At 45.2% G+C, this 138,665-nt stretch overlaps 1 protein-coding gene across 1 annotated transcript; it reads right to left on the bottom strand.

Moving 5' to 3' along the window:
- Positions 1–33,203: 33,203 nt before the first annotated feature.
- Positions 33,204–105,279, bottom strand: LOC130293851 (carbonic anhydrase 6-like). Its single transcript, XM_056543019.1, has 9 exons — positions 105,164–105,279; positions 103,573–103,755; positions 53,335–53,483; positions 53,151–53,246; positions 50,644–50,710; positions 48,936–49,093; positions 44,436–44,559; positions 43,719–43,814; positions 33,204–34,617 (listed from the first exon to the last, which is right to left on the bottom strand). The coding sequence occupies exons 1-9, from the start codon at positions 105,252–105,254 to the stop codon at positions 34,004–34,006; spliced, it is 1,578 nt and encodes a 525-aa protein (XP_056398994.1). The 5' UTR covers positions 105,255–105,279; the 3' UTR covers positions 33,204–34,003.
- Between the last annotated feature and the right edge of the window lie 33,386 nt (positions 105,280–138,665).

Raw genomic sequence — 138,665 nt, 5'->3', positions numbered from 1 at the left:
TGGATGTCGTATATCTGGATTTTTCCAAAGCATTTCATACGGTTCCACATAAAAGGTTGGTGCATAAAATGAGAAGGATTGGACTGGGGGAAAGTGTGTGCAAGTGGGTAAGTAACTGGCTCAGTGATAGGAAACAGAGAGTGGTTATTAATGGTACTTATTCTGATTGGGTGACTGTTACTAGTGGGGTACCACAGGGGTCAGTCTTGGGTCTTGTTCTATTTAATGTATTTATTAATGACATTGTAGAGGGGTTGAATAATAACATAGTAACATAGTTCATAAGGTTGAAAAAAGACCAGAGTCCATCACGTTCAACCTATATCCCTAATGAGTCCCTACTGAGTTAATCTAGAGGAAGGCAAAAAACCCTCATACTAGAGGTAAAAAATTCCTTCCCGACTCCAAATATGGCAGTCAGAATAAATCCCTGGATCAACGTTCTGTCCCTATAATTCTAATTTACATAACCAGCAATGTTCTTACTCTCAAAAAATTCCACAGTCTCACTGCTCTTACAGTAAAGGACCCGTGTCTGTGCTGGTGTAGAAACCTTCTTTCCTCTAAACGAAGAGGATGCCCCCTTGTTATAGATACAGTCCTGGGTATAAATAGATCATGGGAAAGATCTTTGTACTGTCCCCTGATATATTTACACATAGTTATTAGGCCTCCCTGATATTAAACTCTGTAAAGCGGTAAACACTATAGAGGACAGTGCACTGTTACAAATGGATCTGGATAGGTTGGAAGTTTGGGCTGGGAGGTGGCAGATGAGGTTCAACACTGATAAATGTAAGGTAATGCACATGGGGAAGAAAAATCCGGGCTGGGATTATGTATTAAATGGGAGAACACTTGCGACGACTGACATGGAAAAGGACTTGGGAGTCTTAGTTAACAGTAAATTTAGCTGTAGTGACTGTGTCAGGCAGCTGCTGCCAAGGCTAATAAAATCATGGGGTGCATCAATAGGGGCATAGATGCCCACTACAAGGAAATAATTTTACCGCTGTACAAATCACTATTCAGACCACACATAGAATACTGTGTACAGTACTGGGCACCAGTGTACAAGAAAGATATAGTGGAGCTGGAGAGGGTTCAAAGACGGGCAACCAGGGTAATACGGGGAATGGGAGGACTACAGTGCCCAGAAAGATAATCAGAATTAGAGTTATTTAGTTTAGAAAAAAGAAGACTTAGGGGCGACCTAATAACTATGTATCAATATATCAGGGGACAGTACAGAGATCTCTCCCATGATCTATTTATACCCAGGACTGTATCTATAACAAGGGGGCATCCTCTATGTCTTGAGGAAAAAAGGTTTCTACACCAGCACAGACGGGGGTTCTTTACTGTAAGAGCAGTGAGACTGTGGAATTCTCTGCCAGAGGAGGTGGTCATGGTGAACTCTGTAAAAGAGTTCAAAAAGGGTCTGGATGCATTTTTGGAGAATAATAACATCGCTGGTTATGTATACTAGATTTATAGGGACAGAACGTTGATCCAGGGATTTATTCTGATGCCATATTTGGAGTCAGGAAGGAATTTTTACCTCTAGTATGAGGTTTTTTTTGCCTTCCTCTGGATCAACTCAGTAGGGACTTATTAGGGGTATAGGTTGAACTTGATGGACTCTGGTCTTTTTTCAACCTTATGAACTATGGGGGAGATTTATCAAAACCTGTGAAGAGGAAAGTTGCCCAGTTGCCCATAGCAACCAATCAGATTTCTTATTTCATTTTAACAAGGCCTCTGCAAAATGAAAGAAGTTATCTGATTGGTTGATATGGGCAACTTTTCCTCTGCACAGGTATTGATAAGTCTCCCCCTGTGTTACTATGTTTGCTGAAGCAGCTACCAGAGGCCTTAGAGTCAAGTGTTCAGCATCTGGAATACCACAAAGCTACAACTCTCCAGTAAGTCTACAAGTCTATGTCTGCTGTCACTGAAGTTAGTCAAGTCCTGCACATAGTACAAGTCAAGTCTAATTACAAGTTAAGTTTATTCCTCCATTATTAAGTATTGGTCCAGCAAGCTGCGAGGTCCTCTGGGTACTGGCCACCTCTCTGGGAATTCTGGCCATAGCTGTGAAGATAATTACACCTGTCTTCTATTCAGTAAAGCCTCTGTTTACCATCAACTGGTTGTGGACTCTTTATTCACTACTAGCCCATGGGATAGCGGAGAATCCGGGCGTGTGGTGCTCCGGAACCCGAAAACCACACTGGCGTTATGAACACATAGGGGTTAATACCATCCGACCCCTGGGGTTAAAAACATCTGATCCCACCACTCTCACTGCAACACCCGTGGTCCCGCCATTCACTGCAGGGGTGCACTACATTGGTACGAATTGGGGCCGTTCTTTGCTATAATCAGCTCTGCCAATGCGAGGATGGATAGGGGGGTTGAGTGGATGGGGAGGGGATCAGTGTTGAGAACTTGTTGGGGGGGGGGGGTCGTTCTGTTACCTAGGGATCCTACTATGTTTTCCTACTGAATATTTGTTATGCTTCCCTTTTGCATTAAAGGGGTTCTCCGGTGCTTAGACATCTTATCCCCTATCCAAAGGATAGGGGATAAGATGCCTAATCGCTGGAGTCCCGCAGCTGGGGACGCCCGTGATCATGCACGCGGCACCACGCCCCCTCCCGTCGGCTTGCATTGAGGGGCGGAGCGTGACGTCACACGCCGCCGGCCCTGCGGTCGAGCATAATCAGACCCGGAGCGAACACGCTCCGGGGACTGATTACTAACGGGGTGCCGCGTGCATGATCACGGGCGTCCCCAGCTGCAGGACTCCCGCGATCAGGCATCTTATCCCCTATCCTTTGGATAGGGGATAAGATGTCTAAGCACCGGAGAACCCTTTTAAGGCCTTTTATGCCCTGTTTGCGTATGTGTAATATTCACAAAATGTTAATAAAAACATGTTTTTAAAAAAATGTAGATTTCAAGAGATTTAGGGATTTCTTTTTGCTTACAATAGGGCGAGCCTAGGTTTTTTTCTAAATAAGACTGTGTACAAAATACTGTACTATAGTACATTGGTCTATCTGCTTTATATTTTATTTATTTTATTTTATTTCTTTATATAGCGCCTACAGATTCTGCAGAACTTACAATTATGGGGTACAAAGACAAGTATCAGACATAATATTACACAATAACTATTCAAACAATAGGTGTGGGGATATATTGAGGATATGTTGGGGATATGTTGAGGCCAATTAGAGACTGTTATAGGCCTGTCTGAAGTATGCCCTTACAGTAAGGACATGGTAGTTGTAGTCGTGCAGCGGAGGCAGGAGACAAGCACATCTCCCTCCCGTGTCACATGACATGTTGGAAGTTGTAGTCATGCGGCACGAGCAGGAGATGTGCAGGCGGGTGACAAGCTCATCACCTTCCCCCGCTGCACGACTACAACTGCCAGCATGTCCTTACTGTAAGTGTAATGAGAAGTTTTTGTTTTTTTCTTATTTATTTTCTGACAATTTCTGACAAATGAAAGTAAAGCAGCAGAAGAAGCTGAGGTTTGGCTGCTGTACATCATTTACATCAGGCTCTAAATGATAGTTGGCAATATAATCCAGCGCACAGTGCAGGACACACAGCACATACAGCTGGAAGAATAATCCATTATAAGTGATCAGGGGCCCCTTATAGACCTAGGAATGAAGGGCCCCGTCCAATATGGAAATTTAGTTACCATAAATTCATATTACATTTACACATATACACATTCATGATTTCAACTAGAGGCATAACACAGCCAGTAATGTCATGTTATGTCACACATGTGATGTCATAATGAAGCATCGTGGTAAAAGGGCCCGCGCTGCCTGAAAACTGTGTGGGTTGCTCATTTTGAGTGTGAGGAGTCTTCATAGCGGCGCTATGAAGAGAAAAATTATGGAGTCTTGTGGGAGTCAGAGAGGAGGCGAAAAGATGGCGAGAATGGAGTCTGGGAGGCGTACCATCGGAGCGGTGAAGAAGAGAATACAGCTGAGGGCGAGAAGACAACAACAGCTGAACTCTCCACAGTTCACCTTCGACAAAGACGGGGACTGCATTATGACGGACGTCAGTCCTGATCCTGAGCAGTTCACGTATGAGCCAGATGGGTCCTGTGTGATGAGGGATGTCTCTTGAGCCTGAGGAAGCTGTATCTCCATTTTTTTTTTTTTTTTTTTAACATCTATTGGGAACTCAATTACCATCACTAGAGTTTCCCAATAACATCTATAACATCTGAGGCTCCTGACATCTAAACCATCTGAGGCTCCTGACATCTGAGGTTCCTGACATCTGAGGTTCCTGACATGTCTACAATCTGAGGTTCCTGACATCTGAGGTTCCTGACATCTGAGGTTCCTGACATCTAAACCATCTGAGGTTCCTGACATCTGAGACTCCTGACATCTATATCATCTGAGGTTCCTGACAACTGAGGATCCTGACATCTGAGGTTCCTGACATCTATACTATCTGAGGTTCCTGACATCTGAGGTTCCTGACATCTGAGGTTCCTGACATCTATACCATCTAAGGTTCCTGACATATGAGGATCTCATGAAGACTCATCGGGTGTCCTGGCTCCATATAACACAAGATTCCAGTTTGGGATAAACGTTACCTCATCCAGGTGGATCGTGCTGGCTCAGCTCACGAGGTATGTACTCTCACTTTGTGCCTTCTCTCACTTTCCTATCCTCTTTCCTATACCCTTGTCCTCCCGCTATTCTTTTGTCCTCATCTCTCCTGTCCTGCTCGGTTCCTCTTTCTCCCTCTCGGTATATCCGGACTGACCACAGAGCCCTGCTATATTACCCTTCCTGACTCTTCTTCCAATTGCCTCCTGAAAGCTTACGCTGCCAGTAGTATGTCGGCATACGTTTGGATAATATTTTAGTTGTTTTTGTTGCCGCTATAGATTATCCACTAATGGCTCTCATACCTATTTACCATATGTTTCAGGAAGGATCACCTTCGTTTGTATGGAGAGCCTGCTCTGCCTATGTTTCTTCTACTTACTGTATACTGGTGTTCAGATGTTACCTCATCCAAACTTTACCTCATCCAGAATTGTGCAGGAGAGGACGCCCATCTGACACCTTCCATACTCTTCATAGCAATGTGCAACCAAGCAAACTATCTTCTCAGAAAGTTTCAGCATATTTATACCAAATATTTATTTTATAATAAATATTGTTTTCTATATTTTAATGTATTTTTTATTTATCCACTATAAGTATATACTTTGGTGTACAGCAGGTTTGGGTTGGGGGCAGGGCTGGATTAACATAGGGGCGGATGGAGCTGCCGCTCCAGGCCCCTACATGAAAATAGGTCCAGCAGCCTGCACAGGCGGCCCGCATAGGCCACCCGGCGCCCATGATAAATATGTTAACAGAAAAAGAGGGCCGGCCCTGCACTGTCCCAAGCCGGCCCTGCTTCTTACTTATGGCCCTGGGTCACCCAGGGCCGTAAGTAAGAAGCAGGGCCAGCCTGCAGAGCACTATATCCTTTTTTTAAATAGTTAGCCTCCGGCCCTTTAAGGTGAGTGCAGGGGCCGTGGCTGCAATGCATCTCTGGGAAGAGAGCCGAGGGATGCTCCTCCCCCTCCCCCCACACTCCTCTGTGTACAGGCTGCAGCCCTATTGGAGCAGGCAGGTGCTTTGCCTCTTGCTCCATTGCTAACTACATCACCCGCCTGTACCAAAGATGAACAGGAAGACTTCCCCTGCCCACTGCTGCGGCCCTCCATACAACAGGTAATTTTCCGGGAGGAAAAGGTTGAGGGGCAAATTGCTGTTTGGGGGGTCAGTGGGAGTTAAATGGGCAATTTCTTAATGTTTCCTGAACAGGGGGCCTCCAGCAGTTTTAAAACTACAACTCCCAGCATGCCTTTGGCTGTCCAGACATGCTGGGAGTTTTAGTTTTGCAACACTTTATCTATCTAATCTCATATCTATCTATCTATTTATCTCATATCTATCTATCTATCTCATATCTATCTATCTATCTATCTTATATCTATCTCATATCTATCTATCTCATATCTATCTATCTATCTTATATCTATCTCATATCTATCTATCTTATATCTATCTATCTCATATCTATCTGTCTTATATCTATCTATCTATCTCATATCTATCTCATATCTATCTATCTATCTATCTATCTTATATCTATCTATCTCATATCTATCTATCTATCTTCTATCTATCTATATCATATCTATCTATCTATCTTATATCTATCTATCTGTCTTATATCTATCTATCTATATATCTATCTATCTATCTATCTCATATCTCTCTTATTTCTATCTTATATCTCAGTGTTTCCTGACCATGGTGCCTCCAGCTGTTGCAAAACTATAACTCCCAGCATGCGTGTGGCTGTCCAGGCATGCTGAAAGTTATAGTTTAGCAACAGCTGGAGGCACCCGGGTTAGGAAACACTGATCTATCTATGTATCTAATATCTATATTATATCTCAGTGTTTCCAAAATACCAGTGTACCCAGTGATCCAGTGTACCCAATATACCAGTGTACCCAGTATACCAGTGTACCCAGTATACCCAATATACCAGTGTACCCAATATACCAGTGTACCCTGTATACCAGTGTACCCAATATACCAGTGTACCCAATATACCAGTGATACAGTGTACCCAATATACCAGTGTACCCTATATACCAGTGTACCCAGTGATGCAGTGTACCCAATATACCAGTGTACCCAATATACCAGTGTACCCAGTGATACAGTGTACCCAATATACCAGTGTACCCTATATACCAGTGTACCCAGTGATACAGTGTACCCAATATACCAGTGTACCCAATATACCAGTGTACCCAGTGATACAGTGTACCCAATATACCTGTGTACCCAATATACCAGTGTACCCAGTGATCCAGTGTACCCAGTATACCAGTGTACCCAATATACAAGTGTACCCAATATACCAGTGTACCCAATATACCAGTGTACCCTATATACCAGTGTACCCAGTGATACAGTGTACCCAATATACCAGTGTACCCACTATACCAGTGTACCCAGTGATCCAGTGTACCCAGTATACCCAATAAACAAGTGTACCCAATATACCAGTGTACCCAATATACCAGTGTACCCAGTGATACAGTGTACTCTCCCCAGGGCACCGGCTGCTCCTCTGCCCCACATATTGGATAGTCCTGATGGGCAGGGGCATATACTGTCACTCGGGTCCGGGTATATACTGTCACTGGGGTCCGGGTATATACTGTCACTGGGATCTGGGTATATACTGTCACTGGGGTCCGGGTATATACTGTCACTGGGGTCTGGGTATATTCCTCTTTTCTTCCTCATTAAACTAAAGGGCTCTTGTTTGTCTTGTCCTGTGTTTTCAAATATATATATTTTTTTTATAGATAATGTGGAAGTTAGTAGGCAGAGGGGGGGGTGGGCCTTGAGTTGTGTAAGGGGCCCCAACATTTCTGATGGCAGCCCTGGTCTTGTATATAATCACTTATATGGTATACAGACCCTTTGTACAGCTGGTAACTTTCGCTATATGGGCACTGTGTGGGGGAATACTAGTCTGTGTATAGTGGTTTTATTCAGTACAGTATGGCGGTATTATCAAGTTATTGTGTGGTGGTATATATTTCCTCCTTGTATACTGGTATTATTGTGTGGTGGTATATATTTCCTCCTTGTATAGTGGTATTATTGTGTGGTGGTATATATTTCCTCCTTGTATACTGGTATTATTGTGTGATGGTATATATTTCCTCCTTGTATACTGGTATTATTGTGTGGTGGTATATATTTCCTCCTTGTATACTGGTATTATTGTGTGATGGTATATATTTCCTCCTTGTATACTGGTATTATTGTGTGATGTATATATTTCCTCCTTGTATACTGGTATTATTGTGTGATGTATATATTTCCTCCTTGTATACTGGTATTATTGTGTGGTGGTATATATTTCCTCCTTGTATACTGGTATTATTGTGTGGTGGTATATATTTCCTCCTTGTATACTGGTATTATTGTGTGATGGTATATATTTCCTCCTTGTATACTGGTATTATTGTGTGATGTATATATTTCCTCCTTGTATACTGGTATTATTGTGTGATGGTATATATTTCCTCCTTGTATACTGGTATTATTGTGTGATGCTATATATTTCCTCCTTGTATACTGGTATTATTGTGTGGTGGTATATATTTCCTCCTTGTATACTGGTATTATTGTGTGATGGTATATATTTCCTCCTTGTATACTGGTATTATTGTGTGATGTATATATTTCCTCCTTGTATACTGGTATTATTGTGTGATGTATATATTTCCTCCTTGTATACTGGTATTATTGTGTGATGTATATATTTCCTCCTTGTATACTGATATTCTTGTGTGGTGGTATATATTTCCTCCTTGTATACTGGTATTATTGTGTGGTGGTATATATTTCCTCCTTGTATACTGGTATTATTGTGTGATGCTATATATTTCCTCCTTGTATACTGGTATTATTGTGTGGTGGTATATATTTCCTCCTTGTATACTGGTATTCTTGTGTGGTGGTATATATTTCCTCCTTGTATACTGGTATTATTGTGTGATGGTATATATTTCCTCCTTGTATACTGGTATTATTGTGTGGTGGTATATATTTCCTCCTTGTATACTGGTATTATTGTGTGGTGGTATATATTTCCTCCTTGTATACTGGTATTATTGTGTGATGCTATATATTTCCTCCTTGTATACTGGTATTATTGTGTGGTGGTATATATTTCCTCCTTGTATACTGGTATTATTGTGTGATGCTATATATTTCCTCCTTGTATACTGGTATTATTGTGTGGTGGTATATATTTCCTCCTTGTATACTGGTATTATTGTGTGATGGTATATATTTCCTCCTTGTATACTGGTATTATTGTGTGATGGTATATATTTCCTCCTTGTATACTGGTATTATTGTGTGATGGTATATATTTCCTCCTTGTATACTGGTATTCTTGTGTGGTGGTATATATTTCCTCCTTGTATACTGGTATTATTATGTGGTGGTATATATTTCCTCCTTGTATACTGGTATTATTGTGTGATGGTATATATTTCCTCCTTGTATACTGGTATTATTGTGTGATGCTATATATTTCCTCCTTGTATACTGGTATTATTGTGTGATGGTATATATTTCCTCCTTGTATACTGGTATTATTGTGTGATGGTATATATTTCCTCCTTGTATACTGGTATTATTATGTGATGGTATATATTTCCTCCTTGTATACTGGTATTATTGTGTGATGGTATATATTTCCTCCTTGTATACTGGTATTATTGTGTGATGGTATATATTTCCTCCTTGTATACTGGTATTATTATGTGATGGTATATATTTCCTCCTTGTATACTGGTATTATTGTGTGGTGGTATATATTTCCTCCTTGTATACTGGTATTATTATGTGATGGTATATATTTCCTCCTTGTATACTGGTATTATTGTGTGGTGGTATATATTTCCTCCTTGTATACTGGTATTATTGTGTGATGGTATATATTTCCTCCTTGTATACTGGTATTATTGTGTGGTGGTATATATTTCCTCCTTGTATACTGGTATTATTGTGTGATGCTATATATTTCCTCCTTGTATACTGGTATTATTGTGTGGTGGTATATATTTCCTCCTTGTATACTGGTATTATTGTGTGATGGTATATATTTCCTCCTTGTATACTGGTATTCTTGTGTGATGTATATATTTCCTCCTTGTATACTGGTATTATTGTGTGATGGTATATATTTCCTCCTTGTATACTGGTATTATTGTGTGATGGTATATATTTCCTCCTTGTATACTGGTATTATTGTGTGATGGTATATATTTCCTCCTTGTATACTGGTATTATTGTGTGACGGTATATATTTCCTCCTTGTATACTGGTATTATTGTGTGATGGTATATATTTCCTCCTTGTATACTGGTATTATTGTGTGATGGTATATATTTCCTCCTTGTATACTGGTATTATTGTGTGATGCTATATATTTCCTCCTTGTATACTGGTATTATTGTGTGATGGTATATATTTCCTCCTTGTATACTGGTATTATTGTGTGATGGTATATATTTCCTCCTTGTATACTGGTATTATTGTGTGATGCTATATATTTCCTCCTTGTATACTGGTATTATTGTGTGATGGTATATATTTCCTCCTTGTATACTGGTATTATTGTGTGGTGGTATATATTTCCTCCTTGTATACTGGTATTATTGTGTGATGGTATATATTTCCTCCTTGTATACTGGTATTCTTGTGTGGTGGTATATATTTCCTCCTTGTATACTGGTATTATTGTGTGATGGTATATATTTCCTCCTTGTATACTGGTATTATTGTGTGATGGTATATATTTCCTCCTTGTATACTGGTATTATTGTGTGATGGTATATATTTCCTCCTTGTATACTGGTATTATTGTGTGATGGTATATATTTCCTCCTTGTATTCTGGTATTATTGTGTGATGGTATATATTTCCTCCTTGTATACTGGTATTATTGTGTGGTGGTATATATTTCCTCCTTGTATACTGGTATTATTGTGTGATGGTATATATTTCCTCCTTGTATACTGGTATTATTGTGTGATGGTATATATTTCCTCCTTGTATACTGGTATTATTGTGTGATGGTATATATTTCCTCCTTGTATTCTGGTATTCTTGGTCATGGAAAATTATCTTACCTATGTTAACTTGTTATATATTTTCTTTTATTTTGTGTGTAGGTTGAGGCATTAGGAGGGATTTGGGTGGGATAGAGGCGTGGCAGAGATGTGGCCATGGGCGGAGCCTCACAGGGGGCCCTTACTTTATTTGGTCCGAGGGCCCTGAGTGTTGTCAGTCCGCCCCTGTCTGCGTGGTCACATGGGCTGGGTAACCTCCTGACCAGCGGGACTCACGTCACGGTATCGTAGGACGCTCCTCCCCCCTGTCAGACAGAGGATGGTATGTGCTGCTTTCCTGCCTGGCCCACGCCCGTCAAAAAATGTGAAAGTGGCTGAGGTCCCGCCGGCGGTCATTGTTCTCTGCCTCTGAAGTCCCCCAAAAAGGTACCACCACCAGTCATGAACTGACTTGCCATTCAGGTACATAGAAAAGATATGTGACAATTTATCACCTAGCTTTTCCATGCTCCCGAATGGCATGCCTGCTTATAAAAGCTCAGTTATTATAGGCGTTCATGCCATTCAGGAGCATGGAAAACTAGGTGAGAAATTGTCACTTAGCTTTTCTGTGTTCCTGAATGGCATGCCTGCTTATCATAGCTCAGCTATTATAGATAGATTTACCTATAACCTTTAGTCATATCTGTCTATTCTATGGTAAGCAGATATGCCATTCAGGAGCCCAGAAAAGCTAGGTGACAATTTCTAACCTAGCTTTTTCATTCTCCTGAATGGTGTTAAAATGATTAATATACAATATAACTTATGCAAGGGTATACAAGATGGCTGACAAGAGTCAAAACCTAAAATGGATGCCATGACCTTTAGGAACAGTTAAGCTATAGCTAGATACTATAGATAGAATTGCTGAGGTATGCATAACACACTATACTATTCTAGGAAGGGTACTAATGTCCAATTAGTATGTAAGTTAAGCGTGACATAATGTATACACACATTAGTTAAAGATATACTCAATCCAACCCACTAGGAGGAGATATATAGAGATAAGTATATTTATGGATATAAGGCATAGTATAACCACGCCCACATATGTAAAGAACACACCCATAAGTATGGTATTTAAGAAGACTGCGTCAATAGGGTGCAGGATCATTAAGGCATCATTATGGAAGCATCATTAAGGCATCATCATTAAGGAAGCCTCATCCATGGAGGACGAGGAGGACATCATGAAGCAAGACCATTGATGTAAGCCAAGCCAAGCTAAGAGGAAGGAGGCGGAGCCAGACCAGTCTGATGAAGGAGGAAGCCATCTTAGATGAACTTTCCATGATGGATCCAGCCCACACAACCCTCACTTGGTGAGATTGTTCTGAGAACATGTCTACACTTCCTAATGTTATTATTGTAATACTTAAGCAAGAACTGTTATTTACATAAGATTTACTAGTTTATTCTGTTTGCCATATTTGTCTATGAGCCTAAAATAAATGTATGATTGTTTACTTAATTTGACGTAAAGTGTGTAATTTATTCCTCTCCAATGGTGACTGTGTCAAATGAAATTTAACCAGTATAAGAATGTAACAAATGGCATATCTGCTTATAATAGCTCAGCTATTTTAGACAGATTTGACTAAAAGCTATAGGTAAATCCTATAATAACTGAGCTATTATAAGCAGATATGCCATTCAGAAGCATGAAAAATCGAGGCAAGAAATTGTCATCCAGCTTTTCTGTGCTCCTTAGTGCCATTTCTGCTTATATTAGTTAAGCTAATATAGACAGATTTGCCTATAATTTTAGTAAGTTATCCTTATAGGCTAAAAGCAGCAATGGTATTCAGGAGCACGGAAAAGCTAGGTGATAAGTTCTCACCTAGCTTTTTTATGCTCCTGATTGGTATATCTGCTTATAATAGCTCAGCTATTATAGACAGATTGGCTTAGAAGTTATAGACAGGTGTGCTTGACCCCTTCCTGCGAAAAAAAAATTAATAAAATGTTATTAACCCTTTCCCTAATAAAAGTTGAATCACCTCCCTTTTCTAATTTTTCAAATAAAAAAATGTTATATAAAAAAAAAAAGTGGTATCGCCGCTTATAATGTTGAGTAATCTGCATGGTCAATGGCCCAATTTGGGTGTCGTTGTAATCGTATGGACCTACAGAATAAAGCTAATGGGAGAGACTTATCAAAACCTGTGTAGAGTAGTGGTGCAGCTGCCCATAGCAACCAATTAGAGATGAGCGAACTTACAGTAAATTCGATTCGTCACAAACTTCTCGGCTTGGCTGTTGATGACTTATCCTGCATAAATTAGTTCAGCTTTTAGGTGCTCCCGTGGGCTGGAAAAGGTGGATACAGTCCTAGGAAAGAGTCTCCTAGGACTGTATCCACCTTTTCCAGCCCACGGGAGCACCTGAAAGCTGAACTAATTTATGCAGGATAAGTCATCAACTGCCGAGCCGTGAAGTTTGTGACGAATCGAATTTACTGTAAGTTCGCTCATCTCTACAACCAATCAGATTGATTCTTACATTTTTTTTTAAAGGCCATAGGGGCTTCCTAAATGTGACATGCCCCCAAAAAAACAAAACATTTCAGCAAAATTTGCTTTCAAAAAGCCAAATGTGACTCCTTCTCTTCTGAGCATTGTAGTGCGTCCGCACAGCACTTGACATCCACACATGGGGTATTTCCATACTCAGTAAAGATGGGGGTTACAGATTTTTTTGGGGACATTTTCTCCTAGTACCCCTTGAAAAATGTAATATCTGGGGAAAAAACAGCATTTTAGTGAAAAAAGAAAATATCATTTACACATCCAACTTTAACAAAAAGTTGTCAAACACCTGTGTGGTGTTAAGGCTCACTGGACCCCTTATTAAATTCCTTGAGGGGTGTAGCATGCCATGTAGGGTTTTATTTTTTTTTTTTTTTTTTTTTTTTGCTGTTCTGGCACCATAGGGGCTTCCTAAATGTGTAATGCCCCCAAAAACCATTTCTGAAAAACTCACTCTCCAAAATCCCATTGTCGCTCCTTCCCTTCTGAGCCCTCTAGTGCACTCACAGAGCACTTTACGTTCATATATGAGGCATTTCCTTACTCGAGAGAAATTGGGTTACAAATTTTAGGGGGATTTCTCTCCTTTTACCCCTTGTGAAAATTCAATAACTGGGTCTAGAAGAACATGTGAGTGTAAAAAAGGAAGTTTTTGAATTTTCTTCTTCACTTTGCTGCTATTCCTGTGAAACATCTAAAGGGTTAATTCACTTACTGAATGTCATTTTGAATACTTTGAGGGGTGCAGTTCTTATAATGGGTTCATTTATGGGGTATTTATAATATGAAGACCCTTCAAATCCACTTCAAAACTGAACTGGTCCCTAAAATGAATGGGCAGCAGAGTTAAACTGAGCGCTGAGCCCGTGTGATTAGCGTTAGCACCGATCTGCTCTGCACTGACAGTGGTGCCCAAGGTATACGGGTTCGCAGGGGAGGTCAATAGAAAGGCGTACTCAAAAATTGTGACTTCTTCATAGTAAAAACTGGGCAAAGCCATTTATACCTGCCCACATATACAAAGTTGTGATGATATTGTTATAAGAATTACCAGCAGGTATTAAAAATAATAAACACTATTTTCCAAGCATACGAATTCCCTCAGCCACGTTTAGTTTTTTGTCCCATTCGCAGGCTTTTGGACTTGCATTCAAGGCTGAAAAGCTAAGGTAAGGCCCTTTTTTTACTGCAGAAATTTTCCATACAGGTCTGCATGTCAGGTTGGGGCAGAAATCTCAGATTTGCCTAGTGAAAATCCTGACAGTGTGAACACCATCTAAGGCAATAGACACTTTTGTATCTAATTATTTGCACTTGTTCCAATGCATAGAACAACCGAACAATGGAAAATCTAATCAACCGGGGGACCATGTCATACATATTTATTTTACATATGCTTATATTTAAATGGGTACTCATTAAAACGAATTTCTCTCTACTATATCTGTAGTATACAGCAGCTGATAAGTACTAGAAGGGTTAAGATTTTTAAATAGAAGTGATTTACAAATCTGTTTAACTTTCTTGCACCAGTTGATTTGAAAAAAAAAAATTTCCACCGGAGTTCCCCTTTACGACCATTTAATATCTTGTTGTCAGGAAAAGTTAGGCCTATATAGGGAGCTAATTATAATAAACCACCCTATATGCTAGAAGATTTTGGGGAATTCTGGAAAAATGGGGGGTGAATTAGAAAGGGCAAAGGGGGCTAATAACCCCCTAATGCCATATGTCATTACCTAATAACAAAAGTGCAACTAAGCAACATAAGAGTGCTATTTTACATACAGTAAAAGTCTCGTAAATAAAAAAAATAAAAAGGGGAGTGGGTGTAGTGTGTAGTTGTACATATAGTATTGTCATTCCTATACCTGCAGTAACATGTGGTGAGTCATGGAGAATGGCGGGACCATGGGGTGTAGCGGTGTAGGTAAATGGGGCTGATGGTTTTGACCCCAGGGGCAAGGTGATATTAACCCCTAATGTTTGTGAGGCCAGAGTGGTTTTTGGGCATCCATTTGTGAGAGCATTCATTTCTCATTATGCCTAGTAAAGCTGTAAAAGTACTGATATAAATGGTTAATGCAGAAGTTGGTCAGGGAACCCTTAACCCCTTAACGTCGCAGGACGTATATTTACGTCCTGCGCCGGCTCCCGCGATATGAAGCGGGATCGCGCCGCGATCCCGCATCATATCGCGTGGGTCCCGGCGCTAATCAACGGCCGGGACCCGCGGCTAATACCACACATCGCCGATCGCGGCAATGTGCGGTATTAACCCTTTAGAAGCGGCGGTCAAAGCTGACCGCCGCTTCTAAAGTGAAACTGAAAGTATCCCGGCTGCTCAGTCGGGCTGTTCGGGACCGCCGCGGTGAAATCGCGGCGTCCCGAACAGCTGATCGGACACCGGGAGGGCTCTTACCTGCCTCCTCGGTGTCCGATCGACGAATGACTGCTCCGTGCCTGAGATCCAGGCAGGAGCAGTCAAGCGCCGATAATGCTGATCACAGGCGTGTTAATACACGCCTGTGATCAGGATGAGAGATCAGTGTGTGCAGTGTTATAGGTCCCTATGGGACCTATAACACTGCAAAAAAAAAAGTAAAAAAAAAGTGTTAATAAAGGTCATTTAACCCCTTCCCTAATAAAAGTTTGAATCACCCCCCTTTTCCCATAAAAAAAATAAAACAGTGTAAAAAAAAATAAAAATAAACATATGTGGTATCGTCGCGTGCGTAAATGTCCAAACTATAAAAATATATCATTCATTAAACCATACGGTCAATGGCGTACGCGCAAAAAAATTCCAAAGTCCAAAAAAGCGTATTCTGGTAACTTTTTATAACATTAAAAAATGAATAAAAAGTGATCAAAATGTCAGATCAAAACAAAAATCATATCAATAAAAACTTCAGATCACGGCGCAAAAAATGAGTCCTCATACCACCTCGTACGTGGAAAAATAAAAAAGTTATAGGGGTCAGAAGATGACATTTTTAAACGTATAAATTTTCCTGCATGTAGTTATGATTTTTTCCAGAAGTGTGACAAAATCAAACCTATATAAGTAGGGGATCATTTTAACCGTATGGACCTACAGAATAATGATAAGGTGTAATTTTTACCGAAATATGCACTGCGTAGAAACGGAAGCCCCCAAAAGTTACAAAATGGGTTTTTTTTTTCAATTTTGTCGCACAATGATTTTTTTTTCCGTTTCGCCGTGCATTTTTGGGTAAAATGACTAATGTCACTGCAAAGTAGAATTGGCGACGCAAAAAATAAGCCATAATATGGATTTTTAGGTGGAAAATTGAAAGGGTTATGATTTTTAAAAGGTAAGGAGGAAAAAACGAAAGTGCAAAAACGGAAAAACCCTGAGTCCTTAAGGGGTTAAAGGGGTATTCCCCTGCAAACATCTTATCCCCTATCCTTTGGATAGGGGAAAAGATGTTTACAGCAGAGTACCCCTTTAAGTAATTTTATGCCATCACACATCAAAAAAACAAGAACATTCAGTTAACCAGTCATGCCAGGTTACCCATGATCATGTTTTGATCCCCTTTCCAGGAGAAAAGAAAATGGCTCTTTTAATTCTACACTTTAACCCTTTATCATTTTGGCTCTAATCACTCAGGAAATTATCGTTATTTCCACCTTTCTTTTTAAAATCCATAACTTTTTCTTCATTTGTCCCCCTTCAGACCCATACGAGGGCCATATTGTGTGACCGTTTGTACTTTAACCCCTTAAGGACACATGACGTTCTCATACGTCTCCATTTCCGAGTCCTTAAGGACACATGACGTATGAGAACGTCATGTGTTTTACCGGCCCCCCGCAACCATCTGGAGCGGAGCCGGTGCCCGATGCCTGCTGAAATCGTTCAGCAGGCATCGGGGCATATCGCCCAGGGGGGTCATGATGACCTCCCATGTTGGCGATGGCCGCAGATCGCTGGACAATTCAGTCCAGCGATCTGCGGCGGATTCCGGGTCAATCGGGTCTCCAGTGACCCGGTGACCCGGAATTATTGGCTGATCGGGGCCGTCAGAGACGGCCCCGATCAGCCAGAGCCAGCAGGGGTGAGGTGGCACTGGTGCCACCTCACGATCGCCCTGATTCGTTGGCCGGATTACCGGCCGACCAATCAGGGCGCCTGCTGCCGGTGTCACTCCCGCAACCCGCTCCGCCCCTCTTCCGGAGGACGTGAGCGGGTGCGGGACGTGCACCCCGGGTGCTGGGGACCCCGATCCCCGGCTGCCCCTGTTGGGATCGGGGCCCCAGGAGCAGCGGCGGCGGAGACGACGAGGGACTGACCTGTGCGGCGAGGATCGTTGGAGGTGAGTGACAGCCTCCTGCTGTTGCTTAGCAACAGCTCCCAGCATGCAAAAAGGGCATGCTGGGAGCTGTAGTTATGCAACAGCAGGAGGCAGACCACCACAACTCCCAGCATTCCCTTATGGGCATGCTGGGACTTGTAGTTTTGCAACAGCTGGAGGCACATTCTTTCTATGGAAAAGTGTACCTTCAGCTGTTGTGTAACTACAACTCCGAGCTTGCACAATCAGCTAAAGTGCATGCTGGGAGTTGTAGTGGTGCATCTGGTGGTTGCATAACTACAACTCCCAGCATGCCCGTTGGCTGTCGGTGACTGCTGAGAGTTGTAGTTTTGCAACAGCTGAAGGCACACTGAGTTAAGTAGCAAACCAGTGTGTCTCCAGCTGTTGCATAACTACAATCCCCAGCATCCCCAGCCAAAGTAGTATGCCTCCAGCTGTTGCATAACTACAAGACCCAGCATGCCCTTCCGCTGTCCGTACATGCTGGGGGTTGTAGCTTTTGCAACAGCTGAAGGCACACTGGTTGCAAAACACTGAGTTTGTTACCAAACTCGATGTTTCACAACCAGTGTGCCTCCAGCTGTTGCAAGACTACAACTCCCAGCATGCACTGATAGACCGTACATGCTGGGAGTTGTAGTTTTGCAACAGCTGGATGTTCCCCCCCCCCCCAATGTGAATGTACAGGGTACACTCACATGGGCAGAGGATTACAGTAAGTATCAGGCTGCAAGTTTGAGGTGCGGCAAAATTTCTGCCGCAGCTCAAACTGCCAGCGAGAAACTACTGTGAACCCCCCGCCCGTGCGACTGTACCCTAAAAACACTACACTACACTAACACACAATAAAATAAAAAGTAAAAAACACTACATATACACATACCCCTACACAGCCCCCCTCCCCTCCCCAATAAAAATGAAAAACGTCTGGTACGCCACTGTTTCCAAAACGGAGCCTCCAGCTGTTGCAAAACAACTACTTCCAGTATTGCCAGATAGCCGTTGACTGTCTAGGCATGCTGGGAGTTTTACAACAGCTGGAGGCACCCTGTTTGGGAATCACTGGCGTAGAATACCCCTATGTCCACCCCTATGCAAGTCCCTAATTTAGGCCTCAAATGCGCATGGCGCTCTCACTTTGGAGCCCTGCCGTATTTCAAGGCAACAGTTTAGGGTCACATATGGGGTATCGCCGTACTCGGGAGAAATTGCCTAACAAATTTTGGGGGGTATTTTCTGCTATTACCCTTTTTAAAAATGTAAAATTTTTGGCAAAACAAGCATTTTAGGTAAAAAAAATATATATTTTTTTACATATGCAAAAGTCGTGAAACTACCCCTTGTTACGTTCCCCGAGGGGTCTAGTTTCCAAAATGGTATGCCATGTGTTTTTTTTTTCTGTCCTGGCACCATAGGGGCTTCCTAAATGCGGCATGCCCCCAGAGCAAAATTCACTTTCAAAAAGCCAAATGTGACTCCTTCTCTTCTGAGACCTGTAGTGCGCCAGCAGAGCACTTTTCACCCCCATATGGGGTGTTTTCTGAATCGGGAGAAATTGGGCTTCAAATTTTGGGGGGTATTTTCTGCTATTACCCTTTTTAAAAATGTAAACATTTTGGGAAAACAAGCATTTTAGGTAAAAATTTTTTTTTTTTTTACATATGCAAAAGTCGTGAAACACCTGTAGGGCATTAAGGTTCACATTACCCCTTGTTACGTTCCCCGAGGGGTCTAGTTTCCAAAATGGTATGCCATGTGTTTTTTTTTTTGCTGTTCTGGCACCATAGGGGCTTCCTAAATGCGGCATGCCCCCAGAGCAAAATTTCCTTCAAAAAAGCCAAATGTGACTCCTTCTCTTCTGAGACCTGTAGTGCGCCAGCAGAGCACTTTTCACCCCTATGCGAGGTGTTTTCTGTATCGGGAGAAATTGGGCTTCAAATTTTGGGGGGTATTTTCTGCTATTACCCTTTTTAAAAATGTAAAATTTTTGGGAAACCAAGCATTTTAGGTAAAAAATATATATATTTTTTTTACATATGCAAAAGTCGTGAATCACCTATAGGGTATTAAGGTTCACTTTACCCCTTGTTACGTTCCCTGAGGGGTCTAGTTTCCAAAATGGTATGCCATGTGTTTTTTTTTTTTTGCTGTTCTGGCACCATAGGGGCTTCCTAAATGCGGCATGCCCCCCAAAAACCATTTGTCGCTCCTTCCCTTCTGAGCCCTCTACTGCGCCCGCCGAACAATTAACATAGACATATGAGGTATGTCCTTACTCGAGAGAAATTGGGTTTCAAATACAAGTAAAAATGTTCTCCTTTTTACCCCTTGCAAAAATTCTAAAATTGGGTCTACAAGAACATGCGAGTGTAAAAAATGAAGATTTTGAATTTTCTCCTTCACTTTGCTGCTATTCCTGTGAAACACCTAAAGGGTTAAAACACTTATTGAATGTCATTTTGAATATTTTGGGGGGTGTAGTTTTTATAATGGGGTCTTTTATGGGGTATTTCTAATATGAAGACCCTTCAAATCCACTTCAAACCTGAACTGGTCCCTGAAAAATAGCGAGTTTGAAAATTTTGTGAAAAATCGGAAAATTGCTGCTGAACTTTGAAGCCCTCTGGTGTCTTCCAAAAGTAAAAACTCATAAATTTTATGATGCAAACATAAAGTAGACATATTGTATATGTGAACCCCAAAAAAATATATTTTGAATATCCATTTTCCTTACAAGCAGAGAGCTTCAAAGTTAGAAAAATGCAAAATTTTCATTTTTTTTATCAAATTTTGGGATTTTTCACCAAGAAAGGATGCAAGTTACCACAAAATTTTACCACTAAGTTAAAGTAGAATATGTCACGAAAAAACAATCTCGGAATCAGAATGATAACTAAAAGCATTCCAGAGTTATGAATGTTTAAAGTGACAGTGGTCAGAATTGCAAAAAATGCTCTGGTCCTTAAGGTGAAAAAGGGCTCGGTCCTTAAGGGGTTAATGACACCTTAACATCTGTGAAACCTAAAAATTATTGCAGTTTTCTTATAAATTTCCAACCGCAAACAATTTAGCAACTTTTTGCAGAGCACTTTATGGTAAAAAGGGAACCCTCCTCCCCCTTTTAGCTCACGGAACCCCCGCAACGTGATCTGTAAGCTTCACTGAGCTACAGGCAAGTTTCACTTTTACTTTATACACCGTGATTGGCATTGATCACAGCATCAAAGGGGTTAAATGCCAGGCAGAGGCAGGATGATGCTAGCCGACACTCTGCTCTGACGTGAACACAGCTCCTGGGAATGCTTCAAAGCCACTTAAGGCGTTGGGACGTACATGTACACCCTGCAGCCTTAACCCCTTAAGGACTACTGGTTTTTCTGTTTTTGCACTTTAGTTTTTTCCTCCTTACCTTTTAAAAATCATAACCCTTTCAATTTTCCACCTAAAAATCCATATGATAGTTTTTTTTTTGCGCCACCAATTCTACTTTGTAGTGACATCAGTCATTTTACCCCAAAATCTATGGCGAAACAGAAAAAACACAATTTTGTCACTTGGGGGCTTCCGTTTCTACGCAGTACATTTTTCGGTAAAAATGACACCTTCTCTTTATTCTGTAGGTCCATATGATTAAATTGATACTCTACTTATATAGGTTTGATTTTGTCTTACTTCTGTAAAAAATCATAACTACATGCAGGAAAATGTATACGTTTAAAATTGTCATATTCTGACCCCTATAACTTTTTTTTTTCCGCGTATGGGGCGGTATGAGGGCTCATTTTTTGCGCCGTGAACTGAAGTTTTTAGCGGTATCATATTTGTATTGATCTGACTTTTTGATCGCTATTTATTCATTTTTTTATGATGTAAAAAGTGACCAAAAATATGTTATTTGGGACTTTGGAATTTTTTTGCACGTACGCCATTGACCGTGCGGTTTAATTAATGATATATTTTTTATAGTTCGGACATTTACGCACACAGTGATACCACATATGTTTATATTTATTTTTATTTACATTTTTTTTAATGGGGGGTGATTTAAACTTTTATTAGGGAAAGGGTTAAATCACATTTATTAACTTTTTTTTTTACACTTTTTTTTTTTTGCAGTGTTAAGCTCCCACAGGGAGCTATAACACTGCACACACTGATCTTTTACACAGATCACTGCAAAGCCATAGCTTTGCATTGATCAGCGTTATCGGCGGTCGATTGCTCAAGCCTGCATCTCAGGCTTGGAGCAATCAATCGCCGAAGGGTCACGCCGGAGGAAGGTAAGAGGACCTCCGCTCATGTCTCAGCTGATCGGGACACCGCATTTTCACTGCGGTGGTCCCGATCAGCCCCACTGAGCAGCCGGGCAGCTTTCACTTTCGTTTTAGACACGGCGTTCAACTTTGAATGCCGCGTCTAAAGGGGTAATAGCGATCGCTGTCGCGCGCTATTAGCCCCGGGTTCCTGCTTCAAATACATGCCGGGACCGACCTGATATGATGCGTGTCACCGCGTGACCGCGCGTTTTATCGCGGGAGCCGGCCAAGGATGTAAATATACATCCTTGGTTGTTAAGGGGTTAAAGGGGTTATCCAGGAAAAAACTTTATATATATATATATATATATATATATATATATATATATATATATATAATCAACTGGCTCCAGAAAGTTATACAGATTTGTAAATTACTTCTATCAAAAAATCTTAATCCTTTCAGTACTTATGAGCTGCTGAAGTTGAGTTGTTCTTTTCTGTGTAAGTTCTCTCTGATGACACCTGTCTCGGGAACTGTCCAGAGTAGAAGCAAATTCCCATAGCAAACCTATTCTGCTCTGTGCAGTTCCCGAGACAGACAGAGATGTCAGCAGAGAGCACTGTTGTCAGACAGAAAAGAACAACTCCACTTCAGCAGCTGATAATTATTAGAAGGATTAAGATTTTTTAATAGAAGCAATTTACAAATCTGTTTAACTTTCTGGAGCCAGTTGATATATAAACATATTTTTTTCCTGGAATACCCCTTTAAGTACCTGGGGACGAGGATGTACCTGTATATGGGTTAAAGAGGAATTCCATTATTTATTTATTTTTTATTATTATGCTTTGGAATTTTTTTGCACGTACGCCATTGACCGTGCGGTTTAATTAATGATATATTTTTTATAGTTCGGACATTTACGCACACAGTGATACCACATATGTTTATATTTATTTTTATTTACATTTTTTTTAATGGGGGGTGATTTAAACTTTTATTAGGGAAAGGGTTAAATCACATTTATTAACTTTTTTTTTTACACTTTTTTTTTTTTGCAGTGTTAAGCTCCCACAGGGAGCTATAACACTGCACACACTGATCTTTTACACAGATCACTGCAAAGCCATAGCTTTGCATTGATCAGCGTTATCGGCGGTCGATTGCTCAAGCCTGCATCTCAGGCTTGGAGCAATCAATCGCCGAAGGGTCACGCCGGAGGAAGGTAAGAGGACCTCCGCTCATGTCCCAGCTGATCGGGACACCGCATTTTCACTGCGGTGGTCCCGATCAGCCCCACTGAGCAGCCGGGCAGCTTTCACTTTCGTTTTAGACACGGCGTTCAACTTTGAATGCCGCGTCTAAAGGGGTAATAGCGATCGCTGTCGCGCGCTATTAGCCCCGGGTTCCTGCTTCAAATACATGCCGGGACCGACCTGATATGATGCGTGTCACCGCGTGACCGCGCGTTTTATCGCGGGAGCCGGCCAAGGATGTAAATATACATCCTTGGTTGTTAAGGGGTTAAAGGGGTTATCCAGGAAAAAACTTTTTATATATATATATATATATATATATATATATATATAATCAACTGGCTCCAGAAAGTTATACAGATTTGTAAATTACTTCTATCAAAAAATCTTAATCCTTTCAGTACTTATGAGCTGCTGAAGTTGAGTTGTTCTTTTCTGTGTAAGTTCTCTCTGATGACACCTGTCTCGGGAACTGTCCAGAGTAGAAGCAAATTCCCATAGCAAACCTATTCTGCTCTGTGCAGTTCCCGAGACAGACAGAGATGTCAGCAGAGAGCACTGTTGTCAGACAGAAAAGAACAACTCCACTTCAGCAGCTGATAATTATTAGAAGGATTAAGATTTTTTAATAGAAGCAATTTACAAATCTGTTTAACTTTCTGGAGCCAGTTGATATATAAACATATTTTTTTCCTGGAATACCCCTTTAAGTACCTGGGGACGAGGATGTACCTGTATATGGGTTAAAGAGGAATTCCATTATTTATTTATTTTTTATTATTATGCTACAGTGGCTGTAAAGTTAGTGTTGTTCATAATATAGTGTGTGTATCAGTGTTTAATGGCTAGTCTCACAATTCTTATGAGATCTTTGCCCTGATGTTTATTTTTAGCAGCATACAAAATGAGTGTTGTCTCAGCTTTTCCCAGGTTGCAGTGTGGCCTGAGACATTACATCACTAGTCAGGTGTTAAAATGGAGCATAACAGTGCTTTGATGGGTTGAGCGCCTGCTGGGTGGGAGGGGGATTATTCTCCACAGGGCTGTAGGGAATTGTATTTTTAAGCAGGAAGGGAGCCTAGCTGTGCTGCAATGGGTGGGGTGGCTGATGTGTGGGAGGGAGAAAATTCCCTTCCCACCTAGAAACAAGGTATCCTGGAGATTGTAATCTGAAGGAAGGAACACTAACAGGAAATAGGCAGTTCACACAAACATGCCAGCAGTGTTATGGGGGACTCAGGACACAGCACATTTACCATCAACACAAAGCTTACTAAGCATGCTGGGGCACAAATAAAGAAAAGTAAAAGACTGGGGTATAGTTAAAGGAAGCAGGGCCACTATAAAGGGGAACTCCAGTGGAAAACAGTATTTTTTTTTTAATCAACTGGTGCCAGAAAGTTAAACAGATTTGTAAATTACTTCTATTAAAAAATCTTAACCCTTCCAGTACTTACAGCTGCTGTATGCTCCACAGTAAGTTCTTTTCTTTTTGAAATTCTTTACAGTCTGACCACAGTGCTATCTGCTGACACCTCTGTCCATGTCAGGAACTGTCCAGAGCAGGAGAGGTTGGCCCAGGAAAAGCTATTTCAACCTTGGACCATGTGAGAGCAGTGAGATTGTGGAATTCTCTCTAGTGATGTCGCAAACATAAAATTTTCGATCGTCCGCAAAAGTTCGCGAACCGGGCAAACCGCCATTGACTTCAATGGGCAGGTGAATTTTAAAACCCACAGGGACTCTTTCTGGCCACAATAGTGATTTAAAAGTTGTTTCAAGGGGACTAACACCTGGACTGTGGCGTGCCGGAGTGGGATCCATGGCAAAACTGCCATGGAAAATTACATAGTTGATGCAGAGTCTGGTTTTAATCCATAAAGGGCATAAATCACCTATTATTCCTAAATGGTTTGGAATAACATGCTTTAGCCCCCCTTTAGGCATTACATAGTTAGATTCCCCCTTTAGACAGCACATAGATTCCCCCTTGTTAGGCAGCACATAGTTAGAGCTCCCCTTTAGGCAGCACATAAGATTCCCCCATATTAGGCAGCACATAGTTAGAGACCCCTCTTGAGGCAGCACATAGTGGGATTTGAACACAAGGCCCCAGCGCTGCAAGGCAGTAGTGCTAACCTCTGAGCCACCATGCTACCCTTAGTATACATCTAATATCCACGGTTGCAAAAATGGACAGAGATGTCAGCAGAGAGTACCTGAAAAATTAGGCATGAACACATGCCTGAAAAATTTGGTATTGTTGCAGCCGCTTCTGTAGCAGCGGCCATAAAAATTGCAGCACCATAACAATTGCAGCTGCAGAGGCCAGAAAATTAGGCATGTACACATGGATGAAAAATTGGGTATTGTCACAGCCGCAGCTGTAGCAGCAGCCATAAAAATTGCAGCACCATAACAAGTGCAGCAGCAGAGGCCAGAAAAATTAGGCATGTACACCTGGCTAGAAAATTTGGAATTGTCGCAGCCGCTGCTGTAGCAGTGGCCTGAAAAATTTCTGTTTGTTTTGCCAGGCAGAAAGTGCCCTAAAACATTGCGGCTTGAACCCTAGTTGGTGGCGGATAAGTCATGCAAGTCATCCGGCATTCAGAGTTCAAATACAGCAGCGTGTGGACCATTTTTAGGCCAAGGCATGTCATCTGATCAGGCCTTGTTCAGTCAAATGTATCGCCCAGTGTCAGTCCCTTCAGGATCCATCCCTCATTCATCTTAAGAAAGGAGAGGTAATCCAGACTTTTTTGACCAAGGCGACTCCTCTTCTCAGTGACTCAGCCGAGGATGTAACGGAAGAGGATGGAGAAGGAGGAATAGAGGAGGTGGCAGCAGGCCTGCCTGCAAGTCGTGGCGGTGTCACCAACTCCTCTGCAGAGCCACGCATTCCATGCTTGGCAGCTGTCACCCGGTTTACCGTATGAGCAGTGTAGGTGATATACCTGCCCTGACCATGCTTTGCAGACCAGGTATCAGTGGTCAGATGGACCCTTGCCCCTACACTGTGTGCCAGACATGCCATCATTTCCATTTGCACAATGGAGTAAAGATTGGGGATTGCCTTTTGTGCAAAAAAAAATTCGTCCGTGTACCTTCCACTGCGGTGTCCCAATGGCTACAAATTCTTTAAAGGCCTCAGACTCAACCAGCTTGTATGGTAAAAGCTGGCGGGCTAGAAGTTCCGACAAGCCAGCTGTCAGACGCCGGGCTAGGGGGTGTCTTCTTGCACTCAAACATCTCCTTGACAGACACCTGACTGTGGGCAGATGAGCAGGAACTGCTCAAGGCGAGAGACGGAGAGGCGGATGGTTGAGAGGGGGCAAGGAGGGCAGCAGTGGTTGACCTGGCTGAAGATGCTGGACCAGGAGGAGGATTTCGGCTTTGACTTTGTGTGCTGCTTGTACTGACGTGTTGATCCCATAGGCGTTTGTGATGTGACATCATGTGCCTTCGCAAAGCAGTTGTGCCTAGGTGGGTGTTGGACTTCCCACGACTCAGTTTCTTCTGGCACAGGTTGCAAATGGCCTTGCTATTGTCAGAGGCCGAAACCAAAAAAATGCCACACTGCTGAGCTCTGCGATGACGGCATTCTGGTGGTGGCAACAGCATGCGTTGATTGGCGTCCCATCTGGCTGACCCCGGGTGCCGATGCATGCTGTCTGACTGTGCCACTAGCTCCTTGCGATGACCTCCCCCTGCTTCCAACTCGTCTCCTCCTCCTCTCTGTCTCCCCATCTGAACTTTCCCCCTCTTCTTCTCTTCTAGCGGGCACCCACGGGGCATCCATGGACACATCGTCATCATCAACACCTTCACTGCTATCTGACACCTCAAGAAAGGAAGCAGCAGCGGGTACAACATCATCACACCGTACGTCCATGTGTGTAATGCTGCCTGACTGAGACATATCCCTGTTAACTACATCCTCTGGCAATAATGGTTGTGCATCACTCATGTCTTCAAACTGATGTGTAAATAACTCCTCTGATGGATCAAGTAAAGCTGCTGTGGTGCTAGTGTTGGTGGTGGCGGCAGGCAGGCAAGTGTTAGCATGAAAGGTGCCCGAAGCTAAGCTAGAGGAGGAGAAGGACGGTGCGTCAAGGTCAAGGTGCGGAAGCTGTAGTAGATTGGGATAGCCAGTCAACTAAGTCCTCAGAACTATGGGGGTTCAGGGAACGTGGCCTCTGAACACTGGCCATTCTAGGGCCAAAGGGAATCCCAGCATCACGACGGCCCCTGCGGGGTGGCCATCCTCTGCCTGTCTTTTTTTTGGTTAAATTTACACAAGTGTCACACCTAATGTGATCTGCACTAGGGTGACACAATTTGTCCTGCAGGCAAGAAAAATGGCAACTGTGACGTGAACTAACAGTGACGGCTGATTTTATTTAACAGCCAAAAAAGGTATTTTTTTTAAATTTGCGCAACTGTCACACCTAATGTGATTTGCACTAGGGTGACACAATTTGCCCTGCAGGCAGGAAAAATGGCAACTGTGACGTGAACTAACAGTGACGGCTTATTTTATTTAACAGCCAAAAAAGGTATTTTTTTTTAATTTGTGCAACTGTCACACCTAATGTGATTTGCACTAGGGTGACACAATTTGCCCTGCAGGCAGTAAAAAGGGCAACTGTGACGTGAATTAACAGTGATGGCTGATTTTATTTAACAGCCAAAAAAGTTTTTTATTTTTTTATTTGCGCAACTGTCACACCTAATGTGATTTGCACTAGGGTGACACAATTTGCCCTGCAGGCAGGAAAAATGGCAACTGTGACGTGAACTAACAGCGACGGCTGATTTTATTTAACAGCCAAAAAAGGTATTTTTTTTTAATTTGCAAATTGTCACACCTAATGTGATTTGCACTAGTGTGGGAGTTCCCCTTTTATGCAGTAGTCCCCAACCAGGGTGCCTCCAGCTGTTGCAAAACACACGGACTGATATATTTCAGCCCTTTGAATACTGTAGTAGTTAGTTGCTTTAAAGAAAAAAAGCTTGCCAGCGGAGTTCCCCTTTTAAGCAGTGGTCCCCAACCAGGGTACCTACAGCTGTTGCAAAACACACAGACTGATATCTTTCAGCCCTTTGAACACTGTAGTAGATAGTTGCTTGAAGGAACTTAAGTTTGATTCTGGAGTACCCCTTTTAACCAGTGGCTCCCTCTCAACCAGGATTGATATCTTTCAACCCTAAAAAGGGCTTTTTTGGGTGATGTCCTTAAAGCAGATGTTACACTAGTGCTTTAGGAGTAAACTGGACCCTGAATAGACCACCTAGCAGCAACCTAGCTATCGCTTTCCCTATACAGCAGGAGCAGCTTCTCTAACCCTCCACTTCCTAAGCCTGCAGCATGCTGAATGAGGCTAAAATGGCGTCCGTGCAAGAGGTAGGAGGGTCTGGAAGGGAGGGACTGATGCTGATTGGCTGTAATGTGTCTGCTGACTCTGACTCACAGGGTCAAAGTTTACTGCAATGTTAAAGTATAGGGGGCGGATCGAACTTCACCTATGTTCGCCCGGCGATGCGCACGCGAACATGCGAAATTCGCCGGGAACTGTTCGCCAGCGAACAATTGGCTACATCTCTATTTCTCTCCCGGAGGAGGTGGTCATGGTGAACTCACTAAGAGAGTTCAAAAGGGGTCTGGATGCATTTTTGGAGAATAATAACATTAAAGGTCATGGATAATAAATTTACAGGTACAGGATGTTGATCCAGGGATTTATTCTGATGCCATATTTGGAGTCAGAAAGGAATTTTTACCTCTAGTAGGAGGATATTTTGCCTTCCTCTGGATCAACTCAGAGACTCAATAGGGATACAGGTTGAACTTGAAGGACTATGGCCTTTTTTTTTTTTAACCACCACACTTCCACATAGTAAAGAAGGCTGGGTTCACACAATGTTTATGTTGTCTGTCACATGTATCCATCAGCCTCACACTCTCCGCAGCGGGTGCCATTTATTTCAGTAGCCGTACTGGAGGCACTAGGTTCTCCGCTGGTATACGTAATTTACCAGGACTCCACAGTTCGGTCTGCAGCGCTATTGAGCCTTGTTAAATTGGCGCACCCTGCCAGTACTTAGACTGCACCGCCAACAATTACCAGTTTGGAGTTGGTGCTAGTATAAGCACTATACCGGCAACTTAAAAAACTGTATTTTTGTTCTGATACCGGGCAGTGGCAGATTAAGCAGGTGGATTTGGCTGCCCCCTTTCCAGGATGTAGGCAGTGTGATTACATAAGCACACTGCCTAAATCCATATTTGGATTCCAGGCCCGACTAGCTGAGGCTGGAGCTGCACCTAGTGAGGATTAGTGCTGAGCGGCATAGGCCATATTCGATTTTGTGATATTTCGCGAATAAATGGACGAATATTCGTCATATATTCGCAAAATTCGCAAATTCCTAATTTTCACGTTTTATTTTCGCATATGCGAAACTTCGCATATACGAAAACTAGCATATGCGAAAATTTGCACTCGAGCCTCACACAGTAGTATTAGATCCTTCTTTACACCACTCAAGCTGGAAGCAGAGAGGGATGATCACTGTGATGTATACTGTGAAAAAAAAACTAAAAGGAATATTCGTAATTGCGAATATGTAGTGCTATATTTGCGAATATTCGCGAATTCATGAATATGCGATATTTGCGAATAAAATTCACATTGGGAACATTCGCCAGCAACGCTAGTCCCTACTGAGTTGATCCAGAGGAAGGTAAAAAACCCTCACACTAGAGGTAAAAATTCCTTCCCGACTTCAAATATGGCATCAGAATAAATCCCTGGATCAACGTTCTGTCCCTATAAATCTAGTATACATAACCAGCGATGTTATTATTCTCCAAAAATGCATCCAGACCCCTTTTGAACTCTTTTACAGAGTTCACCATGACCACCTCCTCAGGCAGATAATTCCATAGTCTCACTGCTCTTACAGTAAAGAACCCCCATCTGTGCTGGTGTAGAAACCTTCTTTCCTCTAGACGTAGAGGATGCCCCCTTGTTATAGATACAGTCCTGGGTATAAATAGATCATGGGAGAGATCTCTGTACTGTCCCCTGATATATTTATACATAGTTATTAGGTCGCCCCAAAGCCGTCTTTCTTCTAAACTAAATAACCCTAATTCTAATAATCCTTTTGGGTACTGTAGTCCTCCCATTCCCCGTATTACTCTGGTTGCCCGTCTTTGAACCCTCTCCAGCTCCACTATATCTTTCTTGTACACTGGTGCCCAGTACTGTACACAGTATTCCATGTGTGGTCTGACTAGAGATCTGTACAGTGGTAGAATTATTTCCTTGTCGTGGCCATCTATGCCCCTATTGATGCACCCCATGATTGTATTAGCCTTAGCAGCAGCTGCCCGACACTGGTCACTACAGCTAAATGTACTGTTAACTAAGACTCCCAAGTCCTTTTCCATGTCAGTCGTCCCAAGTGTTCTCCCATTTAATACATAATCCCAGCCCGGATTTTTCTTCCCCATGTGCATTACCTTACATTTATCAGTGTTGAACCTCATCTGCCACCTCCCAGCCCAAACCTACAACCTATCCAGATCCAATTGTAACAGTGCACTGTCCTCTATAGTGTTTACTGCTTTACAGAGTTTAGTATCATCTGACATCTGCAAAGATTTCTACTTTACTATTCAACCTCTCTACAAGGTCATTAATGAATTTATTAAATAGAACAAGACCCAAGACTGACCCCTGTGGTACCCCACTAGTAACAGTCACCCAATCAGAATAAGTACCATTACTAACCACCCTCTGTTTCCTATCACTGAGCCAGTTACTTACCCACTTACACACATTCACCCCCAGCCCCATCCTTCTCATTTTATGCACCAACCATTTATGTGGAACTGTATCAAATGCTTTGGAAACATCCAGATATACGACATCCTGCGATTGCCCCATGTCCAGTCTGGAGCTCACCTCCTCATAAAAGCTGATCAGGTTAGTTTGACAGGAGCGATCCCTCATAAAGCCATGCTGATATGGAGTCATACATTTATTTTTATCAGGATACTCCAAAATAGCATCTCTTAGAAAACCCTCAAACAATTTACATAAAACGGAGGTTAAACTAACTGGTCTATAATTCCCGGGGTTACCTTTTGACCCCTTTTTAAATATTTGCACCACATTTTCTATGCGCCAGTCCTGGGGAACCTTTCCTGTCACTATAGAGTCCTTGAATATTAAAAAATTCCTTTAGAACTCGGGGGTGAATGCCATCTGGACCTGGTGATTTGTCTATTTAGATTTTTTGTAGGCGGCACTGTACTTCTTCCTGGGTTAGACAAGTGACCTGTATTGGGGAGTTTACCTTATCTTGCTGTATTTCACCTGGCATTTAATTTTCCTCGGTGAATACAGTGGAGAAGAAGTTGTTTAATATATTAGCTTTTTCCTGATCCCCATTTATCATTTCTTCCTCATAATTTTTTAAAGGGCCAACACTTTCATTTTTAACCTTTTTGCTATTTATATAGTTAAACATTTTGGGGTAAGTTTTACTCTCTTTGGCAATGAGTCGTTCTGTCTCTATTTTTGCGACTTTTATCAGTTTTTTTTTTACATATTTTACATTTTCTCTCTAGTTTTTAATGCTTCTTCACTGTCATCCTGTTTTAGTAGTTTAAATGTTTTATTTTTGTCATTTATTGCCCCCTTAACATTTTTATTCATCCATATTGGTTTTCTTTAATTTCTGACCCCTTTATTCCCATAAGGTACATACCTCTTACAGTCTGGTCGAGCCCTGCACCATTTGGGACAGATAATTGTCCTTAGTCATATATAGCATATAGCTATAGTCAGAAACATGTTTCCTTTGAGATTCACTGGTCTCAGTCTCCCAGTTTATATCAGGATAAAGTCCCCCATTATTATCACATCATTTTGATTTTCTGCCTTGTTTATTTGCCTCACTAATTGATCTTCTGCCTCTTCCATTATGTTTGGTGGCTTATAGCAAACCCCTATCAGAATTTTTTTTATTTTTATCTACATATAATTCTTCTCATGATGACTCCACATTATCATTTCCCTCCCACAGTGCGGCTTTCAGACTGCCCCTAAACATATTAGAAAAAAAGCTGAATGAGCACTATTTTGAGAACCTAATTTGGTTAGGAAGGTATATTATCTTATGTGTATAGCGGCCTCATGATTCTCCCCCTGACAGATGATGATGCAGTAAAAAAAGGATTGGACATGTTAGATTTCAGTGCCCAATTCCTTTGTTTTTAATTGAGATAAGCTGCCACCAGAGAAATCTTATTTATTTCTCCCCATTTAAAAAACATGCAAGCTTGGCCAAGTGAACCGACAAACCTCTTCTTAAGATGTAGGGACACCATAAGACTTTTATAAAAGAATGTATTTATTGAATCGGTATTAACATTGCCATAACTGTAGAAGATGCATAGATTGAAGTCACTCCCAGGTCCGGAAACCCAAAAGATCCCTGTAAGGAGACTAGCGATAGTTGGATGGCCCCATTACAGATTTTGCCCTTGAGCTTTAAAGGAAAACTGTCACATATTTTCTCCCGCATTATCCACCGGTATTGGTGGATAGTGCGGAAGAGGCTGATTAAAACGAGCCCTATCTTGGTCTGATCTGCGCCGCCGTTCGCCCGCACTTGTAGTTTTAATCTCTGTGTATATCCGGCTGTAACTGGCAAAGGCGGTGCTTCTGCGGGCTAACTGACACTGACGTCAGCGCCGCTCATGAATATTCATCCCTCCTGTTCTCCCTCTCTTCGCCGCTCCTAACCAGAGGGAGGGATGAATATTCATGAGCGGCGCTGACGTCAGTGTCAGTTAGCCCGCAGAAGCACCGCCTTTGCCAGTTACAGCCGGATATACACAGAGATTAAACTACAATTGCGGGCGAACGGCGGCGCAGATCAGACCAAGGTAGGGCTTGTTTTAAGCAGCGTCTCCCGCACTATCCACCAGTACATGTGGATAGTGTGGGAGAAAATATGTGACAGTTTTCCTTTAAGTTCAAAAGTCACTTTATTATAATAAATCAACAGATTTCACCTATATAATTGTAAGTCAGAGATAAGAATTGTAAATGAACATTAACCCAAGTGATGTATAATTATCCAACCTATTGATAAGATAAGAGAAGTAAATATGTAATATGTTTAGACTGGAGCAAGACAGCAACATTTGTGGCATAACAGCAAAACTTATCAAAGCTGCGTGACCAAAATAACTGCACGACTTTTGTGATTCTTGTGTTTTTACATAAGTGTATTACATGCAAGAATTTGCATCTGTATTACAGACCCAGGATCCAGCCTGATCACAGGTCTAATGACCTGTACGAACAGCTGTCAGTTTGGCTCATCAGAAACGCGATCAAGCTAATACTTGCATCCATAGTACAGATGCAAAAAATGTAATACGCTCGTGTGAAAAAAAAAAAATAGCCAAATCGCAGACAAGTCAGGAGTAGGTTGCATTCGCATGCAACTTGCATTGCGGTTAATGGAACAGCCAAATATGACTTGACACTCGCATCTTTGTTGGATTTTTTGATCGCAGGTGCCAAGTCACCATTCCCTAACATTACGCGTAACAGCACACTAAGAAACTGTGATCTTTGTGTCGCGCGACCAAAGTTGTTGTGTAGCTCTAGCCTAATAGATCCTGGCTGTTGGAAAAACAGTGGATATATAAGTGGCACTGGATGTGAGATATATACCCCTAATAGGGTGAAATTAAGTAACAATCTTTTGTAGACAGGAAGTAACAATGCATGGTATTGCAATGAGTTAGCAGCTGTTATCTGGCTCAAGAATGACACCACCAGACACGGTCATGGAGGTGTCTCCCCATGATATTACATCTCCCTTAAGTCCTGTTACTTGACATTTACTTAGTGATGCAATCTCTTGGGCACTGAGTAGGTGACTCCACAAGTGGAGCTGACTTAACCTTCCAAAGAAGCTGTTATTAAACAGTCCCAAGAGATCAAATCGGTCTTTAGCAAGAAGGGCTATACCACCAGGTTTAATGTTATATCCTTTCTGGATAACTTGTTCTTTTCCATGAAGCCCGCTCACCCAGAGCTCACTGCGCCCGGAGGAAGACTCCCACCGTACACAGTAATGAACCCAGTCCTCTGATGTGTGATGTATGTTGAAGTCAACAGATATCCCTCCAATCCATAGATATATGCCGGACCCTATACCTAGGACAAGTTCATTGTCACTGTTTGTGGTGGAGTAAGAAAAGACTTTCTGATTGCCCTCATGCTTGGTTCTCACCCACACACACAGGGTGAACTGAGTCAACTCTAAAGGTTTAAGGAGATGAACTTCCACGTGAGCAGCTGGGTGAGTCCTGGAGAAAAAGAACAGAGGATAGTGTGGAACTGCAGGAGAACCTATTGGAGAAAGAACAAATAGAGATGTAGTTGGTCTTTAGAAATAGAACAAGTGTAAAATGCAAAAGGGAAAAAGCAACTGCTAAATAAAAGGAAAGTAGAATGGCTTTATTATCATGGCAAATAATTCCCCAAAGGAACGTTTGAAAGCCTTAAAGGGGTACTCCGGCGCTAAGTCATCTTATCCCCTATCCAAAGGATAGGGGATAAGATGCCAGATCGCGGGTTCCCGCCGCGGAGCGTGACGTCACACGGGGGTGGGGCCCTGAGGTCACAATGATCCGGCCCCTGTGATCGCCAGTAATCAGACCCGGAGCGAACATGCTCCGGGGACTGATTATAACGGGGTGCTGCGTGCAAGATTACGGGGGTCCCCAGCGTTGGGACCCCCGCGATCAGGCATCTTATCCCCTATCCTTTGGATAGGGGATAAGATGTCTTAGCGCCGGAGTACCCCTTTAAAAGCAGTAACTTAATATATGTTAGGTATATTCAATTACATTTGCCATCTCCATTATTCCTTTCCTCCAGTGCAAGGTGGAAGTTATAGGACATTTGTTTTCAGAGTACTCTGAGCAAGAAGTTGAATATATATATATATATATATATATATACATACAAGAGTATGGAAGAATCAGGTCCTCTACTCCACTCTGCCACATCTCTGCTTCCAGTGTAGCTTGTCTTCTATTCTTTTAATCCTTAGTATCACAAAATTACAATCTTTTTTCACCCGAATTCTCTGTCCTACTTCCCAGCTTGCCTAGGATTAAGGATGAGTGAATCGAATCTGAGGAATCTGAATTTGTTACGAATTTCATGAAAAATTTGATTTGCAACGAATGCGAATATCGGCATGATTCGATCGCGCAAATCGCTTCATTAAACTCCATTTAGTGTGTTCCAGGCTCCAGGGCATCTAAAATGGCAGATCCACATGTGAGGACATGGGGAAAGGAATCTTGGGCAGGCAGGAACAAGGGTAGGTGGGATGACCCTGAATCACATGCAGCCTATCAGCAGCCAGTCACCCCTGTGATGTCACAGCCCTATATAATTGGCAGCCATATTGCGGCCAGTCACTTCAGCCTTTCATTGCAGAGAGATAGATAGGGACAGACAGCGCTGTGTGTTAGCCAGAAAAGCTTTTTTCCAGCAGCGATTAACCTCTTAGTCACATCAGTGTTCTGTTGCACAGAGGGACAGAGAGCAGTGTGTGTGGCACAGAAAAGCATTCTTACTGCGGCGATTCACCTCCCAGTCACTACAGCGTTCTATTGCAGAGAGGGACAGAGAGCAGTGTGTTGCACAGAAGAACAGCAGCTATTCAGCTCAAGCACAAATCCTGCCTAGAAGCACAGATAGGGAAGGGAGTCAGAATGAGAGAAAAAGTGCAATTTTGGGTGTAGTACACAGTGACTGTGTGCTGCAGCACTGGTGTGTACTGCTGGTGTTGTACACAAATACTTTTTTAAGCGTACTGGAGCACATTGTCCTCCCCTTCTAAGTGCATACCACATACGTACATCTAAGTGGTGTACTATTTTGTTCCTGTTAAAGTCTCAAGGGCCTAGATGCTGTGACAGGCCAGGTGTTGTACACAAATACTTTTTTAAGCGTACTGGAGCGTATTGTCCTTCCCTCATAAGTGCATACCACATACGTACATCTAAGTGGTGTACTATTTTGTTCCTGTTAACCTCTTAAGGATGCATGGCGTACATGTACGCAGGCCAGATACTGTGACAGGCCAGGTGTTGTAAATAAAAAACTTTTTTACACTTACTGGAGCGTATTGTCCTTCCCTCATAGGTTCATACCACATACGTACATCTAAGTGGTGTACTATTTTGTTCCTGTTAACCTCTTAAGGATGCAGGGTGTACCTGTACGCCCTGCGCCCGATCCCGGTATATAACGCGGGGTCATGCCGTGATCCCGCGTCATACCAAGTCAGTCCCGGCGGCTGATGAAAGCCGGGACCATGGGCTAATAGCGTGCGGCATGTGCGTCGCGTTCAAAGTTGATCGCCGTGTCTAAAATAAAAGTAAAAGCTTCCCTGCAGCTCAGTCGGGCTGATCGGGACCATTACTGTGAACTCGCGATGTCCTGATCAGCTAGAATGCGAACGAAGGTCCCCTTACTTGCCTCTGTCGCGTCCGATCGGCGATTGATTGCTCCAAGCCTGAAATCCTGGCTTGAGCAATCGACTGCCGATAACACTGATCTTTGCCATGTCAATGCACGGCAATGATCTCTGTATGAAATGGGTATGTTCAGTGTAATAGCCACTAGGGGGAGCTATAACACTGCAAAAAAAAGTCTGAAAAAAAAGTTAATAAAGATCATTTAACCCCTTCCCTAATAAAAGTAAGAATCTCCCCTCTTTTCCCATTTAAAAAAAAAGCCTGTGTGAATAAAAATAAACATATGTGTTTAAACATATGTAGAAATGTCCGAACTATAAAAATATATACCGTTAATTAAACTGCACGGCCAATGGCGTACGCGCAAAAAAATTCCTATTTTTGGTCACTTTTTATATCAAAGCGATCAAAAAGTCCAAGCAATATAACAATGGTACCGATAAAAACTTAGCAAAAAATTAGCCCTATACATGCCCGTATGTAGAAAAATAAAAAAGTTATAGGGGTCAGAAGATAACAATTTTAAACGTATACATTTTCCTGCATATAGTTATGATTTTTTTTTAAGTAATTCAAAATCAAATCTATATAAGTAGGGTATCATTTTAACCGTATGGAACTACAGAATAAAGATAAGATGTGATTTTTACCGAAAAATGCACTGCGTAGAAATAGAAGCCCCCAAAAGTTACATAATGGCATATTTTCTTAAATTTTGTCGCACAATGAATTTTTTTCCCACTTCGCTGTGGATATATTGGTAACATGACTACTGTCACTGCAAAGTAGAATTGGTGGCGCAAACAATATCCCAAATCCATAATATGGAATTTTAGGTGCAAAATTGAAAGCGTTATAATTTTTAGAAGGTGATGAGGAAAAAATGAAAATGCAAAAATGGAAAAACCCTGCATCCTTAAGGGGTTAAAGTCTCAAGGGCCTAGATGCTGTGAAAGGCCAGGCAAAAGTACACACAGGCTGGTGTTGTACACAAATATTTTTTTTAAGCGTACTGTAGCGCATTGTCCTCCCCTCATATACACACTAAGTATGTCAGGCAGAGAAGTGCCAGGACATACACAGAGGAGTGGCAGAGACCTAAATTCATCAGGCAGAAGCCCCAGCAGACTAGGGGCAAGTGGCAGCAGAAGTCGCAGCAAGGGGCCTTAGCTCCAGGTATCAGCTAGCGGTCGTGTCTCGACCAGCAACCCCTCTGCCGTCATCGATTGGTTAACACGGTCATCTACATCATCACAAGTGACATCTGACACCCCCAGTCAACAGTCGATGGTTTCCTAAGACACAACCCTCAGTTGGCATAGCCCATGAGCAGTCCCTGTCCTCCCATTGCCTCTGTCCTATGCTGTTCCCTCCCCCACAGAAGTAACTTATGCTGTGGGTTCAGCTCCACTATTTAGTGAGGACGATCTAGAGGACAGTCAGCAGCTACTGCCCAGCCAAGAAGTGGAGGTGACATCCGCGAGCAAGTAGTGATGAGGAGAGTGGCATGGGAGGTGGTGTTGCGAGCGTTCAGGCTCCTGAAGCAGACACTGTTGAGGAACCTGAGGGGGGACATCGGTGACATGCAGACACAACTCAATGACGATGATGAAGCCGATTGCACTTGGGAACCGGGTGCAGAAGGGGCTTCATCATAATAATGAGAAGAGGGTTGCAGGTTGCCTGTGAGGCAGCAGCTGAGCCAGCAAGGTGGTAGCATGGTTGGCAGTCAGCATGGTGATAGAAGTGGAAAGTCTTGAGCCAAACATGCCCGGGGTAGACCACCTGTGTTACGCCTAGCGCTCCGGGTCCCCGCTCCTCCCCGGAGCGCTCACGGCGTCTCTCTCCCCGCAGCGCCCCGGTCAGTCCCGCTGACCGGGAGCGCTGCACTGTCATGGCCGTCGGGGATGCGATTCGCACAGCAGGACGCGCCCGCTCGCGAATTGCATCCCAGGTCACTTACCCGTCCCGGTCCCCTGCTGTCATGTGCTGGCGCGCGCGGCTCCGCTCTCTAGGGCGCGCGCGCGCCAGCTCTCTGAGACTTAAAGGGCCAGTGCACCAATGATTGGTGCCTGGCCCAATTAGCTTAATTGGCTCCCACCTGCTCCCAGACTATATCTGCTCACTGCCCCTGCACTCCCTGGCCGGATCTTGTTGCCTTGTGCCAGTGAAAGCGTTTAGTGTGTCCAAAGCCTGTGTTACCTGAACTTCTGCTATCCATCTTGACTACGAACCTTGCCGCCTGCCCCGACCTTCTGCTACGTCTGACCTTGCCTCTGCCTAGTCCTTCTGTCCCACGCCTTCTCAGCAGTCAGCGAGGTTGAGCCGTTGCTAGTGGATACGACCTGGTTGCTACTGCCGCAGCAAGACCATCCCGCTTTGCGGCGGGCTCTGGTGAACACCAGTAGCCTCTTAGAACCGGTCCACTAGCACGGTCCACGCCATTTCCTCGCTGACACAGAGGATCCACTACCTGGAAGCCGAATCGTGACAACCTGCTTCACGGCAGCCTACCTTCCCGGAAGGTAATGAAACAGGGGTCCCTGGAGTGGGCAGCAGTAGCAGTACCAGTCCTGCACAATTTTGTGGAACAGAAGGTGGGCCAGTCCTTGAGCCTGGCTGTGTGTACCAAAGTGCACGGCAGTGCCGATATGTGGAGCTGTAACTACGGTCATGGACAATACATGTCCTTTATGGCCCACTGTGTGAATGTGGTTCCTGCACAGCCACAACAGCAACTTGAACAGGTCAAGCCGCTTCTGCCTCCACCCTCTCAGACTGTTGGTCCTGTGACAGTATGCGACTCCGCCTCCTCATCCTCCACCGTGTCCTCAGCCTCCACTGCACGGAAGAGTCTCAGTGCTCCTCCAGCATACCATGTGTGCAGGGCATGGCGGTGTCACGCTGTGCTTCACATGGTTTGCCTTGGCGAATGGAATCACACAGGGGAGGAACTGCTAAAAGTCATTCATAAAGAAATCGAATCATGGCTTACTCCACGAAAACTGGAAATAGGAAAGATGGTGAACGACAATGGGAAGAACATCTTGTCTGTGCTGCGACAAGGAAGCCTGAGCCATGCGCTCTGCATGGCACATGTGTTCAATCAGATTTTTTGATGATCCAAGCGGATAGGGGGACTCCCCTGTGTAACTTCAATGTCAACCAGTGGTAGCTCATAAGTGACACCTGCCGTTTGCTCAGGCCTTTTGAGGAAGCCACATTGAACGTCATTCCACTGCTTCATCTACTACAACACATGTTGAAAACGATGGCTGGTCAGGGCACTGGAGATGTGGTGCCTACATCTTTCGACCACATGAGCCCTGTGGGGGCTGAACTTAAGGAGAAGGAGGGAGGGGCACAGTGGAGCACAGTTTAGGTTTCACGAAATGGGTGGTTTTTCTAGTCATCTGACAGGAGAGGAGGTGCAGGAGCAGCTAGAAGAGCTAGAGGGTTATGAGGAAGGCTAGACACAGGACCAGAAACACCGTGGCAGTATGCAATGGAGATGGAGGCAGGGAGTCCCTCCAAGTCACTTGCACGATGCATGCTCACTTGATTGTGTAGTGACCGCAGAATTGTCACCATTCATCAGTGGGATGACTTCTGGCTCTCCACATTATTGGATGCTCGCTACCCGCACAAAATGGGGGCCTTTTTCACACCCACTGAGAAAGAGGACAAACTGACTTACTACAGAGACATCCTACGTAGTCAGTCGGCTGATGCCTATCTGCGCCATCGTCCATCCTCTCGCAGGTCTGACTTGGGGGGCACTCTGTGCTCACCTTCCACTGCCATAACTGCTGGGGAGGGGTGGCAGGAGCAGTACCACCTCCGTCAGCAGCAGCCTACAGTCGCTGATGAATAGCTTTCTTCACCCGCATAGTGAAGCAACTAATCAGCAGCAGGTAGACCAGGATCAGGACCTGAACCAGCAGGTGATGGCATACCTTGACATGCCCATGCCAACACACCTTGAAGATCTGCTGGACTTCTGGGCAGCAAAACTTGATTTGTGGCCACAACTAGCAGAGTTTGCTTCTGGAAAAGCTGTCCTGCCCGGCCAGTAGTGTGCCATCAGAGCGGGTGTTTAGTGCAGCGGGGGGCTATAGTAACCTGAAGAACTCATCTGTCCATGGAAAATGTGGAGAGACTGACCTTTGTGAAGATGAATCAGGCATGGATCAGCCAGGATTTCCACCCACCAATGCCTGATGCATAAGAGTAGATTGACCATGGTGCCACACCAACACTTCACAAATATGGATAGTGCAAAACATGTTTAAGGTGCTACTTCCCAGTTACAGACATTCCTCGCCATCAGACCACAAGTAAGTATTGAGTATATGCATTAGCTAGAACATTTCCTAGGATAAAATATATGTACTCAAATTTTTTTTAAATTCAAACGAAAGGAAAGGTGTGTAAAAAACACCATGTGCCACCTACACCACCAAGTATTGATGAGATGCAAAGACCTCTAAAAGGTGGAAGGGAACAACGTATGGTCCATTGTAATTGGTGGGGGTAAAAACTTCCCCTGTAAGGCCCTACTCTCGCATTATTAATTCCCTTCTTTGCAAGTGTTGCTCACCCTAAAAATGGCAGCCCCACACAGGAACCTCTCTCTATTCCCCCCTACAAACACTGCCATTTCCGTGGGTTTTTTGGTGGAAATAGAGTTTCCTGTATGGGGCCCCCTTTTTAGAGTGAGTAACACTTGCCAAGAAGGGAATTAATAGGGCGAGAGTAGGGCCTTACAGGGAAATGCACAATACTTTGTTCCCTTCCACCTTTTCGAGGAAAGTGTTACTCGTCTTGAAAAGGGTGGCCCCACACAGGAACCAATCCCAATTTCCACCTAAAAACCCTGGGAAATGGCAGTGTTTGTAGGTGGAAATAGGGAGAGGTTACTGTGTGGGGCCGCCCATTTTAGGGCGAGAAACACTTGCCAAGAATGGAATTAATAATGAGAAAGTAGGGCCTTACAGGGGAAGTGTTTACCTCCACCGGTTACAATGGACCATACGTTGTTCCCTTTCACCTTTTAGAGGTCTTTGCATCACATGAATACTTGGTGGTGTAGGTGGCACATGGTGTTTTTTGCACACCTTTCCTATGTGGTCTCCTCATGCTGCTGCCAACTCCAGGCTGTGTCATTCAGCCACTATATGGTCTCATGCTTCCGCCACCTCCAGGCTGTGTCATTCAGCCACTATATGGTCTCCTCATGCTGCCTCAAACTCCAGGCTGTGTCATTCAGCCACTATATGCTGCCGCCAACTCCATGCTGTGTCATTTAGCCACTATATGTTCTCCTCATGCTGCTGCCACCTCCACGCTATGTCATTCAGCCACTATATGGTCTCCTCATGCTTCCGCCACCTTCATGCTGTGTCATTCAGCCACTATATGGTCTCCTCATATTGATGCCACCTCCAGGCTCTGTCATTATGCCGCTCTGTGACAGTGATTCTAATAATGATGTCTCAGATCTGCATGTCATACTGAATAACAGTATAATTTCACGAACCCAGCACACACCCTATGCATGTTACAGCAAGGCAAAGTGTTGTACACCCCTATTGAGGCTCTCTGTAGGCCAGAAATAGCCATTTTTAATAGCAATTCGCTGCAAATAAATTCCGGACCAAACCAAATTTTTTTTAGAATGTTTGGTCGAATCGAATTTTCAAAAATTCCCTCATCTCTACCTAGGATCATCTCTCCTTGGTATAATTTCCCACCCAAGTGGTATCGCTACCCCCTCCTCCCTCTCTTTTGCCTCAGGGATCATTAGACTTTTCTATTCCAGGTTTAAAGGGGTACTCTGCTGCCCCATCGTTTGGAGCATTTTGTTCCAGATGCTTGGAGTGGGCGGCGGGGTCCTAACGTCACGACCACGCCCCTCATGACGTCACACCATGCCCCCTCAATGCAAGTCTATGAGAGGGGGTGTGATGACCACCATGCCTCCTCCCATAGACTTGCATTGAGGGGGCGTGGGGTGACGTCCCGAGCCCCGCCGCCGGAACCTTGCATTGTATGCGAGCGCTTTGTGCTGCACAGAGGTTGTGGGGTCCCAGCTGCGGGATCCCCATGATCAGTCATCTTATCCCTAATTCTTTGCATAGGGGCAGAGTACCCCTTTAAATTCTTGTAGGTATCATCACTTCCTTGCCCCAACCAAGTATTGTTCCCCCCCCCCCCAAGGTCTCGCTTCCTCATATCACAGATAGCCTTTATTATCATCTCTTAACAGCTCAACTTTTAGCTATGCCACTACATGATAACCTATCGTCTTTCACACATAGGCCCTTATTTACTAAGAGTGGAGTGTAGGTTTCTTTGTGGGTTTTAATTCCCACCAGTTTCCACTTTCCCTACATTTTGCTTTTTTTACACATGCTCTGACCTGTAGGGGTTTCCTCAGCTGAAATCCACCAAATTTTCTGTGGAAACTTTAGTAAATATGTTGGGATTTTGTGAAAATGTCGGGAACACGCCCTTTTCTGTGACCACGCCCCCTTTTCCCGACAGCCACGCCCCTTTTTGGGGTTTCTTAGCAAAATGGAGAGTTAGTTGGGTTTTTTCATTTCAGGCGCAAATTCTGGCGCAGACAGAATTTCAGGCACAATGCGCCCGAAAATGGCGCACGGCCCGACAAAACATGTCAGGTTTGCAATAGTAAATGAGGGCCACAATTTCCAAATAAACAAAGCTATTTTTTGTTTTTGCTGTTTATGTTGTTAAGGGTACATTCCCACACGGCGTATTTGCTGCATATTTGCTGCTGCGTATTTTATTTTCTCTGTTGAAGTCAATGGGTAGGAAAATACGCAGCATCAAATACGCAGCAAATACGCAGCAAAATACGCTGTGTGGGAACGTACCCTAAAAGTGGAAAAATCACCATCATATAGTATATGCTGTGGGTTTTTTACTCACCTGCACGACCTCTTGAGGGTTCTACCCTCCTTTTCACATCTAAAAGGTCAGTCTCGATTTGGGTCAGTTTAGAGGTGATCTCTTGCTGGCAGAATTCTAGTAGGAAACACAATTCAACATCATCCTCCATTACTGATAACATGCTTTAGTCATAGTTACATAGTACTATATAAGGGGGCCATTACAACTAGAAAGTATAAGTATTGATGTGCATATAATTAAAGGTGTACTCTGGTGGGAAAAAAACATGTTTTCAAATCAACTGGTGCCAGAAAGCTAAACAGATTTGTAAATGACTTCCATTTAAAAATCTTAACCCTTCCAGTACTTATCAGCTGCTGTATACTACAGATATACTACAGAGAAACTTGTGAAGTTCTTTCCAATCGGACCACAGTGCTCTCTGCACCTCTGTCATTGTCAGGAACTGTGCAGAGTAGGAGAGGTTCTCTATAGGCATATGCTTCTAATCTGGACAGTTCCTGACATGGACAGAGATGTCAACAGAGAGCACTGTGGTAAGACTGAAAAAAAACCTACACATTTTTCTCTGTAGTATACAGCAGCTGATAAGTACTGGAAGGATTAAGATTTTGAAATTGAAGTCATTTACAAATCTGTTTAACTTTATGGCACCAGTTGATTTGAAAACATTTGTTTTCCGCTTGTTTCCACCACAGATCCCCTTTAAAGGGAGAAAGAACAAAGCTCACATACCTTTTGACAATTTTACTTTGAAAGAAGACTGTACCACACGATCATTCAGTGGCTGCGCATGGCGGTAATCATTACGCAGAGTATTATTGTGCCAATCCAGCAATGTCCCCTCCAGCAATTTGATCTGCAGAGGTTATATTTAAAGGAACAAATGTGACAAAAGAACTAATCAGACCAAATAAAACACTAGAAATTATAATGTAACATTCATGCTGACAATTATTATACAGCTTTGAGCCAGACCTAGTTGTTAAAAAGTGTACCCGTCACTTTAAAATAAACTTGTCCTAGAGACAAGACAAAAGTTTTAATCAGTTAGTGTCTTCAGACCCAGACCAATCATTAGAATGGGTGGGAAGAAAAGCGTGCGCTGAACGAGACAATCCCATAGACTTACACTGTAAATTTGTCTCTTTAGCGAACTCTTTTCCTGGCTTATTCTAGTGAACGGTTGGGGTCTGTATACTCAGACCCTAACAAGAAAACTTTTGACATGTCTCTACAACATGTTAAAAGTTTTCTTAAGTGACAGTGCCCATTTAAAGGAAAACGGTCACCCATGCACCCACACTAAACCCAATACTCTGTGTTATAGTGCGGGTGAACGGGAGGCCGATGCGGGGTCCCTGACTCCTATACGTACCTGCAGTCCGGCGCCCGGTCCCTCTGAATATCCTCTTCTGTCTTCCGTGAATTGCACGCTGGAGGTGGGCCTGACAGCTGGATCTGAATATTTATGGGTGCTGGTCACATGAGCGCTCAGTAGGAGAAGGCGCACACGTGACCAGTGCCCATGAATATTCAAATCCAGCGGGCCCGCCTCCAGCGCACAACTCACAAAAGAAAGAATCGATCTTCAGAGGGACCGGGCGCCGGACTGCAGGTACGTATAGGAGTCAGGGACCCCGCATCGGTCTCCCGTTCACCGGCACTATAACCCAATGTATTGGGTTTAGTGTGGGTGAACGGGTGACCGTATTCCTTTAACTACCAAAGTCATTATATGGGTGAATTCCCATGTGGCAGATTTGTTGCAGAAATTTCTCTGACAATCCTGTTTATTTGAATGGAGTTATCAGAAATACATGTGCTCATTTTTAATTGCTGCAACAAATCTTCCGTCTGTGACTATACCGAGGGGTCTTCATTTGAAACTGGTGACATCCCTGTCATACTGCATATTAACAAGTTCCCATTGAAATGTTCATATATACCCTATATAGTGGACTCCTTATGCTATTATATGAAATAATCTTCTTAACCCCTTAGTGGCCAGGCCAATTTGGGCCTTTATCAAAAATTTTTCGTCCCATTATAAGATTTTTTTTTCAGCAACATAGCTGCATGAGGGCTTGTTTTTTTGTGAGACAAGTTCTGCAGTCAACATTTTGAAGTTCACATTCCAAGACCCATAACTTAAAAATGTTTTACTTGACGGAGCTGGGTGGGGGCTTGTTTTTTTTTTTTTTTTTGTAAAATAAGTTGTAGTTTTCTTTTGCAGGGCATTATATTCTGCATGTAAGCATTATGCTGACAGGCAATATATACAGCCATGCCTCTATAACCAGTGTATTTCGGCACGTATCTGGGTTACTTGGAACCTAATGTGTTGCAGGGCTGCCATTGCTGACCCCTATAGATCTCTAACACGTCGCAGGCATGATTTGACTGCGGCATGCATAGCATTAAACTGCCAAGATTTGAGGTTTCTCTAAGACAAAGACTGAAGTGATTCGCCCACAGCAACCAATCACAGCTCAGATTTAATATTTTAATGAGCTCTGGTAAAATGAAAGCTGAGCTGTGATTGGTTGCTGTGGGCTGATCTCTACAGTCTTTGAGAAATCTGGTCTGTTGTACTCCACTGCCCCAGCATTCGGAACATTCCGAACGCTGGATGCGAGCTGTGGGGGTCTTGATGTCACAGCCACGCCCCTCATGATGTCAGGCCATGCCCCTCAATGCAAGTCTATGGGAGGGGTGTGGTGGCTGCCCCTCCTCCTCCCATAGACGTGCATTGAAGGGGCGTGGCGTGACGTCACGGGGACCGGCACAACACCCGCAACCCGCACCCAGCGTTTGGAACAAAATGCAGGGACAGTGGAGTACCCCTTTAAATACACTGTAAAAAAAAAAAGCCAAAGCTTTTCTGCAACAGAACAGGATGCTGTGGATATGAATGTGAAATTTTGGAGCAAATTCCAATACCCAAATTCTTCAACAGTGTTAATCTACCCTAATGCACATGTGATAGCCTGGGGAGTGTAGCTGTGCGGTTATTAAAGGGTGCTTGTTAACCCTTGCTATTCATGACGCCAGGGTGAGGGCTCCTCAGTAATGCTTGTCCTACCGCCACCCTTCCCAAGAGCGATAAGGAGGTAGATAATAATAGAATGTCCACAACCGGAGAGTTTTCTGAAACAGGTATAACTTTTACTGAAGCTTTTCTGCAAGCTTCAATAACGGAACAGTCTCTATGCATACAACTACTTTCTTTGGAGATTGACAAAGGTTGGGACTTTAGCAAGTTAGAGTCTTTAAGGTATTATGTCCTGTTCCACTGGATTTAGGGGATTAGTTGCGGTCCAGTAGTCACGCTAGCTTTAGCGGGGGTAGGTAAAAACTCACGGTTTAAGTTCAGCTGAGGCCGGTAGGTTTTTGAGGCCTAGTGTGTCTTTGCAAGTTGTGCAGATCCGTCCTACTAGTCCGGCATCCACGAAAGCAGCAACCCAAGAGAGCGATAATTGGCTACAGCTCCCTTATATCGGCAGGGGCTGGACTAGTGCTAATTGGTCCATACTTGTGTCAATCACCATTACAAAGGATTATGGGTAACACGTGACCCAAGGACCTCCAAAGGTCCTCCAACATACCATAGAGGTTATTAACATGGTCACATGACCAAAGGTCCTGTAACGCTAAACAAGGTAAGTACTATACATTACATTAGATATATACTATTATTAAATATATACATGTATCAACACTAGAGAATTATACTTAAGGAGAGGCATCTAGGGGCTGTCCCACCTGAGGGACCCTACCGGAGCGTAGTTACTCTGACTTTGGGGACCTCCACACTAGGTACGGTATGCAATATGGCACCGAGACACCACACACACACACACAAGACGCTGACTGGACATTGTCAAATTGTGTAGGGAAATATTTACAAGGTGCAAGGTACTACCTAGTGGTCATTTATTCATGCATTTCCAGGAGGAATAACAGAGGGAGATTTCTCAGAAAAGATGTAGCAAAGCTGTATTTATAAGGAGTGCAAATACTTGCTGACACAGACATGTCAGGTCCTCTTTAAAACTTTTGCATGCACTGCAGATCGACTTTTATACAAAATAAATTCAGCTTGTCATGGCAGGTTCTCGTTCTGTTTACGGGCGGAAACAGACAGATGTTTACCACACTTGAAGCATAATCCCTCTTGTGTGGCAGCAGGAAAGCATGCCGCGTTCTACCCATCTGTCACCGACACCGTGATCATCACATGTCAGTAACATCTTTGTTGCTGGTAAACAACAGTGATCTATATTGTATATATGCAGATACTGATGATAGTAAACACATAAAATAGTGATTATCGATCTGATAAAGATTTCACATGGACTTCCTCACGGATTCCTCCTCTAAACCTGCTGAAATCTGCCTGGAGTTCAAGTGCTGTTGATATCAATGGGAAATCTGACGAAGATTTCATTCCTGCTTCAAACATTGAAGTAGATTCATGTAAAAGGATGTGGACAAGCCGATACATCACTTTATGTGATCATAAAGAAATCACACGACTGCAACTATATTGTATTATATATTAAAATATCACAACAGATTATTGTATGAATGTATTTAAGGAGATATCAGAGAAGTAATTTCTCCTATAAATTGGTAAACCATTGGTCCTACCCTGTCTTATACTCTCCTCTCCAGGCCTACATTTTATTATAAAACAAATCACATGTGTATTATTCTAGGAATTAGTCTAAGGGTAGGGTCACACATAACAGATCCGCAGGGTATTTTACACTGCAGATCCGCCGGTGACCCGACTCATTGTGTGCCTCCAGCTGCTGTACCCCCCCCCCCCCCCCCGGCCTGCTCGCAGTGGTAATCCGCCGCCACAAGCTGCCACAGGGGGCCTGCGAGTCACCAAGTCCACTCAGACGTTGCGGAGCAGCCGTGATGTCTGAGTACACTGCACATGCGTATTGCATTCTGACATCGCGGCTGCTCTTCGATGTCTAAGTGCACTTGTCGACTCGCAGGCCCCCTGTGTGACTGCTCATAGCTGCGGATTGCAGCTGCGAGCAGGCCTGGGGCGGGGGGAGGTGGGGAAGGGGGTGGCAACAGCTTGGGGCACAAAATGGGTCAGGTCACGTAAAATATGCTGCGGATCCATTACGTGTGACCATACCCTAAAGGAGAACTCACCTTCCCTATTGTATATCTGATACATACATGGTGCCTGTGACTGGTGAGATGCTTTACCTGATTTTGGGAGAGGATGATATGAGAATCGAATACAGTCCACAGCACGTTCTCTGTACAGGGGGGAGTAGTAAGGGAGCCCTGGTAACGATAATATTTATCCAGGTCTTCAGGCAACATAGCCAATGGGTTAATTGTCCTTATTTCAGTTTCTTGACCTGAAATAAGAAAAGCCAAGGAGATTGTGTAAAAATGAAATGAAAAGAAAACTTTGCTTCGCTGGTCCTCCACTGGTCTCTGTACACCCAGCGTGACCCCTGCAGCCTGGGATTCATAGGATGACACCTTCTTGCTGGAGGCTGAGCTTAAAGGGGTACTCCGGCTCTAGACATCTTATCCCCTAAGGATAGGGCATAAGATGTCTGATTGTGGGGGTCCAGCCGCTGGGGACCTCCGTGATCTCAGCTGCGGCACCCCAATCATCACCCCAGCAAACTTCACTTTGTGCCAGATGACTGGCGATGTGGAGCGGAGGCTCGTGGCATCAAGGTTCCACCCTGCTCATGATGTCATGGCCATGCCCCCTCAATGCAAGTCTGGACCTAACACAAATGGTTCCCAGTTCTTTGTCTGCACTGCTAAAACTGAATGGCTAGACGGAAAGCACGTGGTGTTCTGCAAAGTCGTTGAAGGCTACGAAGTTGTACAGTTCGTTAAGCGCCGGACAGCCCCCTGCGCACACAAACGCAACCTCAGCGACCTCTTGATCACTTAAAAAAAATATATATTCTGGGACATGATTTTTTTTCCGCTTATGCCATTCTCCCTGCATAATCAGGAACACCATATTTTAATAGTTTGGACAATTAAGCATGCGTTGATACCAAATATGTATTTTTTTTTCCCCACAGTGTTTTATTTGAAAAATGGGAAAAGGGGAGCGATTTAAACTTTTATAAGGGGGGGGGGGGATTTTTTAAAATATTTTTTAAAAACATTATTTTACTTCTTTTTACTTTTTTACTGTTTGGTTTTTACACATTACGGCAGATGGCTTGCATAGATCAATGTTATGCTATTGCATTACATTGATCTATGTTTTTGTAATCCAGCCTTTAGCAATCGCCAATCCATGGAGCATCGGGAAGGACGGGTAAGTCCCCGTTCTTCCCTGGCAACTCATCTGTAGCCTCTCCGATGTCCATCACATTACCGTCATTAACAGCGGGAATCTGCCGGTTATGACACGGACCCGACCAGCGGGCCCGCACCATATTCCCTTCACCCAACCCCATGATGTACTGATACGTCATGGGTCAGGAAGGGGTTAAAATCTTCTTAGGTTGCAATTTGCTGCCCCTGTTAAGGTGCCGCCTGAATCCAATTTTATTTTTGCATTTTTGTTTTTTCCTCCTCACATTCTAAAAATCATAACTCTTTTATACTTCCATCCACAGACCCATATGAGGGCTTGTTTTTTGCACTACCAATTTTCCTCTGTAATGACATCACTTATATTACCATAAAATGTATGGCACTACCAAACAAATATAATATGTGTAAGGAAATTGAAAAGAAAAACGCAATTTAGCAAATTTTTTCCGGTTTTCTTTCTATAGAAATTTAGAAAACTTTGACACTTGCCAGTAATATCTGAGGAATCTATATTTACAGAATAAATGTATTTTCGGTAATTTTCTGTTAGAACGCTTTCATTTGCTGATGAATAATGTGTGAGGGTTTGGTCAGGTGTCTAGGGTATCATTACCTGCATAACGGATCTTGGCTAGCTTGGAAATCACTTCACTGTAATATGTGTTTTCAAAGTTGCCATCCTGAAAACAATAAAGAATAAAAAGACAAATGAACACTAAAAAGGATCACATAAGGCACTGCTTACACTTGTGTCATGTGACAGTTACAACGGAAACCATAATGCAATGCCAAATCCATCAATGCCAGAGGCTGGGTAGACAACAGTGGGATCTGTTAGGTTCCATCTTGGTTTTCATTCTTTTGATGGGAAGAATGAGCTCTATTTGTTCCATCAAGTCTGATTATAAACTAGCACACATATGGGGAAATTTATCAAAACCTGTGCAAAGGAAAAGTTGCCCAATTGCTCATAGCAATCGATCAGATCGCTTCTTTCATTTTGCACTTCTTTCATTGGCCTTTTTGGAGCCCCAGGAATAGCTACTTGACCATTCATACAACTGTGCCAGATAATGTAGCTCCGCTCCTTTTTACTTGATCAGAGCTGCAGTGCCAGGACAGCCACTCATATGTATAGTTGGAAAACCAATGAAGAGGCCATGGTGCTCAGTGAAGCCTACTGTATTAGTTAAAGGGGTACCCCGCCCCTAGACATCTTATCCCCTATCCAAAGGATAGGGGATAAGATGTCTGATCGCGGGGGTCCCGCTGCTGGGGACCCCCATGATCTCGGCTGTGGCACCCCAGACATCCACTGCATGGAGCGAACTTTGGTCCGTGCTGGATGACTGGCGATGCGGGGTGGAGGCTTGTGACATCACGACCATGCCCCCTCAATGCAAGTCTATGGGAGGGGGCTGTCACTCTAAACTAACGTTGGGTGCAGCAGGGAGATCGCGGGGGTCCCCAGCGGCGGGACACCCGCGATCAGACATGTTATCCCCTATACTTTGGATAGGGGGTAAGATGTCTAGGGGTGGAGTACCCCTCTAAGCTTACTAAGGGGGGCCCTGGGTGTCGACTCCTCACCAATCACACACTAATCCCCTATCCTATAATTAGTCCATCAATGCTTATTTCTGGAAAATCCAATAAAGTTAAAGCATATGATAGAGTGGGAAATGCTGAGTAGACTGATATATATACTGCTCTAAAACAGACAACAGGTGGAAATTATAGGCAACTAGCAAGACACCCCAATAAAGGAGTGGTTCTGCAGGTGGTGACAACAGACCACTTCTCAGTTCCTATACTTTCTGGCTGATGTTTTGGTCACTTTTGAATGCTGGCAGTGCTTTCACTCTAGTGGTAGCATGAGACAGAGTCTACAACCCACACAAGTGGCTTAGGTAATGCAGCTCCTCCAGGATGGCACATCAATGCGTCCATCCTTCAGGAGACCATCCGCCACCTCATCAGGAGCATGCCCAGGCATTGTAGGGAGGTCGTAGGGGCACGTGGAGGCCACACACTCTACTGAGCCTCATTTTGACTTGTTTTAAGGAGATTACATCACAGCTGGATCAGCCTGTAGTGTGGTTTTCCACTTTGATTTTTAATGTGACTCCATATCCAGACCTCCATGGGTTGATAAATTTGATTCCCATTGATAATTTTTGTATGATTTTGTTGTCAGAACATTCAACTATGTAAAGACAAAAGTATTTCATACGATTAGTTCATTCATTCAGTTCTAGGATGTGTTATCTTACTTAGTGTTCCCTTTACTTTTTTGAGCAGTGTAGTTTTGTTGCAAAATTTCCAAGATAATTTGGTTATTCATTCATGTAAATCTCTGCTCATTCTATCATAATGGTCAAGTGGGACTGTCCTACTCAGTGATTGACAACTGTCTGTGTATAAGTGTCAATATAGTGAGATCTGTCCATCACTAAGTAGGACCGCCCACAACTACTTAGCCCAAAACCAATAGAAATTTACATTAAAAAATTACAAGTTATGCTAGAACTTCTCTAACAAAAGATGTATCAATCTGTCTAGCTCCTCCTGCTCTATAACATGATGCCTGCAGATTAGACTACATTGTCAATGTTAAAAGTTTCATTAAGTGTTTGTTCAACTTTGTCAATGTTCTTTCAAAAGATAGCATCAGAAGATTTAAGAGGCTGTGGTGCTTTCCTGAGTATGTGGACTTTGTATTTAAAGTGTACATGCACTTTCAGGTAGGATAGGCTGTAATTTACCAAATGCCATATACATAACTTGTATATGGAATGTTTCAATAGATTTCTACTCTGCAGATCACCCTTTCCTGCATCTTTATAGCACACCCTCATAAGCAGCAGCAACATGGAGGACATTATTGAGCATTACTAATAAGTGAAGGCTGTAAATCAGGTCTGGTGAGTGGAGAAAGAGTAATTTTCTCGGATTAGATATATTACAAAGTTTTCTTATATTCACTTCACTATTTTAATTTGTAGTTAAGTTTGTTGAAAGTGTAGGGTAGGGCCTAGTTAACTCATATATTTCTATATTTACCATTAACAAGGTAATAATTGCAACAAACAGAATTTTTTGTGTTGTTGAATTACTTACCACATATAGAAAAGCAAGCACTGCTAGACCATTAGGCTTGTCTTTGGCCTCATCAAAGGTCTCGTATAATTCAGAGTTATAATGCACAATATGCAGCTGTAAAGATAAGTTATTAGTTATAAGATATAAGTACAAGTTAACTGTTTCCTGAAAGGCATGCACCATACATCCACTAGACACTCACCTCTGCCATGTATCTCATACCATCAACTGTATGCTCAGAGCCGCTCGTCTCCAGATCCAGTCCACCCCAGTGCAGATGCATTTGTACGGCAGTATATGTGTGCGGAAGTCCGTTTGCTATTTTCATGGTAGGTGGAAGTTCTATTTGCACTGAATAATTAAAAAACACAAGACCGAGAAGTAACATTAGGATATTTTCACACATGAAAAAAGATACAAAAAAATGTTGCAGTTTCTATGGCAATTTTTCATGTAGTTTTTTTTTAGTCAAAGCCCACGGAGAAGTAAGATCTTATATTCTCCTTCCAACTGCACCCATTTCAGTGTCCTGGTGTCCATGTCCCAGCTACAAAAGTGCGAAGTTGTTGTGTGGCTGAGGAATCCCTGTACAAATTGCTAAATCTATGTTTAGGGTATTGTAAGTTAACCTGTATAGCTGCTATTTTGTTTCTTACACTGCCATTGCAGCATATTCTGAGGTATTACAGATGTGTAAGGGTTAACATTGTAACTTTTGCATTGCCACCAAAAATGTATTTCTTTGTAAAGGATGAGTGGACGCAGGGCTGATGCAAGGATTTTTGCCACCCTAAGCAAAAGCTAATTTTGCTTCCCCCTTGACTCCTCCAATTGACACCCCCCACCTTACTACTGGGGTGGCACACTGTAACAAACCCTGTCCTCAGGGCTGGATCATCATTGGCGCTCCTGGAGCACCTGCTTCGGGCCCCGTGCCCGCAGGGGGCCCCATCACATTCGGGACACACATTCTGTTTTAAAGTGGCCGCAGCGCCGGCTGCTTGTTAAAGATCAGTAGCCCGGCCGCGGCCACTTTAAAACAGTGACCAGTGGCAGCTCCTGTGGGCCCGAACTCTTCCTGCTTTTTCTATTTTTCATATTTCCTTACCTGGCCGCGCTCAGCAGGCTCAGGTAATGTGTCAGGTCTTGTGGGCTGTGACGAGTGACGTCTCCTGCGGCTCCTCTGCTCGGCGTCAGGGACGTCACTCATCATTTCCTGCAGCCGCGGCCGCTACAGGGCACAGTTTTCTTCATTATACCCCAGCGCTGCAGGAAATGAGGAGTTACATACCTGATGCCGTGCAGAGGACGTCACTTGTCACAGCCCACAAGACCCAACGCATTACCTGAGCCTGCCGAGCGCGGCCAGGTAAGGAAATATAAAAAATGGAAAAAGCAGGAGGAGGGGGGAGCAATGAGCAGGGGAGGATAATGGGGGTAATGATGAGCATGGGGGATAATGATGAGCATGGGGGTAATGATGAGCAGGGGGTTAATGATGAGCAGGGGGGAATGATGAGCATGGGGGTAATGATGAGCATGGGGGGAATGATGAGCAGGGGGGATGATGGGAGGGGGTAGTAATGATGAGCGGGGGGGGGGGGGTAATGATGAGCGGGGGGGGGGGGGTAATGATGAGCGGGGGGGGGGGGGTAATGATGAGCGGGGGGGTGGTAATGATGAGCAGGGGGGGGTAATGATGAGCGGGGGGTGATGATGAGCAGGCGGGTAATGATGAGCAGGGGGGTAATGATGAGCAGGGGGGAATGATGAGCAGGGGGTGGAATGATGAGCAGGGGGTGGAATGATGAGCAGGGGGGTGGAATGATGAGCAAGGGGAGAGAATGATGAGCAGGAGGGAATGATGAGCAGGGGTGTGGAATGATGAGCAGGGGGTGGAATGATGAGCAGGGGGGTGGAATGATGAGCAGGGGGGTGGAATGATGAGCAGGGGGGATGATGAGCAGGGGAAAACACGGGAAAGTAGGCGGGGGGGGAGTAAATATGGCACAGGGGCTGATAAAAGAGGAAGGAGGGGGGGCAAACTGAGGATCAAGGGAATCAAAGTTGGGGGGATGATGAGGCATATAGTTCAGAGCTTCCAAGTCATTTACCAGGTAATTACTGGCGGGTTCCTGGCTGCTGATATCAGCATATCAGCTGGGACCTGCCGGGCATGACGCGAGCACCGCTCCGGTGCTCGCGATCATGTCGGCGCGTAAATGTACGTCATGGTGCGCTAAGTACCACGTCACCATGATGTACATTTACGTCCATTGTCGGTAAGGGGTTAAGGACCAGGGGAGGACTAAGGCTAAGTTTCCAGAGAAGGCAAAAGCACAAGAAAAAAATGTCAAAAAATTACCATAACACAGGAAAAAGCAGTAGCAGTTTTTCTGTGTTTTTGCAGGTAAAAAAGGGGGAAACCTAGACTTAGGGGTCTCTGGGAGCAGGAGTCTGGAGGAGGACTTAGGGGTCTGGGGGAATTAGGGCTCGTCCACACTACGAACTTCCGCCAGCAGAATTTTGTTTGTTTTCAATGGGATGCTGCTGCTCTGTGCACACTACGGAAGATAGTGTGCGGTAGTATTATTTTTAGAGGGCATGATGTTTGGCAGTATAATATACAGGGTACACAGGGTTTGGCAGTATTATATTTAGGAAGCACAGTCTCTTGTAGGGTTATAATGATTGTTGTCTTTATACAGAGGATGAGGATCGGCTGGCAAAGTGAGGAACCAATGATGTCCAGGCGTCAAACTTTACAGAGGAAGCTGGATCTGGAAGAAGACCTGGCGTCTGGACCAGATGAAGAAGAAAAGGAAAGACAACAGAGAAGACGTCTCCTGTGAGTCATTTTATGTTTGTGTTTTCTCCTGACTGTCCCATTAGATCTCTCCTCACTTCTAAGTTTTGCAGTAATAATGGATGACACTGTACCCCAATTTGAGGCTCCAGCTGTTACAAAACTACAACTCCTTGTCACGATGCCGGCTGGCAGGTAGTGGATCCTCTGTGCCAGAGAGGGATCGGCGTGGACCGTGCTAGTGGACCGGTTCTAAGCCACTACTGGTTTTCACCAGAGCCCGCCGCAAAGCGGGATGGTCTTGCTGCGGCGGTAGTGACCAGGTCGTATCCACTAGCAACGGCTCACCTCTCTGGCTGCTGAAGATAGGCGCGGTACAAGGGAGTAGGCAGAAGCAAGGTCGGACGTAGCAGAAGGTCGGGGCAGGCAGCAAGGATCGTAGTCAGGGGCAACGGCAGAAGGTCTGGAAACACAGGCAAGGAACACACAAGGAACGCTTTCACTGGCACTAAGGCAACAAGATCCGGCAAGGGAGTGCAAGGGAAGTGAGGTAATATAGGGAAGTGCACAGGTGATTACCCTAATTGGAACCACTGCGCCAATCAGCGGCGCAGTGGCCCTTTAAATCGCAGAGACCCGGCGCGCGCGCGCCCTAGGGAGCGGGGCCGCGCGCGCCGGGACAGAACAGACGGGGAGCGAGTCAGGTAGGGGAGCCGGGGTGCGCATCGCGAGCGGGCGCTACCCGCATCGCGAATCGCATCCCGGCTGGCAGCGGGATCGCAGCGCCCCGGGTCAGAGGACGTGACCGGAGCGCTGCAGCGGAGAGAGTGAAGCGAGCGCTCCGGGGAGGAGCGGGGACCCGGAGCGCTCGGCGTAACAGTACCCCCCCCCTTGGGTCTCCCCCTCTTCTTGGAGCCTGAGAACCTGAGGAGCAGACTTTTGTCAAGGATGTTGTCCTCAGGTTCCCAGGATCTCTCTTCAGGACCACAACCCTCCCAGTCTACTAAAAAAAAATTTTTCCCTCTGACCTTTTTGGCAGCCAAAATTTCCTTGACCGAGAAGACGTCCGAGGAGCCGGAAACAGGAGTGGGAGGAACAGATTTGGGAGAAAAACGGTTGAGGATGAGTGGTTTGAGAAGAGAGACGTGAAAGGCATTAGGGATACGAAGAGAAGGAGGAAGAAGAAGTTTATAAGAGACAGGATTAATTTGACACAAAATTTTGAAAGGACCAAGATAGCGTGGTCCCAACTTGTAGCTAGGGACACGGAAGCGGACATATTTAGCGGAGAGCCATACCTTGTCTCCAGGGGAAAAAACGGGGGGAGCTCTTCTTTTCTTATCCGCGAACCTCTTCATGCGTGAAGAAGCCTGTAAGAGAGAATTTTGGGTCTCTCTCCATATAATGGAAAGGTCACGAGAAATTTCATCCACAGCGGGCAGACCAGAGGGCAAGGGGGTAGGGAGGGGGGGAAGAGGGTGACGGCCGTACACCACGAAAAATGGGGATTTGGAGGAAGATTCAGAGACCCTGAAGTTATACGAGAATTCGGCCCATGGAAGGAGATCTGCCCAGTCATCCTGGCGGGAGGAAACAAAATGTCGCAAATAATCACCCAAGATCTGGTTAATTCTTTCTACTTGTCCATTGGACTGGGGATGATATGCAGAGGAAAAATTTAATTTAATCCTGAGTTGTTTACAGAGAGCCCTCCAGAATTTAGACACGAATTGGACACCTCTATCCGAGACAATCTGCGTAGGCAACCCGTGAAGACGAAAAATGTGTACAAAAAATTGTTTAGCCAACTGAGGCGCAGAAGGAAGACCAGGAAGAGGGATGAAATGTGCCATTTTGGAGAATCGATCAACGACCACCCAAATAACAGTGTTGCCACGGGAAGGGGGTAAATCAGTAATAAAATCCATACCAATCAGAGACCAAGGCTGTTCGGGGACAGGCAGAGGATGAAGAAAACCAGCGGGCTTCTGGCGAGGAGTCTTATCCCGGGCACAGATAGTGCAGGCTCGCACAAAGTCCCCAACATCCGTCTCCAGAGTCGGCCACCAATAGAAGCGGGAGATGAGTTGCACAGATTTCTTGATGCCCGCATGACCTGCGAGATGGGAGGAGTGACCCCATTTGAGGATTCCGAGGCGTTGGCGTGGAGAAACAAAGGTCTTCCCTGGAGGAGTCTGCCTGATGGAGGCAGGAGAAGTGGAGATCAGGCAGTCAGGTGGAATGATGTGTTGCGGAGGGAGATCAACTTCTGAGGCATCCGAGGAACGAGAGAGAGCATCGGCCCTAATGTTCTTATCGGCAGGACGAAAGTGAATCTCAAAATTAAATCGGGCAAAGAACAGAGACCACCGGGCCTGGCGAGGATTCAGCCGTTGGGCAGACTGGAGGTAGGAGAGGTTCTTGTGGTCGGTGTAGATAATGACAGGAGAACTTGATCCCTCCATCAGATGCCTCCATTCCTCAAGTGCTAATTTAATGGCTAGAAGCTCTCGATCCCCGATGGAGTAGTTCCTCTCCGCTGGAGAGAAGGTCCTAGAGAAAAAACCACAAGTGACAGCATGCCCGGAAGAATTTTTTTGTAGAAGAACAGCTCCAGCTCCCACTGAGGAGGCATCAACCTCCAATAGGAAGGGTTTGGAAGGGTCAGGTCTGGAGAGGACGGGAGCCGAAGAAAAGGCAGACTTGAGTCGTTTAAAGGCGTCTTCTGCTTGAGGAGGCCAGGACTTGGGATCAGCACTTTTTTTGGTTAAAGCCACGATAGGAGCCACAATGGTAGAAAAATGTGGAATAAATTGCCTGTAATAATTGGCGAACCCCAAAAAGCGTTGGATAGCACGGAGTCCGGAGGGGCGTGGCCAATCTAAGACGGCAGAGAGTTTGTCTGGATCCATCTGTAGTCCCTGGCCAGAGACCAAATATCCTAGAAAAGGAAGAGATTGGCATTCAAACAGACATTTCTCAATTTTGGCATAGAGTTGGTTGTCACGAAGTCTCTGAAGAACCATACGGACATGCTGGCGGTGTTCTTCTAGATTGGCAGAAAAAATTAGGATATCGTCCAGATATACAACAACACAGGAGTATAAGAGATCACGAAAAATTTCATTGACAAAGTCTTGGAAGACGGCAGGGGCGTTGCACAGTCCAAAGGGCATGACCAGATACTCAAAGTGTCCATCTCTGGTGTTAAATGCCGTTTTCCACTCGTCCCCCTCTCTGATGCGGATGAGGTTATAGGCGCCTCTTAAGTCCAATTTAGTGAAGATGTGGGCACCTTGGAGGCGATCAAAGAGTTCAGAGATGAGGGGTAAGGGGTAGCGGTTCTTAACCGTGATTTTATTAAGACCGCGGTAGTCAATGCAAGGACGTAGGGAGCCATCTTTTTTGGACACAAAGAAAAATCCGGCTCCGGCAGGAGAGGAGGATTTACGGATAAAGCCCTTCTTTAGATTCTCCTGGACGTATTCGGACATGGCAAGAGTCTCTGGGGCAGAGAGAGGATAAATTCTGCCCCGGGGTGGAGTAGTACCCGGGAGGAGGTCGATAGGGCAATCATAAGGCCTGTGAGGAGGTAGTGTCTCAGCTTGTTTTTTGCAGAAAACATCCGCGAAGTCCATATAGGCCTTAGGGAGACCGGTTACTGGAGGAACCACAGAGTTACGGCAAGGGTTACTGGGAACCGGTTTTAGACAGTTCTTGGAACAAGAGGACCCCCAACTCTTGATCTCCCCAGTGGACCAATCCAGGGTAGGGGAATGAAGTTGAAGCCAGGGAAGTCCAAGGAGAATTTCCGAGGTGCAATTGGGGAGGACCAAAAGTTCAATCCTCTCATGATGAGATCCGATCCTCATAAGAAGGGGCTCCGTGCGGAAACGTATGGTACAGTCCAATCTTTCATTATTTACACAATTGATGTAGAGGGGTCTGGCGAGACTGGTCACCGGGATGTTGAACCTGTTGACGAGAGAGGCCAAAATAAAATTTCCTGCAGATCCAGAGTCCAAGAAGGCCACAGCAGGGAAGGAGAAGGCAGAGGCAGACATCCGCACAGGCACAGTAAGACGTGGAGAAGCAGAGTAGACATCAAGGACTGTCTCACCTTTGTGCGGAGTCAGCGTACGTCTTTCCAGGCGGGGAGGACGGATAGGACAATCCCTCAGGAAGTGTTCGGTACTAGCACAGTACAGGCAGAGGTTCTCCATACGGCGTCGTGTCCTCTCTTGAGGTGTCAGGCGAGACCGGTCGACCTGCATAGCCTCCACGGCGGGAGGCACAGGAACAGATTGCAGGGGACCAGAGGAGAGAGGAGCCGAGGAGACGAAACGCCTCGTGCGAACAGAGTCCATATCTTGGCGGAGTTCCTGGCGCCTTTCAGAAAAACGCATGTCAATGCGAGTGGCTAGGTGGATGAGTTCATGTAGATTAGCAGGGATTTCTCGTGCGGCCAGAACATCTTTAATGTTGCTGGATAGGCCTTTTTTGAAGGTCGCGCAGAGGGCCTCATTATTCCAGGACAATTCTGAAGCAAGTGTACGGAATTGTACGGCATACTCGCCAACGGAAGAATTACCCTGGACCAGGTTCAACAGGGCAGTCTCAGCAGAAGAGGCTCGGGCAGGTTCCTCAAAGACACTTCGGATTTCCGAGAAGAAGGAGTGTACAGAGGCAGTGACGGGGTCATTGCGGTCCCAGAGCGGTGTGGCCCATGACAGGGCTTTTCCGGACAGAAGACTGACTACGAAAGCCACCTTAGACCTTTCAGTGGGAAACAGGTCCGACATCATCTCCAGATGCAGGGAACATTGGGAAAGAAAGCCACGGCAAAACTTAGAGTCCCCATCAAATTTATCCGGCAAGGATAAGCGTATCCCAGGAGCGGCCACTCGCTGCGGAGGAGGTGCAGGAGCTGGCGGAGGAGATGACTGCTGAAGCTGTGGTAGTAACTGTTGTAGCATAACGGTCAGTTGAGACAGCTGTTGGCCTTGTTGCGCTATCTGTTGTGACTGCTGGGCGACCACCGTGGTGAGGTCAGCGACAACTGGCAGAGGAACTTCAGCGGGATCCATGGCCGGATCTACTGTCACGATGCCGGCTGGCAGGTAGTGGATCCTCTGTGCCAGAGAGGGATCGGCGTGGACCGTGCTAGTGGACCGGTTCTAAGCCACTACTGGTTTTCACCAGAGCCCGCCGCAAAGCGGGATGGTCTTGCTGCGGCGGTAGTGACCAGGTCGTATCCACTAGCAACGGCTCACCTCTCTGGCTGCTGAAGATAGGCGCGGTACAAGGGAGTAGGCAGAAGCAAGGTCGGACGTAGCAGAAGGTCGGGGCAGGCAGCAAGGATCGTAGTCAGGGGCAACGGCAGAAGGTCTGGAAACACAGGCAAGGAACACACAAGGAACGCTTTCACTGGCACTAAGGCAACAAGATCCGGCAAGGGAGTGCAAGGGAAGTGAGGTAATATAGGGAAGTGCACAGGTGATTACCCTAATTGGAACCACTGCGCCAATCAGCGGCGCAGTGGCCCTTTAAATCGCAGAGACCCGGCGCGCGCGCGCCCTAGGGAGCGGGGCCGCGCGCGCCGGGACAGAACAGACGGGGAGCGAGTCAGGTAGGGGAGCCGGGGTGCGCATCGCGAGCGGGCGCTACCCGCATCGCGAATCGCATCCCGGCTGGCAGCGGGATCGCAGCGCCCCGGGTCAGAGGACGTGACCGGAGCGCTGCAGCGGAGAGAGTGAAGCGAGCGCTCCGGGGAGGAGCGGGGACCCGGAGCGCTCGGCGTAACACTCCTATAATGCCTGAAGCTCTCCAGACATAATGAAGTGCTCCGTCTTCCAGGCAGCCTTAATCTGGCCTCGCCTGTCCTCATGTAATCACATAGGTGAATTGTATCTAGGGTTGCCACCCTGCCGGTATTTTACCGGCACAGCCGGTATTTTCATTCAGATTCCGGGCTGTGCCGGTAAGTTTGGATGAAAAATACCGGCCATGCAATGGCCGGTATTTTTCATTCACTGTCGTCACACTAACCTGAAAAAAAAAAAAAAACTCCTGTTCTGTTCAGTGCCAGCACGCCTGCACCATGCCACTCAGCACAGCACCCTGTCTGACTGACTCTGAGGCTGTCCCTGTCTAAAACTTTAACTCTGCAATGCTGTGCAGCCGGATCTGCGGAGGGACGTTGCGGAAGTGACGTCACTCCGCAGACCCGCGCAGGACGTCACGTCACTCGCCGAGACTGAGAGGAGACTGGAGAGATGCTGCGGTAGTAGGTAAGTGTGTCTGTTACTATGTGTGTGTCTGTGTTTGTGTGTCTGTCAGTCAGTGTTTGTGTGTCTGTCGGCCAGTGTGTGTGTGTCAGTGTTTGTGTGTGTTTCTCTGTCTCTGAATTCCACCCCAGTTCCCCTGTGGCAATTCCCCCCACCCACCCACCCCAATTCCAAGGGGGGGGGGGGGTAACTTACTATACCTATGTGTAAGAGAGAGGGGGGGGTAACTGCCTATAGGGAAGAGGGGGGGGGGGGGTAACTGCCTATAGGGAAGAGGGGGGGGGTAACTGCCTATACCTATAGGGAAGAGGGGGGGGGTAACTGCCTATACCTATAGGGAAGAGGGGGGGGGGGGTAACTGCCTATACCTATAGGGAAGAGGGGGGGGGGGTAACTGCCTATACCTATGGGGAAGAGAGGGGGGGTAACTACCTATACCTATGGGGAAGAGGGGGGGGTAACTGCCTACACCTATAGGGAAGAGGGGGGGTAACTGCCTACACCTATAGGGAAGAGGGGGGGGGGGTAACTGCCTATACCTATGGGGAAGAGGGGGGGGGGTAACTGCCTATACCTATGGGAAAGAGGGGGGGGGTAACTGCCTATACCTATGGGGAAGAGGGGGGGTAACTGCCTATACCTATGGGGAAGAGGGGGGGTAACTGCCTATACCTATGGGGAAGAGGGGGGGGTAACTGCCTATACCTATGGGAAAGAGGGGGGGGGGACTGCCTATACCTATGGGGAAGAGGGGGGGGTAACTGCCTATACCTATGGGAAAGAGGGGGGGGGTAACTGCCTATACCTATGGGGAAGAGGGGGGGGGTAACTTCCTATACCTATGGGGAAAAGGGGGGGGGTAACTTCCTATACCTATGGGAAAGAGGGGGGGGTAACTGCCTATACCTATGGGGAAGAGGGGGGGGGTAACTGCCTATACCTATGGGGAAGAGGGGGGGGTAACTGCCTATACCTATGGGGAAGAGGGGGGGGGGTAACTGCCTATACCTATGGGGAAGAGGGGGGGGGGGGTAACTGCCTATACCTATGGGTAAGAGAGGGGGGGGGGGTAACTGCCTATACCTATGGGGAAGAAAGGGGGGGTAACTGCCTTTGCCTATAGGGAAGAGGGGGGTGTAACTGCCTATACCTATGGGGAAGAGGGGGGGGGTAACTGCCTATACCTGAGGGGGGGGGGGGTAATTGCCTATTCCTATGGGGAAGAGAGAGGGGGGGGGGGGTAACTGCCTTTACCTATAGGGAAGAGGGGGGGTAACTTACTATACCTATGTGTAAGAGAGAGGGGAGGGGGGTAACTGCCTATACCTATAGGGAAGAGGGGGGGGGGTAACTTACTATACCTATGTGTAAGAGAGAGGGGAGGGGGGTAACTGCCTATACCTATAGGGAAGAGGGGGGGGTAACTGCCTATACCTATAGGGAAGAGGGGGGGGTAACTGCCTATACCTATGGGGAAGAGAGGGGGTGACTCTGCCTATAGGGAACGGGGGGGGGGGGGGTGTAACTACCTATACTTATTGGGGGGGGCTACCTAACTTTATACCTGGATGCCTAACTACTTACCTACATACCAGGCTATCTAACTATGTACCTGGCCTTCATACATGGCTGCCTAACTACCTAGCTAGCCCCCTACCTGCCTGGCTTGTCACCTACCTACATATCTGGCTTCCTGATCTACCTACCTAGTTACCTATTTACCTGGCTACCTACCTACCTGACCTTTTACTGTGCAGGACACCAAGGAGGGCATTATTACAGTTTGTGGGCCTATAGAAAGATTGTGTAGAGGAGGGGAGGGCACTGAATATATGCAGAGTCTGACATGTTTTTCCTGCAGATGTTAATAGATCCACATGGCGGTCTTATCCGGACGGAGAAGAAAAGGAAAGAGGACGCCGATGATCAGAAAATACGTAATTGTGAGTCCCAAAATGTAACTGTAATCACTTATATGGTATACAGATCCTGTGTACAGCTGATATCTACCACCATATGGTCCTGTATATAATCACTTATACAGATCCTTCATAGTATAGTGGTCTGTGTATGGTGGTTTTATTCAGTACAACATTTTCCGTTTTCCACCTACAGAGCTATATGAGGGCTATATCGGCATCAATTTGGTTTTGATGATTTTTTCATCCTATTTTTTGTTGTTGGTAGTGCGTATACAGAGGAGCTGTTACAATGTTTGCATTTGCACTATTTGGTGAGGTTGTCAAATGTATTTATATTATATTTGTATTTGCTGGGTATCCCCTTAAATGTATTGCCTGCTATTAAATAAATGTTGTTTACAATTGTAAGTTTTATTCTCTAAATGTAATTGTTTTGTGCAATATAGGAAAGTTCCCCCCGCATATATATTGTATCCATCCCATCCCCTGTGCCATTTCTTTACCCCCCCATCCCCCATGCCATTTCTTTTTCCCCCCCATCCCCCATGCCATTTCTTTACCCCCCCCCCATCCCCCATGCCATTTCTTTACCCCCCCCATCCCCCATGCCATTTCTTTACCCCCCATCCCCCATGCCATTTCTTTACCCCCCCCCCATCCCCCATGCCATTTCTTTACCCCCCATCCCCATGACATTTCTTTACCCCCCCCCATCCCCCATGATATTTCTTTAACCCCCCATCCCCATGCCATTTCTTAAACCCCTGATCCCTTGTCCTCTGTGCAATCGACCCCTCCCCTTTTTGTTAGCTCCACCCCCACATAGCCACACCCACGACCGGTATTTTTCTGAGGGAAAGGTGGCAACCCTAATTGTATCACACACCTTTTGAAATGAAGCTGTTCCTGCGCTCAAAGCCCAGGAATAAAATCTCTGAAGCCAGGGTTCCAGTAAACAGCTTAAACTTTACTTCTAATGCAAAGCAGTACAATTCATATACTTGAAAGGAGCTTAAAGGGGTACTCCGGTGGTCAACGTGTTTTTACGATTTTGATTTACCCTATTTGTTTTGTTTCATTTCTATTTATGTTGTTTAGTCAACTCTATTTCCGTTCTTTGTTGTCTTCTTATCCCCCACTTTGTTTTCCTATCTTTGCTTCTATTTCCTGTTTCTTGCTGTGCTGAAAACTACAAATCCCAGCATGCCAGCATGCCACATCCCAGCAAGCCATGACATGTTGTCCACAGCCTAATCCTATCCTGTGGACAACAGTCACAGAACTACAGAACTTCCTGGCCCACAAACAGTTAAGAAAAAAAGACACATGCTACACAAACATATAATACATGTCAATTGCAAAAAACATGAACATTAAAAGAAGATGCAATATAGCCAAAAATCTTAACCACCGGAGTACCCCTTTAAGAAAGTACAGCTTTTTTGTACAACTTAGATTTCAGGATAAGCAGAGTTTAGTCATTGTTTCTTTTGTAACATAGTCCTGAACTACATTTAGGCCCTGTCAGGTTGAGTCCCTCAGTGACCAGGGGGCTCTCCAGCAGTGTCTCCCCTGCTGTTAGTACAATGTTATTTATTGTAATAGGTATATAGTCAGTATGCTAATATATAGACAGTATAAAGCAGTGGTTCTTAACCTGGGTTCGATTGAACCCCAGGGGTTCGGTGAGTCAGTCTCGGGGGTTTCGGAACACAGGGACACCTCTGTTAAGTCCCTACGGCCCTGCCGGGAACTAGCGCACGCAGGGACGTCATTCACGTATCATGCGTGTGCCCATTGCAACGGAGCGCGGAGGAGCGGAGAAGAAGCAAGAATGACGCGTGCTGACAGTTGGTAAGTGTTTACCAGCGGCGCGTCAGCTTCGGTGTTCCGACCAGTGATCCTCCGGTCCTGCTATGGCCGGACCCGAGGAGCGGTGGTCGGAACACTGAAGTGGGGCAGTACACAGGCATACAGCCTCGAGCCATACTGTATGGCTGGAGGCTGTATGTCTGTGGGGGAACATACTGCACCTAATGTGGGGGGAACTATACTGCCAACGTAATGTGGGGGACTATACTGCCAGCCTAATGTGGGGGAACATACTGCCAGCCTAATGTGGGGGACTATATTGCACCTAATGTGGGGGAACATACTGCCGACCTAATGTGGGGGACTATATTGCACCTAATGTGGGGGAAAATACTGCTGGCCTAATGTGGGGGACTATATTGCACCTAATGTGGGGGAACATACTGCCAGCCTAATGTGGGGGAACACTGCCTGCCTAATGTGGGGGAACACTGCCTGCCTAATGTGGGGGAACACTGCCTGCCTAATGTGGGGGAACACTGTCTGCCTAATGTGGGGGAACACTGCCTGCCTAATGTGGGGGAACACTGCCTACCTAATGTGGGGGAACACTGCCTGCCTAATGTGGGGGAACACTGCCTGCCTAATGTGGGGGAACACTGCCTGCCTAATGTGGGGAACTCTGTCTGCCTAATGTGGGGGAACAGTCTGCCTAATGTGGGGGGAACACTGCTTGCCTAATGTTGGGGAACACTGCCTGCCTAATGTGGGGAAACACTGCCTGCCTCATGTGGGGGAACATTGCTTGCCTAATGTGGGGGAACACTGCCTAATGTGGCGGAACACTGTCTGCCTAATGTGGGGGGAACACTGTCTGCCTAATGTGGGGGAACACTGTCTGCCTAATGTGGGGGAACACTGCCTGCCTAATGTGGGGGAACACTGCCTGCCTAATGTGGGGGAACACTGCCTGCCTAATGTGGCGGAACACTGCCATTGTTGCGAAAATTTCATGAGAGTGGCACTTGCCAAGGTAAAGCCATGCATTTCTGAACTGTTCTCTCAAAGACAACAGCAGAAGTCACACTGATTTGCAGTAAATATTCATTATGTTTTTGTGTGAAAATCATGTTTTCATGGTTTTGTTCTTTGTTCTTAATGGTTTTGTTCATTTTGTGCACCTATGTATAAATATATACTTAAATATATACCTCCTATGTATAAATATATACTTAAATATATACCTCCTATGTTTTGAATTTGAAAAAATCACATTTTATATTTTCCAATTAAGAGGGGTTCGGTGAATGCGCATATGAAACTGGTGGGGTTCAGTACCTGCAACAAGGTTAAGAACCACTGGTATAAAGGACCTTTAGGAGGACTAATGTAATTGTCTATTGGACCTTTGAGATGTCACATGTTATGTTTTTGTTACCCAGCGAGTCACCAGCTTAACCCCTTAAGGACCAGGATTTTTTCCATTTTTGCACTTTCATTTTTTCCTCCTTACCTTTAAAAAACCATAACTCTTTCAATTTTGCACCTAAAAAAAAAATGATGGCTTATTTTTTGTGCCACCAATTCTACTTTGTAATGACATCAGTCATTTTAACCAAAACTCTACGGCAAAACAGAAAAAAAAAATCATTGTGAGACAAAATTGAAGAAAAAAAAAACGCCATTTTGGAACTTTTGGGGGCTTCTGTTTCTACACTGTACATTTTTCTGTAAAAATGACACCTTCTCTTTATTCTGTAGGTCCACTTGTTGTGCGCCCGCAGACCATTTTACATCCACATATGGGGAATTTCCATACTCAGGAGAAATTGTGTTACAAATTTTGGGAGTCTTATTTTTTTCCTTTTACCTCGTAACACTCTGTGTATGCGCATCTTAGTTGACAGTGCAGAGGATATCAGGAACAAAGTGCGCGTGCGCCCTGGAATGGAGCACAACCTGACACGCAGGGTATGCGCATAACTGTTAACAGCATAGGAGATGCTGGTGCCAGTGTGCGCACGCGTACCATTTTGGAACGCATCATGACACGCATACCATGCGCATCATCCTGTCACTTCCGCTGGTTGGAGCGCAACTTGATACGCAGACTGTGCGCACCACTTCACTGCTATTATAAAACGTAGTGGGGAACTATTTTGCGCCTGCGCACGATGCCACTTCCGGCCTTTGACGCGTACAGGTTTACACTATCAGGGAGGCTGAGCCAGGAGGACACAGGTTCAGTCTATACTTCTGCCTTGTGGAACGCAGAAGCCGGGGGACATTTCCCAAGACCGGCATCTGGGTAATGTTAGTGACCTATTGGAAAGCCAATTAATGTTTCAGGGAGGAGTTACCTATCATTAGTGGTGTATATAATGGCGCCGATTTCAAAAATGGATTGCCGCCACTCGAGATGGGATCTCCATACAGGGGAACGCCGGGGGTTTGAGCCACGTTACCATCTTCATCTTATCACTCTCCTGATGACTGTGATGGGAGAAACGCTTTGAGAGTTTTGACTGTTGACATCATTGGAACAGCTATCTGTATAAGTATTCAATTTATGTATCGCTTTTTAACTTCCCTTTAATGCATCTAATCTTGAGGGTATATTAGTCATGTATGCATTGATATCTATCTGATCCATACCGGGTGTATACGTAGTTGACATCATAGCACTTACCCTGTTGGTTCCAACTTGCTTGTGTTTTATTTTGCATGATTAGAGCTTTGCGCATTGTTTGTTGCATGGCTATCCCCTTTATCTGAAATATGCGGTTGTAATCTATCTATTATCTGTGAGGTTGCCTTACATGTCAGGCATACAGTGCTTATATAGCACTATTTTTATGCAGCTTTATTGAAAACACGGCACACAGGTAAAACCAGCCTGAACTCAGACGCGTTTCCAGCGCATGCGCTCTTTCTCGGTGATGTCACAGGTACTGCCAGGTGAGGTTAAATACCATTTGTTTGTGGGAGGGGAGGGAAGAATCCCATATCCCTACCTCTCTCTGGAGACCTGTGACATAGTTCACATTAGTAAGAACAAACAACATTAAAAAATATATAAAATCCAAGGATGGAACATACATGCAATAATATTACATAATTGTTCATACATTTATAGGATTTAAATGTCACTTCGTTTTTGATAGGTCCTTTTTTGTCCAAGTAAGCGGCGTTTCCATGGGGGCCAGACATTCACCCTCGCTTGCTAACTTAACCATGTCTTTTTGGGAATTACAATTTATTTATACAGATGAAAATCCCTTTAAGGCCAGCATGCAGTGGTACGGTCGATTCATAGATGACCTCCTCCTTATTTGGAGGGGGGACATCGCGACCGTGCCACTGTTCGTGGACTACTTAAACAACAACATGTTTAATTTAAAATTTACTTATCATGTAGATCCTACTAGCATAACTTTTTTGGATTTAGTGTTGAGAGGATCTCAGAACCAAACTATTGAGACTTCTACGTATAGAAAGCTCATATCGGGCAATACGGTCTTGAGAGCAGATAGCAATCACCCCACACATACGGTCCAAGCGATCCCGGTTGGGGAATTAACCAGACTAAAAAGGAATTGTACAAACACAAATGTATATAATACACAAGCCAGTGAATTAAAACAAAGACTACAATCTAGGGGATATTCCAATTATACTCTTAAAAAAGCTGAACAAAAAGTAGCCAAAAAAGAAAGAGTTAATCTATTGAATCCAAATAATGGCAATAAATCACCAACTAGATCTGAAAAACCAGTTCTGGCTATTACCTATTCACCTTACTTTAATCAGGTCAAAAGCATAGTACAGAGACATTTACATTATCTAAAACAGGATTATACGCTGGCTGGCATCTTGGAAGAAGGCTGCAGAATAGTGTCCAAACGGGCCCCCACACTTGGGGACAAATTATCCCCGAGTGTGGTCGTTTCGCAGGACAGGAGAAATAGCAGCTGGTTAGAAAGGAAAGGATTTTTCAAGTGCGGATATAAAGTGTGCCGAACTTGTCAGTATGTCAAACAGACGACCCAGTTTGAGAGCTCGGATGGTACCAAAAGGTACCCTATCAATAATTACATAAACTGTAATTACAGTAATGTAATTTATATGATAGAATGCACAGAGTGCAATTTAAAATATGTGGGATACACAACAAGAAAATTGAAAATTAGAGCACTGGAACATCTAAATGACAGCACACTGACAGCAGTAAGACAGAGATCTGCTGCATCTGCACATTTTCCCTTTACACATGCCGGTAAATTAAACACTTTCCGAATTTTTGCTATTGAGCATGTCAAAATGGGCACGAGAGGGGGTTGTATTAGGAAAAAATTAGCAGATCGTGAAGCATATTGGCAGTTCACACTGGGGACTGGTTCTCCGATGGGTCTAAATGTCCGTCATGAACTGCTGTTTCACTACTAAAAGCATAAGTACTAATTTTACGAACCCCCTTCCGTGACATTTAAATCCTATAAATGTATGAACAATTATGTAATATTATTGCATGTATGTTCCATCCTTGGATTTTATATATTTTTTAATGTTGTTTGTTCTTACTAATGTGAACTATGTCACAGGTCTCAAGAGAGAGGTAGGGATATGGGATTCTGCCCTCCCCTCCCACAAACAAAAGGTATTTAACTTCACCTGGCAGTACCTGTGACATCACCGAGAAAGAGCGCATGCGCTCGAAACGCGTCTGAATTCAGGCTGGTTTTACCTGTGTGCCGTGTTTTCAATAAAGCTGCATAGAAATAGTGCTGTGTTACGCCTAGCGCTCCGGGTCCCCGCTCCTCCCCGGAGCGCGTACGGCGCCTCTCTCTCCGCAGCGCCCCGGTCGGTCCCGCTGACCGGGAGCGCTGCACTGTCATGGCCGTCGGGGATGCGATTCGCACAGCGGGACGCGCCCGCTCGCGAATCGCATCCCAGGTCACTTACCCGTTCCCGTCCCCTGCTGTCATGTGCTGGCGCACGCGGCTCCGCTCTCTAGGGCGCGCGCGCGCCAGCTCCCTGAGACTTAAAGGGCCAGTGCACCAATGATTGGTGCCTGGTCCAATTAGCTTAATTGGCTTCCACCTGCTCCCTGGCTATATCTGATCTCCTCCCTTGCACTCCCTTGCCGGATCTTGTTGCCCTTGTGCCTAGTGAAAGCGTTTTGTGTGTCCAAAGCCTGTGTACCAGAACTTCTGCTATCCACCCTGACTACGAACCTTGCCGCCTGCCCCCGACCTTCTGCTACGTCCGACCTTGCTTCTGTCTACTCCCTTGTACCGCGACTATCTTCAGCAGTCAGAGAGGTTGAGCCGTTGCTAGTGGATACGACCTGGTCACTACCGCCGCAGCAAGACCATCCCGCCTTGCGGCGGGCTCTGGTGAAAACCAGTAGTGACTTAGAACCGGTCCACTAGCACGGTCCACGCCAATCCTCTCTGGCACAGAGGATCCACCTCCTGCCAGCCGGCATCGTGACATGCTGGATCATCTGCCTTTCATTTTCGTTGCTGGTGTTGGCTGGACACGTATCCGGGCACATTACAGGGGATTGGAGAGCTGGTGTTTCCACGTGGACCATACAGTGCTTATATGTATTTGTTGCACGTGTGTTAATGTGCATATAGGTGTTGCTTCTATATGTCATGCATATTGTGCTTATTTATATCTGTCGCACCCGCTTATATGTGCATACATGTGCTCCATTTCATTACCTAATATCCATTTTTTGATCAACTCATATTATCTGTAGTTATAATCATTTGTATTATCTGGTGTTTCATCTAAAAATGTATATACTATCCTCAGTACACCTTACAGTGGCTATGTCTCCCCTCTTCCCTCATTTATCTTTATCCAACTGTGTAATTATCATGCATAGTTTGAGGGTTTTGCCCGGGTAGAGAGGTAGCGTGATCTTTTGTCAGTGAGCTAGTTTTTTGCAGGGTGTGGATAGTATAGAATAGGAGGTTCCGGCGCGGGACAGTCCTTTTTAGGGCGATAATTCCGCCTAGGTTTAGGGCCTGTAATAGGGATTAGTTTAGGGAGTAACAGGCTCCCGACCCAGGCCCCCCCAGTTGTCCCTCCCTGCACCCCTCCCTGCGTCATCGGGGATAGGGCTGATTAGTTACATAACTTGTATACTATCTGTTATAATTGTTTTTTTTTGATCTATCTTAATTAATCTTGATATTTGGACCCTGGAGTGGTCGATGTGATCTGTGTTATATGCTTTATTAGATGCATCTTGATTTATTGTGATGGATTCTCACCTGTTTGTATTAATCTTCACTTTCTTTTGTGGATTATTATTTTTGTGCATTATCATTTTGATATAGTGGTACCCCTGTTTTATGGGATCGTAATAAAAGCTAGATTTTAATTGGTCTATAATTCTGTGACTGGATATTTTGGTCGATAGACCCACTATTTGTATTCTGTGACATGACTGCTTATCACCCTCAAGGGAACGGGCTCTGTGAGCCAATCAATCAAGTCTTCATTTACATGCTGCAAGCAGCGTCTGTGTCCAGACACGAAGAGTGGCCCCGGTTGTTACCCAAACTGTTAGAAATCTACAACAACACAGTGAACTCTTCCACTGGATGCACCCAGTTTTTATTTGATTTATCTGCCAAAGGATCAGACATTTGGACTCCAAGCTCTATTCAATAACTCTACGCATGCTTCCGTGGAGTGGGTCTCCGACCACCAGATAAGGATCCAGGAGGCAAAAGAGATCGTCAACAGAAAGATGGGTGAGGCCCAACAGAGACAACAGCTAGACTACAACCGTCATGCCTCCGCCAAACCTCTCCAGATAGGCGACAAGGTCTGGCTGTGGAAGTTCCCAAGAACCCACAAACTGGACTCAATCTGGGAAACGGAGCCCTACACAGTGATTGCCATACCCTATCCAGACTCAAACGGGAATGGAATCCAGAAGCCATTGTACGTACCGCAATTCGTTCATCGTAATCGAATCAAGCTATGTCACAAAGAAGATCTGCCTTCCCCACCAACAGTCAGACCTGCAAGGGAGTATGAGCCCGGAGAGGGAATTCACCCATCCATGAATGTCCCCATGTTCCCTCCTGGCCGAACTGCAATCTTCGGCCTCATGCCAACTTGTGGGCCGGTGCCACCAACTCTAGTCCCCTCCCCAGCTCAAGTCCTTTCACTGTTGGTGCCAGAATATACTCCAATCTCCAGACCACCTGCTTCACCCATGTCTGTATCCACAAGTCCAAGTCCTGCCAGTCCAGAGTTACTACCTACTTTGGCCACCGAAGTGGAAGAACCTGTTGTAAACCCAGCTGAGTCAAGAGCTCCTGAAGAAGTAGACGATCCTGAGTCCCAAGAGGTGGTGCTGCGTAGGTGTCACCGGTCCACGCAAGGTTAGATACCAGCCTGATACAATGATTAAGCATCTTTTGCAGTATACGGCAAAGTAGTGTACTACACATAAATCCAAGAAGAGATGTACAGCACAAGCTGGAGACTCCAATAGCAAAGGAAAGTGACTTTTATTAGAAGCTACCCAGATGCAACATTTCGGCAAACAAACTGCCTTTTACACATAATGTACACATAAAAGTCAAGTACACATCAAGTCACATACAGTTGGACTGTAACACTCAAAACCACACAGTCCCAACCAATGTCATATGTCACTAATGTCAAATGTCATATGTTCTTGTGTTCGTGCACAGGATACTTTCCTGGCCAGAAGGTATTCCTGATACTCAATAAAGCATGTGATAAAGCATAAGGTTACAGAAATGTCAAATGTTATCTACAGAATGTCTAACATAAAAAATCTCTAGCATAAAACTAATACATTGCTTTGGGGAGAAGTGCTTAAATGCCAAGGGACCCCAGTAGCCAAGGAAACCCAATCCGAAAATATCTTATGTCAAGTATTAAGTCTAGTCATGTATAGACTATTACATGCATAGTAAAAATGTTGTGTATTGTATAGTCAATTATTATGCATAGTCAAGTATCATGAAATGCATAATTATAGTTCCTTAAAGGAGTACTCCACTGGAAAAAAATTTTTTTTTTAATCAACTGGTGCCAGAGCACTGTTGTCAGACAATAAGGAAATTCAAAAAAGAAAATAACTTTCTGTGGAGAATATAGCATCTGATAAGTACTGGAAGGATTAAGATTTTTAAATAGAAGTAATTTACAAATCTGTTTAACTTTCTAGTACCAGTTAATTAAAAAAATGTTTTCCACTGAAGTACCCCTTTAAGTAAAGTTGTCAGTACTAGTTATAGTCCTTATTAATCCTGTTCTCAGTTGAAAAGAAAATTCATCAGAGCATGTATGGACATTATGTACAATTATACATTATGGGCTCTTATGTTGTCAGTTTTCCGAATCAAATACCAGCCTGGAAATAGACGTTTATTTGCAAAGAATTCCCCCGGGACTGCATCCTTCCCCAAAGCCACTTTGACCTTCAATCCTGACAGAACCTGGCGACTTATGTTAAGTAGGGGAGTTTGTAATGTCCCAGTGCAGAACATAGTCCTGTACTACACTTAGGCCATGTCAGGTTGAGTGCCTCAGTGACCTGGGGGCTCTCCTGCAGTGTCTCCCCTGCTGTTAGTACAATGTTATTTATTGTAATAGCTATATCGTCAGTATGCTAATGTAAAGACAGTATAAAGGACCTTTGGAGGACTAATGTAATTGTCTAAAGGACCTTTAAGATGTCACATGTTATGTTTATTTTACCCATAAAGTCACCAGCTTAGCACATTACCCGCAGCCTGACCTATGGGCTTCTATTTCAGCTCCAGCTGACTGTCAATCAATGGGAGGCGGAGAGAAAAGGTGTTCCAGCCCTCAACACTTTAGGGGCTTGGGAACACCTCTTTGACACTTGGCACCAGAGAATAAAAGCACTAATGGAAGCAAAGACGAATATAGAAACCATGTTTTTCTTTGCTCTTACAGCCTTTGAACAATGTCAGCAGTATAGAAAGTGAATTGGAGTTGACAGATTCCCTTTAAGCCTGTTCAGAGCTGTCACAACCTGCCTGAGAAACAAGATGTTGTGGTTACTATTCATTTATGAAAGTGTTTGTTGTCTGCTATTTAGATTTGACCTGGACTGTTTACTGACACTGCCTTTTGCTCACTGTCTGCCTGACCTGTACCTACCTTGTTGTGTTTCACAAACTCTGCCAGCCCTTACCCTTTGTAAGACTATGCTTCTATTTTTTGATTTGGGTAACTTACTTTGGAAACATCTGCATGCTGTGACTGCCAGAATTCATAGGGCCCTAGCATATGTATCATCACTCAGTATTGTACAGGAACAGGCTGTCCAGCTGTGAACAGGATTCTGACCCTTTGCGTACATTCCATAATGCACTACGCCAATTTTTTTTTATATAACTATTTTAAAGAGTTTTTCCATTTTAACATACAGAAAAAATAAAGAGGGATGTACAATAGATCTAGTTAGGATCGCATGAATACAGTACACAAGTACTTAATAAAATGGCATTGTACATAAGAATAAGAAAAAGAAATAGAGAAAAGAAAGAGGTTATAGAGCAGTACAGAAATTCAGATAAAGGATAAGCTAAAAAGTGAGGAAGGAAAAAGCCGTAATGAATCCGGTTGGAATATCTGAGGGTGGAAGAATATAAGAAGAAGAAAGAAAAGATCAGGGTCTCGCAAGGTCATAATCAGTCAATGAATAGGTATAGAATCTTCGTACTTCTCCCAAAGTCTCCAAATCTTCTGGAAAAAAAAAAAAAATAACCTATCCTCCATGACAGCTGACAGGCGTTCCATCCTGCGTACTTCCCTGATTTTTTTCTAGTAAAGCCTGGATAGGTGGGGTATCAAAGCACTTCCACCAGCAGGCTATGAGACATTTGGAAGCCGTTAGGATGTGTAAGAGTAGTTTGAATGAAGTGGAGGACATTGCAGGAGGGCGGAGGTTTAGAAGGTATGTATTCGGGTGCAAGGTGGTATGTGGATTGTGAGTATTCCCAGATTTTTGTTGTCAACCGTATCATGCCTAATAATTTGGAAGAGGGGTTTATGGATTCCCTAGACCAAATGAAGGAGCTTGGATGTATAGTGAAAAATCCACATTTTCTCTATCTCTGTCCACTTATTGAATGCTAAAAAAGTGGACCAGGAGGGGATTCTACGGAGATGTACTCACAAGTAGTATTTATGGAGGTCGGGTACTGCAAGACCACCATATGATTTTTTGTGTGGTGAGGAAGGATGCAGGAATTCCATGTTGGCCCCCGTTCCAAATAAATTAAAAAAAATTCTGTTTGGAATTTCTTTAACATGGTTCTGGGGATAGGGACGGGTAATGTCTCAAAGAAATATAGCATTTTTGGCAGGATAGACATTTTTATTGTAAACATTCTCCCAATGAAGGAAAGTGGGAGGTAGGACCATCGTGCCAAAAGTGTTTTAATGGAATTTAGAAGAGGCGGGTGTCACGATTCGGCTGGCTGGAGGTGGATCCTCTGTGCCAGAGAGGGATTGGCGTGGACCGTGTTGGTGGACCGGTTCTAAGTTGCTACTGGTATTCACCAGAGCCCGCCGCAAAGCGGGATGGTCTTGCAGCGGCGGTAGCAACCAGGTCGTAGCCACCAGCAACGGCTCAACCCCTCTGACTGCTGAAGATAGGCGCGGAACAAGGGAGTAGAGCAAGGTCGGACGTAGCAGAAGGTCAGGGCAGGCAGCAAGGATCGTAGTCAGGGGCAACGGCAGGAGGTCTGGAACACAGGCTAGGAACACACAAGGAAACGCTTTCACTGGCACAATGGCAACAAGATCCGGCGAGGGAGTGCAGGGGAAGTGAGGTATAAGTAGGGAGTGCACAGGTGAACATACTGATTAAGCCTGCTGCGCCAATCAGTGGCGCAGCGGCCCTTTAAATTGCAGAGACCCGGCGCGCGCGCGCCCTAAAGGGGCGGGGCCGCGCGCGCCGGGACAAGACAGACGGGGAATGGGTCAGGTACGGGAGCCAGGATGCGCATCGCGAGCGGGCGCCTACCGCATCGCGAATCGCATCCCGGCTGAGAGTGATATTGCAGCGCACCCGGTCAGCAGGTCTGACCGGGGCGCTGCAAATGAGAGGATGCTGCGAGCGCTCCGGGGAGGAGCGGGGACCCGGAGCGCTCGGCGTAACAGTACCCACCCCCCTTGGGTCTCCCCCTCTTCTTGGAGCCTGAGAACCTGAGGACAAGACTTTTGTCTAGGATGTTGTCCTCAGGTTCCCAGGAACTCTCCTCTGGGCCACAGCCTTCCCAATCCACCCCAAATTTTTTTTTCCCTCTGACAGTCTTGGAGGCCAGAATCTCCTTCACGGAGAAGACGTCAGAAGAACCGGTAACAGGAGTGGGAGAAACAAGTTTGGGAGAGAAGCGGTTAATGATGAGAGGTTTAAGGAGAGAGACATGAAAGGCATTGGGAATACGAAGAGAAGGAGGAAGAAGGAGTTTGTAAGAGACAGGGTTAATCTGGCACAAGACTTTGAAAGGGCCAAGATAGCGTGGTCCCAGTTTGTAACTGGGGACACGAAAGCGGACATATTTAGCGGAGAGCCATACCTTGTCTCCGGGGGCAAAAATGGGGGGAGTTCTTCTTTTCTTATCGGCAAATCTTTTCATCCGGGATGAAGCCTGTAAAAGAGAATTTTGGGTCTCTTTCCATATGGTGGAAAGATCACGAGTCACTTCATCCAAAGCGGGCAAACCAGAGGGCAAGGGAGTAGGGAGGGGGGAAGAGGGTGACGGCCGTACACCACGAAAAATGGGGATTTAGCAGAAGATTCGGAGACTCTGAAGTTGTATGAGAATTCGGCCCATGGTAGAAGATCAGCCCAGTCATCCTGGCGGGAGGAAACAAAATGCCGTAAATAGTCACCCAGGACCTGATTAATTCTTTCTACTTGCCCATTGGATTGGGGATGATAAGAAGAAGAGAAGTTTAATTTGATCTTGAGCTGTTTACAGAGGGCCCTCCAGAATTTAGACACGAATTGGACGCCTCTATCCGAGACGATATGCGAGGGCAAACCGTGAAGGCGAAAAATGTGTACAAAAAATTGTTTTGCCAACTGAGGCGCTGAAGGAAGACCGGGGAGAGGAATAAAATGTGCCATCTTGGAAAATCGATCAACGACCACCCAAACAACTGTGTTGCCACGGGATGAGGGCAAGTCCGTAATAAAGTCCATACCAATCTGTGACCAAGGCTGTTCAGGAACAGGCAGAAGATGAAGGAGACCAGCAGGCTTCTGGCGAGGAGTCTTATCCCGGGCACAGACAGTACAGGCCCGCACGAAATCAACAACATCAGTCTCCAGAGTCGGCCACCAATAAAAACGAGAGATGAGTTGCAAGGATTTTTTGATGCCCGCATGGCCTGCGATGTGGGAGGAGTGTCTCCATTTGAGAATCCCGAGACGCTGGCGTGGAGAAACGAAGGTCTTCCCTGGAGGAGCTTGCCTGATGGAGGCTGGAGAAGTGGAGATCAGACAGTCAGGAGGAATGATGTGTTGCGGAGAGACCTCTACTTCAGAGGCATCAGAAGAACGAGAGAGGGCATCGGCCCTAATGTTCTTGTCAGCAGGGCGAAAATGGATTTCAAAGTTATAACGGGCAAAGAACAACGACCACCTAGCCTGGCGAGGGTTCAGCCGTTGGGCAGACTGGAGATAGGAGAGATTCTTATGATCAGTGTATATGATAACTGGAAATTTTGATCCCTCCAGCAGGTGCCTCCATTCTTCAAGCGCCAATTTAATGGCCAGTTGTTCTCGATCACCAATGGAGTAATTTCTCTCCGCCGGAGAGAAGGTCCTAGAAAAAAAACCACAAGTAACAGCATGCCCGGAAGAATTTTTTTGTAGAAGGACAGCTCCAGCTCCCACAGAGGAGGCATCTACCTCCAATAAAAAGGGTTTAGATGGGTCAGGTCTGGAGAGCACGGGGGCAGAAGAAAAGGCAGACTTGAGATGTTTGAATGCGTCTTCCGCTTGGGGAGACCAGGACTTAGGATTGGCATTTTTCTTGGTTAAAGCCACGATAGGGGCCACAATAGTGGAAAAGTGTGGAATAAATTGTCTGTAATAATTGGCGAACCCCAAAAACCGTTGGATAGCACGGAGTCCGGAGGGGCGTGGCCAATCTAAGACGGCAGAAAGTTTATCTGGGTCCATTTGTAGTCCCTGGCCAGAGACCAAGTATCCTAGGAAAGGAAGAGATTGACATTCAAAGAGACATTTCTCCATTTTGGCATAAAGTTGATTGTCCCGAAGTCTCTGAAGAACCATGCGGACATGCCGGCGGTGTTCTTCTAAGTTGGCAGAAAAAATCAGAATATTGTCCAGATAAACCACAACACAGGAATATAGGAGATCACGAAAAATTTCATTAACAAAGTCTTGGAAGACGGCAGGGGCGTTGCACAGGCCAAAGGGCATGACCAGATACTCAAAGTGTCCATCTCTAGTGTTAAATGCAGTCTTCCATTCGTCCCCCTCGCTGATGCGGATGAGATTATAAGCACCTCTTAAGTCCAGTTTGGTAAAGATGTGGGCGCCTTGTAGGCGATCAAAGAGTTCCGAGATAAGAGGTAAGGGGTAGCGTTTTTTTACCGTGATTTTATTAAGTCCGCGGTAATCAATGCAAGGGCGTAGGGAGCCATCTTTTTTGGACACAAAAAAAAATCCAGCTCCGGCAGGAGAGGAGGACTTGCGGATAAACCCCTTTTTTAAATTCTCCTGGATGTACTCCGACATGGCTAGAGTCTCTGGAGCGGACAGAGGATAGATTCTGCCCCGGGGTGGAGTAGTACCCGGGAGGAGGTCAATAGGACAGTCATGAGGCCTGTGAGGAGGTAAAGTCTCTGCTTGCTTTTTGCAAAAAACATCAGCATAGTTGTCACGATGCCGGCTGGCAGGTAGTGGATCCTCTGTGCCAGAGAGGGATTGGCGTGGACCGTGCTAGTGGATCGGTTCTAAGTCACTACTGGTTTTCACCAGAGCCCGCCGCAAAGCGAGATGGACTTGCTGCGGCGGTAGTGACCAGGTCGTATCCACTAGCAACGGCTCAACCTCTCTGACTGCTGAAGATAGGCGTGGTACAAGGGAGTAGACAGAAGCAAGGTCGGACGTAGCAGAAGGTCGGGGCAGGCAGCAAGGATCGTAGTCAGGGGCAACGGCAGGAGGTCAGGAACACGGGCTAGGAACAGACAAGGGAACGCTTTCACTAGGCACTAAGGCAACAAGATCCGGCAAGGGAGTGCAGGGGAAGTGAGGTATAAGTAGGGAGTGCACAGGTGGAAACTAATCAAGGTAATTGGGAAGATTGGGCCAGGCACCATCATTGGTGCACTGGCCCTTTAAATCGCAGAGACCCGGCGCGCGCGCGCCCTAGGGAGCGGGGCCGCGCGCGCCGGGACAGGACCGAGGGAGAGCGAGTCAGGTACGGGAGCCGGGGTGCGCATCGCGAGCGGGCGCTACCCGCATCGCGAATCGCATCCCGGCTGGAGGCGGGACCGCAGCGCACCCGGTCAGTGGATCTGACCGGGGCGCTGCAACAACGAAGATGAGGCGAGCGCTCCGGGGAGGAACGGGGACCCGGAGCGCTCGGCGTAACAGTACCCCCCCCCCTTGGGTCTCCCCCTCTTCTTGGGGCCAAAGAACCTGAGGAAAAAAAACTCAATTATTCCGTGATGAGGTCCGATGCACATTAGGAGAGGTTCCGTGCGGAAACACACGAGACAGTCCAATCTTTCATTGTTAACACAATAGATGTAGAGGGGTCTGGCGAGACTGGTCACAGGGACGTAGAACCTGTTGATAAGAGAGGCCAAAAAAAATTTTCCTGCAGATCCGGAATCCAAGAAGACCATAGTAGAGAAGGAGAAGGTAGAGGCAGATATCCGCACAGGCACAGTAAGGCGTGGAGAAGCAGAGTTGACATCAAGAACTGTGTCACCTTTGTGCGGAGTCAGCGTACGTCTTTCCAGGCGGGGAGGACGGATAGGACAATCCTTCAGGAAGTGTTCGGTACCGGCATAGTACAGGCAAAGATTCTCCATGCGGCGTCGTGTCCTCTCTTGAGGTGTCAAGCGAGACCGGTCAACTTGCATAGCCTCCGCGGCGGGAAGCACAGGAACGGATTGCAGAGGACCAGAGGAGAGAGGAGCCGGGAAGAAAAAACGCTTCATGCGAACAAAGTCCATATCCAGGCGGAGCTCCAGACGCCATCCGGAAGAACGCATGTCAATGCGAGTGGCAAGATGAATGAGTTCATGTAGGTCAGCAGGAGTCTCTCGTGCGGCCAGAACATCTTTAATGTTGCTGGATAGGCCTTTTTTAAAGGTCGCGCAGAGAACCTCACTATTCCAGGACAACTCGTAAGCAAGAGCACGGAACTGAATGGCGTACTCGCCAACGGAAGAAACACCCTGGGCCAGGTTCAGCAGGGCAGTCTCGGCAGAAGAAGCTCGGGCAGGCTCCTCGAAGACACCACGGACCTCAGCGAAGAAGGACTGGACTGTGGCTGTGGCAGGATCATTGCGGTCCCCATCAAATTTGTCCGGCAGGGACAAGCAGGGGTTAGGAGCGGCTGGTTGCTGCGGAGGAGTTGCAGGAGCCGGCGGAGGAGATGGTTGTTGCAGCTGTAGCTGTGACTGAATTTGCTGTATCTGTGACTGAAGATGCAGTGTCACGGAGGTCAAGTATGCCAGCTGTTGATTTCGTTGGGCGATCTTTAGGGCTTGCTGGGCGACCAGTGTAGGGAGATCGGCGACAACTGGCAGAGGAACTTCAGCGGGATCCATGGCCTTTCCAGAAAGGAGACCACGGCAGAGTCTAGAGTCCCCATCAAATTTGTCCGGCAGGGACAAGCAGGGGTTAGGAGCGACCGGTTGCTGCGGAGGAGTTGCAGGAGCCGGCGGAGGAGATGGTTGTTGCAGCTGTAGCTGTGACTGAAATTGTGACTGAAGCTGCTGTATCTGTGACTGAAGATGCAGTGTCACGGAGGTCAAGTATGCCAGCTGGTGATCTCGTTGGGCGATCTTTAGGGCTAGCTGGGCGACCAGTGTAGGATCTTCAGCGGGATCCATGGCCGGATCTACTGTCACGATGCCGGCTGGCAGGTAGTGGATCCTCTGTGCCAGAGAGGGATTGGCGTGGACCGTGCTAGTGGATCGGTTCTAAGTCACTACTGGTTTTCACCAGAGCCCGCCGCAAAGCGGGATGGACTTGCTGCGGCGGTAGTGACCAGGTCGTATCCACTAGCAACGGCTCAACCTCTCTGACTGCTGAAGATAGGCGTGGTACAAGGGAGTAGACAGAAGCAAGGTCGGACGTAGCAGAAGGTCGGGGCAGGCAGCAAGGATCGTAGTCAGGGGCAACGGCAGGAGGTCAGGAACACGGGCTAGGAACAGACAAGGGAACGCTTTCACTAGGCACTAAGGCAACAAGATCCGGCAAGGGAGTGCAGGGGAAGTGAGGTATAAGTAGGGAGTGCACAGGTGGAAACTAATCAAGGTAATTGGGAAGATTGGGCCAGGCACCATCATTGGTGCACTGGCCCTTTAAATCGCAGAGACCCGGCGCGCGCGCGCCCTAGGGAGCGGGGCCGCGCGCGCCGGGACAAGACCGAGGGAGAGCGAGTCAGGTACGGGAGCCGGGGTGCGCATCGCGAGCGGGCACTACCCGCATCGCGAATCGCATCCCGGCTGGAGGCGGGACCGCAGCGCACCCGGTCAGTGGATCTGACCGGGGCGCTGCAACAACGAAGATGAGGCGAGCGCTCCGGGGAGGAACGGGGACCCGGAGCGCTCGGCGTAACAATAGTCCATATAATCCTTAGGAAGACCGGATACAGGGGACACCACAGGGTCACGACAGGGAGTACTGGGAACCGGTTTAAGACAGTCCTTGTGACAAGAGGTACCCCAGTTCTTGATTTCTCCTGTGGACCAATCAAGGGTTGGGGAATGGCGTTGAAGCCACGGTAATCCAAGAAGAATCTCAGAAGTGCAGTTGGAGAGGACCAAAAATTCAATTTTTTTCGTGATGAGGTCCGATGCACATTAGGAGAGGTTCCGTGCGGTAACGCACGGTACAGTCCAATCTTTCATTGTTAACAGAATTGATGTAGAGGGGTCTGGCGAGACTGGTCACCGGGATGTTGAACCTGTTGATGAGAGAGGCCAAAATAAAATTTCCTGCAGATCCGGAATCCAAGAAGGCCATAGCATAGAAGGAGAAGGTAGAAGAAGATATCCGCACAGGCACAGTAAGGCGTGGAGAAGCAGAGTTCACATCAAGAACTGTCACGATTCGGCTGGCTGGAGGTGGATCCTCTGTGCCAGAGATGGATTGGCATGGACTGTGTTGGTGGACCGGTTCTAAGTTGCTACTGGTATTCACCAGAGCCCGCCGCAAAGCGGGATGGTCTTGCAGCGGCGGTAGCAACCAGGTCGTATCCACCAGCAACGGCTCAACCTCTCTGACTGCTGAAGATAGGCGCGGTACAAGGGAGTAGACAAGAGCAAGGTCGGACGTAGCAGAAGGTCAGGGCAGGCAGCAAGGATCGTAGTCAGGGGCAACGGCAGGAGGTCTGGAACACAGGCTAGGAGCACACAAGGAAACGCTTTCACTGGCACAATGGCAACAAGATCCGGCGAGGGAGTGCAGGGGAAGTGAGGTATAAGTAGGGAGTGCACAGGTGAACACACTGATTAAGCCTGCTGCGCCAATCAGTGGCGCAGCGGCCCTTTAAATTGCAGAGACCCGGCGCGCGCGCGCCCTAAGGAGCGGGGCCGCGCGTGGCGGGACAAGACAGATGGGGAACGGGTCAGGTACGGGAGCCGGGATGCGCATCGCGAGCGGGCGCCTACCGCATCGCGAATCGCATCCCGGCTGAGAGTGATATTGCAGCGCACCCGGTCAGCAGGTCTGACCGGGGCGCTGCGAATGAGAGGATGCTGCGAGCACTCCGGGGAGGAGCGGGGACCCGGAGCGCTCGGCGTAACAGTACCCCCCCCTTGGGTCTCCCCCTCTTCTTGGAGCCTGAGAACCTGAGGACAAGACTTTTGTCTAGGATGTTGTCCTCAGGTTCCTAGGATCTCTCCTCTGGGCCACAGCCTTCCCAATCCACCAAAAAAAACGCTCGGCGTAACAGCGGGAAGTTAGTTTTATATAAGGTGGAATATTTAGCCGTGAGTCGTATCCCGAGATAGGTTGAAGACTCGGTTTGCCACTTATAAGGGAAGGATGATCTTAATGACCGGAGGGTGTCGTCAGAGACGTTAATTGGTAGGGCTTCAGTTTTGTGGGAATAGATTTTATAACCAGAGAGGTTGCTATATATGCTCAGGGCCGTGTGGAGGTTTCGAAGGGAAGTCTGCGGAATACATAATGACAGGAAGACGTCATCTGCAAATAGGGTGATTTTAAATTCCCTTGAGTTGACTGTGATTTCTTGTATGTTGGGGTAATTTACGAATATAGTTTGCTAGAGGCTCAATGCAAAGTACAAATAATAATGGGGATAGGGGGCATCCCTGACGTGTGCCGATGTTAATGGAGAAGCTACGTGAGGTGGCTTGTGGCAGGCGAACTTGTGCTGTAGGGGAGGTATAGAGGCAGGAGATTGAGGAAAGGACCTGTGAACCCATATGTATGTAAGGTTGACATCAAGAAGGGCCAACTGAGCCTATCGAATGCCTTTTCAGCATCTATATTTAAAAAGACACATGGAGTTTTAGTCTTGTTTAGTAAATCAATCAGGTCTATATTTGTCGAGTGCCGTCCCCTGCCTGTCTATTCAGAACAAAGCCCACTTGATCTTTATTAATTAAAGAGGGGAGGATAGAGCCTAGTCTATTTGCTAAAAGTTACGCCAAATTCTTAACACATTATGAAAAGTGCATACAGGAGCAGGACTATCCGGACTCACTGTTCCTGTATAATATTTACAGTGGCACAAAAATTCCTGTACACTCCTGGCCTTCTTTGGGAGTAGAGGAAGAGGGCTTTGTCTCGGCATGGGAGTTTGGAGAGCTGAGTTTAAAATTATATTATTTTTTTATGTTGTCGAGAGGTCCTGTAGGGACCTGTCCAATGGGGTCATCTACCTAATAGGGAAACCTATCTAATGTGGGCATCTAACTATTGGTAGAAACCTGTCTATCTACCTAATGTGGTGGGGAAATTACCTACCTACTATGAGCATTTACCTAATGGAGGAAATTACCTTTATACTGGGGGCATCTACATGTGGTGAGCCACCGGTGTTATAGCGGGACCACAGGGTGTAGCGTTGTAGGTAGCTGGGCCAAATGGTATTAACCCCGGGGGCAAGATGTTGTTAACCCCTAGTGTTCGTGACGCCAGGATGTGGTTGTATGGTGCAGAGTACCGCCGACAACCAACCCAAAAAGACATATAGTAAATGAAAGTCCAAAGCAGGGTTTGGATGCAACTGGAACTTTACTGAAGAAGACAGAAAACAGTCTTTACACATAGCCAACTTCCACAGAGGTGACCGGGACACAGGGAACCTCTCAGGCTTGCTTGGACTTGTAGTTGCTATAATAATGATGCAGGCCACTGTACTATTGTTATGACTTTGGTAAGGACAGTAGAGACTTGACTTGTAGACATAGATGAGACTTACAGATTAAATGTGGCTGCAGACTTATAGGCTTTGGCCTAGATATGCTGGACTTGACTTGTATGGGACTTGTGCTTGCTTTCTTGTCCAGGTCTAAAGAGCAGGAACTAAGAGCTAGAATGTGGAATGTGGAGACTAGAGACTAGAATGTGGAGACTACAGCCCCTTATATATCAAGGGGCTGGGCTAAAGCCCATTGGTAGCTGGTTACCTGTGCCCATGGAACTCTGGGTATCATGTGATCACATGACATATCACATGTCCTATACAGGGTAAATATCCTAATAAACTTTGTATATAGCTTACATTCACTGTACAATACTTATAATAGATGTACATACTTAATATACAAGACAATACCATATAAGGACTTAGGGGGGCGGGGGGACCCTGCAGGAGAGCCCTGTGGACCTGAGGGACTCTACCTGAGGGGACTTTAGGACTGTACGGAACCATGTTCTGTACCGGGACACCACATACATAATAGCGGAAAATTATCTACCTAATAGGGGAGATTTACCTACTGAGAAGAACCATGACAATCAGAGCCAGATAGAAAAAAAAAAAAAAAAAGAAAAATAGCGCCACTCTTAGAAGACGTCACTTGTGAGTCCCTGAATGTAATAGCCCTGTAGCCACTTATAGGCTCTGCACAAGACCTGTATGGAAAGGGCATCTACCATCATGTGTTTACTGGATGTAATATTGGTCAGTATATACAGTTTTTATTCATTATCTGTATGGTAGCATTACCCAGTTTCTATGTGGGGGGTAATGTGTATTAAAGGCGTGGCAGTATTATTTGTCCCTGTATAGTAGTAATATTGGTTATTTTGGTTTGAGTATAGTGGTGTTTTTTTGAGCATTGTAAAGCATTGTACCACTTAACAGTATAATGGAATTATTTATTCTTATTCTTTGGTTATATGTTGCCCTGGTTTGAAGGTATTATTTTATTTTTTTTAAACCCCACCCCTGTGTACACACCAGGTGAGCGGTGATGCCTATACTGTATGCATCTCTGCTTGCTTACATTCAGTGGCCAGGCTGGGGGGGGGGGCATAATAACCCTTGCCCCGGCACAATATTGCCTTGCCCAGAATGCTGACAACCCATGCCATGTCACTGGAGGAGTGCCAGTTTGCAGAAAAGGCAATATAACCCCCTTTGGAGATCACTGCAAACTACCTGATTTAAAATCTGTTTTAAAGGGGTTGTCAAGAATTGGAAAAACTCTCACTCCCTTTGTGCTAACAGTGTGTCATGAAGGGCAGGAATAAGCTCACCCACTGCTGCTTTTCCAGCCCACCTGAGTATCCGCCCTAAGTGGCAGATCCTCAACCTGATGGTGGTCCTAAGTAAGTGCAGTGACGTAACAAGGTCCGAAACATTAACCAAAACAGTGTACTCACATCAGGAAAGCAGGTCAGGATTCCAAAGGTTAACAGGCAAAATACAAGAACACATGAGATAAACACACAAACAGATAGAGTACACAAAAAATCCAGGTCCAAACCGATATAGCAGCAAAAGTACCAAATCAATAAGTAGAGAAAAGTAGTGTCACAAGCCGAGGTCAGCAAGGAGTGTGAATAAACTAGTGCAAAAGAACTGACTACAAGCAAGGTTGAGTAGGCAGGTTAGGTATTTATATGCAAATGAGAAGGATATTAACAATGAGATCAGATGAAATTGGCTCTAGGTCCAAGCCCGCTGATAGGCCTGGGTGTCATCATAGCAATGCATGATGCTTCAGCAATACACAGGAAAATTAAAGGTGTATTCCAGGATTTTTTTTTATTTGATTATGATACAGGGGATGTAAAGTTAGTGTAGTTCATAATATAGTGTCTGTACCTGTCTCTAACGGCTGGTCTCTTATTATGTAATCTCTGCTCTGGATGTTCATTTTTAACAGCATACGAAATGACTCCTGTCTCGGGTATTTCCCAGGATGAAGTGCAGATGAGACCTGACATCCCTAGTCAGGTGATGACAGGGAGCCTGTCTGCTTCAATGGGTGGAACAGCTGGAGACACCTTGATTAGAAAGCACTGACCGTTTTCATTGAATCTAGCTTGTTTGTTGTTCAATGGGTGGGGTGACTGATTTGTGGGAGGTAGGAAAGTGGAATTCTGGCATTTGTAGCAAAAAATAAAACTTCAACAGGAAATACTGAGGTTCACAAAAAGAAAACCAGCTTTATGGTAATCTCACTACACAGCCATTTAACCCAAAAAACAGCACAGATCCTTCCTAAGGATGTCCATTGCTGTCTGGCAGGGAAATGCTAAAATCCCCTTATGATGGAGAACCTCTTTAAACATAAGTCAGAACAGTGGCGTTGCTAGGGATGGTGTCACCCGGTGCGGTAGAAAATGGTGTCACCCCATACCTACCCCCCCCCCCCTCCACATAATAAAGTTTTTAGCCTGTTGTGACGGATACCACTAGTGTAGTGCATTGTGAAAAATTCCAGTATAATAATTAAATATACCAATTGCCACAGAATGGAAAAGCGCTAAAGAGGTTTTCACCATTTAAAACTACGACTCCCAGAATTACTTAAATGGGTACTCCACTGGAAATGATTTTCTTTTGAATCAACTGGTGCCAGGAAGTTAAAATCTGAATCCTTCAAGTAAGTAATTTACAAACCTGTTTAACTTTCTGGCACCAGTTGATTCAAAAGAAAATGTTTTGCAGCTGAGTACCCCTTTAAGCAGTGGTGAGGTTATGCTGGGAGTTAAGTTTCACTCATCTTAACTGCAGACCTTACAAGTGACTACAGCTCTGATAGGACATAGTGAGGAGAATACACAATGATATCAGTGACTACAGGTGCCGTTTTCTCTATAGTGAGGAGAATACACAATGATATCAGTGACTACAGGTGACGTCTTCTCTATAGTGAGGAGAATACACAATGATATCAGTGACTACAGGTGACGTCTTCTCTATAGTGAGGAGAATACACAATGATATCAGTGACTACAGGTGACGTCTTCTCTATAGTGAGGAGAATACACAATGATATCAGTGACTACAGGTGACGTCTTCTCTATAGTGAGGAGAATACACAATGATATCAGTGACTACAGGTGACGTCTTCTCTATAGTGAGGAGAATACACAATGATATCAGTGACTACAGGTGACGTCTTCTCTATAGTGAGGAGAATACACAATGATATCAGTGACTACAGGTGACGTCTTCTCTATAGTGAGGAGAATACACAATGATATCAGTGACTACAGGTGACGTCTTCTCTATAGTGAGGAGAATACAGAATGATATCAGTGATTGCAGGTGACGTCTTCTCTATAGTCTTTCCTTATCTAATTCAGATGGAACATACCACCAGGTCCAGCTAAATGTTCTCTCTGCAGAATGTGACGCCCAGACGGCTCCTCACTATGTCAGCGCATTCTGATCCTCTATATGAAAATTATTATTATTATTATAAACCTGCCAGACACTGTATCCTCTAAATATAATAAACTAGTATACACTAGGGCTGCACGATATATCGCAAAAACAATCGAATCGCGATTTTTGCTTTTTTGCCATATATCGATATGGCCCCCGGGAAAATTTGCGATTATCTGCCCAGGCGGATCCCGTGTGTGGCTGCAGCGCGGGCCGGCCAGGGCAGATAAAAACTAATTTAAATATTAAAAGTCTGTGTTTCCCAACCAGGGTGCCTCCAGCTGTTATGAAACTACAACTCCCAGCATGCCCGGACAGCCAAAAGCTGTCCGTGCATGCTGGGAGTTGTAGTTTCACAACAGCTGGAGGCACCCTGGTAGAGAAACACTGATCTAAGTAAAGGGCGCAGGGATAAAAAATATTAAAAACATTATGCTCACCTCTTCCCGATCCCTGCATCTGTACACCTCCGTGCGGTCCCGGTGTCTCTATACAAGCTGTAGGACCTTTACCTTCAGCCAATCACTGGCCGCAGCGGTGTCACATGTCAAGCCAGTGATTGGCTGAAAGGTAAAAGTCCTCAAAGGTCTGCAAACACACACAAACCTAGCGTGTGTGCTGCCGGGGAGGAGGAATGTGACGGGAATATGTGACAAGGGGTGGAGGGGGCAGAATGTTAAAGGGGGGGAAAGGGGGAATGTGACAGGGGGGCAGATTGTGATGGGGGGGCAGAATGTGACAAGGGGGGGGGATATGTGACAGGGGGAGCAGAATGTGACAAGGGGGAGGAATATGTAACAAGGGGGGGATATGTAACAAGGGGGGGCAGAATGTGACAAGGGGGGGGGGGAATATGTGACAAGGGGGGGGGAATATGTGACAAGGGGGGGGTGAATATGTGACAAGGGGGGGTGAATATGTGACAAGGGGGGAGGGGGAATATGTGACAAGGGGGGGGAATATGCGATAAGGGGGGGGAGGGGGAATATGTGACAAGGGGGGGAGGGGGAATATGTGACAAGGGGGAGCAGAATGTGACAAGGGGGGGAGATGTGAAATGGGCGGTGGGCATAAAATGGGTGAATAGTTGTAAAATTGAGGAGATTGGACATGACATAAGGGGATTTCACTATTTATTTATTACATTGCATCACATATCGAAATCACAATATTTAGGCCATAATCGCACATTTTTCCCATATCATGCAGCCCTAGTATACACTACACTCTATGAATATAAACCTCACACACCGTGCCCCCAGCAGTAGCACCCCCATCATCCACCAGCTGATGCTATTACCACAGAACAGGGGGGTAGGGGGAATGGGGGGGCAGGGGGTGCCCTGGCAACACCCCCCAGCAGTAGCACCCCGTCATCCACCAACACCCCCCCATTCCCCCTATGGTAATAGAATCAGCTGCTGGATTATGGGGGTGCTACTGCTGGGGGAGAGTGCTGGTGGATGATGGGGGTGTTACTGCTGGGGGGGGGCGGGTGCTGGTGCATGATGGTGGTGCTACTGATGGGGGGGGGGTGCTGGTGGATGATGGGGTGCAGCCTCATCATCCACCAGCAACACCTCCTCCCCCAGAAATAGCACCCCCATCATCATCCATGATCAGCAACACTTTCCCCCAGAAATAGCACCCCCATCATCCACCAGCACCCCCCTCCCCCCTGCTGGATGATGGTGGTGCTACTGCTGGGGGGTGCTGGTGGATGATGGGGTGCAGCCTCATCATCCACCAGCAACACCCCCCCCCCCAGAAATAGCACCCTCATCATCCACCAGCAACCCCCCCCCCCCCCCATTCCCCCTATGGTAATAGAATCAGCTACCGGATTATGGGGGTGCTACTGCTGGGGGAGGGTGCTGGTGGATGATGGGGGTGTTACTTCTGGGGGGTGCTACTGCTGGGGGGGGTGCTGGTTGATGATAGGAGTGCTACTGCTGGGGGGGGGGCTGGTGCACGATGGTGGTGCTACTACTGGGGGGTGCTAGTGGATGATGGAGTGCAGCCTCATCATCCACCAGCAACACCTCCCCCCAGAAATAGCACCCCCATCATCCACCAGCACCCCCCCCCCCTTTCTGGTTGATGGTGGTGCTACTGCTGGAGGGGGTGCTGGTGTATGATGGGGTGCAGCCTCATCATCATCCAGCAACACCTCCCCCCCAGCAGTAGCACCACCATCATCCACCAGCACCCCCCCCTTCTGGATGATGGTGGTGCTACTGCTGGGGGGGGGGGTGCTGGGGGATGATGGGGTGCAGCCTCATAATGCACTAGCAACAACCCCCCAGAACTCCCACAGCACCCCTTTTTCTCTCTACCTGGCTGACTGGTGCAGACTGGTTGCTGGCTCGGCTGCTCCAGCTGTCCCCAGGCTCACGTCATGTTAGCGCCGTCCATCTAGCTCCGCCCGCTGACGTCCCGTCACAAGCCGGAGCTAGGGTGGGGGTGGAGTTTGGTGCTGTCAGACGGGGGTGCTGTCAGCGCTGAGGACCGGGGGGGTGGGGTGCTGTCAGCGGCTGAGGACCGGGGAGGGGTGCTGTCAGCGGCTGAGGACCGGGAGGGGTGCTGGCAGAGTGGTGTCACCCCATCAGCCTGGTGTCACCCGGTGCGGTCCGCACCCCCCGCACCCCGGTCGCAACGCCACTGAGTCAGAACCAGATTTTCTTCATTACACATTACATTGCCTTTACTATTCATGGAGTTTTTCTGGTATTGCAGTTCAACTTAGAAACCTAGATCACCAATTGGGATACGCTGAAAATCCAGATACACTTGGAAAATCCTTTTAAGCAATAAACGTTTTAGGAAGATAGATTAGCTGCTTAGCAACAGGACTATCACTGGTGACAATGCTGGATTTCCAAACTTTCCTGGAGGTCACTGTTACCATTTTCTGTGATGTAGAAGTGGTGGTAAATAATTTTTCTTGTGCCACAATGTAAGACTCACCGCAGGCGACTGGAACTCGGGAGGTAGATCCACAATACCATGGTGGTCTGGTGCAAGAGATGTGGTGGATCCGCTGGACCTGTGTGGCAGATGGCGCGGGCCGTGCCAGTGAACAGAGTCTAAGGTGCCGCTGGTTTTCACCAGAGCCCGCAGCACAGCAGGATCGACTTGCTGCGGCAGGCGGTACCCAGGTCGCTACCCCTGACACGACTCGACCACACAGGTGGCTGAGGTGAACTGTGGCACAGAAGGGACAAGGCAAGACGTAGTCAGGCAAGCAGAAGGACTGGGCAGGTGGCACGGGAGCGTAGTCAGTAGAATAGCAGATGGTCAATCGGCAGGCGGCTAGGAACACGGTCAAGTCACGGGATACAAGGTCTGGTACATGGCAAGGAACATGGAATACTGCATTCTCTCAGGCACAAAGGTAAACAAAGATCCGGCAAGGCCATGAGGGAGGAGCTAGAACTTATAAGCGAGGTACACGTGTCAAGTAATTACAGGCGCACTGCCCCTTTAAATTTCAAAGCCCAGGCGCACGCGCGCCCTAGCAGGCGGGGGCACGTGCGCCGGAGCTGAGGAACAGAGGCAGGGGACAGAGGTGAGTGACGGGCTGGGGCTCGCATGTGGCTGCGTCCTGCAATGCGAATCTCAGCCCTGCCGGCGGCTGACAAGGACAGGGAGATGCGCTCACGGCCGGTATGTCCGGCCGGAGCGAATTGTATAAGTAACAGTACCCCACCCTTTGGTCTCCCCCTCTTTTTATGGGACAAAAATTTCTTGAGGAGATTACGGTCCAAGATGTTCTCCTCGGGCTCCCAGGACCTCTATGGATTACTATGCAGTGAATATAAGTATTGTGTCCGCAGGTGATATCAGGATTCGGATATCACTGCGCATGCGTCCGGAGTTTACATCGCGGCCTCCGCTCCGGACACATGCGCAGTGATATCCGAATCCTGATATCACCTGCGGACACAATACTTATATTCACTGCATAGTAATCCATGATTTAACCTACTAATATGCAGTCCTTACTAGAAATAATGTACTGAATGTATTTGATATATGTTTTTTATGTTTTTATTTACATTTTTCCTGCAACACGATCCCCCACCTTCAGGGGGCGTAGCTTATCTATCTGTTGGTGCAAATTTCCTTTATAAATACTGTGTATGTATAGATACAAGTTTGTAAGCCATTTTTACCTGATGAAGAGGCATTGTAGCCTTGAAACGCGTTGTTATACAGCTTAATAAAGAAATCATCCTACTTGAAACATCTCCTGCAGTGATTTGCACTACCAATACCGGTATTTTTCCTGTGATCATCTATTCACTTGTTATATGTTATATATCCAAATGTTGTCACTCCTCTAAGGCGAGTTTTATAGCGAGCAGTTCTCGATCTCCGATTGAGTAGTTCCTTTCTGCTGACAAGAAGGTTTTAGAAAAGAATCCACAGGTTACAGTTTTACCCTTGGCGTTTTTCTGGGTAAGAACTGCACCAGCTCCTACGGACGAAGCATCAACCTCCAAAGCAAAAGGTCTTTCCGGATCAGGTCTTGTAAGTACGGAAGCTGAAGCAAAGGCAGACTTAAGGTTGGAGAAAGCCTCTTCGGCCTCAGAAGGCCATGACTTAGGGTTAGAGTTCTTTCTGGTGAGGGCTACAATGGGAGCGACCAAAGAAGAGAAATGTGGGATGAACTGACGATAATAGTTGGCAAATCCCCGGAAATGTTGAATAGGCCGAAGAACGGTAGGGCGAGGCCAATCCAACACCGCAGACAGTTTTACATGATCCATTTGCAGACCTTGATGAGAGACAATATAACAAAGAAATGGGATACTGTATTTCTCAAAAAGGCATTTTTCCAGTTTGGCATAGACATGATTCCTCCGGAGGCACTGAAGAACCAGACGAACAGGAGGAACTGCAAGAACGGGAGGAGAGGCTGGAATAGGTTGTGACTGCGGTTGCATGGTCAGAAGTTGCTACATCATGGTGGACAGTTGATTTAGTTGCTGCGCCTGATGGGCCAACTGTTGCAACTGACGAACCACAACGGATGGGAGATCTGAAACCTCAGCGGGCTCCATGGCCACATCTTACTGTAAGACTCACCGCAGACTACTGGAACTCGTGAGGTAGTAGATCCGTAATACCACAGTGGTCTGGAGCAGGAGATGTAGTGGATCCACTGGACCTGTGTGGCAGATGGTGCAGGCCTTGCCAGGGAGCGGAGTCTAAGGTGCCGCTGGTTTTGGCACCCAGGTCGCTACCCCTGGCACGACTCGACCACACAGGTGGCTGAGGTTAGCGTGGTACAGAAGGGACAAGGCAGGACGTAGTCAGGCAAGTAGAAGGTCTGGGCAGGCGGCACAGGAGCATAGTCAGTAGAATAACAGAAGGTCAATAGGCAGGCTGCAAGGAACACGGTCAGGTTGCGGGATGCAAGGTCTGGTACACGACAAGGAACACGGAATACTGCTTTCTCTCAGGCACAAAGATCCGGCATGGGCAAGAGGGAGGAGCTAGAACTTATAAGCGAGGTACAGGTGTCAAGTAATTACTGGCGCACAGGCCCTTTACATTTCAAAGCCCCGGCGCGCGCGCGCCCTAGGAGGCGGGGCACACGCGCCGGATCTGAAGAACAGAGGCAGGGTTAAGAGGTGAGTGACGGGCTGAGAATCGCATGCGGGCACATGCCGCGACGCGAGTCTCAGCCCCGCCGGCGGCTGACAAGGACGAGGAGATGCGCTCACGGAGCGCAGGGTATAACACACAATCCCCATTTTCTTTTTTTTTTTACAAAGCTGTTGGTCTCCCCCAATTTGTTGGTATTGGCTCAATGCATGTACATTTTTGTGTTTTATAGTAGGGATCGACCGATATAGTTTTTTTAGGGCCGATACCGATAATCGGTGGAGGTTAGGGCCGATAGCCGATAACTTATACCGATATTCCGGTATAAGTTATCGGCTATTTATCAACCTTCGACACCGCTACAGGTCATTGATTTAAAGCGGGCGCTTTAAATCAATGCACTGCAGTGGCTTTTGCGGTGCCATAGGCCGCCGCCGCCACCACCCGCTTCTCTCCCCTACCTGTCAGTGTGGTCCGGGCCATCCATTCTTCCTTCCTGTAGTGTCCGGCGGCATTCCGGGTGAAGGGTGAACCGGTCCGGGCTGTCCTTCTTCTCCGCCGGTCATCTTGTCCACTCCGGGCAGGCTCCGGCCTAGTACGCTGCATAGACGCCGCTGCGCAGTGACGCCGCTGCGCAGTGACGCCCGTGCGCAGCGTCGCACCTGACGTCACGGCGTAGCGGCGTCTATGCAGCGTACTAGGCCGGAGCCTGCCCGGAGTGGAGAAGAGGACCCCCGGAGAAGGACAGCCCGGACCGGTTCACCCTCCACCCGGAATGCCGCCGGACACTACAGGAAGGAAGGATGGCCCGGACCACCCCCATTACGGGTAAGTTTATTTTATTTTTATTTTTTTATTGACTCGGAGGGTGGGGGAGGCAAAAATCCATACCGGTATACCGCCCAGCACTACGGTGGGGGGTGCGACGCGGTGGGTCGTGAGGGCGGTCGCGGTGCGGCGGGTCGGGGGTGGGGGGCGGTCGCGGTGCGGGGGGCGGGGCATTATCGGCTTATCAGCAAGGTAATTGCCGATACCGATAATGCCCAAAATCGTGATTATCGGCCGATAATATCGGCCATACCGATAATCGGTCGATCCCTATTTTATAGAGCCGAATAGAAAAGGGAGAACCACCAGAAGACACATCAGTTCTGGTTGGAAGCTTTATTTAGATTGAGTTTTGTAACTAGTCTCTGAGTTAATAATTCCTCCTTTTTACTGTTTTTTAGAAATGAGTGTTTGAGTAAATCCTTTTGTAGATATCCCAGTCTGTTTCCTAGAGGGGCAAAACATTGCTTAGCACATATATCCTTAAATATGTTACCTCCAAAATTCTACTATAACTTCCTGTATTTAGCTTGGATTACCTGTAAAATATTTTTGCATTTAGCTAGGTCTTCATATAATCCATTTGACACATCCCAATTATGTTTTGCAGACCTCACCTCTTTTACCAAGAAATAAACATTTCCTAGCATTAAACAACATATCATTAAGTGCTTATAGGGAAAAAAAATCTTTCAAATTAACATCTACTTTAGTACTTAATATGTAAGGATTTTTTTTCTTTACTATAAGCAATAGAGTATAATGCTGTAATTGGAATGCAGATGACACCAAAGGAACCAAGTGTTGGAAATGTGTAAAGTGCTCAAACCCAGGGAAGACTTTGGTTAGGTCCTGTTTGGGGGCTAAGGGGTGATCTCTGTCCTGGGGGTCTGATAAGTCTTAATCGTGGCCTACATAGTGGGGTCTGGGTTGACGATAAGCCAATACTGGATGCCCCCCAGATTTATTACCCCTGCCAAGGTGGTTGTTTGAAGACAAGCCGAAGATTCAGGATGCCCTTGCAGCTTTACCACTTAGACCTCCTGTTGCACCCTACCGTCATGAGGTAGCTCTTGATGGTATTGCCCACAAGATACAGCAGACTACCATCCATGTGGAATTGGAATACATCAGATGCCTGGACAGACCCTGGCCCAATGAGTCCCCTCTTGATCAGGTCAGGTCATCCAAGACTGCTACTCTGGAAACAGGAGGGCAGTGAAAATGAATATGTTCCTACAATGTACAGGTGGGAGAGATAATAGAATATACTTCAGCTAAGGGAAATAGGGGTAAATGTGCAAGTGCGGTCAGCAGGCGCATAAATCCTAGTCAAAAAATATTTTGCCCCTTAAAATCAGAGGATTGGAATGAGGACTGGCGGGACCTACCAACCCCTAAGAGCGAAAAGGGGGCCTGTACATATGTGACTGGTCCTACTAAAGCTACAAACTCTCCAACAGTTGTAGACATTGCTACTAAGCCAAAACATCTTTGACCACCAGCAAATACAAATATCCAATGGTGGTCTGCTATCCCTGCAGGCACTACAGTGACCTACACCACTATAGTTGTGACAGCATTGCAGGTCATGCAGGCAGCCTCATGTGGTTTTCTCTTCCCAGCATTGCCCAAGTCAACAAGAATGGGACGGGAGAGGTCCTCATTTCTATTAAAGGCTTTTATGGTAGTTTCTAAAAGTAATGTAAGACGAATAGCCTAAAAGTTGCATTTTCTGGGTTACCATGTTGGCTTAATGTCATTTTTACAACACACCTTAAAGGGGTACTCCACTGGCCAGCATCCGGAAGTAAATGTTCTGAACGCTGTCATGGTCACGTTCCCTCAATGTAAGTCAATGGGAGGGGGCATGCCCCCTCCCATAGACTTGTATTGAGGGGGCATGGCCGTGATGTCACAAGGAGCGTGGCCGACCCCCGCAACGTGAAAACAGCATTCAGAACATTTACTTCCGAATGCTGGCCAGTGGAGTACCCCTTTAAGTGTTACATTGCCAAGGACAACGAACTAATGGTGCTATGAGATATCTTGGGCATTTTCTATGTCTTGAAAAAGTATAGATAGATAGTGTGCACTACATATGCATGGGTGAAATTATTGCGTTAGTAATAACTCCAAAAGAGTTTTATTTCCATAGAAGGATTTACTTCATACATAGCATTTATATTTTTTACCAAAAAATATATTCTAGTATTAAGGACTTTTAAAATGTGCATTACTAAGAGTTTACCATGGATATGCCTGCTAAAGACTCTAAAACACTTAAGTTAAATTGCACTAGAATGATTACTTATGCTAAATCATATTTTTTATATTTTGTACTGTATAATTGTCAGAAACTAGTACGGTCACTTAAAAATAAAAAATGATCTTAACTTGTCAAGCAGAATTCAAGTTTTAACTAGAAAATGTAAATTACCTTTGCAAAACAAATTACAATGTACTAAAGTTGAAAATACTACAATCCTGTCTGGTACAAAACAATCACGATAATGTATCCTGTTCATAAAGAAAAATAAATGAAATATATATATATATATACATATATATATATATATATATATATATATATACATATATATATATATATATATATATATATATATATATATATAAATAAAACAGTTCAACAGAATAAGTCGAAACATATAAGCGAACATGTCAGAAGAAAAATGAATCCGGTGAGTGTGGCGTTAATTTTTCTTCTGACATGATTGTGTATGTATATTATTTATATATATATATATATATATATATATATATATACATATATATATATATACACACACATACATACACACACATATACATATATATATATATATATATATATATAAATACACTTAAACATATATATACTTAAAGGGGTACTCCACTGCCCCAGTGTTCAGAACATTTTGTTCCGAACGCTAGGTGCAGGCTGCTGGGGTTGTGACGTCTCGCGACACACCCTCAATGCAAATGTTCCCGAACACTAGGGCAGTAGAGTACCCCTTTAAAAGTGTTTGCACTACAAAGGAAATTTATTGCACTAAAGTCTTACAGATTATGTAGTATTTATTCCAATACTGTCCCTAGGGATAATTCAGGTAAAATTCTGTGTTTAAACTTTAATTAATTTTGTTCCCAAGAATACTTTATGTTCACGTATACCCTGCACTTGTGTATGCTAACAATATCTGGTCTTTTAGTCCACATCCACTCTCCACAGAAAAACACAACATCCAAGATGGCTTACCATAAGAGGGGCAGTTGCTGGTTGCCCAGCACAGCTGCTCTGTCAAGCTTAAAGGGGCATTCCAGTGGAAATTTTTTTTTTTTTAAATCAACTGGTGCCAGAAAGTTAAACAGATTTGTAAATTACTTCTACTTAAAAATCTTAAAACTTCCAGTACTTATCAGCTGCTCTATACTACAGAAGAAGTGTAGTTCTTTACTGTCTGACCACAGTGCTCTCTGCTGACACCTCTGTCCATATCTGGAACTGTCCAAAGCAGGAGAGGTTTGCTTTGGGGATTCGCTCCTGCTCTGTACAGTTCCTGACATTGACAGAGGCGTCAGAAGAGAGCACTGTTGTCAGACAGAAAAGAACAACTCAACTTTCTCTGTAGTATCCAGCAACGGATATGTACTGGAAGGATTAATATTTTTTAATAAAGGTAATTTACAAATCTGTTTAACTTTCTGGAGCCAGTTGAAATGTTTTTTTTCCCACCAGAGTACCCCTTAAAGCGTTACTGTCACGTGTGTCAATCAGACATGTCATAAGTTGTTGATCGCATAGAGTTTCACTCCTGAGACCCTTATTGCACTCCACTCCCCAGCCGGCCGAGAAAGCCGTACATGTGAAACGTGGCTAGGTTTATTTGCTGTATTTATTATGTGGTTATTTGTGTCAATACGTAGTATTTGTTTTGTGGGGTTACATGCTATTCTAATGGTAACTTCGTCATAAAAGGTAAATTTATCTGATAAGTCAATACTCCAGCTTGCCTCTGGTCCTGGTCCAGTAACACACCATTAAAGGGGTAATCTGGTGGAAAACAGTTTTTTTTTATATCAACTGGCTACAGAAAGTCAAACAGATTTGTAAATTACCTCTATTAAAAAATGTTAATACTTCCAGTACTTACCAGCTGCTGTATACTACAAAGGAAGGGGAGTTGTTCTTTTCTATCTGACCACGGTGCTCTCTGCTGACACCTCTGTCCATGTCAGGAACTGCTCAGAAAAGGACCAAATCCCCATAGCAAACTTTTCCTGCTCTGGACAGTTCCTGACATAGACAGAGGTGTCAGCAGAGAGAACTGTGGTCAGACTGAAAAGAACAACTCAACTTCCTGTGTAGTATACAGCAGCAGATAAGTACTGGAAGGATTAAGATTTTTTTTATAGAAGTAATTTACAAATCTGTTTAACTTTTGGGCACTAGTTGATTTGAAAAAAAAAATGTTTTCGACTGGAGTACCCCTTTAAGTCGGGAAATTCCTTCATAATTAAGTCCATAATTCAGTAAGTGGAGGGGAATGCTACACATTAACCATGGTTCACTGCCGTGAAGATCCTTGTCAGTAACACAGTAATTTAGAAAGTTAGTCCACATTTACAAAAGTCTTATTCAAGTACAAGAGTAAGAAAGTACCAAAGTAGACAAATACTAGTCCGAGTGCAAAAGAAAATCACCACTAAAAATCAAAGTTTGCAAACAAGCACAATATTAAAGGGACAGGTAGTAACTAAATACTTATTCTCCTGAAACTAAAGCTGTACAAATCCAACCAATATCCAAAGTTCTTGCATTTGCACAAAAGTAAAGTTTACAGTTGTTCACAGAAAACCCAGGCTACAGAGGTCTTTTTCCTGGGCTTGTGTTAGGGGAACAGCGTCATTGTTGGCAGAAACTACTGATTGACCCATAATACAATTCCCCTAGGTTCCCATATATTCTTTTAAAATTAACTCCATAATTCTCTAAAATGACTTCCTTTCATTATCCTGGATTACCTGTTAATACTTTAGCATGTAACTAGGAATTCACATAATCTATTGGATATACAACCCAATTATATTTCGCAGACCTCACCTCTTTTACCAAGAAATAGTGCTATAATATTATAATATTGTTTAATGCTTAGATATGTGTTTACTTATGAGAAAAAAACTTTATATGTAGAGATTTTCTTCTGCACCGTGACCAAAAAGGTCTTATGTTGGGATCTTAAGGCAGGTAACACTAAAGGAACCCAATCTTGAAAACTGGAGTGCTTAAACCCAGGAACATGGGCGTAGGAACCGGGGGGGGGGGGGGGGGATTATGTGGGGGGATCGATAATTACTGAATCCCCCCCAGTTTTGCCCGGATCACTGAGAGTGGAGTCTGAGGAAACTACCCTTCCCAATAACAGAGCTAAAAGACGATTTGGAGGCAGGCATTAGTGAGGCCTAGGGGTACCAGTAGAGGTAGATAGTATTTTGATGGGAAACTACAACTATGGTCAGGGCTCTTGAGAGCATTGTCAGAATTAGGGAATTGTGAGATGAGTGTGACATGGGTAAAGTAACACAGGCCAGGTAGATGCTACTTACCAGAGAGCAGCTATTTAAAACATATTCTGTGACCATTCAACAATGTCATACTCCTGTTATTGTTATATTCATAAAACCCTTTTAACTAGAATGTAACCACTAAGCTTCTGCGCCTCATTTAAAAAATGTAACCATCAAGAATGCTGTGACACTGTATATTAAGAAATGTAAACTAAAATGGGAAACCCTCATGGTAAAACTCTGTGGTCACCTAATTCTATACAAATAGAATTTTGCGATGGGTCTCACTGTGAGACTTCCCCAAGGTGCAGCTAGGGAGGTTGTTATGATAAGTCATGACATTCTGCACATACATGTCCATTTTAGGACATCATCAGTCGTCAGACGTAACTCTGTCCCGCGTCAAGCAAAACAGCATCCCGCCTCCTCCCTCAGACCAATCTCCGTCAGGCATCAGCCGCAACTCCCCCCTCCGTCATCCGAAACTCCCTCATGCGAAACTCCGTCATCCCTCAGACGAAAAACCTTCCTGCCATGTTGCAAAGCCGAGTCAGTGTCGTCTCTCTGCTATACGGGTTCTGCTGTACATGGTATTCAGTGTCAGCTCTGCTATACAGACTCTGTAGCAGATGTAGTGTCTGTAGAACATGTGCAAGTTTCACAGTTTTGACTCTGCTATACATGCTGTGCAGCGTTGGCTCTGCTATGTCGCAGGAAGTTGTGTCTGAGGGAGAATCATCTGAGGGATGATGGCGATTGGTGTGAGGGAGGAGGCCGAATGCTGTTTCACCTGACGGGACGGAGTTGCGGCTGACAACTGACAGTGATTGGTCCGAGGGAGGAGGTGGGATGCTGTTTTGCCTGACGCGCGACGGAGTTATAGCTGACGACTGACGATGTCCTAAAATGGATGCCGTATGCACAGATGACTTTCTATAGTTGCCCAAATATCTGGTTACTTTTAATATAATCCTGGGCTCAGGAGATACATTTTAGGGTATATAAAGGTCATTTTTGTATGGACTTGACTAATAGTGGTGCAAAGCATTACCATTTTCTGGCTGGTGAGGCTCTAGTTGCCTGGCAAAGCTGACATCAAAATCCCAAAAGTCGCCTCATGAGTGATATGTTTACTTTTTCCTGAACTAACATTTACACACAGACAAAACACTCTCTTTTACCTTTTACTCTGAACATTGATCTGATTGTTAAGGGGCCATACACTTCTCCAAACATGGGCTGGAGCCACAAGTTAGTCAATAACTCTACACTCCTCCATGAACAGGGATGGACATGTATAATAAACCTAGAGATGTCCTCTTAGTCATACAAAGGAGCCAAGAAATATTTGATGTTTGGATCTCTCTTCTAAAACTCTGCACGTGCAGAGAGAATTTTGATGTCACTGGAATATGTCAGGTCAATTCCTTCTTTCCAATGCAAAGATAGAAACCCAAACCACAAAATCCCAATCAAATCTGTAAAATCATCTTTGCATATATGGCCACCTTAAGTTAAGACCTCATGAATAAGACTATATTGGAGATCCATAATACACCGTTCTGTAAGCTCTGCCGTGTTGTTATGTGCCTTCAATTTGTGGCTTCCATAAGGATCTATGAGAAAATATGATTTCACGTTTCAACACATGGTGCAATATGAAGGTTCTCTTCAAGAGACTTTGTTGCTAAAGCAGAATGCATTGCCTCACAGAGGTACCACATGATGGAACATGAGCTGCAATTGGGAGCATACTACAGTACTACAGACCTGTATTGTAGACCCTCTACCCTCATATACCTCCATGCACAGGAGGTTTCAATTATGGTTTTAAAAGACTTGAAAGTACTTTTTTAAGCAGGTTTAAGTCACTAGAGCAGGGCTTCTTTTACTGGGTCCTACCAGTTAAAACTGGGACAAGGAAATCTGTCATCAGTATCACCCGCACTAACCTGTCATAAAGGCTTGTAGTGTGGGTGATACTGATCAAAATGATACTTACGGCGTCCTGAACCGTCACTCCGTTCCGCCGTAATTCATATTTTCCGGGCACTGTGATGCCATCTTTGTCGGGTGGGCTGCGCCCGGCTCCTCCATATTCATAATCCCCCTCCCTCCTCGTTCGGCCTGTACTGTGCATGCCACGCTTTCTGGATTCACCCGGAACGGCGTTCTGCTGAAATAGGCTCCCATCAAAGATGATGTCACAGTGTCCGGAGCAGGGTTTGTAGCTCTGCCCATGCCCCAAGCAACTAATTTGCATATACCGAAAAACATGAATTACGGCAGAACGGAGTGACGGTTCAGGACGCCGTAAGTATCATTTTGATCAATATCACCCGCACTACAAGCCTGTATGACAGGTTAGTGTAGGGGATAGTGATGACAGATTTCCTTTAATACTGGTCCATGACAATACTAAAAATAATAGTGAGAAAGAGAATACAAACATGATATGATTACCTGAATGGCCATTGTTGGAAATTCGGAATTGTCCATGCAATGGTCCATCATAGCCTTCTAAATCCAGCGGAACAAGCTCAGGATTATATGCAACTTTCTTCCGTTGAATATCAACAGGGGACTGATGTTTTGCGGCACACAGGGGATATTTTTTACCCCAGTTTGCTTCATCTACTTCTCCTTCTGTAAACAATAACACATTCATTCATTATTGCAACAGATGATCATTGTCTAAACATTTCTGCATCAGAGATGATTTTGTGCATTTCAGATGTAGGGACACAATAGTTACAGTATTTAAATGTTATAGTTAAATTAATGGGTTAATCTAGAGTACATGTTTTTAAAGACATGTGCAAAAGGAATCTGTCCATCATGAAAAGAACACTTGTTCACCGGAAACCTCAATTTAGGACATGGGCACATGGGATGCCAAGCTGGGCTAACTCCTGATGCATTGCATGCAGAGAAGAGGAGTGGTTGTCAGCTCCAGGTAAGTCAACAAATGTATTTATTCATAAAAAAAAAAAATAACTTGTACAACATTATACAAAATATAAAATAAAACTCAAAAAATGAATTACTGGAGTTCTTAGTCATGACATAAACATGGATTTTTTGTATTTGGTTATGCCATGAATAAGAACGCTAGAAGTTTGAAACGTGTCAGCGCTTCATTTGGATTTATTTGTTACTACAAAGATGTACAATTTTATAACTAAAGATCAATAAAGTTCTCTGGAGTTTTTTTTTTTTTTTGGTTGTAGGTCAAAATTGCATTGCAACACAGGAGTGCCCAATGAAAAAAAAAGTTCATAATTGGGCCAACACTATCCTGCATGTTTTTATACACTTGACAATGGAAAACCACTATGCCCCACCCATCCCCCAGAGGCCATTCAGGGTCATACCCCCTAGGCTGGCCTGGGCCTCCTCACCGCATCCCTCCCTGGAGGGTAGTCTTTTTTAAACCAATGGAATAAACAGGATGGGCTTATATGGAGGAGATTTATTAACTGCGACTTTTTAAAAGGGCACAAAAATGTTGCACAATCGTTAAACACAAATTCATACCACCTCTGCTTTGCCTTAGAAAAATGACATCCTACAGCAAGTTCTGAGGTGATTTTTCATTTGTGCAAAATTTATCAAAGTCTTGCGCCGTTTTGTTAAATTTGGCACACATAAGCCAAAAAACACAGCAAAAAAAAAAGCTGTTAAGTGGAGACATATTGATAAATCTCCCCCAATGTGAAAATGCAAAAGCAAAGTTCAGTGACATTGTTTAATCTTGTATGCCAAACTAAATGTGAACAGGGTCTGATTTTTTTTTGGTGCATAAAAATGTATATGTATGTATAACTTATATGTATGTATAATTTCTTTATGTATAATTTTTTTTAAACTATACATAACAAAAAATTATACATAAAAACAATATACATATCTATGAATGTTCACATATACAAACAATCTTATTAGATAGAATTGTGCAAGGCATTTAAACATTTAAGATTCTATTTCAAATAAAATATAAATAAAAATTGAACAATAAGCTTGAAAAGATGGCGTATTCTGGTTGTCGTCTTACCTTGGTAAGTCCACTCCACCACATGTGCGCCACATATTACGACACAGACAGACAGAATCACGTACAGGTTGAGATGCACTGTTTTCCCCATGGCTGGCTCTGTAGGTCTGATAGGATTTGCAGTCTGCCTCGTAATGTTGGGCTCAGTGTGTGTAAATAATAATTTAAAAAAAGTCTATAAAAATGCCTTTATCCCTCCCACTGCACAAACACGATCAGCCCCCCACCCTCTTGGAGGATACAGAGTTCAGAGCTGCCCTAATAGGTTTGTATTGATTGACACAAACAGGCTTGTCACGTTTTATCAGCGGCTTTGGAGGGTTTGTGTCATCGCCCTGTTCTGTGTTATTAATCTACCCAGTAAATACTGGTGTATAGCACGCTTCACAACTCTATAGAATCCAAGGCTCCTAACACAATACTACAACCTTTTAAAGGGGTACTCCAGTGTTAAAAAAAAATAAAAAAATTATCAACTGGTGCCAGAAAGTTAAGCAGATTTGTAAATTACTTCTTTATAAAAAATCTTAACCCTTCCAGCACTTATCAGCTGCTGTATACTACAGAGGAAGTTGTGTAGTTCTTTTCTGTCTGACACCTTTGCCCATGTCAGGAACTGTCCAGAGTAGGAGCAAATCCCCATAGCAAACCTCTCCTGCTCTGGACAGTTCCTGACATGGGCAAAGGTGTCAGACAGAAAAGAACTACACAACTACCTCTGTAGTATACAGGAGCTGATAAGTACTGGAAGGGTTAAGATTTTTAAATAGAAGTCATTTACAAACCTGTTTAAATTTCTAACACCAGTTGATTTAAAAAAAAATTGTTTTTCACCGGAGTACCCCTTTAATACTATTAATAAGCACGGTGTTATAAATAGGCACATAATTTACTTTGAACTATTTTTTTTGTATGGATTCAGGGTTTTTTCGGACAGTAGGTGACGTGATAAGAATGTACATATACTATAATAGTCTATGACATCATTTCCCAACCAGTGTGCCCCCAGCTGTTGCAAAACTACAATTCCCAGCATGCCACAGCTGGAAGCACACCGGTTGGGAAACACTGGTCTGTGATGCAGAAATATGTAGGTAATGTGATAGGCAAGTCAGACCAAGTAAAGGCATGCTGATCCCAGATACTTATGAAAATTTACTTTTTAAGTGACAAGGCATCACATAAATCAGGTACACACCATGCAGGACTGGTGATACAGCAAGATGATCATTATTATTAATAATATATATATTATTATTATTTTTTAATTATTATTTATATTGTGCCCTTGGTTCCAGGGCACTTTACATTTGATAAGTATTAAAATACATTATACAAATTTAGGTACAATGGACATGACAGACTTACAAGAAGGGAGAGAGTGCTCTTCCAGCGAGGGCTAACAATCTACCAGAAAAGGGGCAGGAAACAGTAGGCGAGGGAGACAGCTAGTCATCTGTGAGCAGTTGGGGATGTAGCCGTTCCTAGTGCAGTGAAGTGAAGAGGCAGCGGGGTTAAAGGGGTACTCTGGTGGGGAAAAAAATGTTTTCAAATCAGCTGGTGCCAGAAAGTTATACAGATTTGTAAATTACTTCTATGTAAAAACCTTTAGCCATATATGGTATCTCCGCTATTCCAATTGCTAGTTAAGGAATGGCCAGGAACCCAGAAGGACTTCACAGCTTGTTGGGACCAATTATAATTGTAATAGACTTGAGACAATTATCTTGAGGCTTAACTATATGCAGGACTTGACTATTTGTAGTGACAGCAGACATAGACTTTGACTTACTGGAATGACTGTAGCTTTGTGGCCTTCCAGATGCTGGTCTCTGGTACTGAGAACTCTGGTGTTTGCTGTACTCAGAAGCAGGTGGTAAGAGAAGAGAGTGAATTGTAATGGCCGCCCCTTTATATAGTGGGGGCTGGACTAAGGCCCATTGGTCAAGCTGCGGGCCATAGGTTAAGCTGGTGCTTTCTGGGAGAACATGTGACAACAAATCATGTGACTGCATAACATAACATGTGACAGAATTACAGGTCCTTGAGACAACTTCTCACAGGTCCTCTGCTCTATCTATACATTAGGATCCTGTCTATACATTAAAGCAGTATACACAACATTCTAGAAACAACAGGGGAAAAACACTGCAGGAGAGCCCTCAGGACACTGAGGGACTCAACTTGACAGGGCCTAAGTATAGTACAGGACCATGTCCTGTACTGGGACATCACAATCCCCCCTACTTAACACAAGTCCCCCTCGATGCAGGTTCTGTTAGAGTTGAGGGTCAAGGTGGCCCTGGGGCCAGATGCAGTCCTGAGGCATTTTCTGCAAACAAACGGCCATTCCTGGCTGGTAAAACCGATAACATAAGAGTCTCCGTAATATTGTCAATGCATGATAGTTTTTTTGGTGTTCAACCGAGAACAGGATTAATAATGACTAGGACCAATACATATAACTTTCCTTTACAGACCTTTGACTATGCATTTGATTACTTGACTAAGCAAAAGAGTGGATTAAACACAACATGACATTTGGACTATGCATGTAACATAATACTCATAAATAGACTTATGACTATATATTAGAAATTTTATATATGACTAGACTCTAGACATTTGCGGATTGGGTTGCCTGAGGCTTTCTGCCCAATGCCTTGGCTACTGGGGTCCCTTGGCATTTAAAACATTTCTCCCCAGAACACTATATTAAGTTTATTCTAGACACTTTTATGCTAGACAACTAATATAGATAACATTTTGACATTTCTGCTACCTTGTATTGACTACGTGCATTACTTTATTCTCAGGAGTACTTTCTGGTTCGTACCCTGACTTCTGGAATGCTTACACATCTGAATTGGGATAGGGTACTGCGGATACCGTATAAGGCTCCATTTCCCAGATGGAGTCCAGTTTATGAGTTCTCGGGAACTTCCGCAGCCAAACCTTGTCACCTATTTGGAGAGGTTTGGCGGAGGCATGACGGTTGTAGTCTTGCTGCTGCCTCTGTTGAACCTCACCCATCTTTCTGTTGACAATCTCTCTTGCTTCCTGGATCCTTCTTTGGTGGTCATAGAACCACTCTATAGAAGCTTGCGGAGAGTTATTGAATGGAGCTTGGAGTCCAAACGTTAGATCTTTGGGCAGCTGGCCATGTCGGCCCATCATCAAATAGAACAGGGCGTTTACATTGGAACAGTGCACTGTGTTGTTATAAATCTCCAATAGTTCGGGTAACAACCGGGGCCACTCTTTGCGTCTGGACATAGACGCTGCTTGTAGCATGTGAATGAAGACTTGATTGATTCCCTCACAGAGCTCATTCCCTTGAGGGGGATAAGCAGTTGTCCTGAGTTTCTTGCAGGCATGAAATTGACACAGCTCTTGGAAGAGTTGGGCCTCAAAGGCCGTTCCTCGGTCAGTGAGGACAGACTCTGGACATCCAAGGATTTGTACCCAATGGGAGTAGAAAATCTGGGCTGTGGTCGACTACAACCCACTTGGAGTAATGATCCACCATGGTGAGAGCATAAGAGTACCCGGACCGGGTAGGAGACAACTTGACATGATCCAGCACGACCAACTGGTTAGGCCTTTCACTCTGGATGGAATGGAGGGGTGCTCTGGCGTTCTTATGCCCATTCTTGGTGACATTGCAGATGGCACACTCACTGCACCATTTCTCAATGTCGCTCTGCATCCCAATCCAGTAAAACCGTCTCCTGACAGTGGCTTCTGTCTTGTGGACTCCGAAGTGTCCTGAATGATCATGGTAGGCATTGAGGACCATAGCTGCGTCCATTCAAAGAACCAGGATCTGATGTCAGTTGAAGTCAGTCACCTGAAACCGGATCCAAAGAGTTTCTGTACAACAGTCCCTTGTGCACGAACAGTCACTTTCTTTGTCACCACAGCCGCTTCAACTCGTATTCGCTCTGAGCCCGACGTAGACGGGTTGGTACCTTTTCATAAGAAGGTAGTCCAACAGATCCTCCATGACTCAACTTTTGTCCTGCAGAGTCCTCCAGGTGTACAAATCTTCCTGGACTTTCTAGGACCTAGATTCGCCCTCTTCGAGTGTAGTTACAGTATTCTGACTCACGAATCATCTATCACCCGCTCTTGTCCTCCCTGGACTTGGGATAGGACCGTCCCCAAACCTTCGAAGCTGGCATCGGTGTACAGCCGGAACGGTTGAGTGTAGTCTGAATACGCCAGGATGGGTGGCTCCGTCAATAGTTGTTTCAGGGCTTTGAAGGCTGTCTTGTGCTCTTTGGTCAAGGCCACAGGTAGCTTCCCACCATAGTTCTCCTTCGCTGTACCCTGGAAGAGGGCTGTGAGGGGTTCTGCAATGTGAGGAATGAAGTGGCGGTAATAGCCGGCAAATCCCAGGTAGCTCCAGACGTCTTTCACTGTCCGCGTGGTAGGTCAGTTCTTAACAATTTCCACCTTGGCAGGATTAGGCTGGACTCCTTCAGAGCTGACAACATGACCTAGGTAGTGTACCTGAGGTTTGAGCAGATGGCACTTGGATGGCTAGATCTTCAATCCATGTTTGATGAATACTTGGAAGACATCTGACAGATGACCAAGGTGCTCTTGATAGGACTTAGAGTATACGATGACATCATCAAGGTACAGCAGGACTCTCTGGAAGCTTAAATGGCCCAAACATCACTCCATCAGCCGCTGAAAGGTAGCAGGGGAATTGCACAGCCCGAACGGCATGCTCTTGAACTCAAACAGTCCCATTGGGGTCACGAAGGCTGTTTTCTCTCGGTCTTCCACAGCCATAGGCACTTGCCAATACCCACTGGTTAAGTCCAAGGAGGGGAAGTATGCTGCCAACCCAAGGGCGGTGAGTGATTCCTCGATTCTTGGAACAGGATGAATCGGCGTCTTATGTCAACTAACATCTTCCTGGCGGTTTGGTACATACCTGGTGTGACCGGACGGTGTCTCTCTTTGATAGGTGGGTTGTCACCTGTCAAAATCCAAAGCTGGGTCATGGACATACATCCAAAGTCTGTAGGATGCTTACTGAAGGCTTTGTGGTGCCTCTTGATGACATTGACAACCCCGTTGACTTGATCCTTTGGGGTGATTTTGTCTCCCACTTGAATTTGCGCACACCAGGGTTCGGGGAAACTTTCTACAGAACCCGGAGTTACTTGTGCTGCTCGTTGTCGAGCCACTTTGCGTTCTGATAAAACATCACCTGGCTCTAGAAGAAACAGCTGGGCCACTGGAGTGTACTTTGGTAGAATGGTAGCCACACTTGACTAGCTGGACTTTCCCATCAATAACGGTGACTAGACTCCTTGTTGCTTGAACTAGTGGATAATCTTCCAACTGTATTGGCTCTAGCAGGGCTTGGTAGTCCTTGTTTCTCACTCCAGGATGTACACGTCACCCCAGGGTTGTCTCTGTGTTAGGTTGTAAGGTCACCGACCTGATGTCTTGAATCCGTACATTGCAAACTTCTCCTCGTCAATTGGCAATCTTCTGCTCTGCTTGGAGAACCTTTAAGTGGTGTTTCCCCACTTGAATAGTGGTCTCCCAATATCCATGCCTGAGTATTGGTTTCCCGTTACCTGCCACAACCTTGACCTCAACACTGTCAAGTTCACACAACAAATTAACATTCCAGTACTTGTAAAACAGTTCTTTAGATATAGTGGACACTTGTGACACTGTATCTATTAACACCTCCAACTGTACACCTTCTACAATGACTTTAACATAGGGGCAGGGGGTGACATAAAGGTATAGTCCTGACTTAGGGCGTTCTGGAGTTTCGACTGCTGGCGGTTTTCCTGAAGACCGGTCCTCAGCCCCAGGGGAAATTCCATTTAAACCCCAGCAGTGCATTGTCCATACATGTTACAGTGAGTACAGAAGGGTCCATTACTCCCAGAATACCTAGCAGGTGAAGGAGCACAGTAACTGGGGTTACATGGAGCAGGAGTAGAGGCGGTTTCTCTAGGCAAGGATTGCTCACGGGAGAGTGAAGCAGGCCGGGTTGCGAGCTCCATGATAACCTTAGTTAATTGTGCATGGTCTTGTTTAATACGTTGTGTGTCTGAATCCATAGTGACTGACATGGTTGCTTGGACTACAGTTGGGACATTTGAATGGGGCAGTATAGGCCTGACCATCGCTCCTGAGCAGGTGCAAGGGGAGTACAAACATCTTTAGACTCCGTCCCGGACTCAATTACTTGAATAGCCGGTCTTTTAAAATCGGGAAAGGACAGACTGGGGTTCAGAACTGCTGGCATTCTCCATTGGGCTTTGTCCCACTTATTATGAGCCCTATTAATAAACCTGTCCATTAACACTTTGTTGCCCTGCTCGGGAGTGATACCATCTAGTTTTTGAACAGTCTCTAGGGCATTTTGTAGAGCTAGTGCATAAGCTCTCAGAGTCTCCCCTGGCTTCTGCCATCTCTCATACAACCGGAGGCGTACCTCTGACGGAGAATGTGACACAAATACCTGGTACAACCCCTAAAAGATCTGCTCTACCCTCGCCTTCTTGGAGGCGGGCCAGGTGCAGACTTCCTCAAGTGCTGGTCCTTGTAGTTGTCCTGTGAGCAGCTGCACCTGTTGATTAGGAGGGAGACAAAAAAAAGACAAACAAGCTCTGGATCTGTCACACCGTGCGCTCCGGTCCCCTTCCCCGGACCGGAGTGCCCGCTCCCTCGGCCTACTGCCTTGGGATCCCGGCGTCCCCCGGTCAGTCACATTGACCGGGAGCCCGGGTTCCCTTGTGTCGGGGACGCGGCTGCCGTGATGGCTGGTCCCCGTTCACGCACCGCGTCCCTATTCCACTTACCTGGCTCCCCGCTCCCTGCGCCGTCCACCTCTGCCTCCCGGCGTGCGCGGCCCCCCTCTCTTGGGCGCGCTCAGCACTTCAGTCAATTTAAAGGGCCAGCGCACGGGTAATACAACATACAACAGTATGTATATGTAAAATTGATTGTCAATCAGTGTTGCTTCCTGAGTGGACAGTGTGATTTTACAGAAGTGTCATTGACTTGGAGTTACGGTGTGTTGTTTGTGTTCCCTTTATTTATTTTTGAACAGTGTATTATCTCTCTGAGCTATGGGCTGCATGTGGGGAGTTAGACCCTGAAATTCCCATACACTTCGAAGGACGCTTTAGGATGTATCCATGTAGAAAAGAAGGGACATGTCACTTATTTTCTGTGCAATTTTCAAACCTGTCACCACATGCTGTTTAAGGCTGGAAACCAGCAGTCAGATCAGGATTGGTGGGGGTGCCAGCGGCATTTCTGATTGTTATCTCCTATACTGTTGATAGAGAATAACTTCATAAAATGGGAATACAGCTTTTAACCCGCTGCTTTAGGCTAGGTTCACAATACGGAATTTCCGCCTGCAATTCCACTTTGAAATTCCAGGCAGAAATTCTGCTTGCCAAAATGTATAGTGTAGTGAATGGGTTTCCGTTCACAAAATCCGAAGTGTGAATTTGTGATCGGAAACCCACTCACTACACTATACATTTTAGCAAGCGGAATTTCTGCCTGCAATTTCAAAGCGGAATTGCAGGCGGAAATTTATGAATGGAAAATCTGCTTGGAATTGGCATTGCTCATTCTTCAGGCGGAAGTACTCGCGGAACATATTGCAGTCTATTGGAGACTGCAGTGCCCACGCGGTCCTAGCACCGACTGATTCAGTCAGCGCTGGCCGCACTCAGAATCTCTGGGAGGACACTTTCTGCCCGGAGATTCCACAATGTGAACCAAGCCTTATCCAATAAAGCAGTGGTTTCCAAACTGTGGACCTCCAGTATGCCTGGACGGCCAACAGCCAACAGCTGTCCAGGCATACTGGGAGTTGTATTTTTACATAAACTCCCTGTCCCACACACAATGAGTTAGTCCACCAACACTACTTAGCAGGAGCCATACATCACCATATATCACCATACATATCAGCATCATACCGTTACTGACCAAACTTTATACTGAGACCAATATTACCAATAATACCAGTATACAAGGAGGAATATTATCATATTACCATCATACTGTTACTGACCCAATCCTGTATACTGACCAATATTATCAGTATACAAGGAGGAATATTTTAACTATACATATTACCATCATCCTGTTACTGATAGAATCCTTTATACTGAGACCAATATTACCAATAATACAAATAATACCAGTGAAGAAGGAGGAAATATAACCTACATACAGTGACTATATAGTAACAGATATAATCTCTTCACAGGCTGTACAGACCATATAAGTTATTAGATACAGTTACATCAGGTGACGTCTTCTCTGAGCAGAGTCATTCACTTTTCTTATTCTTCTTTGTCTGGCTCAGACCATCATGACAATCTTTTGCAGCCACAACTTATCTCTGCAGGACCTGCAAGACAAACATTTAGACTCTGAACTTCTCCAGCACCTATAGCGCTTCATACAGTAATAATAACCCCCTTAGTGTCTCACACAGTAGAGTGAGTAGATAAGTGGGTTGGGGAAGAGTAGGTAGGTCTCCCCATTAGGCAGTCAGCTCACTCCTGTAGGTAGACAGGCCCCTTCACATGGTTTCCCCTATTATGCAAGTGCCCGAGTAGGTAGGTGCCACTTGTGAGTATGTTCCCCTGTAGATAGCTGACCCCTGTAGGCAGTAGCAGCCCCCTACAGGTAGATTCCCCCCTTAGATAGTAATAATAGTCCCTTTTAGTAGTAATGGTAGCCTCCTTTAGGTATTTATAGTAGCCATCTTTAGGTGATCAAAGTAGCCCCCTTTAGGTAGTAAACAGTAGCCCCCTTTAGGTAGTAAACAGTAGCCCCCTTTAGGTAGAAAACAGTAGCCCCCTTTAGGTTGTAAACAGTATCCCCCTTTAGGTAGAAAACAGTAGCCCCCTTTAGGTTGTAAACAGTAGCCCCCTTTAGGTTGTAAACAGTAGCCCCCTTTAGGTAGTAAACAGTAGCCCCCTTTAGGTAGTAAACAGTAGCCCCCTGTAGGTAGTAAACAGTAGCCCCCTTTAGGTAGTAAACAGTACTTTACTTACTACCCTTACACACTCACCTGGGGACCTGTGTAGCATGTCCTTCTCCTCCGGTCTGTGCTCCAGCGCGACATGACGTCATTCACGTTCCGGAGCGCAGAGGAAGAGATGCTCAGGCTGACAGGGAGAGGGGCCAATGGCTCTTCGCTCTGTAAAACAGCAGAGCGCCACATTTAACTATAGGAATATCTGTAAGACATGCTTATAGTTAAATGAGTCCCGCACCGCCCGGTGTTGTAAAGTTTTACTACACCAGTCTTGCGGACCACACTGCCAGCCCTATTGGGGCACTTGGGGGGGGGGGGGGGGCACAGCTCACTGTAGGGGGGGCTATGGCCCCTCTGGCCCCCCTTGTGACACAACTGGTGAGCAGGGCCGCCATCAGGGGGGTACAGCCAGTACTCCAGTGAGGGGCCCATGATCCCAGGCCCCCGCTGCATCAACCTGCAGCAGCCCCAGCACAGAATCACAAGAACGCTGTTTAAACAGTGGTCTTCTGCTTCTGTGCTGCTGCTTCTGTACCTACAGTCAGGGCCCGGATAAAAAATTAGGATGGGGGGGGTGGCATGGGTGTCGGGCCTGTCTGCTGCGCGTGCGCTAATTGACCACATTGTGTAGAGGAGCCTGAGGGAGGTCATTTGCCCAGGCAGCCAACATGGCCCTTTAAGAGTACCGCAGTGGCTGCCTGGGAGAGGAGCATCACAGGGGCACCGGGCGGTAGAACAGAGAGGAAGAGACGGAGACAAGTCCTGCCCCTCCTCTGCTGTGGTGAGCGATAGTCTGCAGCTTCCCTTAGCCTACATGCTGACGGGGTGCTCCGCTGAGGAAGTGCTCCCTGCCTCCCTGTCAGACAGAAGTGGGGGGAAGTTTTCTGTTCATCCTCTTCCAGCTTTCCCACCCAAAGAAACACAATGCTGGAGATCCTGGGGCTGCAGTGCAGGTCAGTGAAGTGTAAGAACAGTTCTCTCCCTCCTCACATTATCTACCTTCATTACCCAAGGTGATTTACTGACTGGCCAGCAGATAAACAATGCTGTAGGGGGGTGGGGAGACCATCTGCCAGTGTTTCCCAACCAGGGTGCCTCCAGCTGTGGCAAAACTACAACTCTCAGCATGCCCGGACAGCCAAAGGCTGTCCGGGCATGCTGGGAGTTGTAGTTTTGCCACAGCCGGAGGCACCCTGGTTGGGATTACTGCCATGTGCCCAAGCCTCATGTCACTTTATTAACCTCTTCCTCTCACTTTACCTTTTCTCCAGCAGGCTAAGCAAGCTCTGTTCATACTGCTTTTTGAATCTTTGTCACAAGTATCTGTCAACATCCAGCCAAGAACTGGAAACTGACATATACTGAGGCGGAAAGCAGTGGGTGCCATTTGCTTCAATTGCCTGAACAGAGTCTGCTCCATTCTGGCTGTATACGATATTTTACAGCACTTAATCTGCTGCGTTGTCCTGTCCAGTTAAAATAGCGTATATATAGCCATTACTGAATCACTAGGCGACGCTGTTTGGGCAAATGAATGAAACTGAACCCACTGCTCTCCCCCACAGTATACATTGCTATCCTGTTCTTACCCATGATAAAGATTCAAACTGCAATATGAACCTTGTCTTAGACATCTTCATCATTCTTTCATTTTTTGCACCTCATTCTTCTACCTCTTTTCTACCTTCACTATTTACCTTCCAATTCGCCAATCATTCCATTCCTTTATAAGCATAGAGGGGAGATTCATCAAAGGATTTAGACTGGTTTTTCCCATCTAAATTTGTCGCACAGAAAGTCGCAGTCTAAATATGTGCGACTTTTTTGCGACTTTTGCTTTAGAGGATTTTTAGAACATGATGCATTCTAGTCTATTTTAGACAGAAAAATGCATTGGTGCTGAATTTATCAAAAGCGACTTTTCGGCGACAAGTCGCCTCGGCTGAAAGTACACCGAAATGTCAGACCATGCTGGAGCAGGTTTAAATACAGTCTAAACGATAGATCCCGAAGTCTGTGCGCAGAATTTATCAAGACCCGTGCGACTTTTGATAAATTAGGCGCACAATAGACCGGCCTAACCCTCTGTAGTTTGGTCTATATTGATGCGGGACATAGACAACATTGATAAATCTCCACAATAGTGTTGTAAGTAATAAAGATGAAGCTAGAAGGCTGGCTCACATTGCATCAAGCACCTTAGGGTATGTTCACACAACACTATTTCTGTCCGTTTCACCCCTTTCCCATTTTCGCTTTTTCCTCCCGTCCTTCTAAGAGCCATAAGGCTAGGACTCCACTGCGATTTTTGCCCTGCGATTTTTGTGGCATAAAATCGCCAGAAAAAACACCAGAAAAACTGCCACAGTTTTTCCCTGCGTTTTGGCGTTTTTTCTGGCGTTTTTACCTTTGTGTGGAATTTGTCGTTTTTGGCCCCTTTTGCTTTTTTTTTTTTACAAAATAGTTGGGTACCAAAAAAAAAAGGATGCAGTAGGGATGTAAAAATATATTTAACTAAATGTTTATTTTTTATAACAAAATTTTAATAATTTTTTTTATAAAGTGTGTGTGTGTTTAACTTTTTTTCTCTTTTTTTTCCACATTTTTTATATAGTACTACTACTCCCAGCATGGAACACACTGTTCCATGCTGGGAATAGTAGAACCTGTACTATAGACATATCGCCCTGGGTGTCAGTCTGACACCCGATGCGATAGTCCATAATATAGCAGTGATGTGGCTCTATACAGCGCTCACATCTCTGCTCTATTCACATCACTGGCCATTCATATTTTCCGCCCAGAGCTGTGATTGGCCGGATGGTTTCAGCCAATCACAGCTCTGAGGAAAAGATGAATGAATGAGTGGCCGGCCCGGAGTATAGTGCTGAGCAGGGATGTGAGCGATGTATACAGCCGCTCTGCATCTCTGCTATAGACAGGACGGTCACAGCGGGTGTCAGTAGTGACACCCGCTGTGATGTGTCCTTTAGCAGGCACTACTACTCCCAACATGGAGCACACTCTGCTCCATTCTGGGAGCTGTAGTACCTGCATTAATAGACAGATTGCAGCGAGTGTAATTTCTGACACCCGCTGCGATCTGTCTATTAATGCAGGTAAGCTCCCAGCATGAGGCAGAGTGTGCTCCATGTTGGGAGTAGTAGTACTTGTAGTTAAGGAAAGATCACTGCGGGTATCACTCCTGACACCCGCTGTGATGCTCCTGTAAAATGTATAGATTCAGCGGCCGGCGCTCTCCTATGGTCCCCTGCACGCCGTATAGATACACATTCTGATTTCTCACAGAGAGCTGTGATTGGCTGGAACCATCTGACCAATCACAGCTCTCTGCGGGAAATATGAATATGTGTATATATACGTCAGTGCAGGGGACCAGAGAAGAGCGGCCGCCGCATCTATACATTATACAGGAGGATCGCAACGGGCGATCTGTCAATAAGTACAGGTGACTACTACTCCCATCATGGAACAGTGATGGAACACACACACACTACATTTTTATTATTGTCGGCTACATTTTTAGTGCTTTACCCGCTCACATAAATTGATCTCTGTTTAAAAATGAATAAACATTTCATAATAAAAAAGATACATTTCGTTAGGTACAATTTTTTCCATCACTACTGTATCTTTTTTTATTTTTATTTTTTATGGTACCCTAAGAAATTTGAATGAAAATGGTATCTCCATAATTATTTGGGTTGCAGTTACATGGAGATCCAGGGCGCCGAGACAAAAATAAAGGGCTTGTGACACAGGTACCAGGTGCTCGTGAAGTCCCTGGTATGGTAGTAGACATATATGGTTGGGATAAAAAAAAAAAAAGTGAATATGGTGAATACACTGATCATAACACAATTAATTTTTTTTATATTTTTGCTTCAGACTCAGACCTATGATTAAAAAAATTATAAAGAAATTTGTTAAAAGGATTACATATATGTGTATAATAAAAGTGCAATATGTTTAAAAGACAAAAAATCAATATAGTAAACCAATCCCATGTGCACACAAACCCTGTGACATTCCAATAAAATACCCAGAATGACCAACACAATAAAGAAAATATAGAGTAATAAGTAATGAGACCAAAGGTCCTATGACATTGGCAGACAACTATTCGATGCGAGTGCCGATCGATTTGCTTGGTAAAAGGACCAGTTAGACGACCCAAATACTAGGAGTGAATTAATTATTGGCAGCATCAAAGTTGGCGACATCATGAGGCCATTGGTCACTGAATGAGAGTATGTTTTCACCCACATGCAATGATCGTAATGCAGTACAGGTGGTTCTCACCAAGAATCAAAAAATGTACAAGCAGTGCCAATTATTCATTTCCAGGCTCCAACCATGTGGGTAGGTAGGTTGAAGAACCTTGTAGGTAGGATGAGTAACCTTGTTTAGTCATGTACTTAGTCTAACTATTGGTGTCTATTGGGTCTTATGAGGTAATAGACCAGGGGACAAACATATCAATGTCCGTGTTTGTAAAAGGAGTTTCTGTGCTACACCCTTCAGTTGTTAGTTTACTAAAGTTTTTTATTTGTTGTACACCACAAACTTTGTCACAATTTAAATGTGGTGTATAGGGGGTGTATAATGTGAAATTAACCTTTTCGTGATACCAGGGCACCGTTTGCCTATACACGGTCCAAGGTTTGAGACAGCTTCTCCTGGGCCAGGCACAGGGCAATAAATACTCTAATACAAGGTTACGGATAAACTGAGGCAGGATAGATGGTAATTCCTTTACAGCATAGATCGGTGCAAAAAGAGGTGCAAAGTAAACCTTGGAAGCCTATCGCCTTGCTGGGACTTGTAGTTGTTTGTGCTGTGCTGTATGGTGACTGACTTATGATGAATGGCAATTCATGCTGTCTTTGGTGCTGCAGACTGACTGACTGAAGACTTTCTTCCTCAGGGTTTAGTGCTTACTGCAAGGCTTTGACGTTCACCTGAGCATAGGGCATTTTCTTTAGGATTTGCGTGGTTGCAGGTTTAGACTTCTGATTAACTTGAGGCCTCTTCAGATCACCTCACACTTCTCTCTCTGACTTCTCCACACTGTACGTCAGGAGTTCAGCTGTGAACATGAGCTCAGCTATCTGTAAACTGGGCAGCTCCCCCCCCCCCCCCCCCCTACACTATATATAGGGCAATTTGGATTATTCTCATTGGGGCAGACAGGTCACCTGATTCACTCTGCACCTTCTCTGCTAACAGACTTAAAGAAACAGTAACAGAAAATTCTAGAAGAACAAAAATGGCATAACAATATAATATATTGAGTCCTGAGCAGTGGGCCCAAGACGGACACTGAAGGCAACATCTGCATGACAGGATGAGCAGGATACGGTATTCGGTACTGGGTCACCACATAAACTTCTGAACAGAACACTTCTTTTACATATTTTGCTATATCTACAAACCAAGAGCTTGAACAGAATCTTCTGTAAATAGGCCCCGCTGATATCTAACTTGGGGGTGGTGCTCCTCTGTTTTGGTTGCAGGTCCCTCTGACCGCTGTGCCCTACCTACTGGCTACTTCAGGTTGCCATGCAAGCTGACCAACAACTCCCTGCTCCAGCAATCCCTTTTTGCTTGCATCTACGACTTCCAAGTTCCAGTCACCATCAGATTGATGAGGTGGGATGTCTATGCTCAAGCCCAGCCTCTCTGTCCCCTTAGAGAGAAAACTAAGGAACACTCAAAAACCTCTCAGTAGGCTTAGATTTTCAGAAGGCCTAGATTATTACATGCACAAAGTAAAGGAATAGAAGAGAAAGCATGGACATGTTGTGCGTCCAGAGATGGTATTCTGCACTCCTTGGTTGTAAGGAGTCGTTATTTGAGTTACAGTATCCTTTCTGTCATCTTAAACTAGTCTGCCTATTCTCTGACAACGACAAGACATTTTTGCGTACACAACTGCAGCTCACTGGATATTTTCTCTTTTTTGGACCATTCTCTGTACACTAGAGATTGTTGTGCCTGAAAATCCCAGTAGGTCAGCAATTTCTGAACTACTCAGACAAGCCCTTCTGGCACCAACAACTATGCCATGTTCAAAGTCACTTAAAGGAAACCAGATATATGGTGAGGATATGATGTTAGAAAGTGTTCCCTGCCAAACCTGTAAGTAGTCCCCTGGGTGAGAAGCTATACTCACCTAGTCCCTTCTTGTACGGCTGTTATCACGCAAGCTGAGCGTGATTGACAGCCTGGGCACAGCCCGCGTCATCGCTCTGCTCCTTCTGCTTAGGGAGCAAAGCAGTAACAAGTGCTGTCAATCCCACTGAGGGGGTGTGTTCACAGCTGAAGCAGAAGGGACTAGGTAAGTATAGCTCCCCGCCCAGGGGACTACTTACAGGGCGGTGGGGTACACTTTCTAACATCATATGCACACCATCACAGCAGGCAGGAATGTCTCACGGGGATAGTGAGGAAGAAGATTTTACCATATATAACGCATTGCCACAATAAAATCTCATGACAGGTTCCCAGTGACGGGTTATATATCATCATTAAATGCTCGTATTCAGGCATAAAAAAAAGTCTCAGATTTTTGCAGGCCTAAAGGAAAGGGTATGTGGCCTCCAGCACCCACTGGATATGCTCCGATATACAGTACGTCAGACCTGAAAACAAGTATACATTGTAACTGAAATCCACGTCAGCTCCGAGCACTGTGAGGTAAATGGGCAGCCGCAAGATTCCCCACAAAATAGCTACAGACCAGTGAGTGAATCACACATTTATGAGGTACATAAAGCTTTTAAAAAACATTTGACGAGTCATAGTGACAAGCCAGAAGTTTAAAGCAGAGGGATTCATGTTGTAGAGACCCCCACCGATCTCTAAAACAAAGGGGGCGCTGTGCCTATTTGTGTCTGCCTGTCACTGTTGAGCTATGTTTGGAAAGTGGCATGAACGGTGTATGGATTCATAGATATGGAAGTATGGACTTTTGTGAATTTATACACAATAATGAGCAGAGCAGTGTAGGAGTACGAATAGGCACAGCGATCCCTTTGTTTTATCCATACATTTTAGGTTAACATTACATATACAGTAAAATCTCCCAATAGCGGACACTCATGGGGAATAAAAAACTGTCCGCCATTGGGAGATGTCCCTAAGAAAAAAGGCTTAAAAATCTTTCTGAATGACGGAACACTATCCTGTACTCACCCCATAGTGTAATTACCTATAATACACCATACAAAGCGATATTACAGTAGCATCTCCCAGTGCTGTTTATTCACCCCCGTATCATTTCATCCCCCCTTTATACCCTGTGCCACCTTATGCCTTGTGCCAAATTATCCCACCCCTTACCCCCTGTGCTCCATAATTTTCCCTTGATCCCCCTGTGCCATTTCATTCCCCAATTTTTAGCCTCTGTGTAAATTCGCAGCCCAGTAGCAGTGTTATGGTAGTTTCTGCAAGAGTTAAAATCAACTTTGAGATATCTTATAAAATCAGAGCTTTAGATTGTACAAAGAAAGTAATGCAGTAATATGCACTGGTAAACTTATATCTGTGGCAAGAATCAGTATTTAACTAGTTAACTTTTCAGCGGATAGTTAGTTAATAGCCAGAGTCACTGCACATTTATTTGTGGTCATGGCTCGAAAGGCCGTAAGAGCAATATACGAGAAAGAAGAACAAGAGTACTTACCGTCCTGAGCCTTGGAACCCCGGGAGACCTAGTACAAAATTATGAAATACAAAACAGCGGATGAGGTGTGCCCAATAACCGCGACCGTGGGCACGCCTATAGAGGGCATGCCCTTGTATGGATCTAGACAGAAAAGGGGAGGGTTGGGTGGGTGATGCCCACGAGTCATACGCCCCTACCTGTTGGAGAGGGGAGGTTATATACCCCACGCCACTCCCACAAATGCAGCCAATTAGGCTTTTTACTTGTGGTCATGGCTCGAAAGGCCGTAAGAGCGATATACGAGAAAGGAGAACAAGAGTACTTACCGTCCTGAGCCTTGGAACCCCGGGAGATCTAGTACAAAATTATGAAATACAAAACAGCGGATGAGGTGTGCCCAATAACCGCGACCGTGGGCACGCCTATAGAGGGCAAAGAGTCAAGAGTAGGGTGTAACTCTATTTTATTTGTATCACAACGCCAAAACTTTAAACACATTAGCCATTTTGGTAGAGGGATCCGGAATGTACCGGTCGAAACAGCTGGAGTTCCAGCGGCCTAACTTCTTAATGATGTGAGCTGGGACATCATGTTTGGAGGCTGCGGAGGCCGCCCCGATCCTGAATGAGTGTCCTGAGATGACAGTGGGATCATGACCTAGCATAGTGACTAGGGAGCGGACGTATTTGATGAACTGGGAGGAAGACAGAGCATGCCCAGCCACCGGGAGGAGCGGACTGTCCGCTGCTTGCACGGACAGCATTGAAAGGAGGTCGGTGAGAGACGAAACTGGGCACCACTGATGTAAGGTAGGGAAATATCTGATAGACGCTCCCCATCTGCAGGTTTTGGTGGATAGTAGGGTGAAGGTGAAACCTAGCCTGTCGGCCGATAGTTGGCTCAGGGTTGGCCCGGGTGCTCTGTAGCCAGTGCGCGTGAACTCCCCCGGTCTAAGGAAACCGTAAAAAGCAAGGTGTATGGCAGCTTTGACGACCGTGCTGAGGTGAAAACCAAAAGGGTGCGTGTCCAGTAAGGAAGACATAGCCCGGAAAAGATCCCCCGTGACCGGTGCGCGAGAAAGAGATTTGGGGTGCGACAAGACTGAAATACCTTTGAGTGCTGCTTTGATCGGATGAGCAGAGAGTAGAGAAGAGGCGTGAGGGTGCGAGAGCGACCTGTGGTGTTGAAGACCTGTTAAGTGAAGTTTGACAGTGTTCTGAGATAAGTGTAAAGAAGAATGGCAAAAACCAACAAAAGCTAGGGCAGAGTGTAAAGTGATTGTGGGGGAAAGCCCTAAGCCATGCATGAAGGAGGTGAAAACTGCCAAGGCGGCATCATAAGCCCGGATCGTGCTGGGAGCTAAAGACTTCCTGATTAGAGTGTTGGCAATGGAGACGTATCTGGCTAGTCCGTCAGCAGTTGTTGGAACGGAGGCACCGGGACTCCGACCCGGTCTGTGTCTGGTTGCACCTGAAAAAACACACTGAATTTAGCCCGAGAGAGTGCATCAGCCGCCAAGTTCTTCCTACCTTCTATGTGTTCCACCAAAAAATTGAAATTGTGCTGGAGAGACAATAAAACGAACCTCCTGACAAAGCGCATTATGTGGGGAGATCTAGAGCGTCCTTTGTTGAGAATGTCGACTGTAGCGGAATTGTCGCACAAAAATCGAACTGTGGAGTTGGCCCAGGAACTTCCCCAGACAGCAACGGCGGCTACAATGGGGAATGTTTCAAACAGGGCTGAAGTTACTCTAAAGTCAGGAATGTTGAGGAGCTCAGCTGGCCAGGGGCCGGCTAACCACTTGTTCCCGAGAATGGCTGCGAAGCCAACCGATGAGGCATCGGACACTATTGTCGGGGACCCGTCTGATAAGGGGGGGACGAAGAAGGAGACACCGTTCCAGCTCTCCAGGAAGTGATCCCACATGAGTAGGTCAGCCATCTCCTCGTTGTTGATATGAATAACGTGCTTTTGACCCGACACTGAGGGGAGAAGGTCCAAAAGTCTGGATATGAAGGCTCTCCCCTGAGGGATGATCCTCATAGCAAAAGCCATCATGCCCAGGAGGCTCTGGAGTTCGACCCTGGTCACTGTGCGACTCCTGGATAGGTTGTGTATCATCTCCCGGGTTCTGGCTAGTTTCTCCTGGGGAAGCCTAGCCTGCATGCTCACCGTGTCTAGGCCTAAGAACACCAGCTGCCTGACGGGGCCCTCCGAGTAGTAAGAAGACATTCGAGTAGTAAGAAGTCATCCAGATAGTGTATGACGTGCTGGCAGTTGGCCACATTCTGGAGTGCCCAATGCAGTGCTGTGGCTAGCTGGGAATGACGGAGGAATAAGGCGCTGAGAGATCATAAATTAATCTTCTTTTATTCGAATATTTGCCTGTGGCAAGCCCCAGAGGGCTGACTCTCCAACATGAAAAGGGGGGCACCTCAATAGGACCTATCATGAAACCTTTAGCCAGTTCCAGCTGGATTAACCCGGACACGATCTCTGGCTCGGAAAGGGCTGATGACAGGTTGCCACATTCATACGTGCATTGTGGCCAATCGACCAACCCTGTGTGGAACCCATCGCAGAAGCCCGCCACCAGCCATCTCACCCAGTCGGGCTCAGGATGACTAGCTAGGACCCGGGCGAGGACCTGGACCTGTACCACGCCTAGTCATGCCTGAGGGCCCTTCTGGGAGCAGATAGAGCTGGGGTGAGCCCTGAAACAAATGAAACACACATGAAGTAGTCTGCAATTGCTGTACGCGCAGGAGGAAAGATTGAAGTTGTTACAAATCTGGGTCTTGCCCAGGTACCTCACTGGTCTACCGAGCCTATCTAAAGCAGCCACGTTCCTAGGAGCTGGAGGGGTGAAGGTGTTCAGGCTCCTACTGGTGCTGGGTTCCCCTAGGTTTCTGACCTGCAGGCACCAGCTGGAAGAATGTGTGGTCACCCCGCACGCGGTGCAGGAGGGGGCTTTCAGACCAGCGAAATGTTCGCAGTATAACTCTGTGTCTATGGTCCCCCAGTTGGTGACGTAGCCGAACTGAGCGTATGCGGCTGCTGCCTTGGCTGCAAAAGATTTGTGGTACCCCCGTATTTGTGCGCCATCTGCACCATGCACCTGTAAATACAGATCCAATTCCTCCCTGCGGCCAGGGCTGACTGAACAGAGTACGTCCCTGAAAAGACCAAATGCCAGCACAAACTCAGTGACACTTAATTTCCTGCTGAGCCTAGCGTCCTTGCTTTTGAACGTGACCGCTAGCTCCCTGCAGGCAACGGTTTTGGTATCATGCAAGTCCGTGGTGGCAATTAGCAGAGAGGCGAGGTTGACCTCTTTTCCCTCAAGAATGTCCTTTTTTATGGCTGCCGGGATGAAATGTGCAGGCGTGATGATCGGTGGAGGATGTGGCATACCTGAAGGCGTGGCCTGAGAGGTAGAAACCGTGGGTGACGCTGCGGCCGGGACTGCTTCGTCGCTCCTGGAGAGTTCCATTAGGTCTAGCCTAGCCTTGAAGCCTGACACCGTCGTAAGCACCTCAGTCATCATCGTATGAAGCTGAGACAAGGAGGCGCTTGAGACTTGGTCCTGCGCAGCTACCTGACTTCCCCGGGGGGCTTGGTCAGCATTCAGCAAGTTGAATAACTCGCCCTTCCTAGCTGAGGCCGGAAAGGGGACACCCCTCCTTCTCAACTCTTCCATTAGCCTGGGGATGGTCCAAGACCTGTACGAGGGCAAGCTACCTCGGTCCGAGGCCCTGGCGGGAGTCTCAGGAACTGAGAGTGCCTCCTCGATATCCGCTGGCTGAGACATGCTGCTGGCAACCTGTCCGGGCCATAGAAGGGTGCCGGCAGAGAGAATAAGAGGAGAGAGAGAACAATCAAAATGACTAGTGAAAAATACCCTCCCAATATGTATATATATATATATATATATATATATATATATTTTTTTTTTTTTTCTACCGCAGTTCTCCTGACTACAGGAGGGAACTGACCTGCTGAATTTCCTGAAATGCTTCTGACACCGGGAGTACTGACCGCACGGCAACGGCTTCCAGCTTTGGATATTGTGGAAAGATTAATTGCACTAGAATGTGAATGACCGAAGGGTGTGATGGAGGAAGGTGTGATAGTGAACTGAGGCTAGGTGTATGCTGTTGCGCTGAAGAAGAGTCAGAACAGCATACGCAGAGGACCCCACTGAAGGTGAGTCAGATACAGGTGATCCTCTGCCTATTAGTGGTGTCGAGTTGTTCTGAAGAAGAGTCAGAAACAACCATGTCGTCAAGCCCCAACTGAAGTTGAGTCAGGCTGGGGCCGATTGACGTGAGTGTGGTGACGCACGTGGCTCTGAAGGCGTGTCAGTAGCAGCGTCCTGACCGGTGGCGGGAGTGCCCGTGACTGCGTAAATGTACGAGACGAGCATGGAGTGATAGATGGAGGGAGAACATACAGTTTCCCTCCCAATTATTAATTCTGGTAAGTACCTCAACTGAAAGCTGTACAAGATGTTTCGGGAACACGGACACAATCCGGCCACCTGGCACCCTGTGGACCAAGCAAACGTGATGAGGCAGGAAGCAATCTGACTGACAGTAACTGCCAACACTGATGAGCAACTGGCCGTCATGCTACATACATTGTATACAGTGACATCATGCAACAAGTTCAGTGCAGTAGTGGTGACAAGCTGCTCACAACCCTGCTCCCTTGAAACCCCCTCCCCCTCCCTCTGGCAACCAGGACCGGCTGGGCCCTGCGTCTCCCGCCATGTGACCACCTTAGCATGTGAACAAGACAAGGGGGGGCAGTGGTGGGAAGGGGCTGTTGTCACCTGAGAGAATCCGGCGTGATCAGGAGGTCCTGTGTGCCCTGGAGGGTACCTGCGGCTGCCGTGCGTGAGGCTCCAAAACTAAAACTGACCCCACCCCCAGCCGAGCGGCGAAGGGGAGCGGGACTGTGTGGTGGGTCCCGAGAAACCATCCCTCTGGCCGGGGCAGTTGGAGGGAGGCCGTCAGCGGCAGCGCCCTCCGGCTGAGCCACGGCGCCGGATGATGACGTCACTCCCCTCCGGACCGGAAGCCCCGCCCAGCCAGCGCATGAGGCAGAAGCCGGCGGGGAAGCGGGGCACCAGACCCGGACGGAGCGGCGGGAGCGATGGCGGCGTGGCTGAACCGGGGAGGTCCCACACCCAGAACGTAGCACCGGGAGAGAATGCCGCAGTGCAGGGCCCAACAACCCAGTGTCCCCCCCCCCCCCGGCCGGCCGAGCACCGTTAACGGCCAACAGGAGAGGACGGGCAGCGCGACCCGCAGGAGCGGCGCTCCCCCGTCCGGGCAACGAGCAGGTAACAGGCGGGAAACCGGGACAGGGGCCTGGGGCTGCGGCAGGAGTGATACTCACCGACCTGGGCAGCAACACGAAAATAACTGCAATCCAACTGCAACGACTAGCACCTCCGAGATGTACGCCCTAACACGGTATTCTGCAAGAGAGATACCGCCCACGAGTCATACGCCCCTACCTGTGGAAGAGGGGAGGTTATATACCCCACGCCACTCCCACAAATGCAGCCACTTAGGCTTTTTACATGTTATACTGGGTGCAGGGTAAGCTCCGATCAGTAAATAGGCTATGTATGAGAAGGAGTGAAGAGATTAGTTCCACTAGTTCATTATAGGGTTAATGTCAGTTTGTTGGTGTCTGTATAGTGGCTCAGATGAGGTAGTGCACTGTACTTACTGCCGCCGGCACGGAGGTAAGTCCCCCTTACAAGGCACTCTAGTTTCTCCACAACCGCCTGGTACTTGTATAGGTAACGCTGTGACCCGTTCAGGCTGTGGATAGCAGCTTCGCGCCAGTCAGGAACTCTGGCGCTCTGTAATGCCCGACTTCCGGTCCGCAGCCTTCACTTTCGGTTTCTCTGCTCGCCCCTTTTTCTCCGTAATGGCGGACTTTTGCGGTCTTTTACATGAATTATAGTTGTGACGTGTGGTTTTAACCCAGGTTCAGGGTGGGTAGCAGTTAGTACGTGGCCGATATAATCTCCTGCTAGTTGTAAGGTATTTAGCTAGGTCGACTCCTACCTTGTCCTGTAGCTGGAGAGGGGAGACGGCACTTTGTTCAAAGGTTCAGTTGTTGTATATGTGAATAAAGTTGTGAATTCTGCTCCAAAATGTCCAGATGAGGTGTCTAAGTGATTCGCATGAGATCCTCTTCCAAATCCTGTAGCTTTTGAGACTCTTTGGAGGCTTTGGATAGATCAAATGTCACTTTAGGATGGTAGAAGATCAGAGCTCCTCTTTTTAGCTGTTGCTCCTCATGGCTGTCAGGCTTAGCCCCCTCTTTAGTATATGAAGTGGCACAGGGGGGATAAAGGGGGAAAGAAATAGCACAGGGGGTGGTAAAGAGGGGGTAATAAAGGGGGAATGAAATAGCACAAGGGGGATCAAGAGGAGATGATGTGGCAGAGAGGGTAATAAAGGCGGGATGATTGGGCACAGGGGGAATAAAGTGGCACAGGGGATCAGAGAAGGAGGGGGGCAAATTATGTGGCCAGCAGACGTACAGAAGCATGAGACCACTGTTTAAACAGTGGTTTTCTGCTTCTGTGCTGGGGCTGCTGAAGGGGAGTGCAGTGGGGGCCAGGGCCCCCTGAGATTCTGGGCCCCTTACTGGGGTATTGGCTGTACCCCTGATGGTGACCCTGTGTACAAGGTAAGGCTGGCGGATAAGCCTGATTGTCCCCTATTGGGAGTGTTTTGTCCCCTTTTGTATTTTGTCCCCTATTGGGTGTGTCCGCATCCACTATTGGGAGTGTCCCCTATTCAGAGGCTGCAAATACATTGTCTTATGGGACTCTGCAGGGGAATTAAAAACTGTAAACTATTGGGAGATGTCCCCTATTGGACGGTGTCCGCTAAGGGAGATTTTACTGTACATGCATGAATATTTCAAAGACAAGTCACACATACAGTATATAAGTTACATTATTCTGTGATATTGTGGATGTGTAGGAGCTAACATTTTCACTCTTTACAGCTCCCACTGGTGGATTGTGTTGTAAGAATGAATGGAACATTGGTCATATGACTCCCCTCATCTAGTTTCTATGCAAAAAACTATTTGCAAAAAACTATTAGTTTCCAGCAAATGGTTGCTACAACAAGTAACCAAGCCCTGGGTTTGCCAGTTAGTCCAGTTAGTCAACCTGGGTTGGATCGTGGTGATCACGGCACTGTGTAGCGTTTAAGAGGTTTCACCCAAGACCGTTTCTACTCCACACTGAAAGGAAAATTCATCTCTAAAATCCTGTTCCTGCTCCAAAGAGTCATCTAGTCAGAAGAGAGAATAGCTGCGCAAGGACTCTACTGCACACACTTAACTATGTAAAGACTTCCAGATGGAGTTAGTAGCTGCGTGGCTATCATGTCACACCAACTTTTGGAAATTATGTCTCAAGTAAACATAAGTAAGGTGTTTCAAGTATCTAGACGACTGATAACCAACTTGTGTCGGCCCTCTACAGTAAAGAAATATCTAATTGGACTCTACATATATCTTTATCAGCAACACACAAAAAAAAAAAAAACCTCATAGATAAACACAAGGCACACACATGCTCCTTTCTCTTAAAGAAGAATCGCCTGTTCTTACATTGCCCAGACATGCCAAAAGTTTAGATCGCACCTGCGTTCATGAGTTATTACCAAGTTAAGAGCACATTAGCGCAATTTACTCCCCAGCCAGGCACCAGATCCGGCTGATGCACTCCATAGACTATAATAGAGCACATAAGTTGGGTCTGCCTGCTACATCCGTTATAACTCGAAATCGCAGCAGGTCTCAGGACTTTAAATCTATACCAGAACAAAAGCAAAAAAGTGGGAGCTATAGATCCCCCTCCTAAAGTCATGCCCTCCTTTGCTTAGTGCTATGTGGCATTTTCTCTGATAAGGGGTCTATAATTTCACTACATAAAAACTCTAAAGCTGCCCATGTACACTAGATTAATCTTGGTAGATTGTGTCTATTTCAGCTGGAACCTCCAACAGTCTAACGTTCTAAGTGCATCCACAACATAATATAATAGCTGGTATATCCTATGCATTTCTTTTAACACTAAGTAATATATAACATTACTTAGTTGCTAAGTTCTGATTTTGATGTATAAATTGCTATGAAGACTACCTGCATCTGCACTAAGACATGTGGTGTCAGAGAAAACGTGACACTGGCCCCACATATATTTGTACTTTTCTTGATTCACATGGGTATCCACCTAAATAGTCATCAAGAAAGGATTAACAAATCATTCTTTTGTTTACAGGTGAAGCAAACCTTGCTGACACCTAGATTCTATACTTGACATGTTAAGTACAAAGTAATTTTCACAAAAGCCGAACAGGTAAATAGAAGATATAGTTGACGTCTGGTCACACTGGCATGAGGTTCCACACTCCATGGATATCTACTCTTTTAAGACCAGTATATGGACAGTTAATTGACATTTGTTCCAATAGATGACGTAACCAGATGATCCAACAACACTCCATGGATAGGCACAGTGAGGAGGGAAATGCACAGTTGGTACAGATGGTAATGATTCTCCCAGGGCACACGTTGCATGGTGACTGGCTTGATGGTATGTGGGGTATTTATAATGGTGAGTTGCAGGAATTGGAAAGAGGCCAAACACAACTGGATAATGAATTGTCTTCACTTGAGAAAATCACTATTTCAGTGACATTTTGGCACATTCTCATTAAACATAAATGGCTGGGGCAGAGTTAACAAAGGGTATCTGAAGCTTGTCGTGTATGCTATGGCCTGTATGTGATCACTAATCTCTTGTCTCCTTCCAGAGGTATATAAGGCAACTGGTTGTCTCCCAACAAATAGCAGAACAGTCTCTACTCATCTTGAGCTACAGTGCCCATTGCAGGGGATAAGTCCTCTAGAAGAAATGGTAGCTGGGCAGTTACTTGTTCTTGGCCCAGCTTGAAGCCCTAAAAGGTCTTAGGCTGACATTATAGAATGCATGTACAACTTATGTCTACAAACATTTCATATTCCTCTTTTCTCTTTTCAGACTGTTGAGACCCCAATACCTCTTCCTCAACATTAAATGCCCCTCTACCTCCCTTACTTACTAATAATAATAAATAAGAGACATAACCATGAACTCTTTGTGTGGGTGAAGGTCGGCCACAGCTTTATTCATAAATAACAGTAAACATATAAAACGAGGCCCAAATGGCTTCTTGTCAACTCTGGGAGGTACTGTCACACCTGCTGGTGTACAGGTCTACCCCAGGTTGAGCCGCTTTCCTTCTTCTTTACCGCCAGCTGTGACTTACAAAAAACAGGGAGTAAGGTACAAATCTCCGGGTCAAGGGCAGATTGAGGGAAAGGATGGGCCACCCTAAGCATATAAACCCAGTGGGAGGGCACTAATAAGCCTGGGAAATAACAGTACCCAATGGTAGGATGCACTCCAAATCTCCCCCAAATTCTGAGTTTGAGAGGCTGCACTAGACTGAACTATCTTCCCTGAAACTGGGAGATTGGCACAGAACAGACGTCACCCTTCTCTACAAAGGTTCCTGTGTAAGTGTGTGGGAATGTTTGCAGCCCACTGATTATACTGCTGTAGTTATATTGGTTTAGATAAAAATCAATGCATAAAACATAACAGAGTAAACAGCATTTAAAGGGGTATTCCAGATTTGTAAATTACTTCTATTAAACAATCTAAATCCTTCCATTAGTCATCAGCTGCTGAAGTTGAATTGTTCTTTTTAGTCTCACAACAGTGCTCCCTGCTGACACATCTGCTTGTCTCAGGAACTGTCTAGAGTAGGAGCAAATCCCCATAGCAAACCTCTAATGCTTCAGACAGTTCCTGAGACAAGCAGAGGTGTCAGCAGAGAGCACTGTTGTCAGAAAGAAAAGAACAACTCAACTACAGCTGCTGGTAACTACTGGACAGATTAAGATTTTTTAATAAAAGTAATTTACAAATCTGTTTAACTTTCTAGAGCCAGTTGATATATAAAAATGCATTTCCTGGAATACCCCTTTAAATGCAATTACAAATTAAATAAGGCAGTAACAGTATGACAACTAAAACAGGCCTTCAAGGTTCTCAGTGGGACACTACAGAGTACAGAGACAACTATAATATGTCTCTGTTAACAAGCTGTATATTTAAAGCATTAATGTCATTTAAAAAAGTTTATGGCATATCACACTTTCACGTCAAAGGTTTGATCGGCTGAGGTCTCAGTCTCAAGACCCTCACCAATCTCTATAGATAAAGCTGGTCGAAGTCTGCAGCAGTGTACATCACTTCCCAGCTCATTGCAAGTGACAGGCTGTTGCGCACTTTTTCCAGCTATATCTAAAGACTGGTGGGGGTCTCAGCACTGAGACCCTGACCAATCAAACTTTTGACAAGTCTACTTTCCTTTTTTTTTTAAATGACAGTAACACCGTTAAATCAAATATGGTATCTCATCAAGCAAAATATATTAAATCCCTTGTCCAAAAACAACCAATAAGAAAATGTTTCCTGTTTTGCTACTAAATATGGCTGCCATACAGTGCTGTTTGGGACTGTAAACTCCCTTTGGCCAGGTTCACACTACTGAATTTCTAACCGGAATGCCTCTCAGGAATTTTAGTTGAAAATTCTGCTGCTTGAAGGTCAACATGCAGGTTTTTCATGCAATGGGTTTTCCTTTAACCCAACTACACTGCAGAATTTTGTGGGCGGAATTTCCGTCAGAATATTTTGATCAGAAAATTCTGCCAGAATACTGAACCTGGTACACTTAATGGGTTACGATAGGGGCACCCAAAAGAACCTCAATTTGATAAAGTAGTCCCTAGGTGAAAACAATTAAACTATAGCTCTTTGACCAATTATTCACCAATTAGGTGCAAGATACAATAAAATCATAAGTTTAAGCTATTCAATACAAAACACACAAAAAGCACATAGTATTTGCTGGGATGGGGGATAGGGTACAGGTTATATACCACACTATGGGCCCTGCCTATCTAGGAGGGAACTCCAATTGTTAAGTGTGGATAGGGTATGGGAAAAACAGTACAGAAGAATGAATGGGAAAAAGGCGTCTCTAGCCCACGCGTTTCGCCACAAGATAGTGTTGGCTCATCAGGGAGTGAGAGGAATCCACAGTACAAACAATGTTAGACATATACACATAACAATGTTAATGAAGACATAGCATATACAAAAATAGATATTAGTGTTATTAGTGCAAGCGTCTGTGGGTTAGTAGCTGTCAGCTCAATGTCAGATAGGGTCAAACAAATATTAAATGTGATATAATCAACCTCAAGCCAAGTATAACAGATATGTACACATAAATAACATGAGATGGTCCATATTAGTTGAATAGGACTATTAACAAAAGCACTTCTGTTCTCACTTGCGGTACATTCATATAGATATGTAGATTTATAGACCCCTGACAGATGTATTAATAGATAACAGAGCTGGCAACCCTCTGAGTCCAGATATAGATCAACAGAGGCCCAAGCCTAAAGTCTAAGGTTCAACCTTGCATAAATCCAATATCCACTAATGCTGAATTTTAGCAAGTGATACAAAGTAAACAATACAATATTAAACACCTACCCCAAATGCAGGGCAAAGATAGCCACAGTAAGCAACGGGCAGAGAATGATGATGTAAGATAGGATGTCAATTCCTGGGCTATAATAGAGAGCAGTATTTATGACTATGATTTATGATCAGTGAATAAACTGAGTTTAAACCACACTAACAAGAATGGTAGAAATTGATAACCCGAAAAAACTGACCTTCTTCTCCCATAGATAGGGGAGTTAGTGCAGGTCTAGATATTCATCCCATATATGAGAAAAAGACCGCCAGGTACAATAGAACTGTAATAGGTGAAAAGGCCCATGGTCAGGCAAATGCAAACAAAATCATCCAATAATGAAAGGAGAGATCAATGGTACAGACCTGATGTAGAAGAGCGCGTGAACACGGTGCCTAGAGACGCCGCTTATTGAACGCCATTTCTCCGGCGTTTAAATAGACCCGGTGTGGTGCGCAAGTATGCGCAAATTCCAGGTCGGCAGCAAAACGTGATCATATTGTGTCCAATTGCTAAATACGTGCAGGTCCTGTGGACCGCAACACTACGCTGCTTCGGTTCAAATGGAACGCAAGCAACACGGATAGTGATGGCCCCAGCATGGAATGGAACATAGGATCCCGTCACATCCGGTTTAGTGGAACGCATGATTGCATCACATCCGGGTAGGTGGATCGCATATCGCTTCTATTAATGCAAGTGGAACGCAAGCCCATATATTAACCAGGAAATATTGCGTTCCACATGTATAACTTGAATTAAAACCAAAAAAGGAGCAATAACAGATGAATCTATAATATGCAACTAGTGTTTAGAGTGAATAGATGAACTCATGCATAATTTAAGAGATGCAAATGCAATTCTGTATATACTTGTTGGCCAAACTGGAACTCATGAAGGAAAGATTTATAGAAAGAGGATACAGCTACAAAAATCAAGAGGAATGTAGATTGAAATCACATTTTAATATAAAGCTTAGGCTGCTTTCACACTATGAATTTCTCCGTTTAGGAACTTCCGTCAGAAGTTCCGTCACTACAGCTGCGAAACCCAGCCGTTGCAAAACCCCTGACGGCCGTGACTAAATCGCATTGCAGCCTATGGGGTTTTGTAACTGCCCGTTTGCACCCGTATATGCATGCAGTAATTTTTCCGCCACGATGTCCCGTCACTGTATAATGCCCGTAATGAATTACGGGCATATACGGGTGCAAACGGGCAGTTACAAAACCCCATAGGCTGCAATGCAATTTAGTCACGGCCGTCACGGTTTTTTCAACGGCTGGGTTTCGCAGCTGTAGTGACGGAACTTCTGACGGAAGTTCCTAAACTGAGAAATTCATAGTGTGAAAGCAGCCTTAGAGATCAAACAAATGAGGTGAAGGACAATGACTCATTTAATCCCAATGGTGCTACTGTTTGGGGGCGATGTGTCCACCTAGCTTCTAGCTGTAAAAGTTTTTTGTCAAAATCACCACCCCTATTGTCAGGTTTTATGATCTCAATGGCCTGAAAAAAGATATCCAAGGGTGAGGTGGCATGACACAAATGCATATGATTTGAAAGGGTTCTATCCCTTTTATTTTTTATGTCCCCGATATGTTCGAGTATACGTCGTCTCAATTGCCTGCGAGTTTTGCCAATGTAACCCTTTGGGCAGGGGCAGGATGCCAAATAAACTACCCCTGTTGTTTTGCAATTTGCATACCCAATGTTCTTGTAGGTCCAATTGTCGGTGTAACTTCTGAAAGATTTGGAGACTTTGACAAAATTGCATGCTTTACAGCCCCCACACCTGAAGGTACCTGTAATTTTATTGTTTAGCCAAGTGGATCTCTTCGGGGGTGAAAAGTGGCTATGAACCAGGAAATCTTTAAGATTCCTGGTTCTTCTATATGTAATGATATTCCTATCTTCGATCAGTGAGCCGACCACTGGGTCTGCTTTAAGTATTGGCCAAAACTGGTCCACAATCCCACGTATGCCATCTGCTGCGGCATCGAATGTGGCAATAATTCGTGGTAAGGTGGTGCTGTCACTCTACCTATTACTGGGTTGTAGGAGGTCTGTTCTTTCTTTTTGCTGTGCACACTGAAATGCCTCTTTTAAGATCCTGTCGGGATATCCCCTTTCTTTGAAGCGTACTCTCAATTTATCAGCCTCTGTCTTTAAACTGGATTCAGAGGAGCAGTTACGTCTGATGCGGTAGTATTGGCCTTTTGGTATTCCTTGTTTTAAAGATGTGGGGTGATGGCTTTAACATCTTAGCAGGTTGTTGCCTGCAGTGGATTTCCTAAAGACCTCAGTATTCAGACCACCACTCACATTACGTTCTATTGACACATCTAGAAAAATAAGAGTGTTTCTATTGATTTCATGGGTGAATTTTAAACCAATGCTGTTTTTGTTAAGGGCTGAAACGAACTCATCAAATGATTCTGATGTTCCCGACCAAATAATTGCTATATCGTCGATATAACGTGCCCAAAAATGTTTTGGTCATGATATTGGGAGTGGAAAAGTCTCCAAAGACCATAGTCTCCTCCCACCAACCCAGGAGCATGTTGGCATAAGTTAGGGCCACTGGGGATCCCATTGCTGTGCCCCTGAGTTGGTGGTAGATTTTATGATTGAAGATGAAAAAATTATGTGTTAAGATACATGAGAGTAATGATGTAACAAATTGGTTGGGCATTGCTAAATGGACACTCCTGCTTTTCAGGTAGAACTCAACCGCAGCCAAGCCTGCAGAGTGGGGAATTGAGCTGTACATCGCTTTCACGTCGATGGCACAAAGCCAATGATGTTCCTCTAGTGTGACACCCTCTAATTTTAACAAAAGATGGACGAAGGACAAATGGACAAATGGACGAAGAATGGTGTCCAGGTATATGCTGACATTTTGGGTAAGATTGTTTATACCCGAAACAATTGGGCGACATTTTAATGGGGACAACCCTTTGTGTATTTTGGGCAACCCATAGAAGGTAGCCAAACGAGGATATGTAGGTAACAGAAAGGAGAACTCCTTATCATCAATTAGTTTACAAATTTTGGCCTCAGTCAGAATATTTTTTAGCTCATTCATAAAGGTGGTCATAGGGTTGGAACTAAGAATTTGATATGTTGTTGGGTCATTTAAGACTCAGCATTAGTGGATAATGGATTTATGCAAGGTTGAACCTTAGACTTTGCTTTTGTGTTACTTTAGGCTTGGGCCTCTGTTGATCTATATCTGGACTCAGAGGGTTGACAGCTCTGTTATCTATTAATACATCTTTCAGGGGTCTATACATCTACATATCTATACGAATGTACCGCAAGTGAGAACAGAAGTGCTTTTGTTAATAGTCCTATTCAACTAATATGGACCATCTCATGTTATTTATGTGTACATATCTGTTATACTTGGCTTGAGGTTGATTATATCACATTTAATATTTGTTTGACCCTATCTGACATTGAGCTGACAGCTACGAACCCACGGACGCATGCACTAATAACACTAATATCTATTTTTGTATATGCTATGTCTTCATTAACATTGTTATGTGTATATGTCTAACATTGTTTGTACTGTGGATTCCTCTCACTCCCTGATGAGCCAACACTATCTTGTGGCAAAACGCGTGGGCTAGAGACACCTTTTTCACTTTCTTCTGTACTGTATTTCTCATACCCTATCCACAATTGGAGTTCCCTCCTACATAGGCAGGGCCCCTAGTGTAGTATATCACCTGTACCCTATCCCCCATCCCAGCATATACTATGTGCTTTTTGTGTGTTTTGTATTGAATAGCTTAATAAACTTATGATTTTATTGTATCTTGCGCCTAATTGGTGAATAATTGGTCAAAGAGCTATAGAATACTGAACCTGCTCAATTTTCTAGCGGAATCCATGCCAAAGACATTGACATCTATCAGTACGGCAATGTCCGTGCGGTCCTAAGGCCAACTGGTTTGGCAGTGGATTCTATAGTGTGTACCCGGCCTTACCTGTCACTTGCAGTAAGTAAAGAGTAAACTAAGCTATAATAACAGCTTGTGCTATCCTATGCTAAATACAACTCCTCTGATGAAAGGCTAAAACATATCCCACTGTAAAAGCAAATAAATTATATATTGATTCACATATACAATATGTCTACTTTATATTTGCATAATAAAGTTGACATGTTTTTACTTTTGGAAGACATCAGAGGGCTTCAAAGTTCAGCAGCAATTTTCCAATTTTTCACAAGATTTTCAAAATCTGAATTTTTCAGGTACCAGTTCAGTTTTGAAGTAGATTTGAGGGGCCTCCAAATTAGAAATACCCCATAAATGACCCCCATTATAAAAACTGCACCCCTCATAGTATTCAAAGTGACATTCAGTAAGTGTGTTAACCCTTTAGGTGTTTCACAGGAATTGAAGGAGAAAATTAAAAATCTTCATTTTTTACACTCGCATGTTCTTGTAGACCCAGTTTTTGAATTTTTACAAGGGGTAACAGGAGAGAAATCACCCTAAAATTTGTAACCCAATTTCTCTCGAGTAAGGAAATATCTCATATGTGTATGTCAAGTGCTCTGTGGGTGCACTAGAGGGCCCAGAAGGGAAGGAACGACAATGGGATTTTGGAGAGTGAGTTTTTTCCTGAAATGGTTTTTGGAGGGGCATGTCACATTTAGGAAGCCCCTATGGTGCCAGAACAGCAATAAAAAAAAACACATGGCATACTATTTTGGAAACTACACCCCTCAGGGAACGTAACAAGGGGTCCAGTGAGCCTTAACACTCCACAGTTGTTTGACGACTTTTCGTTAAAGTTGGATGTGTAAATTAATTTTAATTTTATATTTCACTAAAATGCAGTTTTTTCCCCAAATTTTACATTTTTACAAGGGGTAATAGGAGAAAATGTCCCCAAAATTTGTAACCCCATCTCTTCTTAGTATGGATATATCCCATGTGTGGACGTCAAGTGCACTGCGGGAGTACTACAATGCTCAGAAGAGGAGGAGTCACATTTGGCTTTTGCTGAAATGGTTTTTGGGGGGCATGTCACATTTAGGAAGCCCCTATGGTGCCAGAACAGCAAAAAAAAACACAT

This window comes from Hyla sarda, chromosome 10, assembly GCF_029499605.1.
Source record: "Hyla sarda isolate aHylSar1 chromosome 10, aHylSar1.hap1, whole genome shotgun sequence".
NCBI lineage: Eukaryota > Metazoa > Chordata > Amphibia > Anura > Hylidae > Hyla > Hyla sarda.
Note: the sequence above shows the minus strand (reverse complement) of the source record. Positions and strands in the feature narration are given on the sequence as shown.

What these genes read in the sequence shown, in the direction of transcription:
- LOC130293851 (XM_056543019.1), bottom strand. Translation starts at nt 105,254, where the DNA reads ATGGGGAAAACAGTGCATCTCAACCTGTACGTGATTCTGTCTGTCTGT. An exon ending in GTATGAGATACATGGCAGAG is followed by an intron (nt 53,247 to 53,334) that starts GTGAGTGTCTAG and finishes TTATCTTTACAG; the next exon opens with CTGCATATTGTGCATTATAA. An exon ending in TGCTTGCTTTTCTATATGTG is followed by an intron (nt 50,711 to 53,150) that starts GTAAGTAATTCA and finishes TATTGTTTTCAG; the next exon opens with GATGGCAACTTTGAAAACAC.